This window comes from Stegostoma tigrinum, chromosome 12, assembly GCF_030684315.1.
Source record: "Stegostoma tigrinum isolate sSteTig4 chromosome 12, sSteTig4.hap1, whole genome shotgun sequence".
NCBI lineage: Eukaryota > Metazoa > Chordata > Chondrichthyes > Orectolobiformes > Stegostomatidae > Stegostoma > Stegostoma tigrinum.
Genome location: NC_081365.1, coordinates 15,032,603 through 15,154,498, shown reverse-complemented (window position 1 = coordinate 15,154,498; position 121,896 = coordinate 15,032,603). Strand labels below are relative to the sequence as shown.

Sequence of the window (121,896 nt, the reverse complement as noted above, 5' to 3'; positions counted from 1 at the left end):
AAATTCCACAGGCTCACAGGTGAAGAACTTTCTCCTCATTTCAGTCTTAAACGGTTTACCCCATATCCTTAGACTATGGCCCCTGATTCTGGTCCTCCCTGTCATCAGGGATACCCTTCATCTGTCTAGTCATAGGTATATAGGATCACAAGTCTGCACATGCATCACTTTAAATGGGCAAGCAAACCACCCATAGCCAGAAATGAAAAGCAACTATGAAATCTTCTCGAAGGGATGGAGACGCCGATAAAAATGAGCTTCACATATATATTTTAAATATGGGCTAAGAGGGTGTTGGCTGTTCGGCCCCTCGATGCTCGTGCGCCATTCAGAGGTTGTGGCTGATCCAATTACAGCCTGGATGCCATTCTTCCCACCCAGTCCTGACAAGCTTTTAATATAGCAGCATGCTTTGTTTAGCTTAAGTGGAGAAGGAGCCCCATTAATGTACAAGGTAGGAAACAGACAGGATTGGGAGGAATGCTGGTTTCACACTGACGACAGTGTGATTTAATATCAGGCAGCTTGTCAAAGCCACATTGCACTTAACCCCTAAATAAAAACCAAAAGAGTTGTGGCTGCTGTAACTCAGGAACAAAGACAATCCTAACTGATTCACCCACAGGGAAACTCATGGGATCAAAAGCAAATTAAAACAGAAGTTGCTGGAAAAGTTCATCAGGTCTGGCAGCATGTGTGAAGAACAATCAGAGTTACCTGCTGAGCTTTTCCAGCAACTTCTGTTTTTGCTTGTAGTTGATTCTATTAGTTTCCCTGTAGGTGAGTCAGTTAGGATTGTCTCCCATTCCCCAAAAAGCCGTATATTTCAAATAAGCAATTGTGGATGGAAAAGCTTCTGCAATTGCCAGTTCCTGCAATTGATGTGCATAAATAAAGGTTGAACATAAAAATACACAAGAATTGGGAGAGGGGGGTGAACCATTGAGGCCCCTGGAGATTTCACTGCCATTTGATAAGGACAGGAGTTTAAATGTTAAGGTTGAAAGAAGAAATGCACTGACGTGAGGCTAGCATTTCCCTGAGCCCTGATTATTTGCACTGATGTGCCCCTGGTTTGATTGCTGGACAGAAGGGATGGACATGAGTGGAAACTTGTGCTTTCTTAACAAACAACAGTGTGGAATTTTGGGTGTGATTCTGAGTTGTGTTGGTGGTCGAAGGTCCAGCCTCAAGCCTCTAAAGCAGAAGTGTGTGAAGTGTTATTTGCAATGAAAGCCGCTGGGAGCATCTAGTGCTGCAGAAGGAGGTGTTGGAGGCAGTGGGAGGAGTGTGCATGTGTTTGTGTGTGGAGGTGGTGGACGGTGGGGGGAGGGTGGAGAGGGCAGGGCCAGAGCAAACAGTGCTGAGAAGGGAGCACAGGTGCAATATTCACAGGTGTATGACTGACAGCGCCGAAAAGCAGCTCGCTTTGAGAGGTCATAAGAGCAAGGAATAGAACTGCGAGTGACAAAGGGAGAGGCACCGAGGAACTTATATGGCGGAATAACACAAACTAACAGGAGGAACAGAAGTGTGGGATAATTTGGAATATTACATTTCATGCAATGGTTGGGATGTTAACCATTGTCCTGATTTTATTAGCTGGAGTTGCCTTAGGGCAAGAGGCTGACTTATACACCTGTAAGTAGATGCACAATAATTTTACCTCCTTAAAAATAAATACAGCTGAATGTAAAATCTTTGTTTTTAAAATACTTCTGATGTGATGCATTACTTTTATGTAACTGTGATATTAGTATTAATAGGAACATGAGACAGTGTGGAGTGTGAGAGTGGAATTGAAGCAAAATAATTCATTAAACATGGGCAATTCTGCTAGAGGCTGATGGATCTTACTCAATCAGTTGGTTGAAAAAGCCAACATGATAACTTAGGAGCAAATTACTGCGGATACTGGAATTTGTACTGAAAGCAGCAAATGCTGGAGATTACAGCGCATCAGGCAGCATCCATGGAGAGAGAGCAAACTAACATTTCAAATTTAGATGACTCTTTATCAGAGCTGAAATGAAGTGTGAAGGCTTTAATGAGGGTTCAGGTTGTGAGAGGAGAGTATAAAGAGAGAGACATACGAATCATAAACTACCTCATGGCAGCAAACCTTGAAAATATGTTCACAATGATACTTGAGGGACCACCAGTTTATTGCAAGGGCATCTGGAGGTTGGACACAAAAATGCGGCATTCAGTATAAACGTTACCCTTCGGCAACCCAATTCTAGCATCCTGAATAGACGGGGAGAATTTGTTTTTACTGAAACAACTCTCTGAAGCTGACAGACAGATATCACAGATTAATGACATTCACATATTTTATGAATCTCTCGTATTTGTGCAGGTGTAAAGCCATAAATCTGAGCACATTTAATGATATATTTCTTTTTTTTTACTGTGTCATTGTATGTCGTGCACACATTGTGCATGATTTGTGTGAGTCGATTTCCCATGTGGTATTACAGAAGGTTACCAACATTCAGAATGCATGAGGCATTGGGAGATATAGAATCATGTTTGGACTTTCCACTGGATTAGATTAGATCCCCTACAGTGTGGAAACAGGTCCTATGGCCCAACAAGTCCACACTGCCTCTCGGAGCATCCCACGCAGACCCCTCCGCCTGTAACCCACACACCCCTGAACACTACAGACAATTTAACAGGGCCAATCCACCTAGCCTGCACATCTTTGGACTGTGGGAAATCGGAGCACCCGGAGGAAACTCACACAGACACGGGGAGAAAGTGCAAACTTCGCACAGATAGTTGCCCAAGGCTGGAATCGAACCCAGGCACTGTGAGGCTGCAATGCTAACCACTGAGCCACTGTGGAAGATGCAGGGCTCAGGGAACTGGTGTCAGGGAGTGAAATGGTGGAGCTGAAACAGTTGGTTCTCCTTAGAGGTTGGGATGAAGGAGGCTGGTGAAGGCTGATGAGGGGGATGTCACACTCAGTGAATTTGACGCAATGAGTGGGTCTCCATGAACTTGTCCCTAGCTGCTATTTGGTTAACTCTTTCAGCTTTAACATATCAACTTGTTGAAGTGGAATGAGCCAACATCACTGTCAACAATCAGTGAGTATCTTTCTGCCAAGGCCTCTGGTCGTCACATTGCTAACATTATAGAAAATGCTTCTAGAAAATGGCCTCAAAGTCTAAGGGATCCATCTTTAGCTGTCAATCTGTGATGAAAATTTCTGGCATTTGAAGTGTTCTGATTGGCATCAGTACCCCTGGGAGCCCTGGAAAGGGGATCCAAACACTATCCCTGATTTCCAAAGCCCACCACCATCCAGTGACTTATGCTGGAGCATACATACCAGGTACAAACCAAAAGAACTGAGGATGCAGTTAATCAGGAACAGAAACAGAAGTTGCTGGAAAAGCTCAGCAGGTCTGGCAGCATCTGTGAAGAAAAAAAATCAGAGTTGACATTTCAGGTCTGGTGACCTTTCCTCAGGGTCTTTTGAGGAAGGGTTACCGGACCCGAAATGTTAACTCTGATTTTTTTTCACAGATGCTGCCAGACATGCTGAGCTTTTCCAGCAATTTCTGTTTCTGTACATTCAAGGTGATCAAGTTTGGCTGAGATGCATCCGTAGTTCACTAGTCAGTCAACAATTACTGTTGAAGAATGGAAGCAGGGAGCAATAACAGAAAGTTCTACAAGCCCCGAGTAGAATTTATGATCAGGACGTAACACTTTCAGGATGACTACAATTCTGAGCAATCCTGTTCTCTAAGTTTGACAATCTCTGCCTTTTCTAAAATCGAAGGTAAATTTTATGCTGTGGAGAGATGATGATGTCGTGGTAATGTTAATGAAATAGTAATTCCAAGACGCAGGCTAGGATGTTGTGGACACTAGGTCAAATCTCAAACAATGCAACTGGTGGAATTTAATTTCTATTAAAATGATACATGTGATAATGATAATGATTAATGTGATACATTAGAATCACAGAACTCCTAAAGTGCGAAAAGAAGCTATTTGGCCCATCAAGTCCACACAGACCTTTTAAAGAGCATATCACCCAGTAGTCCCCACCCACCCCACTGTATCCATGTAACCTAACCCTACCCCACCCAACCTACACATTCCTGGACACTACGGGCAATTTAACATGGCCAATCCACCTCGCCTGCACATCTTTGGACTGTGGGGAGGAAACTGGAGGGAGCCCGCACCAACACGGGGATAATGTGCAAACTCCACACAGACAGCCATCCAAAGCTGGAATCAAACCCAGCTCCCTGGTGATGTGAGGCAGCAGTGCTAACCACTGAGCCACCCCATACGTTCAATTACTGAATATGTTTGGAATTGAAAACTAGTCTCAAAAATGGTGACCATTACAGTAGCAGTGATGCAATAACTGGTTAATAAATGTCTGTTAAGGAAGGAAATCTATTGTCCTTACCTGGTCTAAACTACATGTATTTCCAGACCCACAGCAATATAACTGACACTTCACTCTCTCTGAAATGGTCCAATGAGCAACTCAGAAGTGGCAATTAGGGATTGAAAGCTATCAGGAGTGCCCACATCTGATGACAGAATTAAAATAAAGCTCTGATTCCAAGATATTATGGTGGTGGAATGACTAAGTGTTTGGTCCTTCAAAGAACCAGTGCCAGCACAATGGGCTGAATGCCTGTGTACTGTAACAATTCATCATTCTCGACTGAGATGTGAGTGTTGCTGGTAGGTTAAACAATGGTGTGTCTCACTAAACTATTTTGGAAGAAGTTCAAATTCAACCACATTATTGTGGCTTTGGAGTCTCGTAGGTAAGGTTATTAGACTTGCATCATTAAGGGAGTCTGGGAACAAGATTTTGCAATTATCCATTTTGTTTTCATTGTAAGTACCAGTTTTTTAAAATCCCAACTTTGTTTAAGTTATTTAAGTTAAGGGGCCGTGATGGCCTAGTTGTATTCTCGCTGGACAGTTAATCCAGAGACCCAGGTAATGTTCTGGGGATCCAGTGTGACAGATGGTGGAATTTGAACGCCATAATATTTGGAATTAAGAGTTTATTGCTGACCACAAATCCATTGTCAATTGTTGGAAAAACCCGCCTGGTTCACAAATGTCCTTTAGGGAAGGAAACTGCCATCCTTACCTAGTCTGGCCTGTATGTGACTCCAGACCCACAGCAATGTGGTTGATTCTGAACTGCCCTCTGGGCAATTAGGGATGGGCAATAAATGCTGCCTAGCTAGTGACACCCTCATCCCATGAATGAATTAAAAAATCATTCCCCAGTCATTGTGATAGGATTCAAACTCATGCATCATTAGCCCAGGTTCCAGGATTAGCAGTTTGGTAATAAAATCCACTGAGCTTCTCTACCTAGTAAACCACCTAGAAGTCACAGTTAACTTTGGGTCTTTGGATCACAAAATATTTTTGATCATGCTCACTGTAAATTTCCTTAGATCTGCTCCCACTCCTTTAGTATAACTTTACTTGTAAGTGAACCAAAACAACGGAGTCTCTGGCATACAGGAGAAGTCAGGATTGAAATATGGAAGCAGAAGGGTGGAAATTCCTCACCATTGTATTTGAAAGCTCATGACTGTCTAAGAATTCTGGCTTAGAGCATGGGCATGACTCACATAAGGCATATGTCCTTAGCCTTAAAGCTTGGCTAAGCATTAGTAATGAGGTCATCTTTGGACCATATCGACAGGGAAAGAGAACTGGACATATGTTTCCTCAGAAAAGTCTCATTATGAATGCTTGGTTGAGCTCTAGTATTCACATAGCCAAACCTGAACTCTATCCAATGGAATTGTTCATCACCAGTGGACAGCTGAAGGTGAAGTATTTGTTTTGATTAATCGGCATCTTTAGGATGATATCGAGATCCATTCCTTCTTTGTTCTGTGTTTTCAATGACTCCTTGTTTATGTGGACAAAATGGAAAATGGTGAGTTGAGACAAAGCTTTTAATATTGATATTATAAATGTCTATATCTGAAACATCACTGGGGTGATAAAAAGAGCAATCTTTTTCTGAAACATTTTCTGAATGGTTGATTTTTTCCTCAATATTTCAGGACTTGCTTTACTATTACGATGTTGCTCATGAATTCGGTACGAAGTGTAAACTGGGTGAGTGAGCATAGAAGGAGAATAGAAACTTGGAAAGGGCATGGGGTAATGAGGCACATGGAAGGAGCATGGAAATTGCAAGTTAATTGTACCTGGCTCTGGAATTGGGACATAAATCACAGGCTGTGATTCTTCACCATGTATTGTACTTATTTCAAACATGCTATCAACATACAAGTCGTTTACAACAGTGTGGATTTATATAGCACCTTTAATAAAGGATTATAAATCAAACAAAAGCCAACATTGAGCCAAAGAAAGAGACATTAGTCAAGGAAACTCAAAGGTATGCTTTTATTAAAATATTGCACTAAGGAGCTATACATCATTGCATTAACTTGTTAACCACTACAGTGAAATTTGAGCTGTATTTTTCTCTAAAATGACTGTATTAGTTGAAAACCAGATGAATGCCTCCAGCAGGTAGACAAAGCAAATTTTTAACTGGTGGTACAAAGGAAAGAGTTTAGATTTTCAGCAAGAGATGCAGTGGGAATACGAGGAAAATCTTTTTTCCACAATGAGTGGAAATGGCCCTTAATCCCTGGCGCTAGGAGGATGGCGGAAGTAGAGATGGTCAAAAATTTTGAGAGAAAATTATAAAGACCATGTAATTAGTGTCTATGCTAATTTCTTTAATTGTATCTCAGGCCTTCTCCCTGATTTCTATACCCACATCATCGCTCTCACTGATGAATGCCAGTGCAATGTGTTCATTTACAACACTTATCCAACATATTCTGGTTCCACACACAAATCAGTGAGGGAGATAAATTTGCAGGACTACAGTGATAGTGCAGGAGGCTGAGAATGATTGGATCACACTACAGAGAACTAACATTGACTCAATGGGCTGAATATCCTCCTCTGTGCCCTTATGTCTCTATGGTATTTATTGGAGGTGCTTGGCTCCTGGAGAGCTGACAAGAACTCTATGGTGCCTCTTTTCAGGAAAGCGCACCAAATTAAGTGTCAATCAGGCAATTTACTGGGCTGTGGTGGAACTTCCTGGGATCAAGGACCCAGGAGGGGGAATTAGCTGTTGTTGGGTGTGTGTAGTCATAGAGATGTACAGAATGGAAAATATTCTTTGGCCCTTGTGCATGTACCAGTGAGAAACAGCCACAAAACTATATTGATCCGTTTTCCAGCACTTAGCCCATAGGCTTGTATGTCTTAGCATTGCAAATGCACATAAAAGCACTTTTTGAATGTTATGAGGGATTTCAGCTTCTACCACAATTACAGGCAGGTTCCCACTACCTTCTGGGTGAAAAAAAGTTTCCTCACCTCACCCTTCTGCTCCTTGCCTTAAATCTACGCCCTCGGTCATTGATCCCTTCATCAAGGCGAAACAATTCTTCCTGTCCACCCTAACAATGCCCCGCATAATTTGACATGTTTCAATCATGTTCCCTCTCAATCTCCTCTGTTCATAGGAAAGCATGCCCCAGTCTGTTCAATCTTTCTTCATAACTGAAACTCTCCAACCCAGGCAACATCCTGGTAAATCTCCTTGGCTCCATCTCCATTGCACTCACATCCCTCCTATAATGTGGATTCCAGAAATGCCCAAAATACTCTATCAATGGCGTAAACAATATTTTAAACAGTTACAGCATCACCTCCCTGTTCTTAAACTGCATTCCTCAGCAGATAAAGGCTTGAAGTTCGTATGCCTTCTTAGGCACTTTATCCACCTGCCCTATAACCTTAAGGGACCAGTGCACACACACCCACTGAGGTCCCTCTGATCTTTGATGCTTCCCAGGATCCTATTGTTCATCACGTACTCCCTTAGCTTGCTGTTCCTGCCCAGGTGTATCACCTCATGTTTATCTGGGCTGAATTCCATTTGTCACTGGTAAGACAGTCTGACCAGTCTGTCCTTATTCCTCTGTGGCCCTACACTATCCTCCTCACTATTTACCACCATGCCAATTTTTGGTCAGCTCCTTTTGGTCAGCTCTTCAAAAAATTCAGTCAAGTTAGTCAGACATGGGTTCCCCTTAACAAAACTATTCTGTCTGTTCTTGATTATTCCCTGCTTCTCCACTGCAGATTAATTCTCCCCCTTAGAATTTCTTCCAATGGTTCCTCCATCCCTGAGGCTGGACTGACTGGCCTGTAGTTTCCGGCATAAAGTGTTCATTTAGAACTGTTATCCAACATCTTCTAGTTCCACTGCGATGGTCCTTGATGTGTCCTACAATTTCTCTTTTTATCTCTTTCCCCGAAATACACCTGTAAAACAACTTAGGATTTTGCTTTATTTTACCTACTAGTATCTTTACCTGTACCCTTTTAGCTCTTCTAGTCTCCCTTTTAATTTTCCTGTTTCATATTCTGTACTCCACTACGTCTTCCACTGTTTAGAACCCTTGGTATCTGAGGAGTCAGGTCAACATCTAGACCAGGGGTTTTTCTCTCCCCCCTACTCATGCCCCACACACCACATCCTGATGTAGGATCCCGTGATTAGACACTAAGTGCCTACAAGTGAGGGACTACCCCTCCCAGAGCTCACAAACAACTCTATTCAGGAAGGAGTCCCATACCCACAGCGGTGTGAGTACCTGTGGGTCTTTGAGCTATGAACTTAGTGATGCAGAGTTAGGAGGGGACCTCAGCCACCAAAATCACACTTTTAAAAATTCCTCCTCGCCCCAATCACCGACACCACCCCCACCACCAAACCTACCACGACGGGGGACATTAAAGTCTGCCTGATAGCTTTTCTTAATTTCTGACATCTTTCCAGATAATGGACTTTCCTGTACCTCATACAACCCATGCCAACATGTTGTTAAGTGGAATGTACTGAGGTTTTGTACGTCATTTATACAAATGATTTAGATGAGAATGTAGAAGACATGGTTAGTAATATTGTGAACGACATATAGTGGACAGTGAAGAAGGAATTTTTTTTCTTTTTCTTCGTTCATTTATGGGACAAAAGTGTTGCTGGCTAGGCAGCATTTATTGCTCATCCCTAATTGCCCAGAGGGCAGATAAGAGTCAACCACATTGCTGTAGGCCTGGAGTCACATGTAGGTCAAACCAGCAGTTTCCTTCCCCAAAGGACATTTGTGAACCAGAGATGATGGGAACTGCAGATCCTGAAGAATCCCAGATAACAAAGTGTGAAGCTGGATGAACACAGCAGGCCAAAAGCATCTTAGGAGCAAAAAAGCTGACGTTCCGGGCCGAGACCCTTCATCAGAGGTCTAGGCCCGAAATGTCAGCTTTTGTGCTCCTAAGATGCTGCTTGGCCTGCTGTGCTCATCCAGCTTCACACTTTATTATCTGACATTTGTGAACCAGATGGTTTTTCCCCAACAATCAACAATGGATTCACAATCAACATTAGGCTCTTAATTCCAGATGTTTACTGAATTCAAATTCCACCATCTGCTGTGGCAGGATTCAAACCTGGGTCCCCAGGAAATTATGGGTCTCTGGATTAATAGCCCAGCGATGATACCACTAGGTCATTGCCCCCTTTATCTAAGAGTACAAAGAGATCTTGATCAATTTGGTCAAGAAACGGCATATGGAGTTTAATTTGTATAAATGCGAAGTATTTCCTTTTGGTAAAACAAACAAGGGCAGAACTTATACAATTAAAGTAAGGCCTTGGGTACTGTTGTTTAACAGAGAGACCTCGGGGTTTTGGAGTTTTTTTGAAGTTTGCACCAAATGTAGTTTGGGTAGTTCAGAACGCATTTAGCACGCTTGCCTTCATTGCTCAGGCCTATGAGTATAGGAGATGGGACATCACACTGAGGTTGTGCAGACATTGGTCTGGAGTACTGTGTCCTATTCAGTTGCCTTGTTATAAAATGGAATTTATTAAACTGGCCCAGTTCAGAAAAGATTTACCAGGGTGTTGCTGGGAATTGAGGGCTTGTGTTAGAGGGAGAGGCTAGATAGACTGGGATTTCTTTTCACTTGAGCATAGGAGGTTGAAAGGTGACATTATGAAGGTTTATAAAATTATGAGAGATACAGATAAGGTGTCTTTTCCCTGGAGTAGGGGATTTCGAGACTAGAGAGGAGAAGGATTTAAAAAAGAAATGAGGGGCAGCCTTTTTACACAGAGAGTAGTTAATCTGTGGAATGGACTGCCAGAAGAAGTGGTGGATGTGGGAACAATTACAGTGTTTATAAAACATTTGGATAAGTACATGAAAAGGGAATGTTTGGAGGGATATGGACGCAGGGACAGGAAGGTGGGATCAGCTTAGTTTGGGATTATGGTCAGCATGGACTGATTGGATGAAAGGGTCTGTTTCCACGCTGTATGATTCTACTGCTTTAAAGTTTTTGAGAAGATTTGTAGCTCGAATTGTGGATGAAGTTGTAGACATGCTCGCCAAGCCTGTGGGTTTTGTTGCAAACATTTCATCGCCCTGTTAGGCAACATCATCAGTGCATCTCTGGTGAAGTGTCAGTGTTTTGTCCCGCTTGTTATTTATATGCCTCATCACCCCAGCAAACTGAGGCATATAAATAACAAGTGGGACAGAACACCAAAGCCTCACTGGAGACCCACTGACGATGTTATCTAACAGGGCGATGAAACGTTTGTAAACCAAACCCATGGGCTTGCCGAGCATGTCTACAACCTCATGGCAACTCGAGCTACAAATCATCTCAAAAACTTTAACGCCATAGAATCATACAGCATGGAAACAGACCCTTTAATCTAATCAGTCCATGCTGACCATAATCCAAAATGAAACTGGTCCCATCTGACATTCTATGTCTTTGCCATATCAAAAAGCATTCCCCACCTATGAATCCCATAGAGGTTGGTATTCATGGAAGCTTTGCCCAAAGATGATCTTTAAACAACTTTACTTGGCAGCTCTAGTTGAAAAAAAAGGAGCACAAGTCAATTGCGGGCACTACTGTGTATTATATTAGTATTATAGAATCACATATCTGTATCATATAGAATGACTGGAAAGTGCATCTCTAGGATTTTAGCTCCTTTTAGGTTGAATATACAAAAATTTTCAGTCTATTGCCTCTAAACGCCTTGTCCTGTGCTTGGGCAGTTCAAATTCTTAGCAAACCTCACTAAACTCATAGTTTTTACAGGGTAGATAAAGGTCGGATGGCTAATGAATCTAGAAACAAGAGACAGTGTCACAAAATAAAAAAGGCAGGTCATTTGAGACTGCGGAGATGAGGAATTTCTTCACCTAGAGGGAGGTGAATCCTTGGAATAAGGAAACTAAGGCATTGAGTATACTAGTACAGAGAATGATAGATTCAGCTGGCTCAACATGCAGCGTGGCCTACTCCTGTTCATATTTCCAATGACAGTGCCAAAATGTATCTTAACTCACTAAATTTTAGCACAAATGGTCAATTTTGCTCAAGATCCAATCGGAATCACATAACAAAAGGTAAATCTGTCATTGTCTTACCAGACCATGGGGCTGCTCTCTCACTTGGTTTTTTAAATCCAGGGTCACCATGCCTCAGATGAGGCGAGAGGTTGAGAAGTGTCCTTCGCGGTTGCCTCAGCCAGTGTGGGGATTAAGGAAGAGGGGCAGAGGAAAGTCAACTTAGCTTCACGTCTACTTCATGATGACCAACCAGCCCAGATTTCCCTGGACAGTTCCATAATTTACTCTCTTGCCTCCCATCCCAGGTCAGGCCTTCCCAGAGCTCGTTTTTGCCCTGATTTTCCATCACGAGTCCTGGCTGTGTCTCTGCTCATGTGTCTGACTGATAGGTTCAAGGTGATTTCCCATGGCTGCTTTGGGTTAATCATTGGGTTGAAGCCCTGTCTGGTCGGACGATGCGAATGATCCTGCACAGATCACCACGATTTCGACAGTAAGCCTATAACACAATTTCATGATGATGGAAGCAACTACTGGTGGCAGGATTTCCGACCATTGATTATCTTTCTAGGTGTTTAATAACCAGAATGTTCAGAGATATTATGACACACGTCGGGAATAGGTGAGACTTGAAGTTGGGCCTCCAGGATCAGAGATAGGGATACTATCACTGCACCATAAGAACACCCGATCCTCCTCCTATATTGAGTCGAAGGGCCTGATCAGGTAAGAGTGGTTGAGGATGATTCACAACAGGAAGATGCACCTGTCCAAACAACTAGGTGTAATTTATTGCATGGTAACAAACAGTACAAGGCTCAGCAAATCACTTAGACATCATTTCAAAGATCATCGGCTGCTGGAGATGACATATATAACCTCATCAGGATCTGGAGCTTGATCCTCGATTCTCTTTGTATCAAATTGTGTACAACCTAATCACATGTTGAATGCGACTCATTTTTTTTCAGAATTTTAATGTACACATTAAGCAATTTAAAAGCAGTGGTTTAACAGCCTCGTGAACAGTGTAGATGCTGGGATTTCAGGTAACTGGGCACAGCAACTAGGCTGTAATATTCAGACGGTTTATTCTGTTGGCGGAGGAGCATTGATCTGTCACTTGTTTCCTCACCTTAGCTTCGAACGGGATTGAGGAGTTTGCTTCGCATCCAGGACTGTGCCCGACAGAAGGGGAAGTAACTGCGAAACAGAACTGCCAATGGGATGTTGATTGTCCAGGACTGCAGAAATGCTGCAACATCAGTGGGGAATCAGTGTGCATTTCACCAATCCCAGCAGGTGAGCTGACAAATTTAACACTTGTTGCTTCTTTTAGGCATGTTTTTCTCTCTTGCTTTCAGCTCACATCGATCCTTGGAGTCACTGAACAATGCTCGGAAACAAGAGAACGATTTAAGGGCCACTCTGATAATGAACGATAACATCGAGGAGTATTTACAGTGTATTTTCAGTGTATTTACAGATAGTTGTGCCCGTTCCAGCTCCTTGCAAGAGTAATGATCTGGTATTTCTAGTCTGAAGGGGCGATGGAACCAGATTCAACTGATTTTTGATTTGATTAAGTAAAGTAACTTACAAATGGGAATTTTGGGTAAACCCTCGAAAAGGCAAAATTTGCAGGGCTGCGGGGAATGTTGGGACTAATTCAACAGCTCAGCCTGAGGGCTCGACCTGTCAAGCACAGGCAGCAATGGTCTGAATGGCACTCTTCTGATAGGTAGATTCTGTGAAGCCATTAGACTTGAGCAATCGTAGAGATAATGGCTGCCGTGTGGTGTGCCAAACGGAACATGTCCCTTGCAAAACAAAATAAAATTGCCAAAGAGCATTTTCACAAAAGCACTGTCCCTTTCATTGTTGCAGGGATTATGTCAAATTCAATAAAAATTATACAACAATAACTGTAAAAAATACGTCCATTTTCAAAGCCACAAAGCTTTGATTTGTGTGAGGTGGATGCAGCCTGTTCCCATCCAAAATCTGCATCTTCACTTTATACTAGAAAGCAAAGTGGAATGAGTCAGCTCATCCAATTAATCATAAAGGCTGCCTGCTTCTAATTAATGGAGAAATCAGAGCCCTGGTGGAAACCTCATGTTTAAATGCTCACTGATCCATAGTGAGCTAAACATGACAAGGAGTTCATCACACTTCATTGAAAGTGTATGAATGTAATCAGCAAATGTTTTCTTGTTTTAGTCTCTAGGTTACAAGTGATAATGATGTAATCTGTGACCAATGGCATGCCATTGCTTGTGCGAGATTTTGCTTAGAAAACAGTGCTTAACTGTTATAAGAACATAAGAACTTGGAGCAGGAATCAGTAATTTTGTCCCTCGCTCTGCCATTTAATACAATCACGGCTGATCTCATCCTGATTTCTACTCCACTTTACTGCCTGCTCTCCGTGATCCTTCAACCCATTACTAATTAAAAATCTGTCCACCTCCTCCTTAAATTTGTCCAGAATCCCATCATCCACCACATTCTGGGAGAAAGGATTCCACAGATTTATGACCCTTTGAAATCAGTAATTTCTCTTCATCTCTGTTTTAAATTTTTATCCTAAAACTATGACTTCTCATTCCGGATTGCCCAACATAAAGAAGTACCCTCTCTATGCCAATCTCTTTCAGCATTTTATAGACATATAAAACATCAATTAGACCTCATGTCATTCCTCTAAACTCCAGAGAATATAGGCCTAAACTGCTCAATCTCTCTCTATGAGATAAACCTCTCATCTTTGGAATCAATTTATTGAACCTCCTCCAAGCTGTTAGACCATAAGACCATAAGACATAGGAGAGGCAGTAAGGCCATTTGGCCCATCAAAGCCACTCTGCCATTTAAATCATGGCTGATGGGCATTTCAACTCCACTTCCTTGTTCTGTGATAGATATTGCTGCTTCAACAAAATTTATCCATTTTGACCTGCTTTTGTTGTATCCAGTAGTGATTGGGAGTGATTGTGTCATGACCTAGGCCACTGTCAGTCAAAAGGACCATTAGATCCTTCAGTTGAGTTTATTGTCACAGGCTGGTGCATGCGTTGGAGCACCATCTCTTGAGGCACTGAGAATAGCAGGCATGAGTGATGAGTCACAATGAACTGGGTCATTTGAGATTGACAACAGCCTGTATTTATATTGAACATTTAACATGATGAACTCATTAATTTCCAAGATGAACTGCCAACATCATCATCAATCTCTAAACCCCTCAAAAATTGTAATGCATTTCAGAAATGTAGAACGTGATGAAAATTATGTGGATTTTCAATAGAGTGACAAAAGATAAACTGTTTTCGATGGTAAGAGTATTGGTAAGCCAAGAATACAGATTTAAGGAAATTTATGGCATGGTTATGCATAGAAGGAGGTCATTCAGCCCACCACATTAATGCTGGCCCTCTGCAAGAGCAACTCAGCTCTGCTTACCCAATCTTTTTCCCTGCAGCTCCTCAAGTAATTATCCAATCCCTTTGCATTTTAATTTTAGTTTTTAAGAGAACAAAGAAGTACGATGCCGGAAACTTCTTTCCTTAACTCTGTAAATTAGTAAAGTTCAATAAAAGCTAACTTATATTTTTAAAAATGAAGGCAACAATAATTATTAAGGTGAGAAATGATTTAACCAGTAACAGCTCCCTTTAATGTCTATATCCCATCTTGTAGGTTGCTGGGCTGGGTTGAATTGTTGCTAGCTTGATCCAGTGTTAGATTGCTCCGGAAACATCACCAACTCTCAACTGTTCAGAACTCAGTTACTTCACTTCCTGTGGTAGAGAAACATATAGAAATCCTGACACTGTGTCTTTTCAATTGTCCTGGCAGTTACTTCACCTCCTGTACTAAGAAAGCATCTATAAACTCTTCTTTCAGGTGTCCTGCATGTAAAAAGTTTGAATGAAGTTATTTTGCCTGAGATTTTAAGGGGAATGTTAATGTGGCTGAAATAAGTTTACGACTCAGCGTCTGTAATACTGCTATTGTAAGGAGCAACAGCCAAATTCAAGTGTTCATAGCAGTGGCATGAAAAACACTGGCTTGAAAATAAGAAAGAAAACAAAATTGTTGTCAATATGAAAATGGATTGAGAAAACCGTCAGAATTATGTTTATAAAGAGATTTTTCATGCTCTTGTTTCTGTTGTTATTTACCAAATTCCTTTTGCTGAGTAGCTGAGTATGTGCAAGAAGGTGATCATGTTATTTTCTGGTCTTTTAATAGTGGGCGAAGGGTTCTTCAATTTGCTGATTGAAGTGAAGCAGGAATTTGAGCAGACCGAATTGAATCTGATGAATCACTTGAAATTCTTGCACTCAGTGGTACGTCAACCATTTATCCATCAATGTGTTAATGGATTATCAATTATCTTAATATTAAGTTGGTATTTATTAATGTATAACACTTTTATTATTTCACTCTGAGTATGACTATGTGCAGGCACAAGGGGAAATCCAGTTATTTCTATTTGTTACTGACAATATTGTTGGCAAACACCAATGGTTTTGTCGTCGTTACAATCACCAAAATCTGGGCCCCTCTGATATACAATGGGAATTTTGTGCAGTGTGCCATAATATTGAGTAGTGTCACTACTCTAGTAATTGAGATCCTAGTGGACCAAGGAACATGGGGTTGAAATCCCGCCACACAGCAAGTGGTTAAAAGTTCTATTCTGAAAAGGGACATTGACTGATCAAAGAATCTCTCAACACTCCAGTCTGTTTCCAATTGTCAAATGTTTGTTTTGGACCAATGGTGACCAAGCTGCTGGAAAAGTCAAGGCAACATTTCCTTACGACAAAGGAACACATACAGTTTTTACACAAGAGATTGTAGGAAATGAATATACTGGAGAATCTGAGATAACAAGGTGTAGAGCTGGATGAACACAGCAGGCTAAGCAGCATCAGAGAAGCAGGAAAGCCGACATTTTGGGCCTAGATCCTCCTTCAGAAAAAGGTCTTGGCTCGAAACGTCAGCTTCCCTGCTCCTCTGATGCTGCTTGGCCTGCTGTGTTTATTCAGCTCTACACCTTGTTATTGCAGTTTTTACACAATTTCATTTAGCACACTTTGGCTGGCACAATCAAATCATATATTGATTCAATTAGATACACATCCGATCAGGTTCATCATGTGATTGTGACCAGTTCATGGGCAGCTTGATCTATCCTATGATCTCATGATGTTCACCAGACCCCCTTATCAATTATCTTTGGACCTTTACAATGCATCTTATTCAACTACTTTCTAGAAAGCACTCTCACTACTGAGAGTAGGGAACCTCTTCCAGCTGCCTTTCATACCCTATCCCCAGGAATGCAGTTAAATCCCATAATGTCTCAACACTGAAAACTCCATTTTGATATCTGGCATATGGGTACACTTTGCTGTAAGATGCAATATGTTACTCTGAAGAGCTGTTGCTTCCAGGGTTGCCCCAACAATTCCGAAATGTGGAATCTGAAACAAGTTAAGATCATTGTTTGCTGAGACAGTCTGGTCAGGCCTACACATGACTTCACATTTCCAGCCATTGTTGATTCTTGACTGCCCAGCAAACTGCTCAATTCAAGGGCTATCGGGGGTGAGCCTTTTCCTTTTTATCCATTTATGGGCTGTCACTGACTATGCCAGCATTTGTTGCTCATCCCGAATTGTCCAGAAGGCAGTAAAGAGCCAACTGCATTGCTGTGGGTCTGGAGTCACATGCAGACCAGACCAGGTAAGGATGGCAGTTTTCCCTCACTAAAGGAGATGTGATGTGCACATCCTATCAAGAATAAAGGGGAAATTTCACTCAGAATGGGAATTGGAATGAAGGCTGTGGCTATTAGAATCTCACCCTGCAAAGTTGAACGCAGAGTTTTAATATAGTCTTCCAGGAGTACTTCACTATTCTGGGAGATCTTTCTGATGAGCTGTTAAAACATGCGGACCATCTGCTGATTTAGGTTGTAACAAAAGAATACACTTTGAAATGGACTGGTGAACTTGCCCCCAGTGTTTTCGCAAATACCTATTTTTCAATCACTGAACTAAATTACATAGATGTTTATCTCCGTCCCCTTGCTGAAAGTTACTATGTGCAATTGGTTCCTGTGTTAATGAAATTACACCACTGGCTACACTTCAAAAGTACTTCACTGGCTGTTAAAACACTTTGAGATCCAGCGATTGTGAAGAACACAATAAAAACAATAGACAATAGACAACATGTACTGGAGTAGGCCATTCAGCCCTTCGAGCCAGCACCACCATTCATTATGATCACGGCTGATCATCCACAATCAGTATCCTGTTCCTGCCTTATCCCCATAACCCTTGATTCCACTATCTTTAAGAGCTCTATCCATCTCTTTCTTGAAACTATCCAGAGAGTTGGCCTCCACTGCCTTCTGGGGCAGAGCATTCCATATACCCACCAATCTCTGGGTGAAGAAGTTTTTCCTCAACTCTGTTCTAAATGGCCTACCCCTTATTTTTAAACTGTGTCCTCTGGTTCTGGAGTCACCCATCAGCGGAATCATGCTTCCTGCCTCCACAGTGTCCAATCCCTTAATAATCTTATATGCCTCAATCAGATACCCTCTCATCCTTCTAAACTCAAGTGTATACACGCCCAGTTGCTCCAATCTTTCAACATTTGATAGTCCCGCCATTCCGGGAATTGACCTTGTGAACCTCAAAAACACAAATACTTCCTTATTTCTTTCTCTGCTGCATTCCATGTGTATCAGAGGACAGCAAAATCTGTTACCATGCAAACACATGCATTATTAACAGAAGTAGGTAATTCGGCCTCTTGAATTGCCATTCAGTAAGATCATGACTGGATTTCTTTGTGTTTTGATAAAAGCAAAATACTGCCAATGGTAGGAATAAGTAATAAAAAATAGAAAGTGCTGGAGAAACTCAGTAAGTTTGGCAGCATCTGAGGAGACAGGAGCAGTGTTAACATTACGAATCTGACATAGCCTTTCTTTAATCTTCCTGTTATGGATCAGACCAGATCCCCTAAAAATATATTAAGAAGGTAACTTAGACCCTAACTTTTTCTCATTTTAGAGGCAAATGTAAAGTGCCACATCCCAGATGCAATGTTACTGGTAAAACTACCTGACATTAAGCAAAGCCATGGATTGTTTAAACACTATGATTAAAACAAAATAAAAGAAAGAAGAACTTAGAATAACAACTCTCCTGGAAAACTTAACCAAATAATAGATACAGTGCCTATTACTAATTAACTGTTCCAATGTAGCAACATGCCATAAACACACCACTTGACAAATGGCACATTCAGAAAAATAGATTTGTCTTACAGGTAACCTAACAACAGAGAGAAACCTCCAGCTTCTAGCTGTAATTGAAAGAGGGAAAAGATAACTTTTACTTCTTCGAAACTTCAGCAGCTCCTGCCCCGTTGAGACTCCAACAGCAACTGATTAAAGCTCAACCTAAAGGCTGAAAAAGAAACTAGAAGTCCCAGTCCTGGACCCACCCAGCCAGGCTGCTTCTATTGTCCCAACTTCCAAAAAAAACCCCAAGGCCTCCCAAGCTGTTTACTGGTTTTTCTAGCACACAGCTTGATACTTCTGTCTTAAAACCTCTTTAAAAAAAACAAATTAACCTCTTAAAGCCACTGCATCGTCATATTCTGGACAAATGCTCTTTTCTTCATGCAAGTGTGTCCATCTCCCTCACTGTAGTATACTCTCCTGAAATTTTTGATCCCCCCAACTTTAATGTTTCCCTTACCCAGTATTATAGTTGGTTATTTCTTTCACCCTACAGTCCTCACTCTAATCCAAATGAGCAGAAAAAAATTCTACTTATTAGAAAATTGAGAAGGCTGATACTCCTGCTGTTGAGGTTGCCTTACCTGCTTCACTGCCAGTCACATCTGCATGTCCTTGATTATACACCAAATTATAAGACCTTATCCAGAGAGGTAGGGTGCGCCCCTGTCTTGAAACTCTTGTTGCAAAACATCTAGATAGTTTCCCCCCTCGCTCATGTGTTGCAGTCTCTATAGCTTGGCCTCCAGCTCATAAAGCCCGAGGAAGAGCTGTTTTAGCTGCAAGCTCTTACTGCAAATATCCCTCTCTTGGATCACACTGATATTCAGGAGCTCTCACATGCTGCAGCTGTGACACATCATTTGTTCTGCCATGCGGGATGCTTTGTAGTGAGTTAACAACTTAAATAATGAATTGAATTGTTTGTTTTCCATTTTTATGACCTATTAACATGTTCTATACCATTTCAAAACTTAGAAATAGCATGCACCTTAACCATTTACCAAAGAATTGTAGTAGAGTAAGAACTAATTCCTCATTGATGGAAAACGAAAAGGACCTAATGAAAGGAACTTCCCATCTTCACCCAACTGCCTTACTCTTCCAGCTCTCCCAACTGCTCTTCCCTAATTGCCATAGAAATGTTTTCCCAGTGGAAACTTTAAGGGCTTGTCATGAAATAGACAATACAAGTGATTTACTGAGGAGTGATAGCCCATGAGGACTTTTGTCAACAAAGCTCTCCATTTACCATCTATTATGATCTGTCGCTGAAAGCCGCTTCGTTGCCCCCAAGGTTGGGGTGATGGTAAACAGGTTAGTCAGTTGTACCTGAATAATTGCATAACTTTACATTGCCACTTCTGCTTTCACTGCAGCTGATTGGTGCTCTGCGTTCATTGAATTCCTCTATGTATCACATCCACACCCAACGAGATGGAGAACACAAAATCGTGTCAAAGCTATTGCTGGGTACCAGACCTCCCACAACACTGAGCAATATATTGAAAGAACTGCAAAAGCTTTTAATAAGCACCACAGAAGTTTGTCACTTGGAAACCAAAGGTATATTTTAACTTTTGTATATGTTGGTGACACAACGGCTTAGTTGCTAGACTATTAATCCAGAAATCCAGGTGGGGGCTTGTGTTTGAATCCTGGTAGATGGTGACTGTTGAATTCAATAAATATCTGGAGCCTAATGATGACCATGAAATCATTGTTGATTATTTTAAAACCCTATATGTTTAACTAATGTGCTGTCTAAACTGTTTTCTTTACCTGGTCTGGACCACATGTGATTCCAGACAATTGCAATATGGTTGACCCTTAACCTATCTTCTGGGAAATTGGAGATGAACAATAGCTGCTGGACTACTCAGTGACACTCACATCCTGTCAACAAATGAAAAATATTGTTGCTTGGTGTGAATTGGAATTTTATATTGATTGTGGCTGGGTGGGGATATAAAATTAGGAGGATGGAAGGTAGTGCCATGCCTATTGCCTTGCTGCCTCCACTCGCAGGTAGATAGCACATTAGCATACCTACAATCAGGTTAATTATTAAGTGCTCAAGTTATAACAAATCATTGGTCTCTTCCTATCACCAATGATAACTAGGCTTGTTTCCAGATGTAAAGGCATTGTCTGCCTTGGGAACCATGGCTCCACTTCACATTGCACAGGCAACATACATCCTGATGGCCTGCCCTCTGAACCTGCGGAATGTTGGTGGGGAATGGTTGGAGTGGTGCTGTGCTGATTTGTCTAGTGGCAAGGGCGGATTGGTTGAAGAACACACCTTTCCTTCTGGGAGACAGCCATCCCTCGCAAGGCCACGACCTGGTTGGATCTGTGATCACTAACTTCACTGAACGACAGTACACTGCTGGTCCAAGGACTGATGCAATTCCAGAAGTGGCCACTGCTCCCAGTGGTGTTGTTGAGACTAAATAGCAGGCAGCCCTGTGATTGGCCTTCAGCCCTTGGAGGGGAGATATCCTGCCTTGCGTAGGTGGGAACCACAACTGCCAGACATTAATTGCTTCTACAATGTAAAATTGAGCCAGGGGCTCATGTACACATTAGGGAGCTGTACCACACTGACTTACGATTGGATAGTAAATGGGAGCTCTGAAACATCTCTCAGGAGTTCCTCAGGACGATAGTGTCCTTGGCCCAACTATCATCAGCTGCTTCATCAATAGCCTGCCATCCAGGTCAGAAGTAGAGATGGTAGCTAATAGTTGCACAATGTTCAGTGCCAACTCCTTAGGCACTGAAGCAGTCCATGTTCAAATGCTGCAAGTTCTGGACAATATCCAGGCTTCAACTGAAAAGTGGTAACTAACGATTGTGCCACACAAATGCCAGGCAATGGCCATCTTCAATGTGAAAGCTCTTGACATTCAATGATCTTACTATCACTGTCAACAGTGGGTAACTATTGACCAGAAACTGAACTGGACTAGCCATATAAATAAAGTGGCTACAAGAGCAGGTCAGAGGCTAGGAATTCTATCATGGTTAACATACCTCATCACTGCTCAAAAACTCCCCATCGCCTACACATCAAGTCAGGAGTGTGATGGATGAGTGCCTGGATGAGTGCAGCTCCAACAACACTCAAGAAACTTGACACCAGTCATACAAAGCAGCCACTTGATTAGCACCACATCTACAAAAATCCACCGTCTCCCCTGAACATACTCAGTAGCAGCAGTGTGTACTATCTGCAAGATGCCCTGCAGAAATACACCAAGGCTCCTTAGATAGCACCTTCGAAACCAACTGTCACTCTTTGGAGTGGGCAGTGCAGACTTGATGGACCAAATGGCCTCTTTCTGCACTGTAGGGATTTTAAGATTCTATGAAACCAGGTGACAAAAAGCTCTTGCCTGCTGGAAAGCTGGGAGGTGGGATCATGAAACCCTGCCTTGTATAGCTGGTGACTATTCTGTAACTAGCGCATGATAATGGGTGCCCAATGGATGTTGAGCACCTGAGCTGCAAACCCACCATCCAAGTTTCATTTTTTTTGCTGCATCCATGACTTGTAGCCAAAGCTGCCTGGGCCAGCATTTATTGTTTATTCCTAATTGCCCAAAGAGCAGTGAAGGGCCAACCATGTTACTGTGATCCTGGAGTCACATGTAGGCCACACAAGAATGATGCTTTCCTTCCTTAAAGGACATCAGTGAGCCAGATGGGTTTTACAACAATTGACAATGGTCATCACGAGACTTTTAATTCCAGGTTTTTGTTGAATTCAAATTCTATCCCTGAAATGGTGGGATTCCAACTTGGGTCCCCAGCTATTATCTTTGGGTCTTTGTGTTAATAGTCTAGTGAAAATACCAATAGGCTATCGTCTCTCACCTAAATGATGAGGAAGTCTAGCAGCTAAAGATTTGCACTTTTATAAGTATCACTGAAATAGGAGGAAACATATCAGCTTACAGGACTAGCTCCTCCATTCAATTAGAATTTGGCTGATATCTCCATGAATTCGATCAACCTGCCTTGGTTTCATATTTATTAATAACCTCATCTAATAAATATCCACGGATTTCAATCATCTTCTAACATCACAACTTTCTAGGGAGAAAGATATAGGTTGCAACAATCCTTTCCCTGAAGAATCCTCCAATCAGGCAATGGATTCAGGTTAAAGGGAAGAAAGAAGAATAGCACTTCCTTTTCTATAAACAATTCTTCAAGATGTTAGGGAGGGTTTTCCCACACAGTTTATTTGACTGTAATGAATACCATGAAACTTGAAATGATCTTTCTCAAATCTTTGCTCTTGCAAATGGTTTTCCCTTATTGCATCAAATTAAAATGTCACTCTCTCCTAGACGTCAATGAATGTGAATACCCAGAGTTGAATTCCTGTTCTCAGAAAGCAATCTGTTCAAATGTCGATGGGTCTCACAACTGCACATGCCAGAATGGCTTCACGGATAGAGATCCTAGCAGACAAGGCAGAGACTGCAGAGGTAATTATCATTTTGCTAACATTGCAGTCAAGATTGAAGTTCTTTTATTGCTCTTTAGTGTGTTGGAGAATGCTGCATTTTCTATTTCAAATACCTCAGTGTGGGATTTCTAGAGTGCAACTGAGAACGTTTATGGGCGTGATTTGGAGGGAACTGGATTCTGGCTCCTTTGGAATACCATGTAATCTTTAATATGTGTGAGGATGCATTGAATCTGGCACATCTCCACTCAAGAGGCTGTCTAGCTTGATGCAGTGAGTAGGAAAAAACCACACTGGGTCAGTTTCAGATTTCAAACAGTAATGATAGAATAACGACATGGCTGGGAAAGTCGATGAGAATGAACCTGCTGTACAAACAACAGGGAGTCACCAGAGCTTATGTAAGTGCTGGTCTACTCATCTATAAGTGAGACAGCCATGTTCAACTGCTTGGTGCACCATTACCCTTGATGGTGCTAAGAGGTATCTATTTCTTAGCAATGAAAGAGAGGTTCATTAGGCCACTGCCATCAACTGGGCACCAGGGGTTGAATGAACATGTCGCTGGCAGCTCAGTGATTCCTCATGGGAATGGGTTTCTCTGTTGTCAGGCAGAGCAGGAAAGAAGACCCTCAGTAGAAGCATCCCTGTGGTCAGGAGGAAGCTTATACATTGAACTTAGATAAGGAAAGTGAATGTACTATCTCCAACGTTGCAGATGAAATACGGGTATTTCCCCTTTAATGCAATAGTTGCACTCTTGAGTGACCTTACGCTGTAGAAAATTGCCTTGTAGGGAAAATGCTATAGAAAATCATTATGTTGTACAGCAGAAAGTTTGCACTATCCAAACAGCATCAATTGCGTTGCAGCCAAATCACGTTAACGAAACATGCGTTAAAGCAGAAATACATGTAAGTGGGAAGGTAAGTAGTGAGTATGACACAAAGAGCCTGCAGAAGGATATAAACAGGTTAAGTGAGTGGGCAAAAAGTTGATAGATGGAATATAATGTGGGGAAATGTGAGGTTATGCACTTTGGAAGGAAGAACATAGAACATAGAACATTACAGCACAGTACAGGCCTTTGGCCTTCATGTTGTGTCGACCTGTCATACCGATCTCAAGCCCATCTAACCTACACTATTCCATGCTTGTCCAATGACGACTTAAATGTACTTAAAGTTGGCGAATCTACAACCATTGCAGGCAAAGCGTTCCATTCCCCTTACTACTCTCTGAGTAAAGAAACTACCTCTGACAGCTGTCCTATATCTTTCACCCCTCATTTTAAAGCTATGCCCCCTTGTGCTCGCCTTCACCATCCTAGGAAAAAGGCTCTCCCTATCCACCCTATCTAACCCTCTTATTATTTTATATGTCTCAATTAAGTCACCTCTCAACCTTCTTCTCTCTAACGAAGACAGCCTCAAGTCCCTCAGCCTTTCCTCGTAAGACCTTCCCTCCATACCAGGCAACATCCTAGTAAATCTCCTCTGCACCCTTTCCAAAACTTCCACATTCTTCTTATAATGCGGTGACCAGAACTGTACACAATACTCCAAGTGCGGCCGCACCAGAGTTTTGTACAGCTGCAGCATAACCTCATGGTTCTGGAACGCGATCCCTCTATTAATAAAAGCTAAAGACTGGAGGAGCTGAATATTATTCAAATAGAGAAAGGCTGCAGAAAGCCAGGGAACAGAAGAATTTGCTAGACCTTGTCCCTGAATCTCAAAAAAGCTAGCATTCAATTCCAGTGGGCAACAGGGAAGACAAATGGAATCCTGGCCTTTATTTTAAAGAGTATAGAGTATGAATCTTGGGAGCGGCACAGTGGCTCAGTGATTAGCACTGCTGTCTCACAGTGCCAAGGGCCTGGGTTTGATTCCAGCGTCAGGCAACTGTCTGTGTGGAATTTGTACATTCTCCCCGTGTCTGCGCGGGTTTCCTCTGGACGCTCCGGTTTCTTCCCACAGTCCAAAGATGTGCAGTCTAAGTGGATTGGCCATGCTAAATTGCTCCATAGTGTCCAGGGATGTGCAGACAAGTGGGTTAGATGTGGAAAATCAGTGGTTACTGGGATCGAGTAGGGGGTGATTGTGGAGGGGATGCTGTTTGGAGGGTTGGTGTGGATTTGATGGGCTGAATGGTCTGTTTCCACACCGTAGGGACTCCATGATAGGAAGATCTTGCTAAAACAATATGCAGTGCCAGACAGACCACAGCTGGAATGCTGTGAACAGCTTTGGGCCTCTTATCTAAAGAAAGAGAAGGTTTACTGGGCCCCACACCTCAGGAAGGACATACTAGCCTTGGAGCATGCCCAGTGGAGATTCACACGGATGATCCCTGGAATGGTAGGTTTAACGTATGATGAACGGCTAAGGATCCTGGGATTGTATTCAATAGAGTTTAGAAGGTTGAGGGGAGATCTAATAGAAACTTACAAGATAATGTATGGTTTAGAAGAGGTGGACGCTGGGAAGTTGTTTCCATTAGGCGGGGAGACTAGGACCCGTGGGCAAGGCCTTAGAATTAGAGGGGGTAGATTTAAAACAAAAATGAGGAGACATTTCTTCAGCCAGAGAGTGGTGGGCCTGTGGAATTCATTGCCATGGAGTGCAGTGGAGGCCGGGACGTTAGATGCCTTCAAAGGAGAGATCGACAAATTCTTGATCTTACGAGGATACAAGGGCTACGTGGAGAGTGCAGGGAAGTGGAGTTGAAATGCCCATCAGCCATGATTTAAATGGTGGAGTGGACTCGATGGGCTGAATGGCCTTACTTCCACTCCTATGTCTTATGGTCTAATGGTCTTATGATACCAGGTATGAAGAGACAGTCAGGTGTTCAGTAGATTGGGTTGTACTGATTGGAATTTGGAAGAATGATAAGCAACCTTATTGAAACATGCAAGATTCCTAGGGACTTGACAGGGTAGATATAGAACAGTCATTACCCCTTGTGGCATAGTCTAGGACTAGAGAGCATAACCTCTGGAGAAGGAGCTTAAGACTGAGAAGTAAAGGAATTTCTTCTTTTCGAGGGTTCTGATTCTGTTGAATTTTTTACTGCAGAGGGCCATAGATACTGTTTTATTAAATGTATTGAAGGCTGAAGTAGACAGATTTTTAATCAGTAAGGAAATTGAGAATTGTGGGGAAAAGACAGGAAAGTGGAGTTGAGGGTTATCAGATCAATCATGATCTCATTGAATGGTGAAGGGACTCGATGGGCTGACCAACCTCTGCTCTTATGTCATATGGTCTTTGGCTGAAGAAATTCTAAATGGCTTGCATCTTACCGTAAGACTTTGTTGCCTGGATCTTGATCCTGTAGTCATGGGAACCATCCTTCCTGCATCTATCCTGTCAGACTTTAGAAGAGTCTTTTGTATCTTTGAATAAAATCAGCTCTCAATCTGATCAACTCCAGAGAATGAAGGCCCCCCAGTCTCCCCATAGAGTAATTAGCATCAATAAGGCAACTTTAACGTAGTATAGGCTCTTGGAAAAGCTCAGCTGATCTTCTCTTTACAGATGCTGCCAGATCTGCTGAGCTTTTCCAGCAATTTCTGTTTTTGTCTCTGACATGCCCAGTTCTTTCGGTTTTTATCTAGTTCTGACCAGCGAGGTGCATTTTAAGTGTAGTCACTGCTGTGATGTAGGAAATGTGACAATCTGTTCACATCCATCAAGTTTTCAGGAAAGGCAATGAGATAGTAGCCAGATAATTGGAGGCAGTGATGTTAATTGAGTGATAAATATTTACCTGATTACCAATGACTACTCTTCTGCTCTTCTCCGAAATAGTGACACAGAATTTTCTTTTATATCAATCTGATAGGGCTGACAATGTATTTGTTGAAACTCTTATGAGAAGATGGCATTTTTGACAATGCAATACTCCCTCAGTTCTAGAGTGGAAAGCTAGAATTTTTATTCAAGTCTGTAGGCTGGGACATGAATTCACATCCTTGAGACTCAGAGTTGAGATGGTTGTAAATTGGACTGGGTTGGACTCAGAGACAATGGGAACTGCAGATGCTGTAGAATCCAAGATAATAAAGTGTGAAGCTGGATGAACACAGCAGGCCGAGCAGCATCTCAGGAGCACAAAAACACTTTTGTGCTCCTGAGATGCTGCTTGGCCTGCTGTGTTCATCCAGCTTCACACTGTATTATCTTGGGTTGGACTCATATTTTTCTTAGCTTGAAAGACCGAATTCAACATGGAATAGGGTAATCGCAACCTGATGTGGGTTGGTTTTACAAGTTGCTCAATCTGTTCACCATAAATTTGAAAATGATCTTTTTAACAACAATCCATTTGTTTTTATTTCTAACAGAAGAGAGCACTACTTTTTCAACTCCTGGTTCAAACTCAGGGCAGTCGAGCAAAATTATTTCAACAAACACTGAACTGGAAAGCAACTCATCAACTGAAAGGACGTTATGCTGTATGTACCCTGGCTTAGCACATGATGATAGAGAAACAACAGTGCCCTCTAAACCTGTCCTCTCTTGCATTCTGATCTGTATCACTCCACCATTGGTGGCTATCCTTTCAAACTGCCTAAGCATTCAGCCTTGCAATTTCCTTCATATAGTGCCTCAGTGGTTAACACTGTTGGCTCACAGCACCAGGGACCCGGGTTCAATTCCACCCTCGGGCGACTGTCTGTGTGGAGTTTGCACATTCTCCTTGTGTCTGCATGGGTTTCCTCTGGGTGCTCCGGTTTCCTCTTGCAGTCCAAAGATGTGCAGGCTAGGTGGATTGGCGATGCTAAATTGCCTGTAGTGTTCAGGGAGGGGTAGATTAGGTGAGTTATAGGAGGATGGGTTCTCGGTGGGATGCTCTGAGGGTCAGTGTAGACTTGTTGGGCTGAAGGGCCTGTTTCCACTCTGTAGTGATTCTATGATGTGTAAAATCTCTCCACCTCCCTCTACATTTAAGATACTTCTTAAAATCAAGTTTTGGTCATCAGCCCTAATGCATCCACATGTGGCTTGGTGTCAGTTTTAGTCTGAATACTTTCCCATGAATTATTCGGATGTCATATCCACATGGTTTTTTTGTTATTTCTTTGACAGATTCTGTCACGTTGTGACTTTTTTTGAGGTATCTGTGCTGACTAGGTCAGATTAGCATCTTTACACTCCAAGTGCATTGTGCTTGTATTCTGTAAACATGTGACTCTAATATCTTATTAACTGCAAATCGAGACTGTGTAGCGGTTAATATATATCTATATGTTGGTATGTTATATGCTGAAAGTGAATGAGGTTACTGCACAATCATAAGGCACTAACTCAACTCAACTCCAACAGCTCCGTCTCTGGTTACAAACCTGGCAATCACCAATGTTACCAGCAATAGCTTCCAGATCCTTTGGACAACAGTTACCAGCAAAAGGGAAATGGTTACTGTGCAAGTGCTGAGGGAAGCTGATGTTGTGAATGAAATAGAGACTCAGGAAGTGGATTGGACAGTCACTGGATTGGAACCGGGGGTTTTCTACACAGTGGAAGTCCACTGGAGATCCTGTGAAGGCAGCCTCAGCAAAGAGCTAAAAGTGAAAACAGGTAATGGCTTAGCTCTTGGACATCTCCATGCTCACTCACCAGAACAACCTGCTCGGATTGCAGCAAAAACAATTCTGATTGGAATTGGCTGTTCCTGTGCCAGATGTCGTTTTCTTTTTCCTTCAATTATCATGGAAACGTTAGCTGTTGTTTGTGTGAGGTTTTGAGGGTCAAATGATCCTCTTGTACATTATCCAAGGTCTTCATCTGTGGTTCCATTGAACTTTGACTATGGAGTATATGTATGTCAAACCAGCTTCACTCCCAACAGTTACTCTCCCAGCAGGAGTTAAGGTGTAGCAATTCGAGTCAGCACTAGCTACACTAATATAATTAACCCTAATTGATCTATCTTAGCTGGAAATCTCACTGCTATAGGTGACTGGAGCTGATTTTATCTCTATCTTGTTGCATTTGCTGGAGAAACCATTCTGATTTTATTAGGGGACAATACTTAGTCATGAATAAGTTCCGTTGTGGTGCGATGTCCCTTCCATTTGGCTCTGGAAACATAGAAACATGGAAAACAGGACCACGAGTAAGCCATTCACCCCTTTAAGCCACTCAATGTGCTCAGGGCTGATCATTCAACTCAGTACCCTGCTTCCATTTTTTCCATGTAGACTTCGATTCCTTTATCTCTTAGAACCAAATCTAACTCCTTCTTGAAAGCATTAAGCGGCATGGTGGCTCAGTGGTTAGCACTGCAGCCTCACAGTGCCAGGGACCCAGGTTCAATTCCAGCCTCGGGTGACTGTCTGTGTGGAGTTTGCACATTCTCCCCATGTCTGCGTGGGTTTCCTCCGGTTGCTCCAGTTTCCTCCCACAGTCCAAAAATGTGCAGGCTAGGTGGATCGGCCATGCTAAATTGCCTGTAGTGTTCAGGGGTGTGTGGGTTATAGAGGGATGGGTCTGGGTGGGATGCTTCAAGGGGCGGTGAGGAACTGTTGGGCCGAAGGGCCTGTTCCCACACTGTAGGGAATCTAATTCCATATTTTGCCTTCAGCTTCTTTTTGTAGTGGAGAATTCTACAAGCTCGCCACTTTCTGGGTGAAGAACTTTCTCCACATCACATTGCTAAATGGCCTACCCATATCCTTGGCCTGTGAGCTGGTTCCTGGAGTCCTTTTGTTCACCCTGTCCAGTCCTGTTAGAATTTTGTATGTTCCAATGAGATCCCTGAATAAACTTAGTTTGATTTGTTCAAAGCAAAACAAAAGTGCTTGCTGTAAATCCCATCCCACCTCCAACTGACATGAATGCAACTCAATGTATCCTAGTCCAGACTGTTGCAGAACAGCCTGTTACAGTGTCAGGTGGAGCCACTGATCAAAGGGTAATCCAGGAGGCAGGAAACAGTACCTAAACACATAGGTAATTGTTGCACATTTTTGTAAATACTATTGTACTTTCTCAATGTATTCCAGCCGCATTACTACTGGATGGACGGGTGAGAATCAAGAATTATAATTTCACCAAAAGTCTTGGCAACACCAGTAGCAGTGAATTCAAGCTGTTTGAAAAGCTTTGGCACCGCGAGGTAAGAGTGCCTGACACATGATACAATTGTAGCTTGAACCATGTCAGGGAAGGTGTGTTCAGAGCATTGGAGTGAAATAGTTAAAAACCAAAAGAACTGCGGATCCTGTAACTTGGGAACAAAAACAGAAGTCGTTGGAAAAGCTCAGCAGGCCTAGCAGCATCTGTGAAGAGAAAATCAGAGTTAACATGGCGGGTCCAGTGACCCTTGCTTAGAAGAGGGTGCAGAAAGGATCTATTAGGCTGTTGCCAGGAATGGAGGGTTTGAGATACAAAAGTAAACTGGAAAGACTGGGACTGTTTTAGAGAAGGGTCGCCTGACCTGAAATGTTAACTCTGATTTTTCTTGACAGATGTTGCCAAACCTGCTGAGCTTTTCCAGCAATGTCTGTTTGTCTTTGTGAGTGAGTTCATTCACTGTGTGATTTTATTATTTGGAATCTGCTCTTTTTTTGCTTTTGGTTATCCGTGCCCTATGTGAGAGGAGCCTGAGTACACCGTGTCTTGCTGAAGGACCACTATCTATGGTGGGCTTGTGGTTATGATGTAATATGGTAACTCTTTATTGTGCTATTACTGCAAACATCAGGGGGTGGTGTTCCATGTATCTGCTACCCTTGTCCTTCGAGATGGAAGTGGTGGATCTTTGGTGAATTTCTGCAGTGCATCTTGCAGATGCTACACACTGCTGCTACTGAGCGTTGATGGTGGATCCTTGTGAATATGATACAATCACGTGCACTGCTTTGGTTGAGATGGTGTCAAGCTTCGTGAGTGTTCTTAGAGCTATGCCCATCCAGGCAAGTGGGCAGTATTCCATCACACTACTGACTTGTGCCTTGTCTAGGTGGACAGGCATTTGGGAATCAGGGGGTGAGTTACTTGCTGCAGTATGCCTGGCCTCTGACCTGCTCTTGTAGCCACTTTTATTCTTGGTTGAGCCCAGTTGATTTTCTGGTCAATGATAGGCCCCAGGAAGTTGACAGTGGGTGATTCAATGATGGTAACACTACTGAATGTCAAGGGGCATTGGTTAGATTATCACTTATTGGAGCGAGTCATTGTTTGGCATTTGCATGGTTTGAATGTTACATGCCACTTGTCAACCCAAGCCTGGATGTTGCCCAGATCTTGTTGCAATTGAAAATTTTGTTTTCATTCATTCACGGGTTGAGGGTATTACTGACCAGCCAGCATTTATTGCCCATACCTAACTGCCTCGGAGGGCAGTTAAGCGTCAATCACATTGCTGGGGGTCTGGAGTCACGTATAGGCCAGATCAGGCAAGAATAGCAGTTTCCTTCCCTAAAAGGGCCTTAGTAATTCAGATGGGTTTTTTCCCCAACAATTATTGATGGATTCACAGTCATCATTAGACTCTTTAACTCCAGATATTTATTGAATTTCTGTAGTGGGATTTGAGCCCAGGTCCACAGAATATTGTCTGGGTCTCTGGATTAACAGTCCAGTGATAATACCTCTAGGCGTTTGCCTCCCCTAAGTGGGTTGCTTGAAAACAAACTCCTTCACTATCTGAGTGGTTGTGAATGGTGCTGAACGTTGTGCAATCATCGGGAACCTCTGCATTTCTGATCTGAGAATTGAAAATGGTTGGGCCTAGGACACAACCCTGAGGACTCCTGCAGAGTTGGCCTCACCTGATGAAGTAACAACACTCTGAAAGCTTGTGATTTCACATAGAAACCTGTTGGACTATATCCTGATGTCATATGACTTCTGATTTTATCCACCCCAGGCCAACACTGGCACCTTTGCATCAGCGTTGTAACAGCGTTGGAAGAGCTTGGCTCAGGGAGTAGCAAGGCCTGGACCATAAGTCTTAGTACTATCGATAGAATAGTGTCAGGGTCCTTTGCCTTTGCAGCATCCAGTGCTTCCACCAGAGCTTAGATCTGATCCATCAGCAATGGGATCAGCTAGCTCTGTCTATCACTTGCTGTTCATGCTGTTTGGCATGCAAGTATTCCTGTTTGGTAGCTTCGCCAAGTTGGCACCTCATTTTCAGGTACTCCTGGTGCTGCTCCTGGCATGCCCTCCTGTACTGCCCATTGATCCCCTGGTTTTGTGATAATGAATGAATGATATTTTTGAATGAATAATTTTATTGTCAAGTGTATTTTTCTGTGAGAATGGCAGGTAAATACAGTGAAAAACTTCTCTACTGTTGCCATGATCCAACACCATTTGAATAGTTCGAGCGTAAACAGAGTCCATCGCTCCTGAACCAGCTTGTCATCCACAATGCCTGTGCTGCGATCCCTCCTCCACCTCCTCGCTACCATGTACACAGGACCCAATCAACATTGAAGTTGCCACTCTTCAGCTGCTATCTTTTGCCACTGAGCCAATTCTTCTGCCCCACCGCCTCACCTTTGCCTGCGCCGAAATCACCAATGTTAGAGACGTGATTGGGTCCATCTTGTCATTGCCACTGTGATGCCCTTTTACCACTGCTTTGCTGCCCCCAGTGTTGGACCTAACCAACGACAGAGTCACCGATCCTCAGGTGCCTTCTTTTGCCATTGGCCCACCTTGTCGATGGTATCTCCACTCATATAGTAGCTGCTGATTCTGATGTCACTTCAGAAAGTATTTCACTGGCCGTAAGTTGCTTTGAGACTTCTAGTGGTCATGGAAGGCATTGCAGTGAAAGTTTTCATTTCAGCCGTAATTGCTTTCAATGAAACATGTCAGATTTTCCCTTTGAAACCAATGTAGAAACTGTAGTTGGGTTCTGTATGACCTTTCCCAATAAAAACAAAATTAAAGCATCATACTTTGTCATTGAAGTATTTTACATGATGATATTTCTCTGTCAGTAAATGAAATAATCTATAAAATAAATTTCAAAATATAAAAGAAACATAGAGAGATGCTAACTATTTACTTGCACAATTACAGGTTGAACAAACAACAAAACAGACAGACAATTACATACTGAACACAAAGCAACACAGAGAAACAATTACAAACAACACACAGCAGACCAGTCACAGAATTATACTCTGAGAACAAGACTGCCCAAACACAATTACAGACTGAGCGCTGCAAAACAGCGCAGAGCAAACCCACTTGATATGGCAAATATCTAAATATTATGTATAGACAACTCCATTTCATATTCAGAAGGCTGATTTTGTGAATGTGTGAATTTGACCCAGGAATCTACAGAATAAGCACACTTATTGAACAGAGAAGCCGAGGACAAAACAAGGACCTGAGTGGTAACATTTACATGCAGAGGCATGGAATGTGCAACCAGAGGAAGTGGTGGAGGCGGGTATGATTACAGCATTTAAAAGGCATCTGGATGAGTTTATGGATAGAAAGTGTTTGGAGAGATATCGGACAAATGCTGGTAAATGGGTCTAGGACGGTGAGGACGCGTTGGACCACAGGGTTTGTTTCTGCGCAGTATGACTCTATAACTCTACGATGTCCTGTTTGCCACTGGTCTTGCTTGTTGAACCTCTCACTTGCCACACAATGCTGACCCTAGACCTTCTTTCCTGAAAGTCTTTCAGCTCACTGCCATTTCTCTGGCTTCTGTGGATCATTTCTCGTCCTGCTCCCTCCCATCTCCAACCCACAGCTTCCATCTCCCAATCCCCTGCTGTGAGATGAGCAGCAAGAGGCAGGAAGGGGGTTGCAAGAGCTAAGCTTCTGGCCAGAGGGCAAGGAGGCTCAGGGAGCAATAGACAATGCTCCATCGCACTGCCATTCGGGTTTATCCAGACACTCAGCATGAAAATGAAACTCCCAAACATTAGACATGAGCCTAAAAAGGGACTCAATTCACCAAATAATGTAAAGTAGAATTATTTAAAATGAGGTGACTGAAACTGGGGCAACTGGGACTTACTGTATTAATGCAAGTCTTCCATCTTCTGACTTTGCACCTAAGGCATCATGAGCTAGCCTACTAACTTCACTAACAATATCTGACTTCATCCCCTTATGTGGCTTTGCATTGTATTTTGTTTCACAATACTCCTGTGAAGTTTTTTTGGGATTGTTTGTTTTATTAAAGATGCTATATGAATGTACACTGTGGCTATTATTGTTGAAAACTTTTTATTAGACTTTTTGGTATCATAAACACAGGGTGTTTTACTGTGAGGAGATAGTAGGAACTGCAGATACTGGAGAATCTGAGATAACAAGGTGTAGAGCTGGATGAACACAGCAGACCAAGCAGCATCAGAGAAGCAGGAAGGCTGAGGTTTCAGGCCTAGACATTTCTGAAGAAGGGTCTAGACCCGAAACGTCAGCTTTCCTGCTCCTATGATGCTGCTTGGCCTGCTGTGTTCATCCAGCTCTACACCTTGTTATCTCTGTGCTCTTCTGTGAATTTACAGACTCAAGCAGGAACTTAACACTGACAAGTATAAAACCAAACACAAATTAGAAATTACTACACTCAAGAGATTATAACACTTTGTTTTTCAGCTCGAAAACTCTCTCCCAACAGCAATTCATCAATTATACCAAAATGGGAAAGTGCTGGTCCGGATAAAATCTCTCAGCAATGGCAGTATTGTGGTAAACTTTGAAATCGTCATTGATCAGGGAGTTACGCTGAATGTGTGGAATATATCCTCTGCTCTGATTTCCTCTCTTTACAATAGCTCCATCTTTGCATATGATCGTAATAGAACCTCCATTTCAGGTAAGTGAGTACATCTGGATTCTCTTAAAGGGTGCAAAAACCGTCCAGCTAATACTTATGTGTTGTTCTCCTGTTCCTGTCGCCCACCTTTAATTGACTTTAGCGTGTCCAAAAGTCTGCTGGCTCTTCCATTGCACAATCAAGTCCTACTTCCCAAAGCTCTGTGCTCGGTGGCTCCTGTCGCCTCCCAATCCGACAATGCCTCAGTTTTGAAATGTCTATCCTCACTTACCAATCCCTCCACAGCCTGGCCCCTCACTCACCCCCTCCAATCCTACAACCCTCCCAGATTTCTGCACTCCTCCAACTCCAATTCCTTGTGTTTCCCTAATTTTGATCGCTTCACCCTCAGTGTCTACGTCATTATCAATACGACATTCTAGTGTCCCAGGATGAATCACTCTGGACTCCTCCCCGACCCCCAACTCTCTTTCTCTGCTCTCTCCATGTCTCTCTACCTTTCTATCTGTCTTTCTCTGTGTCTTTCTGTCCCTCTTTCTCTCTGTATCTTTCTTTCTCTCCCTCTCTTTCTTTGCATGTTTACTTAAAAGTATTCTTCCTTGACCAAGCATTTGATCATTTATTCACATATCTCCTTAAATGATTTGTCGTCAAATTTTGTTTGGCCACTCACCCTAGGAAGCAGATTACGTTGTTTCATGAGTTATATTTGCGGCTGCAGCACTGAAACTATAGCAGGGCAGGGCATCCACTGTGAACTGCCCAAACTGTGCCCAGATTTATCAGCTGGAATCAGCTTAATGATTGGGCCCTGTACCCGCTGGTGAAAGCATTCACCCTTACTCAGAAGATCTTCACTACTACTTCAGTAGTGGAACTTGGGGCAGCCAACTTACTGAATAAGTGAGATTACATTATATTTAAAAATATCCAATAAGTTGAATTTAGTTGTGACATCTTTGGGGCTATTAGGAAGAGCTTATTAATCTTATAAGGCGTCATGGTAACGTTACTGGACTGATAATCCTGCGACCCAGGCTAGTGTTCTGGGAATGTGAGCTCAAATCTTGCTCAGGAAGATGATGAAATTTACACTGAATAAAATTTTGGAACAAACAGCTAGCTCAACGACGACTGTGTAGATTGTCTTTATATAAAAGGCGCCCGTGTGGTTCACTTTTAGGTAGGAAATCACTTGTCCTCACCTGGTCTGATCTCTACGTGACTCCAGACTCACAGAAATATGATTAACTTTTAACTGCCCTCTGGGCAAATAGGGATAACCAATAAATGCCAGCCAAGCCAGAGTTGCTCATTTGCCATGAATGAAAAACATTCCTAGCATCTGGATCATAGGATCTTTACAGTGTGGAAGCAGGCCATTCACCTCATTAAGTCCACACCAACAAGCTGAAGATCATCCCAGCCACAACTCCTGAATTTCCCAGGGCTAATCCTCCTAGCCTGGGCATCCCTGGGCGCTATGGGCAATTTAGCATTGCCAGTTCACCTAGCCTGCACATTTTTGGAGTGTGGGAGAAAACCATAATATCCAGACAAACACAAGGTTAATGTGTAAACTCCACACAGACAGTCACCTGAGGCTGGAATTGAATTTGGGCCCCTGAAGCTGTGTGGTAGCAGTGCTAACCACTGAGGCACCATACCACCCTTGATTTTCAAATAAATGACCTGATTGCAATTTCTAAGCCGGGCATCACATGCAGCTTCTGCTGTCATGTTGGATAATGGGCAGACTGCTTGACTGGCAACTTACCTTTTATATCTTTATTCTGGCATGGGACGTGGGAGTCGTTGGCAAGGCTGGCATTTGGTGATCATCCCTGATTTCCACTGAAATTATTGGTATCGTAGGAATTTCCAGAATCAACCATGTTGCTGTGGTTGGAATCATATGAAGGCCAGGCTATGAAAAGAATGGAATTCCCTTTCCTAAAGGGACATTAATGAACCAGATTGCTTTTTTTTTGCAACAAGGGACAGTGGTTCCATACTTACCATTAGACAAGGTTTTAATCTAGAACTTAAAAAAAAAAATTATCTGCCAGGGTAGGATTCAAGCCCACATTCTCAAAAATTTGGCACTGGGATCTGCGTTGCTAATATCATTACATCATTAATTTCTCACATCATCACCATTTCCTCTGTTGTGTTTTTTCGCCATTTTCGCGTTCAGTGGACAAAATCTCTGCTTTGTCCTGACTTTTAGACTTCCAGCCTCTTTAGTTTTAACTAAAAGAATAACCAGCCCCCTTTCTGATGTCTGGAATTATTGGCTTATTGATCTCCAGCATAGTTGGTCGTGAGTTGCTGAGTTAGACCCGTGCATGACACGCCTTCACCTATAGGCTTTACACAGTTCAGATTGTTGTTAAAAAGCATTGTCTTAATAAAATATCAGTTTAAGGCTTTCTTTTCTCACCTGAAGTGAGAAAGACGGATTGCAAGGGCCAATCCCAGGGATGCCAGGGCTGTGATTATGAGGAGAAATTGGTTTGACTGGGCCTGTATTTACTGCAGTTTAGAAAAATAAGAGGAATCTGATTGAAATGTAAAAAAAATTCTAATGGCGCTGAATAGACTGGATGCAGGAAGGATGATAATACTAGTTGGGGCTTGTAGAACCAGGGGCATAACATCAGGGTGTGAGGTAAGGCATTTAGGACTGAGATGAGGAAACATTCTTCATTCAGAGGATGGTTAACCTGTGGGATTTGCTACCACAGAAGGCTGTGGAGGCCAGATACCTGAGTATATTAAAAAAAATTGACAAATTGTTCGACATTAAAAACATCCAGGAGTATGGAGAGAACATGGGAATTTGGCGTTGAGATACAGGATCAGCCGTGATCATATTGAAGGGCTGAGTGGCCTAATCCTACTTTTAATTTCAATGCTCCTATGAAGAGGGAATTAGACCAAGAGTAAGTGGAATGTGAATGGCTTCTAGTTGTTTTGTGTGCTTAAAAGACAACAAAAGGACCTGTAATAACAATAATAATGCTCCTTCAAGTGATCCCACAATTAATGATCTTTCAACATTCCCTCCTGAAGAGTTAATCTCTCCCCCCCTGAAGGCCCAGCCTTGTGCTGATTTTCAGTTCTATGGAGGGGTGTGGTGGGGTGGGAGGAGCCTAACCTCCGATACCGGAATCGGTGATCATTCTTCATTGTGAGAGAGTTGTTACATAGGGGTAATATCACTGGCCTAGCAACACAGAGGTTTAGAAATGCCCAAGGGACACAAATTAAAACTTCGTGCAGGCTGGCAACTGGTGGAAATTTAAATTTGATAAGTAAACCTGGGGATAAAGTTAGCCTCGGTAATGGCGACTATCACTAGTTATTGCAAAAACCCACATGGCTCACTAATGCCAGTTAGTGAAGGAAATCTACCATCCTTACTCGGTCTGAACTACATGTGACTCCAGCAACTTGATTGACTCTTAACTGCCCTCTGAAACAGACAAGCCACTCAGTTCAAAGGCAGTTCTGGATAGGCACCAAATATTGGCCTTGCCGGCAATGTCCATATTCCATGAAAGAATAAACAAAAGGATCATAGCACAGATGTCCAGTGCAGAGTTCACTGGTTTGAGATAATAGTTTGAATGTTCAGATTGTGATAAGGGCATAACTCTGGTATTGTACATGAGTTATCTACCCGATGGAATGGGACCCCATCCTGCAGTGGGGCACTGACACTAATTACCACTCAGTAATTGGTTGTCGGCATGTTTTTTTTTCATTTGATCTTAGGATGTGTGCATGGCTGGCTAGGCCAGCATTTTATTGCCCATCCCTACTGGCCCAGAGAGCAGCTAACAATCAACTGTACCATTGTGGATCTGGAGTTGTCATCTGTGGGCCAGACCAAGTAAGGACAGCAGATTCCCTTCCCTGCAAAGCATTAATAAATCATGTTGTATTCTTTAAATGGCAATTGAGAACGGCTATACGTTCATTGTAGATCTCATTGGAAGTCAGTGGTATTTAATTTGTAACAGCGGGATTCCATTAAATTGTTTCAAAATGTTTCCTACTTTAGATGCCAACGAATGTACCTCCCCAATTTACAATGACTGTTCACCTCATGCAATGTGCAAAAACACTGAAGGGTCATACATCTGCATCTGCAGTGAGCATTACACAGATGTGAGCCCAACTTGGCCTGGCAGATCCTGTGAAGGTGAGGCCTGATTTGCTGGACAAAGTAGTTGCAAATTTAAACAGTTTCTTTTGTGGATGTAAATGGGAAATTTATGGATGGCCCAAAGATCATATAACAAGGATCCTTTATTCCAATTTAATCAGGTCTCTACAAACATTGAGAGAAATTAAGGCTAAACTAGAATAATAGAGTACTGGTTCATATCTAGGATGAGGAATCCTTTGTCTCTCTCTCTGAGGCCTTTACCCAAAACCGGCCCTCCCTTTGTCCAGGGAGGGTTTGTAGGTACTACCCAGCTCCCCTTGCTCAGTGCCCTTTCTTAGCTGTTGCTGGAGACCCTTTGAGATGGATAACAATCTTAGACATCACTAAAAAATATAACCAAACTTCAACTTTGGTTAATCAGCAGGTCCCATCAAACCCTTCAACTGAAGCCCACCAATATGTCCAAGAAATCCAAGCAATTTTGTCTTGCTTGCTTCTTTGAATTTGTGGAGGCCGCGAATGGTCCCCATCTGATGACCCTCTTTCCTGAGACCATCATAGATGCATACAATCATTTGTCTTGGAAGGAGGCCCTTCAGCCTATCTTGCCTTTTCTATCTCTTTGATTTGATTTGATTTGATTTATTATTTTCACATATACCGAGATACAGTGAAAAGTATTGTTTAGTTGCCAAGCAGACAAATAATACCTTACATAAGTACATCAGGATAATAGAACAGGATGCTTTCTGATGAAGGGTCTAGGCCCGAAATGTCAGCCTTCCTGCTCCTATGATGCTGCTTGGCCTGCTGTGTTCATCCAGCTCCACACCTTGTTATCTGCAGAATATATTTTTACAGCTACAGAGAAGGTGTAGAGAAAGATCATTGTGAGAGCTCTATTCATAAGTCTAATAACAGCGGGGAAGGAGCTTTTGTATATTCTTTCTGATGGAAGTGGGTGGAAGAGAGTATAACTAGGGTGGGAGGGGTCCTGGCTTACTTTGGCTGCTTTCCCAAGGCAGCGGGCTGTATAGATAGAATCAAGAATTATCCATTTATAGGCCCACCTCCCTTGCTCTTTTCCCAGGCATACAGAAGAAATTTGGAAAATCTGGTGAAATGCTACAAATTAAATTTTTGACACAATATTTTGCTGTAATTTTTCAGCTTCATCCATGCTTTCAAAGCTTTGAACTGGCTGGAACTCTGTCAGCTCTGCCTGACATTTGGGTGTCTTCAATAAATTACATTCACAGACTTCATCCTAATGTCCTCATTGGGAACATTGAATACTGAGGGACAGATGGAGTTAATGGGCTGCAGCCCGTTGTGATGGGAAACACGGTAGCTGGTCCTCGTAATCATGGGGAGATGCTCCTCGTCAGTCTCCTGCCAAGTGGCAAAGCCTCCCCTGGATTTGGTCAGGGGTCAGAAAGGATTGACGTGGGATTCCAATCCCATCAATGACAGTGTATTAACTGGGCTCATTAATGAGCTGAATGACATCTATTATCCCTAAACACATTGCAATCCAATGGAGCTCAGGGTTCAAGTGGAGGCCTTCTTCATTGGCCCTAAGTGCGTGGAGGGTGTTGGGAGGGGGCTGCGGATGGTGGTGAAGCAGGCGAATGAGGTGGAATGGGAGTGGGGGTGATGGTGATGTTAGAGAGTTCCTTCGCGAGCAGGTACCCTATACTATGGAGAGGCATAATAGTCAGCTCTTGCCTCTGACCCTGCTCCTGCCTTCCTCTACCACAGCTCCCATTCTATGATCACAACTCCACCCCCAGTCAGCTTTGGCCTTAGATCCCATGATGCTCTCGAGTGGGTGGATGGATGCCAGCGGCAACCACTCCTGATGGGCCTGTCTTCATGAAGTGCTGCCAGCCTCTGATCAGCTCTCAGCTGATGGGAGATCCCTCCCGATGAGATCTCAACCATGGGGAAGTGACTGCGACGGTGGCCTAAAGTGCTCTTGGCTCTGACTGGTGTTCCCCGCAGATCCGATGGGAATTCCTCTGTCTGGTGGGTGAGAATCCCTTTGGCCTGAACAGAATCCCAGCCAGTGAGACATTGGACTGAATTGTCATCACTGGAAGAGGAAGCTGGAGCCCAGTTTGAATCAGAAACCTGTTTCCAGGAGAGGGTAGCAATCAGCCGGGGCTTTGGGAGAGTGAGGCCGGGGTGGGGTAGAAAACTGATAAGTTAAATTTAAAACATTCAAGACCTTCAATGGCACAAAGTTGGCTGCCTAGAGTTACAGGTGGGTCCTTGAAAATGGGGACTAGCCAGAAGTTTGGCTGCTCTCTGAAGCAAGTTACATCAAACTGCCTTCATCAGTGGTTTCAAGAGAAACTAATTCTCAGGGTAGCTAGGGAGAGTGACTTTGTCATCAATGCCCTCATCCAAAATCAATGGTTTAAAAATCTGTTGTGAAACTACCCAATGTTATCTTTTAACAGAAGCCACTACAACTGTGCTAGCTCCTACAAGTACCCAGGGACAATCATCGACTGTTTTTCCCTCTGCAATGATCACCTATGTGAGTGGGCCTGGATTTTCAGCTGGCTTTCCATTTGCAAACGCTCCTCACTGTGGTATGTGATCTTCGCTGTTTCTATTTTGTTTTTTTCATATTGTAAGTTCAGATGCTTTATTGCAAACAGATCTAGATCTGGATAATATTTTATTATCACATGGGAGAGTGCATTGGTCATTATCAACCAATGTCATACACACATGCACAAAGGTGCTCAGAGGTGCATGCATGCGGATGTACCCAAATACACATGTGCATATCCATATAAACACTCACAATCACACACACACATGCACATGCGTACGCACAGATCAAACAAGAAAGTTGAATTGAAGAAAGGACAGCTGCTGTGGGCTCAAAAGAATGAGTTGTGATCTTATTGAAACTTATAAGAATCTGAAGGCATTTAAAAAAAAATAGACAAGAGGTCTATTTCCATTGTGAAGGGATCTAGGACAGGAGGACACAGTCTCAGAATAAGAGTTCATTTAAGATGAAAGATGAGGGAGAATTTATTCTTTCAGAAGGTCTTTAGTGTTTGAAATTGTCTTCCACAGAGATCATTGAATATCTTTAAGATAAATTCCCCCAATTTTGATTGATAAAGAAGTCAAGGAGTTTATTGGATAGGCAGTGGAATTAAGACAATACTTAGATCAGCATGATCTTATTGAGTGGTGGAAATGGCTCTAAGCTTGCTGAACGGTCAGCTCCTGCTTCGATTTCTTTTGTTCAGACTAGCAATTATTTTATGGCTATTGAGAGAAAAATAACACAGGAGATTTGTTATAATGCAGATGTTATTTTACTGTGTAATTCCAGTTAACCCAATTGCCTTGTTAAATTTCCTACACTTAAGTGTTACCAGATTTATTTGATGTGCGCTCCTTTCAGATGATTAATATGTATATAGATTTAGCAATAAAATCTTTATCAATGTAAATGGAAAACTTTCTCACTGGCACAAATTTCTTGGGTAAAGTTTGAACTCCCAGGAGGGAACTGGGGCAGGGATTGGGGACAATCAAAATAGCTCACCACTCATTGATTATGCAAGACTGTGGGAGGCACTGGCTGGTTTGAATGATCAAAAATCATTTACAAGCTAATAAAATGTGAGGCTGGATGAACACAGCAGGCCAAGCAGCATCTCAGGAGCACAAAAGCTGACGTTTTGGGCCGATGAAGGGTCTAGGCCCGAAACGTCAGCTTTTGTGCTCCTGAGATGCTGCTTGGCCTGCTGAGTTCATCCAGCCTCACATTTTATTATCTTGGAATTCTCCAGCATCTGCATTTCCCATTATCTCTCATTTACAAGCTGTTGTCCAGCGGTACAATCTGAAATGAATGGACAGAACATGCTGGTGCAGTTTTATACTTGGGAAAATCACATAGGCAGAATGGTCTCTGCCCACAGCAAGGTTTATGGTGTTGGGATTGGCACCAGCTGGACGTTGGAAGGGGAGTAAAGGTTTGGTATATTAGCCATGCTAAATTGCCCATAGTGTCCAGGGATGTGCAGGCTAGGTGGGCTAGCCATGGGAAATGCAGGGTTGTAGGGATAGGGTAGGTGGACAGGTCTGGGTGGAGTATGCTTTGGAGGGTTGATGTAGATTCGATAGTTTGAATGCCATGCTTCCACACCCATTTTGTGTTTGGAAGAGCGCAGGGAAGCAAAGGCTTAGACTTTTGATGAGGAAGTGGTTTGACGTGACTAATGAATGGGGCATACCAGCCTGCTCACCTGTCCTATCAGGTTATATACTGAGACGGACAATCTTGGTTGGCACCTTGTTCAGTTGGCCACTGAAATGCCATTCGTCCCTTATTAGCCTCATTGGGCACTATTATCATATATTAAGCGGTGCTTATCTCTGCCTGCTGATAAAATAGGGTCCTGCATTAGGGTTGCCATGGAACTCCTTGTGTGGATGACCATTGAGCCAGGTCATTCAGGCTGACCATTTCATTCTTATACTTTCCTCACTCAGCTCCTTCTCCAGTTATCAACTTGACTGTCTTCAAGGTCACTGGCACCAGTTTGCAAGTAACTTGGACCACAGAGCTCAACCAGGAACAAACGTTTATTGTGCAACTGTTGAAGAATGCTAGCGTCGTGAACGAAACGGAAACTGTTAAACTGGAGTGGACTGTGTCAGATTTGGAGCCTGAGACAGAGTACATTGTGAGTGTTACCTCCCGAGCCTGTGAAGATGAAACTCCCGCTGCAGAGCTGAGTGTAAAAACAGGTAATTGTAATTGGGAAATATTTCGAATGAACTTGAGATTCTTGGCAGCCACATGAATGTAGATCACTGATAGATATTTCAATCAACCTGTTCAAACACAACTCTGGAGCACATGGGCCTTGAACCCATGTCCCTTCTAGCCTAGAGGTAGGGACACTACCATGGCACTATAAAGACCTTGTAGATCACTGGTATGCATGGACCGGGCATGTAAATAAAGCAACGATTATCATTGACTGCATTCCAATGGAAAATTTCACTCTCAGTGCTTTTGTTTTTGGTTCTTTAGTACAACATTGCCCCAATCAATGCATTTGCTATCACTGTAACCATTTGTGTTTAACTATGAATTTGTCTAAGCTATTTTGGTACTCTAATACTTTTCTGGCTACTATCTTTTGCAAATATTAATAAATATTAAATGTATGCAAAACAATTCCTCTGAATCTTATTCACAATACAATGATGTGTAAATATCTTGCATGTGATTGCTTGGAATTCTTATAACCACATGATGATACAGCAACTCTCAAGCTATAGTTCTTTGCTAGCCTTGTTATGAGTTAGTTACAGCTGCTTGTTATCTCTTAACAGACACCATCTTTACTGGACCAGCTTCTACACTCAATTCAATTCAATCTAGCACCAGATTTACCTCAACAGTGGCCATCTACCTGAACAGTTCCACTTTTTCAAATGGCTTTCCTTATGCAGAAGTACTTCCGTGTGGTATGTAATAGTTGTTTTATCTCTGGTACTGTGTTGCGAGCTACATTCTGTGCTGTATTCAGTTTTGTGCTATGAAAGTCAAGCAATGTTCCCACAAACAAGAATTAGCTTGTATTCCTTGCTCAAATACATTGCATTTCCACAGTTCCATTCCATTTTCCATTGGAATGAAATTGGAAGACACAGGAACCCTAGAGGAAGTGCCAGTACTGTATTCCTAATTTCCCCATGTTTTCCATGATTTTCCATTGATGGTTGAAAGAAACCCTGGGAAACTTGCATAATGCATGTTGTACACGCGTAGGATATGCTTCACCAGTGAGGCCCAGAAACAGGAACCGTTGTCATTTCAAGGCTTCATTAAATCAAATCTGAAGGTCAATCTCACCTTGACTTGCCATTCAACCCAGAATCAAGGTATCGGGGAACTATCAGACTTCCATGAACGATCATCTTGTAGTACCATTTCTGATTGCTTCTTCCTTGTAAATGTCTAATCACACTCTGTCATCCATTCACGTACATATTTAATTTTCTTCTAAGGTTTTGAACTTCAAGAGGGCATTCTGGATCATAACAACTCACTACATAAAAACTTTCTCTTCGTTTTGCCCTGATACTATGGCCAATGATCTTACATTTCTCTAACGTGATTACCAACTATCAGGCCAAAAGAAACACTTTGCTCAGATCAACCCTACCAAAGCTGTACATATCTCTATCAATGCAGGAATTTGTTTAGGAGAGAATAATTGTTAACAAAACCTACATGAACAATGCTGACAGGCATTTATACAGAATATCATTCTCTGTGGGTGACTACTGAAATAACTGTTGTATATGGTAGACAGCAGCTGAAAGAGTCAAATGACATCATGGTTTAAGCTTTGACTATCGAGGCATAAAGGACTATTCCTGGGAAGATCTAACTAGTTTCTTAATGCTAAATTCATGAAGCTAAACAGTAATGTATCCCTACTCTTAGGTTCAACCTGAGGTCTCACAAGAGGGAATCTTAGTGCACTCTGATGTGATACGACCTGCTATTAATTTACTGTTTATATCAAACCTGAACCTCATATATGCATTTTTCCTAACTTAGTATTTGCAACTTAGATTAATACCAAGTAGAAGGACTGGTGAAAGTGAATGTACTCAAAGATCTCAGATGCCAGTGGTAAACATGCCTGAAAGACTTGCTACTAGGTGGCCTTTAGCATTGACTAATTCTTTCGTTGTTATACCTTGTGCTTTCAGCAGCTCTTTCCCCAGTTATAAACCTGACTGCTTCCAACGTGACCACTACCAGCTTCCACCTGACGTGGACAACAGACACTTACGAAGAGCAGCTGTTTATTGCACAGGTCTTAAAGAACAACGCCATTGTGAATGAGACAGAGACCATGGAGCTCGGGTGGATTGTGTCAGGTTTGGAGCCTGATACTGAGTACACTGTGAGTGTATTCTCCCAAGCCTGTGAAGACGAGAGCCCCCCTGCAGAGCTGAGTGTGAAAACAGGTAACAGCACAGGGACTGGGAAATTTCTATAATGATAGAAATATTTTCTTCTTAGATTCAGCCCATTGTGGGTTGAAAATCAAAATTGTATGCTTGAAATTCAAAGTTTTTCCAATGTTATGACTATTTGTAGAAATAAATTCATTTTCTCATTATTTATTTCAACCTGATTTTTCCTTTTGCCAGTGCTCCTGAAAGCTCTTTGATTATTTAGGTCCTATGACTGTGATAGAAAGATTCTAGGTGGTTGTCATTGATGCCTATTCTCCAAGAATTAACAAAAGAGTATCTCTTGCCAGGACTTATAAAGTTAAGTTACATGGAGCTGTAACAGAATCCCAGAATTGTTGCAACACAGAAGGAGGCTATTTGTCCATTTGTTGCTGTTTCTACTCTGTGAAAGAGCCATCCATATAGTTTGACTCCCTTTACTACTGTCCTTTAGGTGGGAAAACCGCCATCCTTACCTGGTCAGGACTACGTGCAGCTCCAGGCCCACAGCAATGTGGTTCACTCTTCACTGCCCTCTGAGCAATCAGGGATGGCCAATGAATACTGCCTAGCCAGAGATATACACATTCTGTGAGTGAATAAAAAACACTCTGCTGTTCTTTTCCTGTCAAACATTGGATGGTCAGGTGAAAATGGTTCAAAATTCAATTGAACTTGAATGTCTTTAGAAATCTAAAGTTTTATGTCTGGGCTAAAATTGCTGAGAGAGTAAGTACCACTAAAGACTTCTAAATTTGCTGGAATTTTCTTTGTAGTTTTATGACTGACCTCCCTTAAAACCGCACTTATATGTCAATGTTGTAATTCGTTATAAATTTACCTCATTCTTTTTGTTGACAGAAACCATCATGGATGTTCTCAGCTATACACCTAGCCCAAGACAATCTAATACTGGGGTTGTCTCCACAATGACCATCTATCCAAACACATCTGGATTTCCAATGGACTTTGTGTATACCGAAATGCCTCCATGCTGTATGTGAGAAATGTTTTGTCAGTATTTCAGCATTTGTCTTCTTGGTGTTGTTAGTTGCTTGTTAAATATTTACGCAAAAGGTTACCAAGGGACAGAACATGTCCTCGGAGCATTAGCCTGGAATGCTGGATGACTATCCACTGATATTACTACAATACCATCGCTCACTTTTCAACTCACCCACATTTAACTCTTAGATAACAAAGTGTGAAGCTGGATGAACACATCAGGCCAAGCAGCATCTCAGGAGCACAAAAGCTGAAGTTTCGGGCCTAGACCCTTCATCAGAGAGGGGGATGGGGTGAGGGTTCTGGAATAAATAGGGAGAGAGGGGGAGGCGGACCGAAGATGGAGAGAAAAGAAGATAGGTGGAGAGGAGAGTATAGGTGGGGAGGTAGGGAGGGGATAGGTCAGTCCAGGGAGGACAGACAGGTCGAGGAAGTGGGATGAGGTTAGTAGGTAGGAAATGGAGGTGCAGCTTGGGGTGGGAGGAAGGGATGGGTGAGAGGAAGAACAGGTTAGGGAGGCGGAGGCAGAGACAGGCTGGGCTGGTTTTGGGATGCAGTGGGGGGAGGGGAAGAGCTGGGCTGGTTTTGGGATGTGGTGGGGGAAGGGGAGATTTTGAAGCTGGTGAAGTCCACATTGATACAATTGGGCTGCAGGGTTCCCAAGCGGAATATGAGTTGCTGTTCCTGCAACCTTCGGGTGGCATCATTGTGGCACTGCAGGAGGCCCATGATGTACATGTCATCTAAAGAATGGGAGGGGGAGTTAAAATGGTTCGCGACTGGGAGGTGCAGTTGTTTATTGCGAACCGAGCGGAGGTGTTCTGCAAAGCAGTCCCAAAGCCTCCGCTTGTTTTCCCCCATGTAGAGGAAGCCACACTGGGTACAATGGATACAGTATACCACATTGGCAGATGTGCAGGTGAACTTCTGCTTAATATAGAAAGTCATCTTGGGGCCTGGGATCGGGGTGAGGGAGGAGGTGTGGGGGCAAGTGTAGCACTTCCTGTGGTTGCAGGGGAAGGTGCCGGGTGTGGTGGGGTTGGAGGGCAGTGTGGAGCGAACAAGGGAGTCACGGAGAGAGCGGTCTCTCCAGAAAGCAGACAAGGGTGGGGATGGAAAAATGTCTTGGGTGGTGGGATCGGATTGTAGATGGCGGAAGTGTCGGAGGATGATGCGTTGTATGCGGAGGTTGGTGGGGTGGTGTGTGAGAACGAGGGGGATCCTCTTTGGGCGGTTGTGGCGGGGGCGGGGTGTGAGGGATGTGTTGCGGGAAATACGGGAGACGCGGTCAAGGGCGTTCTCGACCACTGTGGGGGGAAAGTTGTGGTCCTTGAAGAACTTGGACATCAGGGATGTGCGGGAGTGGAATGCCTCATCATGGGAGCAGATGCAGCGGAGGCTGACGAATTGGGAATAGGGGATGGAATTTTTGCAGGAGGGTGGGTGGGAGGAGGTGTATTCTCGGTAGCTGTGGGAGTCAGTGGGCTTGAAATGGACATCAGTTACAAGCTGATTGCCTGAGATGGAGACTGAGAGGTCCAGGAAGGTGAGGGATGTGCTGGAGATGGCCCAGGTGAACTGACGGTTGGGGTGGAAGGTGTTGGTGAAGTGGATGAACTGTTCGAGCTCCTCTGGGGAGCAAGAGGCGGCGCCGGTACAGTCATCAATGTAACGGAGGAAGAGGTGGGGTTTGGGGCCTGTGTAGGTGCGGAAGAGGGACTGTTCCACGTAACCTACAAAGAGGCAGACATAGCTGGGGCCCATGCGGGTGCCCATGACCATCCCCTTTGTCTGTAGGAAGTGGGAGGAATCGAAAGAGAAGTTGTTGAGGGTGAGGGCGAGTTTGGCTAGGTCCCAAAACCAGCCCAGTTCGTCCCCTCCCCCCACTACATCACACAACCAGCCCAGCTTTTCCCCTCCCCCCCACTGCATCCCAAAATCAGCCCAGCCTGCCCCTGCCTCCCTAACCTGTTCTTCCTCTCACCCATCCCTTCCTCCCATCCCAAGCTGCACCTCCATTTCCTACCTACTAACCTCATCCCACCTCCTTGACCTGCCCGTCTTCCCTGGACTGACCTATCCCCTCCCTACCCCCCCACCTATACTCTCCTCTCCACCTATCTTCTTTTCTCTCCATCTTCGGTCCGCCTCCCCCTCTCTCCCTATTTATTCCAGAACCCTCTCCCCATCCCCCTTTCTGATGAAGGGTCTAGGCCTGAAACGTCAGCTTTTGAGCTCCTGAGATGCTGCTTGGCCTGCTGTGTTCATCCAGCCTCACACTTTATTATCTTGGATTCTCCAGCATCTGCAGTTCCCATCATCTCTTGACACATTTAAACTTCATTATTTTAGCAGCAAAATGGAAACCATAAAAATAATTGCTCTATTTACTGCCATAGGTAAATCCTGTTGATCATTAGTTGGACCTTAAATGCTGCTACCTCTGGTCCTGGGTTCTTCCATGTCATGAACCTCACCTTGTTATCCAACCACATGATATACCAATTTGCCTTCAATATCTACCTTGTGCCTCCACTGACCTTACCCCTGAATCCAATTGTTTTAGCCATGTTTTGCAAGGCTGATAATAAAGTCAGGAGCTGAGTGGCTTTGGTGAAACTCGAACCAGGTTTCATAAAGCAGATTATTGTTAAACATGTGCTGCTTGATAGAAGTGTTGGCAACTGTTTCCATTGTCTTACTGATGATCGAGAGGACACTAATCCAGTAATATACTGGATTGAGTTTGTTTGCTTCTTGTGGTCTATGATAGACCTGAACTTTTCTCCACACTGCCAGGTAGTGAGTTGTTAGAAGAGATTACATTGTTCAAATCATATTAGCATGGCTTGGTTAGGGATGCAGCCATCCTGGAGGATACATCTTCAGCAGTGTGCTGCAACATTGTTAGAGCCTATTGCCTTTTCAGTTTCCAGTGTCTTCAGCTATTTCTTGATATCATTTGGTGTAAATTGAATTTGCTGAAGCCAAATATCTGTGATGCCGAGGTCTTCAGCTGGAAACTGAGATGGGCCATCCACCCAGCTCCTTTGGCTGTGGATGGTTGCAAATGCTTCAGCTTTTTGTCTTCACAGAAATATGCTGGGCTCCTTCATCGGTGAAGCTGTGGATATTTGTGGAGCCTCTTTCATTAATTTGTTGAATTGTTCATCACTATGGTTGGATATGACAGGATGGCAAAGCTGAGATTTGATCCACTAGTTCTCATATTTGGTTTTATAACTGGGAAGTGCCTTGGGATATCTTATTCCTTTAAAAGTGCTGTATAAATGCAAGTTGCTCTTATTATTGCTTCTAATCATTGACATTCATCCTCACAGCACCTCCTTCACCCATTATAAACCTGACAGTTTTCAACGTTACCACCAAGAGCTTTCACATTACCTGGACAACAGATGACTATGAGGAGCAAATATTTATTGTCCAGCTGTTACAGGATGATAGAGTTGTGAAAGAAATGGAAACATTTGAGGTGGCTTTGACTGTGACTGGGCTGGAGCCTGGGATGGAATACACTGTGAGAGTTGCTTCACGGTCCTGTGATCAAGAAAGCATTGCCACAGAGCTGAATGTTAAAACAGGTAACTGTCTTGATTGGCATGACCTAGTCCTAGTGCAATCTTACTTTTTACTCTGAAAATGGACTCCTTCACATTACCTCAGAGTCATTCATAAAGCATTATGGAAATTCACAAAATGTTTTAGTTTGGTGTGTGTTCTTCTGAAGTTGTAGTTGGGGTCAGACAGGATGATTGTCTAACTGTGCTGGGCTGTAATTGATCATGGATGTTTGGTCCTGACATTTATGTTGACAACCTCCCACAGCAACTCCTCAAAATATTCATCAGAACATGCTGGACACAAAAGGACTGAAGTGACTGGTAAAGTGCATGGTAAATTAATGGTGATGTGTGGGACAACATCAATTTGAGCAGAGGGGAGGTATTGCTGATTGGTTACCGGTTAGACACAACATTCAGGTTTCCTATTCAATAAATCTTAAAGTCGCTGACAAAACTTTTGTGTTTGACTAACATGTGAGGTATATGTAACTTCTTACTCTTAGAGTGATTTCCCAAGTTAAATGATCCAGCAGGTGGCCTACTTTAAAAAGTGTGAAGGTTATTTATTATGCCACACCTGCCCTGGAAATTTTAGTGCAATGTCTTGCATGCACTATCGCACATACAAATGCAGGTTAAAAATGAAAGGCGTTGTAAGTTACAACTGTTTCAGTCTCTTGAACAATGCATCTGTCGCTTCATAGCTGAGTTGATGGTTTAGCCGGAATGGAGGTCTGGTAAAAACAGAGGATTCTTCATAAATTGTAAGCAGCTTAGCTCTCAGGTGAACTTGCAGTTGATAAAATAACAGTTGGGTGGGCAATACCTTAGAACATTTCACACTTTGAAAGTTTATGAGATAGGAAAGGATTTTGTACCTGAATTTGAAATATCCTTTGACTGCCTTTCTGGGAAATATATTGCATTTTGATGCCTCTACAGAACAATGTGTAGTAGAGAAATGAGTTGATTGAGAGGTGGCAGTCTTGTTTTGTTGACAATTTATCCTGAAATAAGGGACTTGAGCATTTTATAATTAACTGTAATTGTCTAAATTTTAATTTGATATTTGATCGAATTTCCGATCTGTCTGGAGCTAATGTTGCCAATGTCAAATTCAGCCATTTCAAAAGCTGTCATATCCACTGAAAAAAAAATGTCTCCATACCAGTTATGGGCTTGACGATAGCATTATGAAAATTAAGAGCAGGAGTGGCTACATTTCCTGACCATGCTCCACCATTCATTAAGACCATGGCTGATTATAGCTTTGACTCTACTTGCCTGCTTGTAGCCCTTCCTTAAAGATCAATAGGAATTAGATCTGGCAGGGCCTATGGGGCGGGGTGGGGGGGGGAGCGGAACGGTGTAAGTGCTGTCACATGTATAGGAAGGCCTTTTGGTGCCTGTCTGCCTACGTTCCTGCTAAGTTGGACATTCCACTCAATTACATTAAAAAGGTAATTTGTCGTTTTAAAACACAGCTTAAGACACTCATGCCAACTGCCCCTCTTTTATTTTAATGCTGCACCCTGTCAATTTTCAAACAATATATGGATGAATTTGATACTGGCACATTTAACATTGATATGACAGTATGGTTGACTGTAATTTCTACTCTACCCTATCTGTTTAGTACTTGAAAGTAAAAATCTCTCTTTTTTGACAGAAACCACAAATGTTAGGGCAAAACGATCTACCTTGGGCTTTATCTCTTCAATGACCATCTACATAAAAAGACCTGGATTCTCAGAAAATTTTGAATACTCTGATGCACCACCGTGCTGTATGTGATCTTTTTGTGCATTTTCTATTTTATGTCTAGGTTGTGTGGTACTTTTAGATCGCTTGCTGATTACAGGGACACCCCAACTTATGACCATTGTATTTATGAACATGATTCAATACATGGTTATAATTTTTAAAGACCCAACATGCAAACATTTCCAGCACTTACGAATGGTTGCTTTCCATTGTCCCGCATTGTGTTCTAATTTGTGAACAACTTGATTTACAATGGACTGCAGAAGAGAACCCTTTCACAACTCGGGGGCTGCCTGTAATCAGTTGTTGGAGGGTGAAGAGTTTTGATTTTTTAATGTTGCATAGGAACGCACTCTGTTACACTTGACGGACAGAATCTGAAAGATGAGCAGTTTACAAAGAAAAGCAAAACCTTTATTTGTGAGTAAATGATAACAATTTATCAGCCAGACTTCAATGCTCTACCTCCCTAGTACATTTTGAGGTGGATGGGTGGAGCACGAAATTGGATGAGAGGTTGCCACTTTACCCCCGGCAGGAAGGCTTTGATCATAGAGCTCTATGGAATGGAAACAAGCCCTTCGGCCCAACTAATGCATGCGGACCAGGTTTCCTAAACTGAACTAGCCGTATTTACGTGTATTTGGCCCATTTCTTTCTAAACCTTTCCTGTTCATGTACCTGTCCAAATATCTTTGAATTGTTGTAATTGTACCCACCTCCACCACTTCATCTGGCAGCTTATTCCATACACACACCAAGTCAGCGTGAAAAAGTTGCCCCTCATGTCCCTTTTAAATCTCACCCTTCTTGCCTAGCCTTGGACTACCCTGCCCTGGGGAGTGTGTACCTTATCTATGCCCTTCATCATTTTATAAACCTCTATAAGGTCATCTCCCAACCTCCACAGTGCCAGGGGAAAAAGTCAGATAGCTTTACATGCCATTGCCAACTGAAAGCCTGAAAAGGACACTCAATGCTCACTGAAGGGAATCATCCACCTCTGCTGTGATATAACAAGGGAGGGGTAGGAATCTTGTCATGTGGGCAACCCAAAAATCAAACCAGGTTGGCGTTGCTTATGAACCTCTGAGGTGGACAAGGGAGATTCTCCCTTGTTCACTCAGTGCCTGATCAAGGGGTCAGATATTTGGAAGTGGGAATCATCCTTTACTACTGACCGTTTCTTCCCCATCCCAATGAAACCTGCCCCCCCCCCCCCCCATCCCACAATCACCTGCTTGCTGTCACTAACCTGTGACCTCGTTCCTTGTTGATCCTGGGCATTGAGTTGCTGCTTTACTACCAGCAGACACCACCTTTCTGGTTGTCGAGAAATGAAGAGCTGTTGGTCTCTGATTGGCCTTGTCAGATGGTATTCTTAGCTCCTTGTTCCCAGGGAAAGCCCTTTGCTGTCCAGTGAAGGGCCTGATAGTACTTTATGTGCAGGCCTTCACTGAAAGAGCTGATTCAGGGCCTTCATTTGCCCTCCAGGCAGTGATTGAGAAGTCTACCTTCTACATTGCATTCACACAATATATTGCAATTCCAACATTTTTGCGAGGGAAAGAGTGGAAGCTAAACGAGGTGAATCCACTCATTTGGTAAATGAGTAAGAGGTGTTGCAAGAGGAAGTTTCAGTCATCCATGTCACAGGCTGCAGGGAAAAGTCAATAAATACGAGACATGAAAATACACCATGGTTACAATTTCAGGAAAATGGCATATGTCATTACCTCTACCTTAACTCAGCGCGAATCTTGCTCACAGTCAACCACATGCCAGCTACAGCAGCTTGTTCAACAAAACTTCAATTTTAAAATCATCACCCTTGTTTTAAATACTGTTCACAGCCATGCCTAACCTTATCGCTGTAATATCCTCCAACCCCACAACCATCTGGAATGTCTGCACTCCTCTGATTCCTCTCTCTTCAACCTGCCCAATTTTAATGCTCCAAAGTTGGTGACCAGGTTTCCAGTGACTTCGCACTTAAATTCTGGAACTCCCCCTCTGAGCGTCCCTACCTTTACCTAGCACTGGAATTTCCTCCCTGAACATCTCTACCTCTTTCCCACTTTTTAAGATGCAGGCATTTGGGAAGAAATTAGACCAACAGAACAGAGATGGAGATTGAAAGCAGTTGAGGACGAGGGAGGATGTCTGAGTTGGAGATGTGAAGTGGGTTGGAGGGACTGAGCAGCAAACAATGAAGATTTGAAAGTAGGACAAATGAAGCTCTCAAAAGAGGAGAGACCAAACTGTGACATGTTCTGAGGATCACACTACTGAGCATTCACCTAACAAACAGATGCAGAGATTTATGAAAAGTGATTTGATAGAAAAACAATAGGAAAGACAAATAGATTTGTCAAAAGATACAAAAGAAAGATTTGAATTTACACAGCATCATTTAGCACCAAAAACCTGGAAAGAGTTTTATAAATAATAAAGTATACTGTAAGAAGGACGTGAATGCTCTGGAGGGAGTGCAGAGGAGCTTCATCAGGATGGTGCCTGGCATGGAGCAGTTCAGCGATGACAAGAAGCTGGATAAGGTCAGGTTGTTTTCTTTGAGATGGAGAAGGTTGAGGGGGGACCTGATAGAGGTGTGTAACATTATGTGTAACATTGACAGGAAATATGGATAGAAAATGGCTCAGTGTTATTGTAGGGTTATTGCATTATTGCAAAGTGAAAGGCAGGAGGTTTTGAGGAGATTTGAGGAAAAGCTCCTGGTAGGAGTGGAGTCTGGAATGCACTGTCAGGGAGGGAGTTGAGACAGAAACCTTATAACCATTAAAAAAAACTTGTAGAGCACTTGACATGTCATTAGAATTCAAGTCTATGGGCCTATTGCGGGAAAGTAAGCCTGGTATAGGAATAGTATATTTTTGGCAGAACAGACTTGATTGGATACCATGTTGGCTCAGTGGTTAGCACTGCTGTTTCACAGTGCCAGGGACTTACGTTTGATTCCACCCTCAGGCAACTGTCTGTGTGGAGTTTGTACGTTCTCCCTGTGTCTGCATGGGTTTCCTCCAGATGCTCCAGTTCCATCCAACAGTCCAAAGACGTGCGAATTTAGTGGGCTCGCCATGCTAAATTTTCCATAGTGTTCAGGAATATGCAGGTTAGGTGGTTTAGCTGTGGGAAATGTGGAGTTACAGATAGGTGGGGGTGCCATGCTGTTCAGAGGGTTGGTATGGACTCGATGGGCCGAATGGCCTGTTTCCACACTGTACGGATTCTACAATCAAATTGGACTGTTTGATTCTATGATTTGAAATGTAGGAATTGATATAGAAATAAAAGTCAACCCATTTACACATAGCAATATGCCAACAACAACAATGTGATAAAGATTAGTAACACTGCTTGATGGTCTGACAGTAGACATGGCTTTGATGTAATATCTTATCCTCCATAGGGCAGAACTCCCTCCTTGATTTTGAACTCAAATTTCCAAAGTAAATACAAACGCTCAAACTTCTAACTCAGAAACTGTAGCACCTACTACTTAAGCCGCAGCTAACAATTATGAAGAGTAACTACTGATACCTGAAAATAGAAAATTACAGCTATAGCTATTGTACAAAATGTCAATGTGAAACTAAGCTCTGAAACAAGGTTAAACTTTGCAAGTTGTGACACTTCACAGAGGTAGCATTTCATATATTTATTGATTTCTTGTAAAGCTTTTCTTCCAATGCTGGTTGATTTCAAATGTGTCAATGACTAGTTTAAGGTAGTAAACAATCACGCCACCACCTAGCCACTGCCTTCTTAAGGATATTTAAGGATAGACAATAAATGTTGATAGAGCTACCACTGCCTTCATCCCATGATGTGGAGATACCGATGTTGGACTGGAGTTATGTGAAATCACAAGTTTTCAGAGCACTGCTCCTAATGAAGGCTTCACCTCATGGAAGGAGCTGTGCTCCGAAAGCTGTTGGAATTTAACTTGGTGCTGTGTGACTTCTGATTTTGTTCATCGCTTGAATGAGGAAGAAAAAAATCATAAGACACTTCCAGAGATAGTAGGAGCTGCAGATGCTGGAGAATCTGAGATAACAAGGTGTAGAGCTGGATGAACCCTGCAGGCCAAGCAGCAGGGTCTAGGCCTGAAACGCCAGCTTTCCTGCTCCTATGATGCTTCTTGGCCTGCTGTGTTCATCCAGCTCTACACCTTGTTATATAAGGGACTTGCAGACAAGTTTAAATAATATTAAAACTATGGGAAAAAGACTCCTCTGTAAATGATGATTATTGCAGTCATGCCAATACAATGCAATGAAACATCCGTCAATTTCAAGCTCCCTAAATGTAACATATCAACTTGATGAGGGCATGTATGTAAACTTTCCTTCAACTTCTTGGAACAATTTTTCACTCTTGTATGGGATGTGAGACTTACTGGAAAGCCAGCATTTGTTGCAAATCCTAGTAGTTCTTTAACTGGTCGGCTCTGTAGCTATCTCAGATGGTATTAAGATTGAACCACATTGCTCTGGGTCTGGAGTAACATGTAGGTCAGGCCAGGTGAAGGTGGAAGTTCTCCTCCCCTAAAGGACACTAGTAAATCAGATGGGTTTTTACAACAAGTGGTAACATGGTCATTAATAGACTAACTATTAATTTCAGATTTTCTTGAATTAAAATTTCACTGCCTGCCAAAGTGGAAGTTGAACCCATGTCCCCAGAGCATTTATGCAGGACTCGGGATTATTAGTTCACTTGTATGCCACGACATCCCCCACTTAAACCCTTAATCTAACAGCATTTACTTCACAAGGATTACAACAGTTCAAAGACAAGATAAGGTGAGAGGGGAAAGGTTTAAAGGAGATGTGCAGGAAAAGTTTTTTACACAGAGGATGGTACACACCTGGAGCGTGCTGCCAGGAGAGGTGGTAGAAACAGATACAATAGCAACATTTAAGAGGCATTTAGACAGACACATGAACAGAAAGGGTACAGAAGAAAATAGACCATGTGCAGAAAGATGGGATTAGTTTAGAATGACGTTATGGTCAGCACAGTTATGGTGAAAGAGTCTATGCCTGTGTTGTACTGTACAATGTTCTATGTAAGACTGCCTATCAACATCCTGTTGTAAATAGGAAAGTATAATAGTTTTGGCTTTGCCAGCCAACGTTCTGAGAACAAATCATTAAAAAATGGCCACCCAACACTGTACTCGGGGTTTTGATGGCCATATAGGTGTGTGATCTGGTGTTGACTAATTGCTTCCTTAACTTACCAACAGCTCCATCTTTAGTTACCAACTTGGCTGTTTGGAGTGTCACCAGCAGTGGTTTTCGCGTAACTTGGACAACAGACACTAGCGAAGAACAGACCTTTGTCGTGCAGGTGCTAAAGGACGATGAAGTGGTGAGTGAAACAGAGACACAGGAAATGGAATGGACAGCAAGAGGACTGGAGCCTGGGATTGAGTATGTTGTGAGCGTCATGTCAAGATATTGCGAGCACGAGAGCATTTCGACAGAGTTGACTGTGAAAACAGGTAATGTGGCATGCTTAGTGTAGAAAACTCTCACTCGGGTAATGGGTAATGATGATGTAACAGCTGAAAAATTAATCATTCGCCTGATTTTACAGCTCTTAGTCAAGCCAAGGCTGATTCAGAAATGGCTGTATCTAATGTTGGTACTCCAAAAGACCACATGTCCTCGGATACGTTTCTGCCAAATGCTGGTCAGACCTTCACATCACCTTCTACACAAATGTCTGCTCCAGCTTGTGGTGAGTGCAGCTATTATATTTTATATAGTGTATAACCTAATTTGTGTTCGTGCTATTGTAGAGAAACCACAGGGAGAGTCAAGTATTGTCATTATACTGATAAGCATAACAGCAACAACGTAATGGAAATGTGGTTAATTCCAAGTCAATTTTGAGTTTCCCAAAGATGATATACCAACTTGATGTGGTTCTTTATTATCTTTCCACTGTTGCTGCTTTAAAATGGAAGAAAAAGCACACTCTTCATTTTTATCCATTAGATCCTCCGTCGATCACAAGCCTCATTGCCTTCAATGTCACAAGCAAAGGTCTAAGTGTGATTTGGGAAACTGATGCTCCAACCAACCAGGAGTTTATCGTGCAGCTTTGGAAGGACAACCATATTCTGGTTGACGCAAAGACCAAGGAACAGAACTGGACTGTGTCAAACCTGGAGGCTGGAGTGTTATACACTGTCAGGGTAGTTTCTGAGCTCTGTGGGAAAGAAGGCAAAGCTAAAGTACAAGAAGTAAAAACAGGTACAAAGAGCTACATTTGCAGCTGTATAGTTTTCTGTCTATCAGCACTTTTCACATTTTCCCAAACAAACTCTGATTAGAGTTTCTTTGTCTGGGTCAAAAGCCTAACTTAAAGTTATCAACTCCTATCTTTGATGGTTTTGCCCTTAGAACTTTGACCTCAGTGGCCATTTGTCACTTTACTAACTCCATTGACATTGTGTAGAACTTCCAGATGCCCTGTTTTTCTACGAATGTTTCCAACAACACTATACTTATCGCTTCTCTGTTCAAGACTTCTAATTCCTATGGAAGATGGCAACAGTCCTTAAAGCCCATGTGATTTTAGGATATCAATGTTGCTTCTGTAGTCAAGAAAAGCTGATGGGGTTAATCCAGGGAAATTCACCTAGTGCACTAGTAGGTAGATCAGGCAAGGGGAAGGCCCACCTACCAGGGGTCTTGTGGCAATGCTCTTTCAAGAAATGGATAATGAACAACTTTGGAAACCTTTTGAAGGTAGCAACACCAAAGGGGCAGTCAAAAGGAGGCTTTTATATGGCTATAGAATGAGCAGAGAAAGAGAAGTAGCTTCGTTTTGGAAGAAAATTGCAAAATCAAAGTGGAAGAAGAGTGACTGTAAAAGGCGGAAGGAGGTTATTTTCACTTTAATCGATAGTGTTAAACTGGCAGTATTGACTCAGTTTCCCATTTTACATCTGTTATAAATCTCTGTTTTGTAATTTTATTTAGAGGAGCCAATTAACATTGACTAATGTCCTTTACCACCCAAATTACTGGAGAGATAAGATATTGTTGCAACTGTTAGTGATTCCTGAGTCTGGCTTCAATAGATACCTTCCAGCTTAGGAGCAATGGCATTTAAATTTCATCAAGTTTTTGGATTAGATAATGTGGAGCTAACAAGTATAGGTGGATCATGGAAAGAAAGGGAGGATATTTTTAAAATTTTTTAGTCATGTTATACCAGTCATTCCCCTGTTGAATTGACCCTAAAGTTAAGTTCCTTCAATATGGTCCATCCAATGTCAAGTTTTCAGCTTCATCATGGTCCACCATTTAAACCTCCATTACTATATTGCCTACATGGTCAGAAGTAGCATACGCACCTGGATTCTTAAAGCAGTCTAGTAGCCAGCACAAGAGGCTGAATTCAATTTCGTGCTTCCTCCTCCCAGGTCATTGCTCAGCAAAACTCATGGAGTAAATGCAGTCTTTACTCCATTTTAATGCCAAAAAGCCTCCTCCCTTTCGAGAAAAGCTGAAATTTTTACTACTTAAGCAATTAAAATCTTAAGTGTTCTCCTGTTGTCTAGGGTGGAAACAAATATGTGACTCTTCTTCATGGTTTATGAATTATAGGTGCCTGTCTGACAGGATTTGAGCAAAGACATTCCCAAGCCCTAAGTGGGTTGTCCTGAGACTTCCTTCACTTCTATATTTCTCTGAATATCTTATTTCAGGGCTATGCTGTCTATATATTGTGCTCAGCATTATCCTCTATAATTTCAGAGCCAAACTCTGTTGGGATGTGGCACACCTGAGTGTAACATAGACTTGGAATGGAGATGCGTGGACTGAACACAACTTCCGATTCACTGAAACATGGCATTAACTCTCTGATACTCACTGGCTGACAGCACTAAGTGTTTTCATGAATCCCTGCCCGACTCACATAGTTTATTCATACTTAGGACCTCACGTGGACGCCGGTCAAATTTGTGGAAATGTAGCTTTGTTTTGGTTTCAGGTGTACATTCATGATGTATCAGGTGAAAAGTCATTCAAAAACAGAAGTTGCTGCTAAAGCTCAGCAAGTCTGGCAGCATCTGTGGAGAGAACTCAAAGTTAACATTTCAGGTCGAGTCACGGATTTCTCTCCACAGATGCTACCAGACCCAATGAGCTTTTCCAGCAATTTCTATTTTTGTCTCTGATTTATAGCATCCACAGTTCTTTCAGTTTTTACTTTGAAAAGTTGTTGCGATCAGTAAAACTCTCATTTATTGAATGGAACATGACCAAATTTGCAACCCTCAACTGAAATGGTATTCTTGAAAGCTATCAGTGTGAGTATTAATTAACTTTTCACACTTTTCTCAGGTGCACACATCATGGGAGGGAGAACAAGTATAACAAACTTAATGTTCAGCGAAGGGCTGAGGAACTGCAGTAGTAACAAATTCAAGAAGTTTACAGCACAGTTTATTGCACAGGTACTTTATATTTCTCTATAGTTTAGTCTGTTTACATCCAACTTTTGCCTTTTATTGTTCAACAGCTGAGTGTCTTAAAAGTGGAAGTAGATGATATTGGGAGTTCCAACATTTTTCTTTATTCCAACACATGCGAATACATTCCTTTATTAATATAGAGATAGTAGGAACTGCTGATACTGGAGAATCTGAGATAACAAGGTGTGGAGCTGGAGGAACACAGCAGGCCAGGCAGCATCAGAGGAGCAGGAAAGCTGACATTTCTGAAGAGGGGTCCAGACCTGAAATGTCAGCTTTCTTGCTCCTCTGATGCTGCCCTGCCATGTTCATCCAGCTCCACATCTTGGAATCCCTTTTTAAAAATAGTTCTGGACACCACATAGAATTGAGATCAAAACCAGCTTAAAATACTGAGGGGGCAGAGCAGTCACATTTAGTTTTACATTCACCAGCAGGTGCCCGCGTAGAGCTGGGGAATAAAATGTAGAATCAGTTAAATTGATGAGATTATCTGAGGTTAGAACTGAAGCAGGCGTATCAGGGTCTTTTGAGATCTTCGCAGCTCTTTGCCTTTTTGTGAGTTGCCCCAACCCAAGAAGCGGGTCTCAAGCTCAAGCTCAAGAACTATAGCTAAAAGTGGATTCAATGAAATCCTGGTAAAGCAGAATAATTGGATTCTCTGAGGGCAATGGCTGCTTATGGGTGGCTTATCATACAGGAAACGTAGATATATAGAAACTAGGATCAGGAATAGGCCATTCGGCCCTTCAACTCTGCTCTGAGATTCATTGTGATCAGTAGTGATCATCAAACCCAATATACTGCTCCTACTCTCCACCGATCCCATCCTTTGATTCCTTTAACCCCAAGAGCTATGTCGAAATTCGTCTGAAATAATACAATGTTTTGTGTTTCCTTGAAGCACTCATGAAGAAAATTAACACATTTCTTTCCCTATCAAATTGCTCATTGAAATTTTTTATGCTTGTCATGGCATGTAGGTATCACTGACAAGGTCTTCATTTGTTGCCCATCCTAATTGCCCTTGTACCAAGTCACTGACTTGCTAGACAATTTTAGAGGACTGTTAAGCATCAACTACATTGCTATGGGTTAGAAGTCACGTAGAGGTTGGAATGAACATTGAGGTCTTTGTATGGGAGTCTCCTATGAGCAACTAAAGAGAAATGCACAAGGCCATTAGAATGTGGACAATTGAGCAAAGGATCTGCACTTAGGTGAATTACTATGATCTGTTTGGAATGACTTCTATACCACTCTCCAGATGGGACAACCTAATGTTCACAATGGAATTGGAAATTGGTGAATGTTCAGTTTCCTTTAGTTCAGCTGTTACAACTTGAAGAGCATAAAAGTAAATTATATTCAAAATGTATTGAAAGGTAGACTTTGGATTTTGAAAAAATAGTATATGGCTTTTGGATCCTTTTGTGAACTATTTAATAAGTCTAGGTTAGACAATCCTTCCAGGATGGTGATCTAATCCAGAATGTATCAGAGAGTAGGGAACTATTGGAGGGCTTATGGAAAATTGTATATGTGATGGTTTATGATAGGTAGGGTAAACATTTAAGGCTATTAGTTTGTTGTTTTTTGTTTCGAAAATATGATGATTGAAAATTTTTAAGAGATGTTTGTAGGTGATGTAACTGGGGTCCCTAGAAATTAGTTTCATTTCAGAGCAGTTAAGGGAATAAATTACTTGAAAAGTTCAACTTCAAGTCCAGGAGCATTTAGCTAGAAATCAGCAGGTTATTGTTAATGAACACTGAGAAAGACCTTTGTACATATTCACGTAACAAAGCTTCACAGCTCATACGACACAATCTGGAGAGAATAGGTTAAATCGAATATATAATTTGATACAGAGGTGAAACGTTTGTGAATTTGAATCATTGTAAAGTGAGGGTGTTGGGAAAATAGCTTGAAATCTTCTTTCTGAAGAAGTGTCCCAACCCGAAATGTCAAGCTTTCCTGCTCCCCTGATGCTGCTTGGCCTGCTGTGTTCATCCAGCTTCACACCATGTTATCTCAGATTCTCCAGCATTGGCAGTTCCTACTATCTTTGAAATCTTGTTTAGTTTGGTGATTTAAAATTTTATAATTGTGTACTATATTTAGGTAGCTTGTTTTTTTTATTTTTACTTTTTATGCAATGAGCATTTGTTCTGTTGTTAAGAGCCCTGAAGCCTTGTATGACTATATATCAGAGAATGATCACCACATTGAATATGATGTAAAAAAATCTCATTTATCAGACTGGTTTCATTCTAGCATCTGATTGTCCAGTTATCTCATCAGCTGTGATTATAAAATTAGCTACTTCTCTTATGTTGCAGATGTTGAAGCATTTGCCTGAATCCACTGCAGATCTTATAAATTCTGGGAAAGTCAAGGTTGTGATTAAATCCCTTTGGGAAGGAAGTGTGAACATTGACTTCCAATTGATCTTTGACGAAGAAATAACTAATGTTTCTGAAATCATTGTGGACCTTGTGGCATCTTTAAGGGACAACTCTGTTTTCAGTTTTGACCCTGACAGCACAGATATATCAGGTAATTGGAATGACGTGGGGAAAGTTACAACTAGAGTGGAACAAATATCTCTTATTGCCTAAATATTTGCTCAATACCATTGCACACTCCCTCATTGCAAATGCATGTTCAGTAATTGTAGCTTTCAGTATGGACTACAAAGTGGCGAGCTATGGAAATCATTCAGATAATTCACTCATTCTTGCCATTCTGCTAGTCATTTCTGTCATTGCCTGCATATTTAGGTTGTGTGCATTAGAATGTTCAGAGCAGACGGTCAGTGTCGACTCGATGGGCTGAATGGCCTGCTCCCGCACTGTAGGGATTCTATGATTCTAAAATGTGTAGGAAGTCCAAAGAAACCCAAAGTACAACATGATGCTCTATAGCAGTAGGTGAAACAGAGTCATTAGAGAAACGATGCCAAACAAGCTTCCAAAATTGTGCCCATGGCATACACGAATGTCAGCAAAGTCTAAAAGGTCAGCTTGCAGACCACAGTCACACAGTATAAATGGCCAACTTGACATATCACATGGTCCCTGTCAGAAACAATGATACCTTTCAGCTTTTCCACATCTGAGGACATAATTACATTCTTGTGACTGATTATTTCAGCAAATGATCAAAATGTGTACAAAATGATCAGATAGTGTTGACAGCCAGAGACTTTTTCCTAGGGTGGAGGTAGCTATCACGAGGGGACATAGTTTTAAAGTGCGTTGAGGTAGATACAGGGGAGATGTCAGAGGTAGGTTTCTTTACTCAGAGAGTGGTCGGGATGTGGAATGCGTTGCCGGAGCAGGTAGTGGAGTCGGCCTCATTAGGGGCATTTATGCGGCTATTAGATAGGCATATGGATGATAGTCCGCCTCCCCCTCTCTCCCTATTTATTTCAGAATTCTCTCCCCATCCCCTTTTTCTGATGAAGGGTTTAGGCCCAAAACGTCAGCCTTTGTGCTCCTAAGATGCAGCTTGGCCTGCTGAGTTCATCCAGCTCCACACTTTGTTATATGGATGATAGAATAAGGTAGGGGTGGAGGTTAGATAGACCTTAGGTTTAGAGTTAAAGATCGGCAAAACATCGTAGGCTGAAGGGCCTGTACTGTGCTGTACTGTTCTATGTTCTATGTTCTAAATTCCCATTTGTGCAATAAATCAAAGAGACCACTGCTACTACAATGATTAATGACACACTAAAAATCACGTTCAGTATCTTTGATGTATCTCAACAAATTGTGTCTGACAATAATCATATATGTGGTTCACTATAACATACCGTCCACAAAACGCATTCTAAAAATAGGGTCTTGATCTGAAACATCAGCTTTCCTGCTCCTCTGGGGCTGCTTGTCCTGATGTGTTCATCCAGCTCTACACCTTGTTATCTCAGGTTCTTCTTGTGTCAGACATCTAAACTTGAGTTCTACTACTAGCCATTTATCAGAAACAAAAGTGGAAATTGCTGGTAAAGCTCAGCAGGTTTGGCAGCAACTATTTATCAGGCTGTGATATCACAGGCTTACCCACCTGGGTTTGATGTTTATTGCAACTTATTCACACGTAGAGCTGACTGACAACACTGACTCCTGTGTGTGGAAAGAGTGACTGAAGGTGAGGCAGACACTTTTCATGCCAAAACATGACATGTTGTGTCATCATGTAATTGTCTTAAAGGCTTGTCTGCAATCTGTGCCAGAATACAACAATTTCCTTTGAGCAAAGTAACTCTTCAGACTGTAGGATACCTGGTTATGATTATGATATATCTACAGCAAGGGCTGAATCATAATAGGCCACTTAAGCTCATCAATTCCCCTACATCTTTCCTTGATTGCAGATTACAATGAATGCGCTTCACTTGATGACAACGACTGCTCTCTCAAGGCAAAGTGTATCAACACAGAGGGATCTTACACATGTAGCTGCCCTGACAGTTTTGTGGATGTAAACCCAGCTCGACCTGGCAGAAATTGCAGAGGTAAAACTTGGATCTCATAATAACTAATCATTACTGTTATAACTATTTTTCAGGGACGCTCAATTTCATTTGCTGTGGTGGTCATTTGTAATTTCCTTTATATTGTTATTATCCCAGCCAATGATATTACAGGATAATTAGACTGAAATATAATTTGATTGCTTTTTGTTTTGTTATTTTGTTTAACATGTTGCCTTTGGGGTATGCGGTCTGCTGTCCTTGCCAGCTCTGGGCTGGGTGTGCCTCCGGGCCCATGGTGGTCTGGGTGGCTCTTGGCTGCCCTCTGTAATGGCCCAAGCCACTTAGATGAAGCGGCAATTTCACGTGGGCAACAGTGCTGATCCAGCCACTGCCATCCATGTTCCAGGAATGAATAAAAAAATTTGGGAAATGGCAATGATAGGGAACAAGCTGAGGATGGTGCATGTACAGAATGACCTCCAGAGGAAGTGGTGGAGGCTGGTACAATTACAACATTTAAAAGGCTTCTGGATGGGGACATGCATGGGAAGGGTTTAAAGGGATATGGGCCAAATGCTGGCAAATGGGGCTAGATTAATTTAGGATATCTGGTCTGCACGGATGAGTTGGATCAAGGGGTTTGTTTCCATGCTGAACATCTTTATGACACTGTGATGGTCTTTCACTGAAATCTAAGCATATCAGACCGCAGGCTTGGTTCTAACAATGAAACATAAATTTATTATGCAAAAAGAAAGAAAAATAAAACAAACCATGCTTATTTTTGGAAGATTTTTAAACACATTGCAAAGCAAAATCCCCATCTACTCTCCGATTTACAGTTAAACAAAAGTCAGATTTTTTTTCCTGTTCGATTTGTAAGTTTGACTTAATTGCATCCTGCGAGTTTCTGTCCGATGTGCTGTGATACCTTTCCCTTAAATACAGGTACAGTTTAGGTTTGAAATCTTCTCAGGTTTGAATAACCAATACAAAATTTCTAACCAAACATTTTTAGTCTGAGATGTTCCAAAATGAAATGTGATCAGGGATAATGGGAACTGCAGATGCTGGTGAATCCAAGATAACAAAGTGTAGAGCTGGATGAACATAGCAGGCCAAGCAGCATCTCAGGAGCACAAAAGCTGACGAGGGGGATGGGGAGAGGATTCTGAAATAAATAGGAAGAGAGGGGGAGGCGGACCGAAGAGAAGAAGATAGGTGGAGAGGAGAGTATAGGTGGGGAGGTAGGGAGGGGATAGGCCAGTCCAGGGAGGATGGACAGGTCAAGGAGGCGGGATGAGATTAGTAGGTAGGAAATGGAGGTGGGGCTTGAGGTGGGAGGAGGGGATAGCTGAGAGGAAGAACAGGTTAGGGGGGTGGGGACAAGCTGGGCTGGTTTTGGGATGCAGTTGGGGGAGGGGACGAGCTGGGCTGGTTTTGGGATGCAGTGGGGGAAGGGGAGATTTTGAAGCTTGTGAAGTCCACATTGATACCTTGGGCACATTGGGCTGCAGGGTTCCCAAGCGGAATATGAGTTGCTGTTCCTGCAAACTTTGGGTGGCATCATTGTGGCACTGCAGGAGGCCCATGATGTACATGTCATCTAAGGAATGGGAGGGGGAGTTAAAATGGTTCATGACTGGGATGTGCAGTTGTTTATTGCATATACTGTATCCACCGGACCCGGTGTAGCTTCCTCTACATTGGGGAAACCAAGCGGAGGCTTGGGGACTGCCTTGCAGAACACCTCTGCTTGGTTCGCAATAAACAACTGCACCTCCCAGTCGCGAACCATTTTAACTCCCCCTCCCATTCCTTAGATGACATGTCCATCATGAGCCTCCTGCAGTGCCCCAATGATGCCACCCGAAGTTTGCAGGAACAGCAACTCATATTCCGCTTGGGAACCCTGCAGCCCATTGGTATCAATGTGGACTTCACAAGCTTCAAAATCTCCCCTTCCCCCACCGCATCCCAAAGCCAACCCAGCTTGTCCCTGCCTCCCTAACCTGCTCTTCGTCTCACCTATCCTCTCCTCCTACCTCAAGCCGCACCTCCATTTCCTACCTAGTAAGCTCATCCCGCCTCCTTGACCTGTCCGTCCTCCCTGGACTGACTTATCCCCTCCCTACCTCCCCACCTATACTCTCCTCTCCACCTATCTTCTTTTCTCTCCATCTTCAGTCTGCCTCCCCCTCTCTCCCTATTTATTCCAGAACCCACTCCACATCCCCCTCTCTGATGAGGGGTCTAGGCCCGAAACGTCAGTTTTTGTGCTCCTGAGATGCTGCTAGGCCTGCTGTGTTCACCTAGCTTCACACTTTGTTATCCAAAATGAAATGTACTTGTTTCAATAATGCATTCCTTTAACTTTCTTTTATAGGAGACACTAATATTTGTATCTGTGTTCCATATTCCCTTCAAACAATTGTTTCTAACAGCTTTCGAATTAATTTTTGAACGAAAAGTTGCTCATTTAGATTCTGCTAAAGTAATGGCTTAATGAGTTGTAAACTCATACAGTAAACAAACTTCCATTAACACACCAGGAGACCATCCAGTCATCTCTCTGATGCATTCTGATTTAAAATCATGTTCCCTGTAAGCTGAAATAAATTTAGATAATGGTACAAATACTCAGCAGGCCAGCCAACATCTCTTTAGCATCATATAGAAATTTATCAACCTGAAGCATGAACAAAGTTCCTGAATCTATGATGTTGCTTGCATTATTGGGTATTTCCAGCATTTTATGTTTATATTTTACACTCATGGCCCTCAACAAAGATTTCTGAGGTCAACTTCTCGAGATTGACACTATGAATTGTCTGGTATTGTGGAAACCAGAACGATATCCTCCTTCACTCTTCATCGCTTCAGAACAAATCCACTTTTGTTTGAATACATCTTAATTTTATCACTTTGCATCTTCCAACTTGCCTACCTGCTCATCTCTTTCTGATTCATCGTTTGCTTGAACTCATGCAGTGTGGTATCAGTCATGATTCAGTTTTTGGATGCAGCTCCTTTCTCCAGTATTTTAAAGTCAGAAGTCACAGGACGCCAGATTATAGTCTAACAGGTTTATTTGAAATTGCAAGCTTTCGGAGCACAGCGACTACACTCCGAAAGCATGTGTTTTCGAATAAACTTGTTTGACTATAACCTGGTGTCATGAGACTTCTGATCTTGTCCACCCCAGTCCTATACTGGCATCCCCACAGCATTTTTAATGAAGTTGTTTAGCCTTCATTAGATTAAAAGACAGCGCATTTCTTCTTGCCATTTAGTCTGTTTTCTCCTCATTTGAAAAGTGGATGTTCAAGACAATTATCTTGGTGAAGATCAGTGAGAACATAACAGTTAGGTGCCCTTCGAACCTGCTCCATGATTTGACACAATCATGGCTGATCTTATACTGATCTCAGCTCTACTCTCCTGCTTGCCCCCCATAGGCCTAATTAAGATCACACATCATATTTTTAAGTATGGCTTTACATCTGAATCTCATGCAAAGACATTATTCGTGCTTTAAGACACCACTCTATATCTGTTTCCTGGAATCATTGTGATTTATCAAATAAACTGCATTTTCCCAACAGGTAATGTGAGCCATTTAATTGAGAAATGCTCTTTGTGTTTAATCAGGAGAACATTTGGATTTTGTACACATTTTAAATTAATTCTAGGGATGTGACTACTTTCGAGCCTCTCATGACTTCCTTTGAAAGGTTTGTGGTGAGCTGCCTTTTTAACTGCCGCAGTCTGTGAGCGGAGGGACATGCATAGTGCTGTTAGGAAGTGAAGTTGAGGATTTTGACTCGATGACACTGAAGAAATGGTGATTATAGTGTCAAGTAAGGAAGGTGTGTGGCTTGAAATGGACCAGGCAGATTGTGGTGTTCTCATGGATCTGCTGCCTTTGTTCTCCTAGCTGGTAGATGCCACAGCTTTTGGAAGGTGCTGTGGAAGAAATGTTAGAAACACTTGTTGAAGGGACATTTGAATCAACATGAAACCCTAGTGAGTTTGCAGATAGGGAACCACCAGAGATCCTCAATTTGGAGAGATTTTGAGGTGGACAGAGACAGTGTGGTGCAGATTCATTAGGATGTTGCATAGCATGAGACTATAAAATACAAAGAAAGGCTTGATGCATTTGAGCTGTTTCGACTAGAGAAAATTAAGGGATGATTTAAGAATCAAAAAAATTTCAAATAATAAGACAGGCTAGATATAAGCAGACTGTTTCCAATGTTTGAGAGTTGCTGAACAAAAGAGGATAGAACTGGATTAAATAGAAGGGATAAATACTGAAAGTATTATGCAGATCATGTGAAATGCAGTATCGGAGCTTGGGGATCAAAGCAGAGAAGAAATCGGTAGCTTAAAAAAGGGTAAAATAAAAAGACATAAGAACAAGATGGGCACCATCTTTAGACCTTTTTCTTGTGGTCAAAATCACTCTGAAAAGGTCAGCCTGCTGCTACATAATTCAACTGAGGGTGAAGCTGATTGGAGAGTAATGTGATCAGCTGAACTTTCTTGGCCTTCTACGTCAACCTTCAATGTCTCCTGCAGAACCAGTGGTGGCGAACCCAACAACTGTAGAAGCTGCTTCCCAATCGATCATGATAAGCTGCAAACTTCATGAGATCTCAGTCATAATGGAACGATCATTCCTGGAAGAGAAGAAGATACCAGCATCTTCTCTGTACCTGGGGGACTCCCATTGCAATGGGAGCGTCGGCAACTTGACCCATATTACCCTCAAGGTCGGGTGGACTGAGTGTGGAACCCAAATATCAAATGTAAGTTCCACAGGTGTGTAATTACGAAAATAAAAATCTTTAAATCAAACATTCAGGGTAAGGATCAACTTGGCTTGAAGATCTAAGTGGGGCTTCGTTGCACTTGACTCTAATGTTGAATCATTTAAATTAAGAAACAATATCTAAAGTTTTTGTTGTCTAGTGCACTCCTTCACCATTGCAGTTGTCAATCTGTCAATGGGGGCTACTCTTATGCATGGAGGAGGTCCACTTGGACAAATTATTGGGAAGCAATGTTCTGCCTGGAGCTGAATCTCATCAGACGTTGCTGCAAAGGGGAGGGAAACATAAAATCTTAAAAATAAGTTGGCCTTATAGAGGTTTATAAAATCATGAGGGGTATGGTTATGGTAAATTGACAAAGTCTTTTCCCTGGGGTGGGGAAGTCCAAAATTTAAGTGCTTGAGGTCTAAGGTGAGAGGGGAAAGCTTTAAGAGTGACATAAGGGTCAAACTTTTCATAGAGTGATGTGTGTATGGTATGAGCTGCCAGAGGAAGTGAAGGATGCTGGTACAATTACAACATTTAAAAGAAGTCTGGATGGCTATGTGAATAGGAAGGGTTTAGAGGGATGTGGGCCAAATGCTGGAAAATGGGACTAGATTTATTTGGGATATCTGGTCAGTGTGGATGAGTTGGACAAAGTGTCTGTTTCCGAGCTGTGCATCTCTATGACTCTAAATTGTTGCTGGCTTGATATATGTGACAAACTAAACATGCTTTCCAGTTATTATTCTGGTCCCAGAATTGCAAAGCCTTGCCAATAGCCTTTTACAACCTTGCAAAACCCCAAAATTTCTGCATTCCTCCAATATTGGGGCCTTACCTGATTTTATAGATTTGACTCTTGCCTTTAGCTATAAAGGTCCGAAGCTTTGGATATCCCTTCCGAAAGTTTTTGTCTCATTATTTCCCTCTCCATAGAATTCATTGAATCCCTACAGTGTGGTAGCAGGCCATTCAGCCCAGTGAGTCCACACCAACCCTCTGAACAGCATCCCATCCCGACACAACCCACCATCCTATCCCTGCTTGCCCGCATTTCCTATGGCTAACCCACCAAGCCTGTACACCCCTGGACTGTAGCAGGAGCCTGGATCACCCGGAGGAAACCCGCACAGACACGGGGAGAATGTGCAAACTCCACACAGACAGTTGCCTGAGGGTGGAATCGAATCTGCGTTCCTGGCGCTGTGAGGAAGCAGTGCTAACTCCTGAACCACAATGCCACCCAATTTATCATGGATATTAAAACCCATCTCTTTTTGAGGGCTTGTGTCAAATTCCGCTTGATACTCCACTTTGGGATGTTTTATTACTTTAAATGTTTACAATGAAAGTACATTTTTGATTATCTATTTTGGTTTCTACTTGATGGTAATGTTTATTTAATCCAGAATGCAACACACACAGTAGTGAAAACGACACTTCGTAACATCCCTTCCTCCAGCACAATTTCTGATGGCGCCAACCTTGAGGTTCATGTAAATTGCACATTTGACAACAGTCTCTTGCTCACTGCAGGCTACAGTCCCAATGGGTAAGTGTTACATGTGTATCTTGCCATTAAGAGAGTTTACCTTTAAGGGTGCCATGTGCTGTGCTTACGCATTGTTGTGACTCAGTCTCACAGTTGGTCTGCTATAAGTTTGCAAGATGCCTGCTCATAAATCAGTGGGTTGCCACAACATCTGCCTCATAACACACAGTGTGTTTTACTGTTGACAAAATAAATTAACCCACAGCGTTATCCATATTCTAATGAGAGATTGATGATTCAATGACATTCATTAATGTGACAGTAATATGATCTGTTTCACTGAGGTCAGAGAAACCCTGAGCGAAGCTGACCCAAGCTTTCAAACTTGGTGTCATGAGACTGAACTAGAATCAAATGCCAAACACTAAATCTTGTTAACCCTGAGAACTGAAAGATACACAAGGGAATGTTATGTAATTTCAATGCGTAATGGAGACAGAACATCAAAATTTCAGGTTTTACGAGGAGTTACCGACAAGTTAAATAGAATATACAACAGGTCAGCAGGACAGCAGATCCTTTGATGGAATAGGTCAGTGCTTGTGCTCCACAGGGAACCTCCTCCTTCCACTTCACCTCACCCAGAACCTTCTCCTTCTATTTCACCTCAACCAGAACCTCCTCATTCCACTTCACCTCACCCAGAACCTTCTCCTTCTATTTCACCTCACCCAGAACCTCCTCATTCCACTTCACCTCACCTCACCCAGAACCACCTCCTTCCACTTCACCTCATCTCACCCAGAAATTCCTCCTTCCATTTTACCTCATCTCCCTTAGAACCTCCTTCTTCCACTTCACCTCCCCCAGAACGTCCTCCTTCCACTTCACCTCACCTCATCCTGAACCTCCTCGTTCCACTTCACCTTATCTCACCCAGTCTACAGAAAGTGATTATTTTCCTTTGAGGATTGATTTGCTGCTAGAGAACAGTATGGACAGGACCTGTGTCTGAAACCTTGATATCTCCATGACCCCACCTGGGTCAGAGGTCACTAGTTCGACTGAGTGAGACCCCTACTATCAAACATGAACGTCCCATCACTATCAAGAAAGTGAGGCCTAAATGATAGCTCTGTCCTCCAAAAAGTTATTACAAGGCTAGATTGCTAGATCGCTAGATTACTAGTCATTCATGGCTGCATTGGCTGTGGGAACAGCATAGAAATACGGTGATTTGGTTGCTGATAAGTCAAAAGTGGAGCTGGTTTGAGGAGTTAAATGACCTTCTCCTGTCCCCTTGTTCGAATATGCACAGAAGGATGTAGGGGAGTGCACTGTATTGGAAAATCTACCTTCAAGGTAAGGCTTTTACCTAGGATTGCACTGTGCTAGTTGATAAAAGAGGTTGGAATTTCAAAGTTCCAATGAGCGGGTGCTGGTGGGGAAAGAAGGGAGTTGTGGGGAAGGGGAGCAGTGTAGAGAGGGTGTCATGCAACCTTAGTTGTTGAGGTGGAGAGAGAAGTTCTGGACATCGATACTGAGTGTGGAGACATATTTGTAAGGCTCTTACTTCCCTTCATTTATTGCCACAGCTCAGTTAGACATTGGGCAGCTGATGGTTCATAGGAATCAAACTCAAAAACCCAATCATGCTTCATGGCTCTGCATTTAGGAAAGCTCACTTTCAGAGGGTCAGTACTGACAGAGTGCTGCATTGTCAGAGGGACAGTAATGAGGGAGTGCCGCATTTTCAGAGGGTCAGGACTGAGGGAGTGCCGCATTTTCAGAGGGTCAGTACTGACGGAGTGCTGCATTGTCAGAGGGACAGTGCTGAGGGAGTGCTGCATTGTCAGAGGGTCAGTACTGAGGGAGTGCTGCATTGCCAGAGGGACAGTACTGAGGGAGTGCTGCATTGACAGAAGGTCAGTACTGAGGGAGTGCTGCATTGTCAGAGGGACAGTACTGAGGGAATGCTGCATTGACAGAGGGTCAGTACTGAGGGAGTGCTGCATTGTCAGAGGGACAGTACTGAGGGAGAGCCGCATTTTCAGAGGGTCAGGACTGACAGAGTGCTGCATTGTCAGAGGGACAGTGCTGAGGGAGTGCTGCGTTGTCAGAGGGTCAGTACTGACGGAGTGCTGCATTGCCAGAGGGACAGTACTGAGGGAATGCGGCATTGACAGAGGGTCAGTACTGAGGGAGTGCTGCATTGTCAGAGGGACAGTACTGAGGGAGTGCCGCATTTTCAGAGGGTCAGGACTGAAGAAGTGTTGCATTGTCAGACAGTTAGTGCTGAGGGAGTGCTGCATTGACAGAGGGTCTGTACTGAGGGAGTGCTGCATTGTCAGAGGGACAGTGCTGAGGGAGTGCTGCATTGTCAGAGGATCAGTACTGAGGGAGTACTGCACTGTCAGAGGGTCAGACCTGAGGGAGTGCTGCATTGTCAGAGGGTCAGTACTGAGGGAGTGCTGCATTGTCAGAGGGACAGTGCTGAGGGAGCACTGTATTGTGAGAGGGTCAGTACAGAGGGAGTGCTGCATTGTCAGAGGGAGGGTACTTAAGGAGTGCTGCATTGTCAGAGGGATAGTGCTGAGGGAGTGCTGCATTGTCAGAGGGTCAGTACTGAGGGAGTGCTGCATTGACAGAGGGTCAATACTGAGGGAGTGCTGCATTGTCAGAGGGTCAATACTGAGGGAGTGCTGCATTGTCAGAGGGACGGTACTGAGGCAGTGCTGCATTGTCAGAGGGATAGTGCAGAGGGAGTGCTGCATTGTCAGAGGGTCAGTACTGAGGGAGTGCTGCATTGTCAGAGGGACGGTACTTAAGGAGTGCCGCATTGTCAGAGGGACAGTGCTGAGGGAGTGCTGCATTGTCAGAGGGACAGTGCTGAGGGAGTGCCGCATTGTCAGAGGGACAGTATTGAGGGAGTACTGCATTGTCAGAGGGTCAATACTGAGGGAGTGCTGCATTGTCAGAGGGACGGTACTGAGGGAGTGCTGCATTGTCAGAGGGATAGTGCAGAGGGAGTGCTGCATTGTCAGAGGGTCAGTACTGAGGGAGTGTTGCATTGTCAGAGGGTCAGTACTGAGGGAGTGCTGCATTGTCAGAGGGACAGTGCTGAGGGAGTGCTGCATTGTCAGAGGGTCAATACTGAGGGAGTGCTGCATTGTCAGAGGGTCAATACTGAGGGAGTGCTGCATTGTCAGAGGGACGGTACTGAGGCAGTGCTGCATTGTCAGAGGGATAGTGCAGAGGGAGTGCTGCATTGTCAGAGGGACAGTGCTGAGGGGGTGCTGCATTGTCAGAGGGACAGTACTGAGGGAGTGCTGCATTGTCAGAGGGTCAGTACTGAGGGATTGCTGCATTGTCAGAGGGACAGTGCTGAGGGAGTGCCGCATTGTCAGAGGGACAGTATTGAGGGAGTGCTGCATTGTCAGAGGGTCAATACTGAGGGATTGCTGCATTGTCAGAGGGACGGTACTGAGGGAGTGCTGCATTGTCAGAGGGAAGTGCTGAGGGAGTGCTGCATTGTCAGAGGGACAGTACTGAGGGAGTGCTGCATTGACAGAGGGTCAGTACTGAGGGAGTGCTGCATTGTCAGAGGGAAGTGCTGAGGGAGTGCTGCATTGTCAGAGGGACAGTACTGAGGGAGTGCTGCATTGTCAGAGGGACAGTACTGAGGGAGTGCTGCATTTTCAGAGGGTCAGGACTGAGGGAGTGCTGCATTGTCAGACAGTTAGTGCTGAGGGAGTGCTGCATTGACAGAGGGACAGTACTGAGGGAGTGCTGCATTGTCAGAGGGACAGTGCTGAGGGAGTGCTGCATTGTCAGAGGTTCAGTACTGAGGGAGTGCTGCATTGTCAGAGGGACAGTGCTGAGGGAGTGCTGCATTGTCAGAGGGTCAGTACTGAGGGAGTGCTGGATTGTCAGAGGGACAGTACTGAGGGAGTGCTGCATTTTCAGAGGGTCAGGACTGAGGGAGTGCTGCATTGTCAGACAGTTAGTGCTGAGGGAGTGCTGCATTGACAGAGGGTCGCTACTGAGGGAGTGCTGCATTGTCAGAGGGACAGTGCTGAGGGAGTGCTGCATTGTCAGAGGGACGGTACTTAAGGAGTGCTGCATTGTCAGAGGGACAGTGCTGAGGGAGTGCTGCATTGTCAGAGGGACAGTGCTGAGGGAGTGCTGCATTGTCAGAGGTTCAGTACTGAGGGAGTGCTGCATTGTCAGAGGGACGGTACTTAAGGAGTGCTGCATTGTCAGAGGGACAGTGCTGAGGGAGTGCTGCATTGTCAGAGGGACGGTACTTAAGGAGTGCTGCATTGTCAGAGGGACAGTGCAGAGGGAGTGCTGCATTGTCAGAGGGACAGTGCTGAGGGAGTGCTGCATTGTCAGAGGGACGGTACTTAAGGAGTGCTGCATTGTCAGAGGGATAGTGCTGAGGGAGTGCTGCATTGTCAGAGGGACAGTACTGAGGGAGTGCTGCATTGTCAGAGGGACAGTACTGAGGGAGTGCTGCATTTTCAGAGGGTCAGGACTGAGGGAGTGCTGCATTGTCAGACAGTTAGTGCTGAGGGAGTGCTGCATTGACAGAGGGACAGTACTGAGGGAGTGCTGCATTGTCAGAGGGACAGTGCTGAGGGAGTGCTGCATTGTCAGAGGTTCAGTACTGAGGGAGTGCTGCATTGTCAGAGGGACAGTGCTGAGGGAGTGCTGCATTGTCAGAGGGTCAGTACTGAGGGAGTGCTGGATTGTCAGAGGGACAGTACTGAGGGAGTGCTGCATTTTCAGAGGGTCAGGACTGAGGGAGTGCTGCATTGTCAGACAGTTAGTGCTGAGGGAGTGCTGCATTGACAGAGGGTCTCTACTGAGGGAGTGCTGCATTGTCAGAGGGACAGTGCTGAGGGAGTGCTGCATTGTCAGAGGGACGGTACTTAAGGAGTGCTGCATTGTCAGAGGGACAGTGCTGAGGGAGTGCTGCATTGTCAGAGGGACAGTGCTGAGGGAGTGCTGCATTGTCAGAGGGACGGTACTTAAGGAGTGCTGCATTGTCAGAGGGATAGTGCTGAGGGAGTGCTGCATTGTCAAAGGGACAGTACTGAGGGAGTGCTGCATTGTCAGAGGGACAGTACTGAGGGAGTGCTGCATTTTCAGAGGGTCAGGACTGAGGGAGTGCTGCGTTGTCAGACAGTTAGTGCTGAGGGAGTGCTGCATTGACAGAGGGACAGTACTGAGGGAGTGCTGCATTGTCAGAGGGACAGTGCTGAGGGAGTGCTGCATTGTCAGAGGTTCAGTACTGAGGGAGTGCTGCATTGTCAGAGGGACAGTGCTGAGGGAGTGCTGCATTGTCAGAGGGTCAGTACTGAGGGAGTGCTGGATTGTCAGAGGGACAGTACTGAGGGAGTGCTGCATTTTCAGAGGGTCAGGACTGAGGGAGTGCTGCATTGTCAGACAGTTAGTGCTGAGGGAGTGCTGCATTGACAGAGGGTCTCTACTGAGGGAGTGCTGCATTGTCAGAGGGACAGTGCTGAGGGAGTGCTGCATTGTCAGAGGGACGGTACTTAAGGAGTGCTGCATTGTCAGAGGGACAGTGCTGAGGGAGTGCTGCATTGTCAGACAGTTAGTGCTGAGGGAGTGCTGCATTGTCAGAGGTTCAGTACTGAGGGAGTGCTGCATTGTCAGAGGGACGGTACTTAAGGAGTGCTGCATTGTCAGAGGGACAGTGCTGAGGGAGTGCTGCATTGTCAGAGGGACAGTGCTGAGGGAGTGCTGCATTGTCAGAGGGTCAGTACTGAGGGAGTGCTGCATTGTCAGAGGGACGGTACTTAAGGAGTGCTGCATTGTCAGAGGGATAGTGCTGAGGGAGTGCTGCATTGTCAGAGTGTCAGTACTGAGGAAGTGCTGCATTGTCAGATGGACAGTATTGAGGGAGTGCTGCATTGTCAGAGGGACTGTGCTGAGGGTGCACTGTATTGTCAGAGAGTCAGTACTGAGGGAGTGCTGCATTGTCAGAGGGACGGTACTTAAGGAGTGCTGCATTGTCAGAGGGATAGTGCTGAGGGAGTGCTGCATTGTCAGAGGGTCAGTACTGAGGGAGTGCTGCATTGACAGAGGGTCAATACTGAGGGAGTGCTGCATTGTCAGAGGTTCAATACTGAGGGAGTGCTGCATTGTCAGAGGGACGGTACTGAGGCAGTGCTGCATTGTCAGAGGGATAGTGCAGAGGGAGTGCTGCATTGTCAGAGGGTCAGTACTGAGGGAGTGCTGCATTGTCAGAGGGACGGTACTTAAGGAGTGCCGCATTGTCAGAGGGACAGTGCTGAGGGAGTGCTGCATTGTCAGAGGGACAGTGCTGAGGGAGTGCCGCATTGTCAGAGGGACAGTATTGAGGGAGTACTGCATTGTCAGAGGGTCAATACTGAGGGAGTGCTGCATTGTCAGAGGGACGGTACTGAGGGAGTGCTGCATTGTCAGAGGGATAGTGCAGAGGGAGTGCTGCATTGTCAGAGGGTCAGTACTGAGGGAGTGTTGCATTGTCAGAGGGTCAGTACTGAGGGAGTGCTGCATTGTCAGAGGGACAGTGCTGAGGGAGTGCTGCATTGTCAGAGGGTCAATACTGAGGGAGTGCTGCATTGTCAGAGGGTCAATACTGAGGGAGTGCTGCATTGTCAGAGGGACGGTACTGAGGCAGTGCTGCATTGTCAGAGGGATAGTGCAGAGGGAGTGCTGCATTGTCAGAGGGACAGTGCTGAGGGGGTGCTGCATTGTCAGAGGGACAGTACTGAGGGAGTGCTGCATTGTCAGAGGGTCAGTACTGAGGGATTGCTGCATTGTCAGAGGGACAGTGCTGAGGGAGTGCCGCATTGTCAGAGGGACAGTATTGAGGGAGTGCTGCATTGACAGAGGGTCTCTACTGAGGGAGTGCTGCATTGTCAGAGGGACAGTGCTGAGGGAGTGCTGCATTGTCAGAGGGACGGTACTTAAGGAGTGCTGCATTGTCAGAGGGACAGTGCTGAGGGAGTGCTGCATTGTCAGAGGGACAGTGCTGAGGGAGTGCTGCATTGTCAGAGGTTCAGTACTGAGGGAGTGCTGCATTGTCAGAGGGACGGTACTTAAGGAGTGCTGCATTGTCAGAGGGACAGTGCTGAGGGAGTGCTGCATTGTCAGAGGGACGGTACTTAAGGAGTGCTGCATTGTCAGAGGGACAGTGCAGAGGGAGTGCTGCATTGTCAGAGGGACAGTGCTGAGGGAGTGCTGCATTGTCAGAGGGACGGTACTTAAGGAGTGCTGCATTGTCAGAGGGATAGTGCTGAGGGAGTGCTGCATTGTCAGAGGGACAGTACTGAGGGAGTGCTGCATTGTCAGAGGGACAGTACTGAGGGAGTGCTGCATTTTCAGAGGGTCAGGACTGAGGGAGTGCTGCATTGTCAGACAGTTAGTGCTGAGGGAGTGCTGCATTGACAGAGGGACAGTACTGAGGGAGTGCTGCATTGTCAGAGGGACAGTGCTGAGGGAGTGCTGCATTGTCAGAGGTTCAGTACTGAGGGAGTGCTGCATTGTCAGAGGGACAGTGCTGAGGGAGTGCTGCATTGTCAGAGGGTCAGTACTGAGGGAGTGCTGGATTGTCAGAGGGACAGTACTGAGGGAGTGCTGCATTTTCAGAGGGTCAGGACTGAGGGAGTGCTGCATTGTCAGACAGTTAGTGCTGAGGGAGTGCTGCATTGACAGAGGGTCTCTACTGAGGGAGTGCTGCATTGTCAGAGGGACAGTGCTGAGGGAGTGCTGCATTGTCAGAGGGACGGTACTTAAGGAGTGCTGCATTGTCAGAGGGACAGTGCTGAGGGAGTGCTGCATTGTCAGAGGGACAGTGCTGAGGGAGTGCTGCATTGTCAGAGGGACGGTACTTAAGGAGTGCTGCATTGTCAGAGGGATAGTGCTGAGGGAGTGCTGCATTGTCAAAGGGACAGTACTGAGGGAGTGCTGCATTGTCAGAGGGACAGTACTGAGGGAGTGCTGCATTGTCAGAGGGACAGTGCTGAGGGAGTGCTGCATTGTCAGAGGGACGGTACTTAAGGAGTGCTGCATTTTCAGAGGGTCAGGACTGAGGGAGTGCTGCGTTGTCAGACAGTTAGTGCTGAGGGAGTGCTGGATTGACAGAGGGACAGTACTGAGGGAGTGCTGCATTGTCAGAGGGACAGTGCTGAGGGAGTGCTGCATTGTCAGAGGTTCAGTACTGAGGGAGTGCTGCATTGTCAGAGGGACAGTGCTGAGGGAGTGCTGCATTGTCAGAGGGACAGTGCTGAGGGAGTGCTGCATTGTCAGAGGGTCAGTACTGAGGGAGTGCTGGATTGTCAGAGGGACAGTACTGAGGGAGTGCTGCATTTTCAGATGGTCAGGACTGAGGGAGTGCTGCATTGTCAGACAGTTAGTGCTGAGGGAGTGCTGCATTTTCAGAGGGTCAGGACTGAGGGAGTGCTGCGTTGTCAGACAGTTAGTGCTGAGGGAGTGCTGCATTGACAGAGGGACAGTACTGAGGGAGTGCTGCATTGTCAGAGGGACAGTGCTGAGGGAGTGCTGCATTGTCAGAGGTTCAGTACTGAGGGAGTGCTGCATTGTCAGAGGGACAGTGCTGAGGGAGTGCTGCATTGTCAGAGGGTCAGTACTGAGGGAGTGCTGGATTGTCAGAGGGACAGTACTGAGGGAGTGCTGCATTTTCAGATGGTCAGGACTGAGGGAGTGCTGCATTGTCAGACAGTTAGTGCTGAGGGAGTGCTGCATTGACAGAGGGTCTCTACTGAGGGAGTGCTGCATTGTCAGAGGGACAGTGCTGAGGGAGTGCTGCATTGTCAGAGGGACGGTACTTAAGGAGTGCTGCATTGTCAGAGGGACAGTGCTGAGGGAGTGCTGCATTGTCAGAGGGACAGTGCTGAGGGAGTGCTGCATTGTCAGAGGTTCAGTACTGAGGGAGTGCTGCATTGTCAGAGGGACGGTACTTAAGGAGTGCTGCATTGTCAGAGGGACAGTGCTGAGGGAGTGCTGCATTGTCAGAGGGACGGTACTTAAGGAGTGCTGCATTGTCAGAGGGACAGTGCAGAGGGAGTGCTGCATTGTCAGAGGGACAGTGCTGAGGGAGTGCTGCATTGTCAGAGGGACGGTACTTAAGGAGTGCTGCATTGTCAGAGGGATAGTGCTGAGGGAGTGCTGCATTGTCAGAGGGACAGTACTGAGGCAGTGCTGCATTGTCAGAGGGACAGTACTGAGGGAGTGCTGCATTTTCAGAGGGTCAGGACTGAGGGAGTGCTGCTTTGTCAGACAGTTAGTGCTGAGGGAGTGCTGCATTGACAGAGGGACAGTACTGAGGGAGTGCTGCATTGTCAGAGGGACAGTGCTGAGGGAGTGCTGCATTGTCAGAGGTTCAGTACTGAGGGAGTGCTGCATTGTCAGAGGGACAGTGCTGAGGGAGTGCTGCATTGTCAGAGGGTCAGTACTGAGGGAGTGCTGGATTGTCAGAGGGACAGTACTGAGGGAGTGCTGCATTTTCAGAGGGTCAGGACTGAGGGAGTGCTGCATTGTCAGACAGTTAGTGCTGAGGGAGTGCTGCATTGACAGAGGGTCTCTACTGAGGGAGTGCTGCATTGTCAGAGGGACAGTGCTGAGGGAGTGCTGCATTGTCAGAGGGACGGTACTTAAGGAGTGCTGCATTGTCAGAGGGACAGTGCTGAGGGAGTGCTGCATTGTCAGAGGGACAGTGCTGAGGGAGTGCTGCATTGTCAGAGGGACGGTACTTAAGGAGTGCTGCATTGTCAGAGGGATAGTGCTGAGGGAGTGCTGCATTGTCAGAGGGACAGTACTGAGGGAGTGCTGCATTGTCAGAGGGACAGTACTGAGGGAGTGCTGCATTTTCAGAGGGTCAGGACTGAGGGAGTGCTGCGTTGTCAGACAGTTAGTGCTGAGGGAGTGCTGCATTGTCAGAGGGACAGTACTGAGGGAGTGCTGCATTGTCAGAGGGACAGTGCTGAGGGAGTGCTGCATTGTCAGAGGTTCAGTACTGAGGGAGTGCTGCATTGTCAGAGGGACAGTGCTGAGGGAGTGCTGCATTGTCAGAGGGTCAGTACTGAGGGAGTGCTGGATTGTCAGAGGGACAGTACTGAGGGAGTGCTGCATTTTCAGAGGGTCAGGACTGAGGGAGTGCTGCATTGTCAGACAGTTAGTGCTGAGGGAGTGCTGCATTGTCAGAGGGACAGTGCTGAGGGAGTGCTGCATTGTCAGAGGGACAGTGCTGAGGGAGTGCTGCATTGTCAGAGGGACGGTACTTAAGGAGTGCTGCATTGTCAGAGGGACAGTGCTGAGGGAGTGCTGCATTGTCAGACAGTTAGTGCTGAGGGAGTGCTGCATTGTCAGAGGTTCCGTACTGAGGGAGTGCTGCATTGTCAGAGGGACGGTACTTAAGGAGTGCTGCATTGTCAGAGGGACAGTGCTGAGGGAGTGCTGCATTGTCAGAGGGACAGTGCTGAGGGAGTGCTGCATTGTCAGAGGGTCAGTACTGAGGGAGTGCTGCATTGTCAGAGGGACGGTACTTAAGGAGTGCTGCATTGTCAGAGGGATAGTGCTGAGGGAGTGCTGCATTGTCAGAGGGACAGTACTGAGGAAGTGCTGCATTGTCAGATGGACAGTATTGAGGGAGTGCTGCATTGTCAGAGGGACTGTGCTGAGGGAGCACTGTATTGTCAGAGAGTCAGTACTGAGGGAGTGCTGCATTGTCAGAGGGACGGTACTTAAGGAGTGCTGCATTGTCAGAGGGATAGTGCTGAGGGAGTGCTGCATTGTCAGAGGATCAGTACTGAGGGAGTGCTGCATTGTCAGAGGGACAGTGCTGAGGGAGTGCTGCATTGTCAGAGGGTCAGTACTGAGGGAGTGCTGCATTGTCAGAGGGTCAGTACTGAGGGAGTGCTGCATTGTCAGAGGGACAGTGCTGAGGGAGTGCTGCATTGTCAGAGGGACAGTCCTGAGGGAGTGCTGCATTGTCAGAGGGACAGTGCTGAGGGAGTGCTGCATTGTCAGAGGGACGGTACTTAAGGAGTGCTGCATTGTCAGAGGGATAGTGCTGAGGGAGTGCTGCATTGTCAGAGGGACAGTACTGAGGGAGTGCTGCATTGTCAGAGGGACAGTACTGAGGGAGTGCTGCATTTTCAGAGGGTCAGGACTGAGGGAGTGCTGCATTGTCAGACAGTTAGTGCTGAGGGAGTGCTGCATTGACAGAGGGACAGTACTGAGGGAGTGCTGCATTGTCAGAGGGACAGTGCTGAGGGAGTGCTGCATTGTCAGAGGTTCAGTACTGAGGGAGTGCTGCATTGTCAGAGGGACAGTGCTGAGGGAGTGCTGCATTGTCAGAGGGTCAGTACTGAGGGAGTGCTGGATTGTCAGAGGGACAGTACTGAGGGAGTGCTGCATTTTCAGAGGGTCAGGACTGAGGGAGTGCTGCATTGTCAGACAGTTAGTGCTGAGGGAGTGCTGCATTGTCAGAGGGACAGTGCTGAGGGAGTGCTGCATTGTCAGAGGGACAGTACTTAAGGAGTGCTGCATTGTCAGAGGGACAGTGCTGAGGGAGTGCTGCATTGTCAGAGGGACAGTGCTGAGGGAGTGCTGCATTGTCAGAGGTTCAGTACTGAGGGAGTGCTGCATTGTCAGAGGGACGGTACTTAAGGAGTGCTGCATTGTCAGAGGGACAGTGCTGAGGGAGTGCTGCATTGTCAGAGGGACAGTGCTGAGGGAGTGCTGCATTGTCAGAGGGTCAGTACTGAGGGAGTGCTGCATTGTCAGAGGGACGGTACTTAAGGAGTGCTGCATTGTCAGAGGGATAGTGCTGAGGGAGTGCTGCATTGTCAGAGTGTCAGTACTGAGGAAGTGCTGCATTGTCAGATGGACAGTGCTGAGGGAGTGCTGCATTGTCAGAGGGTCAGTACTGAGGGAGTGCTGCATTGTCAGAGGGTCAGTACTGAGGGAGTGCTGCATTGTCAGAGGGACAGTGCTGAGGGAGTGCTGCATTGTCAGAGGGACAGTCCTGAGGGAGTGCTGCATTGTCAGAGGGACGGTACTTAAGGAGTGCTGCATTGTCAGAGGGATAGTGCTGAGGGAGTGCTGCATTGTCAGAGGGACAGTGCTGAGGGAGTGCTGCATTGTCAGAGGGACGGTACTTAAGGAGTGCTGCATTGTCAGAGGGATAGTCCTGAGGGAGTGCTGCATTGTCAGAGGGACGGTACTTAAGGAGTGCTGCATTGTCAGAGGGATAGTGCTGAGGGAGTGCTGCATTGTCAGAGTGTCAGTACTGAGGAAGTGCTGCATTGTCAGATGGACAGTATTGAGGGAGTGCTGCATTGTCAGAGAGACAGTGCTGAGGGAGCACTGTATTGTCAGAGAGTCAGTACTGAGGGAGTGCTGCATTGTCAGAGGGACAGTGCTGAGGGAGTGCTGCATTGTCAGAGGGACAGTCCTGAGGGAGTGCTGCATTGTCAGAGCTTCAGTACTGAGGGAGTGCTGCATTGTCAGAGGGTCAGGACTGAGGGAGTGTTGCATTGTCAGATGGTCAGTACTGAGGGAGTGCTGCATTGTCAGATGGTCAGTACTGAGGGAGTGCTGCACTGTTGCAGGATCGATGCTTTTTGAGGAAATTTCAACAACTAAGCTATTTCACTGTGTACTCTATTCTTTGCTCTTCCTGTTAATAGCTGTACAAATGAATAGTTCAGGATTCTCAATGTACCTTGAAAGTGATACACACAAGGTACACTCCCCAAGCTGTGTGGCAGCCTTCAGTTTAAACCTCCAACACATCTCCTCACTCCCAGCAATGTGTATCGTCGTTGTTACACATCAACATGTTGACGTTGCCATGAACATACAAACCAGGAGCAGGATAAGGCCATTCAGCCTGTTGTACCATTCAATGAGGTCATGGCTGATCTAATTATGGCCTCCGCTCCACTTTCCTTTCGATTTGATAATATTTGACTTTCTTGTTCGTCAATAATCCATCTAACTGTGACTTTGAAATATTTAATAACCCCTCTTGTACCACTCTCTGGGAAGGGGAGTTCCACAGACTCACAAGCCTCTGAGAGAAAATTGCTCTCCTCCATCCTAAATGAGGGAACCATTTCTTTCCAAACTGTGCCACTATTCCTGTCTCCCCTCCAAGGGGAAGTAGCCCTTTTGCCTTTACAATCTCATGTCCTCCCAAGACCTGATATGTTTCAATAAGAAACATTCTTCTAAACTCCAATGTTATTTACGAAACTTGTCCCATACCTCAGCATGAGGCAAACCCTTTTCCTCAGGAATTTGTCAAGTGGCCTTCACTGAATTGATTCTGGCCTTGGAAGTTGCTGCGGCTCAAAATATGCCTCTACACTAATTTTAGAATAATAGTAAAGCTGGCTTAGTTACCATCCATTAGGGAGAGATAATTGATGATGGCTTAACCTGAGGATCAACATGCCTCAGGCAAGGGGAGAGGTTGAGAAGGAGATGCCATCATTGGTAACTTCAGTAGTTGCAGGATTTGAACCACACTGTTGGCATCAGGCCAAGCAGCATCTCAGGAGCACAAAAGCTGATGTTTCGGGCCTAGACCCTTCATCAGAGAGGGTCTCGGCCCGAAATGTCAGCTTTTGTGCTCCTGAGATGCTGCTTGGCCTGCTGTGTTCATCCAGCTCCACACTTTGTTATCTTGGATTCTCCAGCATCTGCAGTTCCCATTATCACTGTTGGCATCGTTCTGCTTTACATACTAACTGGATTGCCAATTGAGCCAATTAACTCCCTTCACTTAGAATACAGGTACAAAGTCAGTAAACCTATTCACCTCACCTGTACTCACCTGCGCAAACAGATCTTGCAGCATTTCCAAGTGTGGAGGTGTGCGTTAGAGTGGGAATACAGCAATTGCCCAGGGAGGTAATTGCTGTCTGAAAACTTGTTGCTGTAACTTTCATTTTAGGAGGCCCTGCTCTAGAAACTTTCTCCATCTATCATGTCGTATTGACTCAGAAGTTCAAATATTCTAGTCAAAGCACTTGCCAACAATCTTTCTGAATGAGGGTTGAGTTTGCCTTTTAATATTCAAACCAGCCTCTTGCCAGTAGAATCTGTGAATTTTTTATTTGCGCTTCTACAGGGTAGAACATTTAAGGATAAAGTTTCAACTTAATTATTTGGAATTCAGATTATAAGTCAATTATTTTGTTCCAATAATGAACAGAACCAGCCGAGAAAGAGTTGGAGATTATGTGGCCAGTATTGAGGCGATTGGTGGAAACCGTACATTACCAGAAAACCCTCGCTTAACGCCTGAAGATGAGGTGTCCATTCAAGTCTCAATTGATACATCAGACAGCAGAGCCAAGCTGATCATTGCAGAGTGCTGGACAACACCCGGCAACAATTCAACCAGCTCTACTTCATACCCTGTGATCAAAACTGGGTAAGGGATTTCTGACCAAGGCTTCATGAAGGGAAAGGACCCATGTCTAATGGGAACTCAAATTCCTTCATGAGGTCTTACTTTCCATGTGAAAAATGAAAGACTTCCCCACAAACACTGTGGGTTTTGCTCATATTCTTTCTGATGTTTGAACTGTTGATGCACTAAAATGTAACTTGTTTTTTTTTTGACCAAGTGTCTTTTTCTTCCTATTATTTCCACTTTCTGCCTCTTTCCCACCTCTTCAACCTCCTTCGGCCTGAAGACACTGTTGTTCATTGGGTATAGCTGAATGGGGAAAGAGATTCCTCCAGAGCCTTGCTCATCTAGTGTCAAATTCACTCAGCACACAATATAGATTTTAAGGGGTATGTGATTACAATTACCTCATAGAGGCAGTCGATAGTTCATAATCAGGAACAAAAACAGAAGTTGCTGGAAAAGCTCAGCAGCTTCAGCCGCATCTGTGAAGAAAAATATAAATGCTTAGGGTCCGGTGACCCTTCCTAATGATTTTCTGATGGTTTATTGGGAAGTAGCTGGTTAGATATAGTGCACTAATTAATTAGGCAAAGAGAGGAAATACATGACCCGCGACAGGTGAGAATGCTTTCTCACACGCTCCCATGTCCCCATTGTCCTATCTCCTTTGATGGAAGAATATGGCTGTCTTCAGTGGTCTAGTTACCAACAGACTCTGTTCTTCTTTGGGCTGATGGAGAGAAACTCATGGTCTTACCCCCGGGAGATAGTGTGACTCATTTTCCTGGATCTCCTTGCACCTTCCTCCCACTCCTGATCCCCAGTTTATGTACCTTATTTAGGAGCTGGCCATCAATGCTATGTCAATGACCTGTCTAACCATCTTGATCAATGGCCATGGGACAGCTACTTATGAATCAGATGACTGTTATCCTCTTGCCTGCCTTGATCTGAGAGTTAATTTTCTAAAAGCAAAACCTCCTTATTTTCAAAAATAGTGCAATCATATTAGGGTGTTTTGCAATGGATAAATTGTTTGACACCAATTCAATGGGCATCATGATCTCTGTGTCTCTTGTAGTTTTTCTTTCTTGTTTACAAATGCCATAATTTTGGAAATTTGAGCACTGTTATAGTAGCTTCAAATTAAACCCCATGCTACACAGAAAATACAAGGAAATCACTTTTTAAGAGGACATGGGCAGGTTTACAAGAGTGATTTCAGGTAAGTTATCAGGAGAAATTGTACAATTAGAATTTAGAAAGTTAAGGGGTCTGCTGATTGAAATCGTCAAAATTAACAGTAAAAAAAGGGATAGATAAATATACTATTTCCATTTATTGGGGATATAGATTGGGGGTAGAGACTGAGAATTAGGGTGACACTATTCAGGAAAGATATTGTGAAGCATTGTTATAAAGGGCAGTAGATGTTTGGACCTCTTTTCCACAAATGGCAGTGGATCCCTGATTAATTTTACATTTGAGATAGATGAATTTTTAAGCTAGGTTATTCAGGGACATGGGCCAAATGTAGATATATGGAGTTATGCCACAAATCAACCATGATCTCATTGAATGAGGGATCAGGTTCAAGGGCTGAATGGCCTTCTCTTGTTCCTATGACTGTAATACCCAGCAGTATTTGGATATGGTATTCCATCATGAAGGAGAAAGGAGGGAATATCAGAGATCAGCCAGATTCCCCACCTGACCATGTGCCTCATTGTTCAGCAGGAAACATTGGGACGGGGAATTGGAAGATCCATCTCTTTTCTCTTTAGCCTAGTTTTTACTGCCCAAGAAAATCACCTCAGCATTGACCAGAGTCTGTTCTCCTGACTTTCCCGATCTGTACAACTCAGATCCACAATCAGTGGTGAGTTCTCAAGATCCCAATTCCTACCTTTTTAGCACTGCTGAACTTGGGCCTTTGGAGATGCAAATGAAATTATCCATAATAAATTATCCATTGATGAAATGAATTGGAGTTACTCCTATCTTAGACATCATAACTGCTGAACTCTTAACAAGTTCCGTTTTTCTTTTATAGATGCCCCGTTCGAGAATCACAGACAAGCATATCTGAAAATGGAAACTCCACAAGTGCAAATTTTACTTTGAAAGTGTTTTCTTTCATTAACCTGCCTTTTGTCTATATACACTGCCAGGCTTGGGTCTGCTTGGAAGTCAAAACAGCATCATGCCAACCGGTAGGTTTAATAGCCAGACTCTAGAACACGGGTGCTAAATATGTTTTGTCATGTATCTTATTCATATTTTTTGTATGTCCTGATGTCCTGTAAGCTAAGCATTTGAGAATAGAATAAAAGCCACAGAGGGAATGCACATCACCCAAGTTCTACCACAGACCCAGCCCCACCACCACAACCAAATGTGTTCACAATCTGATTGTTTAAAATTGAGAAGTGAGCTGGAATCTTCGACACTGACCTTATCTAACCTGAGCTTGCTACAGCATCAATCCCACACCTACCATTTCTAAGGTCACTGACTGCGATCTAATAGCTTGAGATTTTTTCCTTTGGTGAAGGCATCAAAAGAAAGTATTTGATGAAGGGTCTAGACCCGAAACGTCAGCTTTCCTGCTCCTCTGATGCTTCTTGGCCTGCTGTGTTCATCCAGCTCCACACTTTGTTATATTTAGAGACTCTGCTGTCTTCCTGTCTGTTAAAATCATTTCCACATTTTCATCCTTGGTTCAATAACATTTCTCTCTCTAAATTGACATATCCGAGGTTCAAGCCCTATTGTGGAAATCTGATGTTCCAGTGCAGTACTGAGGGAGAACTGCAGTATCATTTGGGCTGCAAATTGAACAAAATGTTAAACTGAACCTCCGACTGTCATCTCAATGCGGAATATGAATGATCACAGATTACAGAGAACAAAGAATAGGAGCAGGAATAAGGGAGTGAATGAGTCGTTGAGTGTGTGAGGATGAATGCGACAGACAGAAAGTGGGCGTGAGAGACAGAGAATAAGAAAGCGAGAGAGAATGCTAGACAGAATGTGTGACATAGTCAGAAAGACTTGAGGTGGGAGGGGTGATAGGTGAGAGGAAGAATAGGTTAGGGAGACGGGGACGAGCTGGGCTGGTTTTGGGATGCGGTGGGGGAAGGGGAGATTTTGAAGCTGGTGAAGTCCACATTGATACCATTGGGCTGCAGGGTTCCCAAGCGGAATATGAGTTGCCGTTCCTGCAACCTTCGGGTGGCATCATTATGGCACTGCAGGAGGCCCATGATAGACATGTCGTCTAAGGAATGGGAAGGAGAGTTAAAATGGTTCGCCACTGGGAGGTGCAGTTGTTTATTGCGAACCGAGTGGAGGTGTTCTGCAAAGCGGTCCCCAAGCCTCCACTTGGTTTCCCTAATGTAGAGGAAGCCACACCATGTACAGTGGATATGGTATACCAGATTGGCAGATGTGCAGGTGAACATCTGCTTAATATGGAAAGTCATCTTGGGGCCTGGGATGGGGGTGAGGGAGGAGGTGTGGGGACAAGTGTAGCACTTCCTGCGGTTGCAGGGAAAGGTGCCAGGTATGGTGGGGTTGAAGGGGAGTGTGGAGCGGACAAGGGAGTCACGGAGAGAATGGTCTCTCTGGAAGGCAGACAAGGGTGGGGATGGAAAAATGCCTTGGGTGGTGGGGTCGGATTGTAGATGGCGGAAGTGTCGGAGGATGATGTGTTGTATCCGGAGGTTGGTGGGGTGGTATGTGAGGACGAGGGGGATTCTCTTAGGGCGGTAAATGCGGGGGCTGGGTGTGAGGGATGTGTTGCGGGAAATGCGGGAGACACGGTGAAGAGCGTTCTCGACCACTGCAGGGGGAAAGTTGCGGTCCTTGAAGAACTTGGACATCTGGGATGTGCGGGAGTGGAATGCCTCATCCTGGGAGCAGATGCGCTGGAGGCGGAAGAATTGGGAATAGGGGATGGAATTTTTGCAGGAGGGTGGGTGGGAGGAGGTGTATTCTAGGTAGCTGTGGGAGTCGGTGGGCTTGAAATGGACATCAGTTTCTAGCTGGTTGCCTGAGATGGAGACTGAGAGGTCCAGGAAGGTGGAGGATGTGTTGGAGATGGCCCAGGTGAAATTGAGGGTCGGGTGGAAGGTGTTGGTGAAGTGGATGAACTGTTCAAGCTCCTCTTGGGAGCAAGAGGCGGCGCCGATACAGTCATCGATGTAATGGAGGAAGAGGTGGGGTTTGGGGCCAGTGTAGGTGCGGAAGAGGGACTGTTCCACGTAACCTGCAAAGAGGCAGGCATAGCTGGGGCCCATGCGGGTGCCAATGGCCACGCCCTTTGTCTGTAGGAAGTGGGAGGAATCGAAAGAGAAGTTGTTGAGGGTGAGCACGAGTTCGGCTAGGCAGATGAGGGTGTTGGTGGAGGGGGACTGGTTGGGCCTGCGGGACAGGAAGAAGCGGAGGGCCTTGAGGCCATCTGCATAAGGAATGGAGGTGTATAGGGACTGGATGCTCGGTTCGCAGTAAACAATTGCACCTCCCATTTGCAAACCATTTTAACTCCCCCTCCCATTCCTTAGATGACATGTCCATCATGGGCCTCCTGCAGTGCCACAATGATGCCACCCGAAGGTTGCAGGAACAGCAACTCATATTCCGCTTGGAACCCTGCAGCCCAATGGTATCAATGTGGACTTCACAAGCTTCAAAATCCCACTGCATCACAAAATCAGCCCAGCTCGTCCCCGCCTCCTTAACCTGTTCTTTCTCTCACCTATCCCCTCCTCCCACTTCAAGCTGCACCTCCATTTCCCACCTACTAACCTCAACGCGCCTCTTTGACCTCTCCGTCCTCCCCAGACTGACCTATGCCCTCCCTACCACCCCCCCCCCACCTATCGTCTCCTTTCCACCTATCATCTCCTCTATCTATCTTCAGTCAGCCTCCCCCTCTCTCCCTATTTATTTCAGAACCCTCTCCCCATCTCCCTCTCTGATGAAGGGTCTAGGCCCGAAACATCAGCTTTTGTGCTCCTGAGATGCTGCTTGGCCTGCTGTGTTCATCCAGATCCACACTTTGTTATCTTGGATTCTCCAGCATCTGCAGTTCCCATTATCTCTGATATAAAAAGGCTGTCCAATCCTTGGTTAGTGGATAACTTTTAAAATTTGTTGCAGAAACACCAATGTTGGTGAATTTCAGTACAGCCCATTGCACAACTGACCTTACTTTGGCACAGATGTGCATTCATGTTGAAGTTAGTGTGTGGATTGAATGGCAGAGCAGAATCGACGGGCTGAATGGCCTAGTTTCTGCTCTTATGCTAATGGTGTTGTGGGTTGGGTATTAGTGCTGCTGCTTGGAACAGGTTGCACTGCATGTCAAAGAGGATCAAAATAAATTGTGATCAACATGTGCATACTTGACCTGAGAGATGATGCTGGATTTAAATGTCTGGAAAGGAGAATGTATTTGTTATACTTGTGTATTTTAACAACGCAATCTAATACAACAAATCTGAAATTCAGAAACAAAAACAGTAATTACTGGAGAAGCTTAGTAGGTCTGGCAACATCTCTGAAGAGCAATTGCAGTTCGCACTTCGGGCCTGGTAACCCTTCCTCAGAACAGTTCCCGAAGTGCTAGCTCTGATTGCTCTTCAAAGTTGCTGCCACTCCTGCTGAACTTTTCCAGCAATTTCTGTTTATGTTTCTGATTTGATACAGCATTCGCTGTTTTTTTTTCGATTTTTATTAAGTTTAAAGTTCGGCTCCACTTGTTGCTTTCCATTATATTGGAGCAGTGGCAATGGATGTTGCAACTTGTTGGCACTGTCACGTTACTTTTGGAAAATTAACATTTAGAGCTCACAGATCAACAGTGAACTGCTCTCATTTATGACAATTTTATGACAGACATTAGTGAAAGCTACCCTAGCCCCACTACTCAATGGGTTGCAACATAAACCAATAGGATTTTCTTCAGTCTTCATTTGCAATCTTTACATTAGATTTAGAATTAAAGGATCCATCAACTTTAATGATCACAAAATTATTGCCTTTTTATAAAACATGACCTTTTCAATGAATGTGCAGAATTAGCTCATACAATAAATTTCTCACATGGAAATACTGCTGAAAAATTGCTTACTCATCTTATTAACTCAAAACACATGCAGATACACAGTTTGGATAAGAGGAAAAATAGTTTTCTCTCTGCAGAGATTCTTTTTAATTTCTAAAAAGAAAGAAAAACATATTTTGGCCATTGGTGATCATTCTTGGGAACAATGTACTGAAGTTGATTAATCTGGTATGTGGCCAGGTCAGTAAATACACACTGTTGTCCATTAGTGACAAGGTGTGCTCAGGTAAATAATGTTGAGAAGTCTTTTTTTTCAGCCATGTTTCAACCTGATCTCATAGTAAAGGTCATTCAAAAGCAGGAGACATGAGCTAAGCAGCTTATTCCACAGTAGGCTTTCCTCCACTAAAAAATCCAAATCCAAATTCTGAGCCTACAAACATGGTACAAACTGATCATCTATAAAGCCCAGGCACAAAACACTTTGGCAATTTTCCTTAAGCGATTTCAAGCAACCAAGATCAGCAATTGTCTGGAATCAGGTGGTTCCCAAGAGATGCCTTATTTTCTAAAAAAAACCTCTTTCACCTTTTCATCACTCTTAGAAAAAAAACTCAGCATCTTCACAATACCTCAAATTCAAGTCCAAAAATAATGTTGAAAATGATGAGAATTCATAACAGTGGCTATAAAAGATGTGCTGCAGATCACACTGACCATAATCCTCGAGGCTATCAACCTCATCAGCAGCACTGACGCTTAAAACCAATGTGAAAATGAAGGTGCTTGCTATTTCTTCTTTCCATGAGAACTTGCACAATTTCATCATTATGTAAATCTTTCAAGACTAACAGTGAGATATTGCAGTGTTGTACCCGGCTGTCAACTTTCCTTTGCATGTCATCATTGTGCTGCTATTAAATGCCTTTGAGGGCCTATATGAGTTTATCTACCTGCATAATAAAGCTGAATGCAAGCAAGCCTTTTAACTTGGCAAGATGGTGTGCTGAGATCAAAGTACGAAATACCCTACTCTGTGAGTTGCTGTTTGACGATGATGTCATGCTGGCATCCTACACTGAAGTTCACTTGCAGCAGTTTTTAGAGGAGTCCATCCATTCTGCAAGGATTTGGACTGATAACCAGAGCCAAGAAAACAAAAGTTATGTGCCAAAGTGTAGTGGCACCATCTTCCATCAATGTTGATGACCTCATCCTAGAGCTTCGATCAACAGTTTACTGATAACCTGGGCCCAGTCAGCACCAAGTTTGCCAAGACTGTAGCTGCCATCTTAAAGATGGGAGGCCACGTTTATTTTTAATTATTTGTTTGTGGGGTGTGGGCATCGCTGGCTGGAGCCCTTAGAAAATGGTGGTGAGCTGCTTTCTTGAACAGCTGCTGGAGGTTGCCCCACAATGCCCTGGAATTCCAAGATTTTGACCCAGTGACGCTGAAGGAACAGCGATATATGAAGTTAGGACAGTGAGTAGCTTGAAAGTGGTGTCGTTCCCATAAGTCTGTTGCCCTTGCACTTCTAGATGGAAGTGGTCATTGATTTGGAAGATGCTGTCTCAGGATCTTTGGGAATTTCTGCAGGGCATCTTGTACATAGTACACACTGCTGTTACCAGTGACGGTAACACCAGTAAGCTTTGAATGGTGATGGTTCAGATTATCTCTTACTGGTGATGGTCATTTATGTGACATGAGTGTTACTTGCCACTTAGCCCAGGCCTGGATGTTGTCCAGAGCTATTGCATTTGAACATTGGCTGCTTCAGTATTTGAGGAGTTGCAAATAGTGCTGAACATTGTGCAATATTCGGCAAACATCTTGACTTCTGATCATATAGAGGGAAGTTCATTGATGAAACAGCTGAAAATAAGCCGAGGACACTATTCTGAGGAACTCCTATAGAGATATCCCGGAGCTGAGATGTCTGACAACCCATAATGACAACCATCTTTCAATGTGTTGGGTTTAACTCCAACTGGCAGAGTTTGCTTCTTGATATCCATTGATTCTAGTTTTGCCAGGGCTCCTTGATGCCACACTCAGTCAAATGCTGCCTTGATGTTAAGGGCTGTCACTCTCACCTCACCTCTGGAATTCAGCTCTTTTGTCCATGGGGCATTTGAATCAAGGCTGTAATAAGTCCAGGAGCTGAATGGTCCTGGTGGAACCCAAACTGAGTGTCACTGAGTAGGTTATTGGTGAGCAGGTGCTGCTTGATAACACTGTCACTGACACCTCCCATCACTTTACTGATGATTGAGAGTAGACTGATGGAGCGGTAATTGGCTGGGTTGCATTTGTCTGACTTATTGTGAACTTTCATCAGGAGGCTGTATCCTTCCAGGTCATTTTGTTACACAACTCTTGGCAAAGGGACAATGTCTGCCCTCTTGGCATCAACAAGAATGCCCTCACTGAAATTTGCCATGTATTACTGGCCGAGGATTGTGTTCACTCTGACAGCGAAGGTGACCAAGCCCATGATCTTTTGTGTGTTGGGTTCCTTCTGCACCTCCTCGAGCAAGGCTACCAACTCTGTTGGGAACCACGCCGTTCTGAGTTACACTATTACTGAGTGTTGCCAGGTCAGAATCAGTGTATCAGAGATAATGGGCACTGCAGATGCTAGAGAATCTGAGATAACAAAGTATGGAGCTGTATGAACACAGCAGGCGAAGCAGCATCTTGTACTCCTCTGATGCTGCTTGGCCTGCTGTGTTCATCCAGCTCCACACTTTGTTACCTCAGAATCAGTGTATGATGACTTCCAGCAGCTGGAATGTACCTTCCCTTTCAGAGGTGTGGGCTAGGTTTGAGTAGTTCAGGCTAGTTTTAAATTTAAGTTTACACTTCTTGGTGAGGTTTGCAGACACCCAACAATGCAGTTGGCACTGATTACGTGCTGATTAACCAGCACGTTAAAGCACCCTCTCCTTCAGAAGCAACATGTGTGAAATAGCATCATGCTGCAATCTAGCCTGTGTTTTTTGAGGCAGTTGAACGTTACCACAGCAAAAAATAAATTTTACATATAATGTTTCTGCTGATGAGAAACAGAAATTGCTTCATCTTTGTGTTTGCAACTAATTGGACAATTTTGAATGAAGAACTGAGAAGGAAAAGGTGCTTTTCCTTTGCTTTGGACTCCACATTTTTCTCATCCACCTCCGGAGGCACTTAAAGCCTAGAACTTGTCTACAAAATGAACAGGGAGCTTAATGACATTCACTGCTGTTGATGTGTAATTGGCTGGTGCCTCATTGAGAAGTGATGGCCTAGTTGTATATTGTTACCTTATGAATCCAGAGACCCAGGAAATGTTCTGGGGACAAAAACAGAAGCTGCTGGCAAAGAGATAATAAGAACGCTGGAGTCAGATATAACACAGTGTTGAGCTGGAGGAACACAGCAGGCCTGGCAGCATCAGAGGAGCAGGAAAGCTGACGTTTCAGGTCGGGACGCTTCTTCAGAAAGAAACGTCGGCTTTTGTGCTCCACCAATACTGCCTGGCCTGCTGTGTTCATCCAGCTCCACACTGTGTTATCTCTTATTTGTAGCTGCTGGCAAAGCTCAGCAGGTCTGGCAGCATCTGTGAAGAGAAATCAGAGTTAATATTTCTGGGCTGATGGTCCTTCCTCAGAAAATTCTGAGGATGCAGGCTTAAAACCTGGTATAAGTGACATTGGAATTTGAATTCGATAAAACACAAGTCTTGAATTACATCTAATGATGGCCTTGAAATCATTGCCAATTGTTGACTGGTTGACTAGTGTCCTTTAAGAAAGGAAACTGACATCCTTACCTGGCTGACATATAATTTCAGACCCCAGCAATGTGGCTGACTCTTAACTACCCTCTGGTCAATTGCAGATGGGCAGCGAATACTGGCCTAACCAGCAATGTCCACATCCTATGAATGCAAACAAAAACCTTATAATGTGGTCAATATGCCCATTTTAGAATATGCATGCATCTGTAAGATTGTAAGTACGTTTGTACCAAATACCATTCATCCATCAACCTATCATCACTAATTTACTCTGGTTCCCATTGTGACATTTCTTTGATTTTAAGATTCTCATTCTTGTTTTGAAACATTTTCATGGCCTTCCACCTCCATATCTCCACCAATCCTTTGAGAAATCCGATCTCTTCCAATTCTGGCATCACGTCATACTCCAATTTCCATCTGTTCACTGCTGCCTTTTGTAACCTGGGCCTGCAATTCTGTCTTTTTTCCCCTAAACAGCTTTGGCCACTTCATCTCCACCTGTGGAACACAACTCCTAGTCTGAAATTGAAACAAAAGATGCCTGAAATGCTTAGTAGGTCATGTTGTGTTTGTGGAGAGGAATAACCTTTCATCAATTTAACCTTTTGAGCAGCCTTTTAATCAACACATGTAGTATCCTCCTACATGGGATAGAATCAAATACAGCTTGAAAACACTCCCGTAAAGCACTTGAGGTGTTTTATCTAACAGTGTGACAAAAATGTGGTTTGTTCCATCATCCCCATTGAAGCCTGCCCCATGTCTGAAAAGTAGAATAACTGCAGTGATTTAATTGTGCAATGTTGAATAATCTCATTAAAATATCTTTGTTACATTTCACCTCTGAAATTTGTGAACATGAGAGTGGTTTGGGAATGCAATTATTATCACATCTGCCTGGAGAAAGATTCTGATTGTTCCATACCTTTCTTAAACAGTCATGCAGTGGCTCCCGTCTAGTCGAAAGTGCTGAAATTGTTGCAAAAAGAACTGTATCACTTGGACCTCTGTATCGCAAGAATAATAATGGTGAGTAAGGTTTGAACTTTCTTCTGGGTGTGGTGCTACACTGCCCTAAAAAAAATTTCATCTAAAGCCACATGCATTGAGTGGAGAATGATAAATGTGTGTAAGTTTGAGGCTGTATTGTTGCAGTGTGTACAGGTTGTTGTATCCAAACAGGCACAAAATGATATTGGAATATGCAAGATGAGAATTTTCTTTCTTTTGTCAAGGAACAATGTACCCCAGTAAGTTACTAATATTTCCACCCAAGCCTTCTCTTTGTCATTACCCATCACATGGTGAATGATTAGATCTACCATCGCATGGTAATCCTGCAGCTTTACAACAGGGAGCCAGGATGTTTGCATGTGAACGAGGTGAAACCTGAGGCTTACTGCTTGAACTCCTGTCTCATCTTACTTAAGGATCATTCTGCAAATGGGATAACTTGGACATCTCTCTCTCTCTCTCTCGCACGCACACGCACACACACAAACACACAGACACACACATACCTCCTGTGTTCATCTAGCTCTACACCTTGTTATCTCTGATGAGTAAAGATCCGATTGGAATGATTCAGCACACTATCTGGGTCAGTTGTTAGCAAAATAGAAATCCAGGGAGTAGTTAACGAGGCTGTAAATTGCCACAAGACATTTCTCAATGTGTCATTATCTGTGTAAGATCTCATCAGCATCTTTCCCTGCCCTTTCTTTGAATAATCCTGACATCTTTCTGATTGGCATGATATGAGAAATTAGTCTGAACACTGAGAACATCCTGCTCCTTGTTGCGAAGCTTTTTAGAGTTTCCAGTTGGGGCAGCATCTCAACTGCAGGAGTGCAGCAGCCTCTCAGCTACCGTGTTACGCTGCTGGTGCAGATTTAAATGTGTGGTCACCTGAACAGCCTATACAAAAGCACAGAGATAATGGGAACTGCAGATGCTGGAGAATCCAAGATAACAAAGTGTGGAGCTGGATGAACACAACAGGCCAAGCAGCATCTCAGGAGCACAAAAGCAGACGTTTCGGGACGAGACCCTTCATCAGAGAGGGGGATGGCGTGAGGGTTCTGGAATAAATAGGGAGAGAGGGGGAGGCAGACCGAACATGGAGAGAAAAGAAGATAGGCAGAGAGGAGAGTATAGGTGAGGAGGTAGTGAGGGGATAGGTCAGTCCAGGGAAGATGGACAAGTCAAGGAGGTGAGATGAGGTTAGTAGGTAGGAAATGGAGGTGCAGCTTGGGGTGGGAGGAAGGGATGGGTGAGAGGAAGAAAAGGTTAGGGAGGCAGAGACAGGCATGGCTGGTTTTGGGATACAGTGGGGGGAGGGGAAGAGCTGGGCTGGTTGTGTGGTGCAGTGGGGGGAGGGGACGAACTGGGCTGGTTTTGGGATGCGGTGGGGGAAGGGGAGATTTTGAAGCTTGTGAAGTCCACATTGATACCATTGGGCTGCAGGGTTCCCAAGCGGAATATGAGTTGCTGTTCTTGCAACCTTTGGGTGGCATCATTGTGGCACTGCATGAGGCCCATGATGGACATATCGTCTGAGGAATGGGAGGGGGAGTTAAAATGGTTTGTGACTGGGAGGTGCAGATGTTTGTTGCGAACCGAGCGGAGTGTTCTGCAAAGCGGTCCCCAAGCCTCCGCTTGGTTTCCCCAATGTAGAGGAAGCCACACCGGGTACAATGGATACAGTATACCACATTGGCAGATGTGCAGGTGAACCTCTGCTTAATATGGAAAATCATCTTGGGGCCTGGGATAGGGGTGAGGGAGGAGGTGTGGGGGCAAGTGTAGCACTTCCTGCGGTTGCAGGGGAAGGTGCCAGGTGTGGTGGGGTTGGAGGGGAGTGTGGAGCGGACAAGGGAGTCGCGAAGAGAGTGATCTCTCCAGAAGGCAGACAAGGGTGGGGATGGTAAAAATGTCTTGGGTGGTGGGGTCGGATTGTAGATGGCGGAAGTGTCGGAGGATGATGCGTTGTATCCGGAGGTGAATGGGGTGGTATGTGAGAATGAGGCGGATCCTCTGGGGGCGATTGTGGTGGGGGCGGGGTGTGAGGGATGTGTTGCAGGAAATGTGGGATACGTGGTCAAGGGCGTTCTTGACCACTGCAGGGGGAAAGTTGCGGTCCTGGAAGAACGTGGACATCTGGGATGTGCGGGAGTGGAATGCCTCATCCTGGGAGCAGGTATGGTGGAGGCGGAGGAATTGGGAATAGGGGATGGAATTTTTGCAGGAGGATGGGTGGGAGGAGGTGTATTTTAAGTAGCTGTGGGAGTCAGTGGGCTTAATATGGACATCAGTTTCTAGCTGGTTGCCAGAGATGGAGACTGAGAGGTCCAGGAAGGTGAGGGATGTGCTGGAGATGGCCCATGTGAACTTGAGGTTGGGGTGGAAGGTGTTGGTGAAGTGGATGAACTGTTCGAGCTCCTCTGGGGAGCAAGAGGCGGCGCCGATACAGTCATCAATGTACCGGAGGAAGAGGTGGGGTTTGGGGCCAGTGTAGGTACAGAAGAGGGACTGTTCCACGTAACCTACAAAGAGGCATCCATAGCTTGGGCCCTTTTGGGTAACCATGGCCACCCTTTGCCTGTAGGAAGTGGGAGGAATCGAAAGAGAATTTGTTGAGGGTGAGGACGAGTTCGGCTAGGCGGATGAGAGTGTCGGTGGAGGGGGACTGGTCGGGCCTGCGGGACAGGAAGAAGCGGAGGGCCTGGAGGCCATCTGCATGCGGAATACAGGTGTATAGGGACTGGACGTCCATGGTGAAAATGAGGTGTTGGGGGCCAGGGAATTGGAAGTCCTAGAGGAGGTGGAGGGCGTGGGTGGTGTCACGGACATAGGTAGGGAGTTCCTGGACCAAAGGGGAGAAAGTGGAGTCCAGATAGGTGGAGATGAGTTCGGTGGGGCAGGAACAGACTGAGACAATGGGTCGACCAGGGCAGGCAGGTTTGTGGATTTTGGGAAGGAGATAGAAATGGGCCGTGCGGGGTTGGGGAACAATGAGGTTGGAGGCTGTGGGTGGGAGGTCACCTGAGGTGATGAGGTCATGGATGTTGTTGGTGATGATGGTTTGGTGCTCGGGGGTTGTGTCATGATCGAGGGGGCGGTAGGAGGAGGTGTCGGAGAGTTGGCATTTGGCCTCGGCGATGTAGAGGTCAGTGTGCCATACTACCACTGCACCACCCTTGTCTGCGGGTTTGATGGTGAGGTTGGGGTTGGAGCGGAGGGAGCGGAGGGCTGCCCGTTCTGCAGGGGACAGGTTGGAGTGGGTGAGAGGGGTGGAGAGGTTGAGGCGGTTGATGTCTCGATGGCAGTTGGAGATGAAGAGGTCAAGGGAGGGTAGGAAGTCTGGGGGTGGTGTCCAGGAAGAGGACTTGTGTTGGAGGCGGGTGAAGGGGTCAGTGGAGGGAGGGTTAGGCTCCCAGTTAAAGAAGTAAGCATGGAGGTGAAGGCGGCGGAAAAACTGCTCGATGCCCAAGCGTAACTGGTATTCGTTGATGTGTGGGTGGAGAGGGACAAAGGTGAGCCCCTTGCTTAGGACTGACCGTTCGTCCTCAGTCAGTGGGAGATCTGGGTGAATACCCAAGGCCTTTTTTCCAGGGTAGGGGAGTCCAAAACTAGAGGGCATGGGTTTGAAATGAGAGGGGAAAGATATTCAAGGGGTCTAAGGGACAACATTTTCATGGAGGGTGGTGCGTGTATGAATGAGCTGCCAGAGAAGTTGGCAGAGGCTGTTGTAATTACAACATTTAAAAGGCATCTGGGTGGTATTTGAACAGGAAGCGTTTAGAGGGATATGACCAAATGTTGGTGAGTGGGACTAGATTAATTTAGGAAATCTGGTCAGCGTGGGCATTTTGGACCAAAGGATCTGTTTCTGTACTGTACATCTCTATGCCTCTATGACCTGATGTATACTGGGGACACCACGGACAGCAACCCATTAAGACAGGCATTATGAACCCCTGTATGGCCCACTGCTGGACTTGTACATGACTAGGCCAGACACAGGAGCAGATGAGCGAGGAGGTCCTCCAACTTACTTGCCCTGCTCCCCACCTGGTGTTTTGGAGTTTTGGTTTCTCTTCATATGGTTTTGACTCAAACTGTATGACATCATTTGGTGATAGCCCTCAAAGATGCAGTGAAAGGAAATCCCAAAAAAGGATCTCACAAACTTCAAATGAAGCTTGACTTTGGGGGATGAAAATGTCTGTCAGCCCCGAATCACCTACCAATCATGGCAGGCCTCAAATGCTCCTCGTCCAAGAATACCCAAGAGTGGACATGGCTGTGATAGACAGGCAGACAGTCAGGTACAATGGGCTTGCTGTATGGACCTGTTTGTGGTAACTTTATCCAGATCCATGGCCAGGAGACTGCCATCTGAATCTCCCACCCCTTATCAGGAGAATGGAGGCTGCAGATTTTCTTTCTGTATTATTTCTATATTTAATAATTCATCACAAACCACCCAATCACCCGTTGCAGTTTCGCTTCATTCTCTACATTTTAGACCCACCCATTTGCCTATAGCAAAAGAACAAATTACAAAACACTGTCTACTAATGCAGCAACAATGTAAAAGGAAGGGTAGGAAAACAGGCTTAAAGCAGATGTTGCATTCTAGATAATGAGCTTTTTCAGAAATAACTTTAGCTATAGACATAATTAATCAGCCTGTTCACATGTATTATGACATAGTTAACATTTGCAACTTGAATCTAGAGGGCGGGACACTCATCGCTACATCAAAAGAGCTCTGAATCTTGATTTATATTATTTTCTAAATCACCCACTAGCTGAGTTAAACCCTAATCAATGAGTTAATGCAAATTAACATCCCCATTGAAAGGCAGCTTCTGTTTATAAGTGCTCTAAATACTGTTCTCCTTCCTCATCTATCTTCATCATCAAGAATTGTTTATGGACTTAAAAAGCCGCTGATGTAATTCCAATGCTGTCTAAGATTCTTGTGCTTCTCTCTTCTAACAGATGGTGGACCACTAGTTGTATTGGATGAAAATAGTTCAGCAGTGAAGGCTGTGGTAGCACTCGGAATTCTCCTATGCCTGATGCTTGTGATAATATCTGTAGTCATAGTGACCATGTACACCAGGTGGGGTCGGACCTTCCTCTATCAGTCCAATGGTCAGAACTACCAGGCATTCGATAACTACTGATGAAACAGTCTTCAGGAGATTGTGCTCTCTGTGTTTTGCGGACAAGTCTGCAGTGATTATGTTGCTCATTTATCAGGAAACCCAAGTACCTTTTACTATTTTACAATATGATTTCTGAATAATTTCATCTGTCTCTTTTAATGTGGTTCTAGGGATGCTGCTACAACCCTCTGAGATCTCTTTGCTCATCTGGCCTTTTGTGCAATTCTGATTTTCCTCAACATATCATTGGGAGCCTTGCAATCAGCTGTCTAATTCCTAAGCTTTCTGATTCTGTCCTTAAACTTCTCCACTTCTCTACCTCTGTTTCTCTCTCCTCTTTGAACACCCTGCTTTTAAAATCTACCTTTTTGTCCCAGCAGTCCTACATAGCTTCATGTCAAATCTTGCTTGATAGCGGTCATGTTAAGCACCTTGGTATGTTTACTGCATTAAGCGTGTAATTCTTGTTGAGCTTACCATTTCATGCTTATTAAAAGGAATAAGCTAGCTTGTCAACTGAATTCCTGGATGCCTGAATAATCCCAAGTGCCAATAAAGCAAATGAATTGAAAATGGAATTAAAACAAAGCATATTTACACAGTTTGCAGAAATCACACTCCAAAAGGTGCTCAGTATATAATAAGAACTTGCGTTCTCACTCAGTGAAGGCATTATTTAATCCCATGACTTTCTTGAAGTCACAAATAATGTAATTGCACTGTCACCTCAGTCAAAATAGCAATTGAAAGACATTTCAAATTGTGAGAGGCAGTGAGAAGACCTGAGAATGACTGTTGATATTTATTCCATGTGGTTCATGTTTTATAATAGATGGATTTTGGGGACCCCCTTTCCAACCTCAAATGCACACATCTCTTATCTCAGACATTCCAGTTCGATTACCCTCTAGATATGTTGGATAAATCACATGAACACAGTCACATAGGAAATAGGAACCCAGTCAGTCCCTCAAGCCTATTCCATCTTAACTGTTCCTGGGACTCGATTCAACTTTCCTACCTGCTCTCTTGATTCCCTGAGAGACTAAAAATCTGTCTATCTCAGCCTGAAGTAGATTTAAGGATGGAACAACCACAAGTCTGTAGGGTAGAGAACTTCAAAATTTCACCACTCTTTCAGTAAAGAAATTTCTCCTGGCCTTAATCCAAAATAATTGACCACTTATCCTGAGACTGTTTCCGACTTTCTAGATTTCTCAGCAGGGGGATACAACCTCTGTGTTTACCCTATCAAGCCTTTCCAGAATATTATATATTTCTCATTCTTCTAAACTCGGGAGAATATAAGCCCAATTAACTCAGCCTCTCATCACAGAGCAATTCTCTCATTCCCAGGACTCATCCAGGAAACCTCTACTGTTCCACTTTGTATGTAAGTATATCATTCTTTAAATAAAGAGACCAAAATTGCCGCAGTATTTCAGATGTAGTTTCACCATGGCCTGTACAATTGTAGTGAGTCTTAGAGGCATAGAGGTTTATAGCACAGAAAAAAAAAGTCCTTGTTCCTTCTTCCTTATTCTTGTACTCTAATTCTTTCCCCATAAAGACCAATCGCCCATTTGGGATCCTAATTGTTTGTTGTATCTGCACACTAACTTATACTACTGCACCCAAATCCCTCTGAACAGCAACATTTACACTTTTCACACCTTTTAGGGAAATTCTGTTTTTCTACTCTGACTAGCAAAGTGAATAGCCTCGCTCTTCTCTTCTCTGGACTCCACTTTGTTACTCACTGACATGTCCAGCTTGGATCTCTTTTCAGCCTCTAACTGTTGCCTTCAAACTTGCAATTCTGCCCATCATTGTATCATCAGCAAACAGAGACACATGACTCTGTGACCTCGCCTGAGCCATTAACATAGATTGTAAGTAGCTGAGGCTCCGACACTGATCATTATGTTACCTTACTAGTCACAGCCTGTCAACTTCAAAATGTCCTTAATCTTTGCTCTCTGTCTGTTGACCAATCCTCTACCCATCTTAACATGTAATTCTCCCGATATTGTTAGCTCCAGTATGTTAATGTTGTGTGTGATATCTAATAGAATGTTTTCTAGATTTACTATACCTACTGGTGCCCCTTTATTTATCCTGTCAGTTACATCCTAAAAGGACTTTAATAAACTAATGAAACATGATTTCATTTATGTACAACCATGTTGACTTTGTCTCATTATATTTTAGAATTTTATGATCCTTTGTGCTGCGTATGCAAGTGAGGAATTGGTGGAATGTTTCAGTAGTAAAATTCCCAAGGTAGACATCTATTGCTTTCCTGCCAGCCTGATCTGTCTGCATTTGCACCAATTGAGGCCCTTGAGCAACCAATTATAGGAAGGCTGGCATCAATTTGGAGGCTGGCAGTAGGGGTTCAGGAAGGCTCTTGTGGCACAAGGTGGAGCCCAGGTTAAAACCCCACCTGCTCCAGAGGTGTGTGATGACATCTCAAGACAGATTGATTAGAAAGAATCCAGGGGTCAGGGAGTTGGGACTCTGTGGTGTTGTGGTGATGTCCTTAGCTCTGAGCCAAGAGGCCCAGGTTCAGATCCCATGTGCTCCAGAGGTGTGTTATAACAGGTGGGACTTGACTTGTTTGGCTAGATTGATTATTCAAATATTTAGGAGTTAAGGGCAGGAAAGAAGACCAACAGACGACCTTACTGGAGTCCTAGGTGAGGAGAAGGAAGGAATGCCTCCTCAACAGTCCTTTATCCTCATCTAATGCCCTCCTCAATGCTTGCCCTCCATAACTGCTCCCTGACTGTCCCTCTCCACACTCCACTCTCAACTCCCATCCCTCCCCGTTCCTCACTTCCTCTGCCCTCTTCATTAAAGCTTTCCTCCCCTCCCCACTGTGACACCCCTATGCACTGCACTTAGAATCTGTGTTACACCTAAAAGTTTGCACTTCCAATTCTGGCCACTGGCATTGCTGAGAATGCAGAGCCGCAGGTCAGTCTGAACTGGGACTTCCTCTGGACTGAGAGACTGAAGCCTTTTTTGGGCCAATTAACTCTGCTGTGCGTGGAGCTTCTTTAAGTGGGAGGAATGGATTCCTGTCAACTCTTCTAGTACTGGGCCTGGAAACTCCTCCAGCTGCATTATACTCAATATTGTTTGAAGTGCATTGTTAAGAATTCCTTAATAATAATCAGAACCAGAGTATCCATTCTCTCTGCAGCTACATCTTTTACAGAGTGTCAAGTCATGCAGTATGGAAACAGGTTCGTTAGCAGCTGCGCATCCATCCATTCCTGGGGATTTAACACTTCTCTCCTTCTTTCTCACTGCTGATATTAGTTACCTTTTATTCTTTGCCCTTCGCATCTCCTTGGTTACCTTCTAATCCTGTATAGAATTTGTTTACTTTGAACACAGCCACTTACTTGCCTCTGACATTTCCTGATGACCCAGAGTTAATTGAGATAAAAACTGAGACATCAATTTTCTTTGGAACTGCTTCAAGATACTTTTTTTTAATTCAGAAGTGATCCAATTTCAAATCTTTTAAATCTGCTTCTTCTGCTTCAATGTAAGATCTTCCACCTGGTGCCAAATCACTCCAGATACGTCAGTACGAATCGCTTTCTTCCCCAGCTGGGATCTACAGACCTATAGAATTTCATGAGGGCAATCTCAGGGATCTTTGATGCCATCATATTTCTGCCTGAAGGGTCAGAAATGCATCAAAGCATGGCTTTGAAAATGATGCATTCTGTGTTTTCTCTATGTGTGTTGATTTCCTGGTGTGCTACTTTTGATGTCTGCGTGCGAATAAAGATATTTTCTGCCTACAAAAACATGGCATTCTTTGGGCAAATAATACCATATTTCAGAAGTGGAATCAAGGGTTTCTCAGGGGTGTGTTTATTATCTGGAAGGCCTCTCCATGACTGAGTGACTATTGGCCAGATCCTTGGGAGAGTGTCAACATTTGAAAGACAATCTCCAGAAGTGTTTTTTGGTAACTGGAGCATGTTTGTGACTGGCAAGGCCAGTTATCATTGCTCGATTGCAACATTCTCAGAATCCAAAAGTCTAGGTTCATCCTCTGGGGACTGAATTGTAGTAGTAGCGACCATGACAACTCTCATCGATTGGCATTAATAAGAAAAAAACCATTGGGTTTGCTAATGCCTTTGGTAGAAGGAAGTCACCCTTCCTTAGCCAGTTTGGCCTCCTTGTGACTCCAGATGCACAGCAATGTTTCACCTATTCTCCTTTTCCCCACTGTGCGGGCTTCCAAAGTCCATGCATTGCAGCTGCTTCTGCATGTGGAAGTCAATGCATCAGCATGGTGATTAGCTGAGCAACGATGCAGCTCAGAAGGAACATTACTGTTCACTGCCCTCTGAAATGGTCTAGAAAACAACTCAATTCAAGGAGAAATAGGATACCTGTTTGCCAGCGACACCCAATTCTGACAAAATCATTTTTTAAAAATCTCTTATGGATCAGGGAGAGATGATGAATTGGTTTCTCTCTTTGATAATGGGAACTGCAGATGCCGGAGAATCCAAGATAATAAAGTGTGAAGCTGGATGAACACAGCAGGCCAAGCAGCATCTTAGGAGCACAAAAGCTGACGTTTCGGGCTTAGACCCTTCATCAGAGAGGGGGATGGGGTGAGGGTTCTGGAATAAATAGGGAGAGAGGGGGGAGGCGGACCGAAGATGGAGAGAAAAGAAGATAGGTGGAGAGTAGAGTATAGGTGGGGAGGTGGGCAGGGGATAGGTCAGTCCAGGGAAGATGGACAGGTCAAGGAGGCGGGATGAGGTTAGTAGGTAGGAAATGGAGGTGCGGCTTGGGGTGGGAAGAAGGGATGGGTGAGAGGAAGAACAGGTTAGGGAGGCAGAGACAGGCTGGGCTGGTTTGGGATGCAGTGGGGGGAGGGGATGAACTGGGCTGGTTTAGGGATGCGGTGGGGGAAGGGGAGATTTTAAAGCTGGTGAAGTCCACATTGATACCACTGGGCTGCAGGGTTCCCAAGTGGAATTTGAGTTGCTGTTCCTGCAACATTCGGGTAGCATCATTGTGGCACTGCAGGAGGCCCAGGATGGACATGTCATCTGAGGAATGGGAGGGGGAGTTGAAATGATTTCTGACTGGGAGGTGCAGTTGTTTATTGCGAACCGAGCGGAGGTGTTCTGCAAAGCGGTCCCCAAGCCTCCGCTTGGTTTCCCCAATGTAGAGGAAGCCACACCGGGTACAATGGATACAGTATACCACATTGGCAGATGTGCAGGTGAACCTCTGCTTAATATGGAAAGTCATCTTGGTGCCTGGGATAGGGGTGAGGGAGGAGTTGTGGGGGTAAGTGTAGCATTTCCTGCAGTTGCAGGGGAAGGTGCTGGGTGTGGTGGGGTTGGAGGGCAGTGTGGAGCGAATAAGGGAGTCACAGAGAGAGTGGTCTCTCCGGAAAGCAGACAAGGGTGGAGATGGAAAAATGTCTTGGGTGGTGGGGTCGGATTGTAGATGGCGGAAGTGTCGGAGGATGATGCGTTGTATGCGGAGGTTGGTGGGGTGGTGTGTGAGAACAAGGGGGATCCTCTTTGGGCAGTTGTGGCGGGGGCGGGGTGTGAGGGATCTATTGTGGGAAATGCGGGAGACGCGGCCAAGGGCATTCTCGACCACTGTGGGGGGAAAGTTGGGGTCCTTGAAGAACTTGGATGCCTCTTGCTCCCCAGAGGAGCTTGAACAGTTCGTCCACTTCACCAACACCTTCCACTCCAACCGTCAGTTCACCTGGGCCATCTCCAGCACATCCCTCACCTTCCTGGACCTCTCAGTCTCCATCTCAGGCAACCAGCTTGTAACTGATAATAAAATGTGAGGCTGGATGAACACAGCAGGCCAAGCAGCATGTCAGGAGCACAAAAGCTACGTTTCGGGCCTAGACCCTTCATCAGAGAGGGGGATGGGGTGAGGGCTCTGGAATAAATAGGGAGAGAGGGGGAGGCGGACCGAAGATGGAGAGAAAAGAAGATAGGTGGAGAGAGTATAGGTGGGGAGGTAGGGAGGGGATAGGTCAGTCCATTTTAAGCCAACCGACTCCCACAGCTACCTAGAATACACCTCCTCCCACCCACCCTCCTGCAAAAATTCCATCCCCTATTCCCAATTCCTCCACCTCCGCAGCATCTGCTCCCACGATGAGGCATTCCACTCCCGCACATCCCAGATGTCCAAGTTCTTCAAGGACTTGAATATATGGACAAACAGCACTCATTCAGGCATGCATATAAAATGTAAATATGATTGCACTACAGCATCAGATGAAGAGCGGAGATGATGATGTACTCAAAATGCTAACTTTGCTTTCTCCCCACAGATGCTGCCACACCTGCTGATTTTCATCAGCATTTTCTGCTTTTGTTTCAGATCTTTTGTTTCGGATCATCCACAATTCTTTGCTTTATCCTTCCTTAATGGTTGGGTCTATTTTTTATTAAGTCTCTTTTCCTGTAAGACTCCAATCATTGTCAAAGTGTGTGTTAATCACATCCTAAACTGCCCACCTACACTCACCTTTTCTGACTCCTACCATGCTTCCTTGACCATCTGTTTTCCATTGTCCACACAAATAAGGTCTGACAGTTTGAACATTGACATATAGTGTTGTTTGAATATGATCTATTTGCATGGCCTTACAGTGCAATAGCTTTCTTCTCATTGTCATTCAGTGGAATTCCACTTTGCAGCCAAGAATTCTATACTCTCATTGTGCACTAGCTTCTATAGTTACTAAAAAAAATGCCACAAGAAATGTGTGTTCTCAATTATATTTCTGAAAGGTCATTTCTACGTTATTGTCCTGCCCAGATCAACAAGTGAACTTCCAGCATTGTGTAATGCATGTATATGTATTGTGTGTTCACAGAGCCTCCCAACCCTATTATTCTTAAAAGCACAGTGTTCTTTCTCCATTTTGTTTAATAAGGAACATGTCAATATTTCATAAATCCATGAGTATACCAGCATGGATATGATGCATTGCCCTTCAGAATCATAGAATCCCTACAGCACATGAAAAGGCTATTTGGCCCATTGAATCCACATTGCCCCAAGACCCCAGCCCCTATTACCCATGGTTAATTCACCTAGCCTGCAAATCTTTGGACTGTGGGAGGAAACCAGAGCACACTGACATGGAAGAATGTGCAAACTCTCACAGGCAGCACCCCATGGGTGGATTCGAACCCCAGTCCCTCATGCTGTGAGTCAGCAGTACTAACCACTGAGCCACTATGGGACAAGTCATCCTCTTGAACCTCAGCAGGCAATGTGTGGTGTAAGTAAACCCACAGCGTTATGAGGGATGATTTTCCAAGATTTTGAAACCGTGAAAGTGAGCCTGTATAATGAGTGAGTTGGAAGGGATCCTGCATGCCTCCATTTTCTCATGTTCCTGTTGCCTTGCACTTCCAGATGCTGGATGTTGGGGTTTGGTAGACTCTGTCAGAGCAGCTGTGGTGAGTTTAGGCAATGTATCTTGTATATGGTACATACTTTTGGCATCTGTGAATCAGTGGTGGAGAGCACAGACATTCGCGGTAGTGGGTGGAGTGTCAGTTGAGGGATTGTTTGGACCTGAATGGGTGCAAGTTTTTGAGTATTGTTGGAGCTGCACCCCTCCATGCAAGTGGAGAGTATTCCACCCATCCCCCTGGTTAAGCCTTGCAGATGGTAGACCAACTTTAAGGAGCCAGGAGATGAGTTATCTGTCACAGAATTTATAGATTCGGACCTGCACTTGTATTTATAGTGTTGACCTGATTCAGCTTGTGTTTGATATTAAACCACAGGATATTGATGATGGGAGATTCAGTCATGCTATTGCCAGTGATTATCAAAGGGATTCTTTCTTGTAGGAGATGCTAGTTATTTGGCAGAGGCATGATGTAAGATCTACTTGGCACGGACCTGCATAGGCCTGTCTATGCCTTGCTGCATGTGGGCACAGATTAGGGCAGGGTAGATGATGATAAACACACTAAGATATCGCAGAACAAGTCAACTTCTGACCATCCTACCTTTTTGAAGGAAAGTTATTGATGGAGCAGATGAAAATGTATGAGCTAGGACATCATACCAAGGATCTCTATGGTGATGAAGGGTCTAGGCCCGAAACGTCAGCTTTTGTGCTCCTGAGATGCTGCTTGGCCTGCTGTGTTCATCCAGCCTCACATTTGATTAGATTTGATTCCCTACAGTGTGGAAACAGGCCCTTTGGCCCAACAAGCCCATGTCACCCCTTAGAGCATCCCACCCAGACCCATCCTCCTATAAACCCACACACCCCTGAACACAATGGAGGATTTAGCATGGCCAATCCACCTAGCCTGCACATCTTTGGACTGTGGGAGGAAACTGGAGCAATCGGAGGAAACCCACGCAGACACGGGTCGAACGTGCAAACTCCACACAGACAGTTACCCGAGGTTGGAATTGAACCTGGGTCCCTGGTGCTGTGAGGCTTTAGTGCTAACCACTGAGCCACTGTTCCACCCCAATATTTACTGGTGTCTAGTAGCAGCATGTGTGCAGTAACTCAGTCGTTAGAGTGCAAGGATTTTACTATTTAACAGCAGTTTGAACTCCTTCCATTCATCCTCGGGTGGTGTTGAAGTTTTTTATTATGACTACAGTATTGAACATTTTAAAAATGCACACTGAAATTTCATTTCTATTTGTTGCTCCAGTTATTGTAGATCTGGTTCCCTAGAAATCTGCTTAACAATAGCCACTTAAATCATCACTCCTATTTCCTCTGGGTGTGGCAGCACTTGTTTGGTAAGATTGTGAAACAAACAAGGAGATAATCATTCAGTGACAGCAAGAACTGAAGATACTGGAGACAGAGATAACACAGTGTGGAGCTGGAAGGGTCCCGACTCGAATCGTTAGCTTTCCTGCTCCTCTGATCCTGCCTGGCCTGCTGTGATCCTCCAGCTCCACACTGTGTTATCTCAGGAGATAATTTTCAAAGTAGGAAGTCCGAGGTTGTGATATTATAGATGGCTGGTTAGCCGGCATTCAATGACAGCATTCCTTCCTCCCAGTCAAACATTTCAAACCACAGCATCGATTCCAGATACTCCAGCATATGACCTAGATCGACGCCTTAGTGACGTGATGAGGGCTTTCTATTCAATCCTTGGTATTATCTTTCAGATATGATGTCTATAACTAAACAATCCCCTTCCTCCATCCACTCTCCCTCTCCAATGGGTAGATGGATCCAGTGACATTATTTGAAGGAGAACAAGGAAACTGCTGAGCCTGTTTGTGCATGTGTTCAGGCTTCTGTAGGTCACGGGAAACCGAATTAATTGTCTTGTGGAGCTCACTGAGTCTGAGTTTCCTTGGTAAGAGTGAATGGCCTGTCTATTTGGAACTAATCATCTGAGCCCTTTTTGAAGCATACCCAAGGATGGATCTGCACATCCGTCTGCCCTGCTGGTGGGACTAGCCTGCGTACACCACGAATAGTGGCTCTATTTTGATGTTCAACGATAAACAATGTTCCTTTCCAGTCAGGCTTCCTGAATTATTACCTTGGTGACGAGAGTCAAGAAAGGTGTGATACAGATTGCTTGTCAATGAAATGGATAAGTCTGTGATGGAGAAATATTGAAAATGCTGGTACTGTTTGGGAAACTGGGACCTTACAGCTTAGGTGTGGAGGATTGGTACCAAGATACCTAATGAATAAAGCATATTTTTCAGGTAAATGGGAGGCATGGGGATCATCAACAACTTGTGGCCATAGGGTCTGCCTCAGTCAAGACTACCAAAGGAGGTGAACTACACACCACCCAGATTGAAGGGTGAAGCCACCTCAAGACAGTGTCTTGCAATTATATCAGTCTGAGGATGAGGAATTGGTAAAGCTAAATTACATCATTGGTCCCAAAAGTGGCCTCAATTGAGATCAAACTTCAGGTAAATAGTGAACACCTAGACGTGGATTTAGACACAGATGCTGCTGTATCTACCACTATGGAGAAAACCTTAATGATACTCCGATGGGCCATCTTGCCTTGAAACCTGTGAGACACCAAGCCTAGTTTGGGCATGTACACTGGGGATGCCTTACTTAGCTTTGTCACCAGTATAATCCCAGCCACGAATGGTCAATGGACAGTCCAACTCCCCTTACTGGTGGTGGAAGGGCCAGTTCCCAACCGTTTGGGAAGGGATTGGCTAGAGAAACTTCACCTAGATAGACTTTATCTTTAAGATGAGTACTGTAGATCTATATGAAATCATTGGGGAGTATCCCAAAGCATTCCAAGAGGGCTTCAGGAAGATAAAAGGTATCAGGGTCAAGATCTACGTGGAGCTACAAGCTTTCATGGCACAGCCAGTCTCCAAAGTAGAGGCCGAATTGGAATGTAGTATCATACGCCCAGTAAAATTTACTGAATGGGCCATGACAGCAGTCCCAGTTTTAAAATACAACAACTCAATCCAACTCTGTGGGGATTATAAATTGAAGGTTGTCACAGCTTTCCGCTTAGACAAATACCCTATGCCACTCATTGAAGAGTCATATGCCGAGCTGGCTGGGAGTCACGTATTTTCCAAGTAGAATATAAGCCACGTCTCCCTCCAACTGGAACTCGAGGTGTCATCCAGGAAGTGCATAATTTCAAATACTCACAATGGACTGTATGAGTACACTCACTTTTGGGATATTTTCACTTGTGCCACCTTTCAAAAAAATTGTTGGAAATCCTCCCAGAGTGCTGGTCCATCTGGCTGATGCTTTAATCTCAGAAGCTACTGCAAAGGAACATTTAGAGAGTTTGAGGAGGATTTATGGTGATTCTCTATGGCCAGTGCCTGGCTATAAAGGGAGAATTGTGTTTTCCAGGTAAATAATGTAATCGACTTTCCCAAACTTGGGTGGCAAGGCTGAATTAAAACAAAAATCCCCAAAAAAAGGTGCTGAGATACATAGAGACCAGACAAAGATTTTAAACTGGGAGTTACAGCCCATTAAAGGAAATTTAGTGATGGCTCTTCATTGATTCCAGAAGTTTTCTTTAAAAAATTAGGATCGGTAACATACATTGTGAAAACCACAGACAAAAACACATTGATCACCTCTGTTAGCAAAACCTCCCAGAGAGGTGATTGTTTTGGCTGACATGCCACTATTGGCACCCTTTGTCCCAACTTGCTGACAGGAAACCCCACCATTAGAAACTCAAGACCCAGTCCTGTGGACCATGAGGACACAGACCCAGACGGAAACAGAGATGGCGGAAGGTCAGTCTGAGGTCACCACCAATGATGAGCCCCCGGCAGATGCTCGTTGATGGTCATCACAGAAGATGTTTGTCTATTTATTATACACCCTCCCTTCCCTGACCAGACCCAGAAAGCAACAGGCAAAACAATACAAGAGGCCCCATCAACACAGGAATGAGAAGGAACCCTCAGACTTAGGGGAGGAGGGATAGTGTAACCATTGGGAACCACTAATTAATCTCGTTGTGGATCTCATTGATTCTGAGCTCGCTTGCTAACAAACAATGGCCTGCCTGCCTGGAACTCATCACCTGAGCCCTTTATAAAGTAGAATCAGGGATCGGTCTGCAAAATTGTCAGTTTGAGCTGGGACTAGACTATGTCCACCATGAGTAGAGCTCTATTTTGGCATTCAACGATAAACAAGGCTTCCAGCGTTATTACGGGTTGGAAAGAAGGACAATTAAGACCAATTTCGGGACCAGTTTAAAAATAAACTTGAAAGGCATTAGATTTGATATTGGTTAATACTTGTCACACATGTCCCATTATCTTTTCATAACTCTCTGAGGATTGACTCTTCAAGACAGCAAAGCCATCTTTCCAACTGCCTTTGGAGGTACAACAGATGCCAACAGTTCACTCAAATAATGGTACTGAGGCCTGAGTGTTTTGTGCAAAATGCCATTTGCAAACTCTGGCTGAAAGGGATATCCATCTTTTGAGGTCACATTTTCTCAATTCAGTTCCCAACCCCTCAAAACCTGCAAGAACAACGCAGCCAAAATAAAATTGGATCTTGACATATTTGAAAAGAGTCACACACGCTCGCAAAACTTACAAAGTGGTGCCCAACATTAAATATGATTCAGCAATTGGACAATATTTCCAGGACAATCATGTGTGTGTGGAAATTTCTGCTGATCACCAATTTACAGTTATCCGTGTGGCTTGCAATGTCCTGTGCTTGCATGTACAGGAAACTAGAAACTTAACACAGGAGGCTGGCTGGAAGAATAGTCAGAGAGTGGGGAAATCATTACAAGGAACAGAGATATGGCAGAAGAATTGAACTCATACTTTGGTTTTCTCTTCACAAAAGCAGCCATAAGTAACCTCACTGAAGCATAAGGAAACTGAGGGCCTGGAGAGAAAATCATCAGTATTCGTGTTAAAATGATGACTGGGAAATTAATAAGATCATGACTGAACTGATAATCCTCAACTCCATTTTCCAGCCTTTTCCTGTGATCCTGTATCAGCCACAAACATACTTCATGGCCCAGCCCCAAAGGCCCTCTGCAGGACTGGATTTCACTGATTCACTAGCCTCTGAGAGACAAAATTCCTTCTTGGCTCTGTCCTAAATGTTCAACACCTTATTCTGAGATCTCTGGTCCCTCTGGTCTTAGACTCTTCCACAAGGGGAAATAACCTTTCTGCATCTATCCTGTCAAGTCCCATAAGAATCTTGTATGTTTCAACAAGGTTACTGCTCATTATCTAAACTCCACTGGATTCAAGCCCAATCTACTGAAACTCACCTCATGAGGCAGTCCTCCATTTGTTTAACTCACCTCCTGATGTTCTAAGCCTATCTACAATCTTTAAGACACACATGAGGAAGAACTGCTAGAAAGAGAAAGGAAACTGGGATAATATTGTTAGTAAAGGAGTAATCCAGTGCACTTGTGTGAAGAAGACTGGTTCAGTGAATTATAATGTGGGATCTGTGTGGGTTGAGATAGAAAATGAAGGAAAATGTTACTGGCAGCATATTTACAGGCTCCCATACAGTCGTGAAGAGATAAGGGAGGACTTTAAGTGCGGAGTTTAGGTTAAAACTGAAAGCATTTGGAAAAGATTTACAAGGATGTTGCTGTGCTAGAGGGTTTGAGCTATGGGAAGAGGTTGAACAGGCTGGAGCCATTTTCCCTGGAGCATCAGAGGCTGAGGGGTGACCTTATAAAGGTTTGTAAAATCATGAGGGGCATGGATGGGGCAAATAGTCAAGGTCTTTTTCCCCAGGGGAGGGGAGTCCAATACTAGAAAGCATAAGATGAGAGAGGAACTATATAAAAGGGATCTAATGGGCAACTTTTTCATGCAAAGAGAGGTGCATGTATGGAATGAGCTGCCAGAGGAAGTGGTGGAAGCTGGTACAAATACAACATTTAAAAGGCATCTGGATGGGTACGCGGATAGGAAGGGTTTAGAGAGATATGGGCCAAATCAGAATAGATTAATTTAGGATATCTGGTCAGCATGGGCAATTTGGTCCGAAGGGTCTGTTTCTGTGCTGTATATCTCTATGACTCTATAACTCTACGATTCAATGCATGCAACATGGATACAATAATAATCATGACTGTCTTTAATTGACACAACAGGCCAAACAGCATCAGGGGAGCCTCAGGCCTAGACACTTCTTCAGAAATGAGGGAGGGGAAGGGAATTCTGAAATTAATACCGAGAGAGGACGAGGAGGACTGAAGATGGATAGCAGAGAAGATAGGTGGAGAGGAGACAGACAGGTCAAAGAGATGGGGGTGGAGCCAATAAAGGTGAGTGTAGGTGGGGAGTTAGGGAGGGGATAGGTCAGTCCAGGGGGGACAGATAGGTCAAGGAGTGGGATGAGGCTAGTAGGTAGGAGATGGGTCCACATGACTTCACAAGCTTCAAAATTTCCCCTCCTCCAACCACATCCTAAAACCAGCGCAACTTGCCCCCAAGATAACAAAGTGTGAAGCCTGAGACGCTGCTTGGCCTGCTGTGTTCATCCAGCTTCATACTTTGTTATCTTGGATTCTCCAGCATGCAGTTCCCATTATCCCAGCTTGTCCCCACCTTTCTAACCTGTCCTTCCTCCTACATATCCCCTCCTCCCACCTCAAGCCCCACCGCCATCTCCCGCCTACCAGTCTCATCCCGCCCCCTTGACCTGTCCATCTTCCCTGGACTGACCTATCCCCTCCCTAACATCCTAAATACATTCACCTTTACTGGTTCTATCCCCACCTCTTTGACCTGCCTGTCCCCCCTCCACCTATCTTCTCCTTTATCCATCTTCTATCTGTCTCCCCCTCTCTCCCTATTTATTTCAGAATCTCCTTCCCCTCCCCCATTTCTGAAGAAGAGTCAAGGCCCGAAACGTCAGCTTTCCTGCCCCTCTGATGCTGCTTGGCCTGCTGTGTTCATCCAGCTCGACACCTTGTTATCTCAGATTCTCCAGCATCTGCTGCTCTTACTATCTCTGGCCTTAACTCACACCTAGTTTGGGCAAACAAACCAAGCAATGATATTGTGGAAGAGAACTTACTTCAGTGTGTACATGATGGTTTTATAGGCGAATACACAGAGGAACCAACTAAAGAACAGGCCATTCTGGAGTGAGCACAGAATAAAGAGAAAGTAATAATAATCCTAAAGTGATGTGGTTGTACATGAAACTAGGGTCCTGAATCTAAATCTAAATAAAGCTATGACAAGGGTATGAGGCTCAGCTTTGCCAATAGATTGGAAAACCTTAATGAAGGGATTGACTGTAGATAGGCAATGGTTCATTTTTTTGTTCACTTGTGTGAAGTGAATGTCTCTGGCTTGGTCAACATTTATAGCCCATCCTTAGTTGACCCTTGAGAAAGCAATGGTGAGCTACCTTCTCAAACTGCAGCAGGCCACATGTAGCTTGAGCTCAGGGAGAGAATTCCAGGATTTTGACCCAGCAACACTGAAGGAGCAGCATTATACCTCCAAGTCAGGATGGCGAGTGGCTTGGAGGGGAACTTGTGTGTAGTGGTGTTCCCATGTATTTGCTGCCCTTGTCCTTTGAGATGGAAGTGGCCATGGGTTTGGAAGGTGCTGTCTGAAGATCTTCCGAGGTGAAGTTCTGCAGTATATCTGGTTGATAATGTACGCTGCTGCTACAAAGCTTCGGTGGTGGAGGGAGTATTATAGACAGTGGACTATTTTTAGAGAGTCAGGAAGTGAGCTCACGGCAGCTTTCCTCACCTGTGACCTGTTCTTGTACCTACTGTGCTTTTAGAGTGAGCCTGGTCAATGGTAATCACCACAATGTTGATAATAGGGGATTCAGTGATGGTAGCACCAGTGAATATCAGGTGGTAGTGATTTGGTTGTCACTTACTAGAGATGGTCATTGCCTAGCATGAATGTTACATGCCACTTGTCAGCCCGAGCCTGGATACAGCCCAGATCTTGGTGACTTCAACATGGGCTACTTCAGTGTCTGAGGATTTGTGAGTGGTGCTGAACATTGTGCAAACATCGGCAAAGATCCCCACTTCTGACCTTATGTTGGAGGGAAGGTCATTGATGAAGCAGCTGAAGATGGTTGGGCCTAGGACACTACCCTGAGGAACTCCGACAGAGATGTCTTGGAGCAGAGATGTCACAGCAATCTTTCTGTGTGCAAGGTATGATTCCAACCACCACAGAGTTTGCCCCCGATATACCATTGATTTCAGTTTTGCTATAGGTCGTTCATGCCACACTCAGTCAAATGGGAATTGACGTCAAGGGCTGTCACTCTCACCTCACCTTTGGAATTCAGCTTTTTTAATGAACATGAGCATGAATGACAATATCATTGATTCCTGTCTGGTGCAAAAAATTAAAGGGAAAAGGCAGCTCAAACATAGCTTACGGAGTAAATTTTGGATAGTATTAGATCTGAAGTAAAGATTCAGGGAGCAATTTTGAATTCAGCAAAGCTAGATGAAATGTTTGAAGAGGTAAAAAGAGTCTGCAAGTAAACAGGAAGCATGGAGCAGGCTTTGAAACCTCCAATAAATATGTGCAAACTAAAAGATTCGTAAAGACAAATATAAATCCCTGACAGTTAGAAACTGGGGAAATTATAATTACATCAATGGGGCGCTGTTGAAATTACGAAGCCTAAGTAATAAATATGCTGAACATTCACTTGACATAACTTTCTCAGTTCTCTCATTTCCAGAGGGGTAAAGCATGCAATTCATTATATGCCTGGAGCAAATCAGTAGGAAGACAAATAAACAGATTGCTAAGATCATTTTTTAACATATTCATGGACTGTGGAGTCATTGAAACACCATCATTTCCTACATATCTCATGTTGTCGTTTATCTCAAGAGGTTTGGAATATAAAAGCAGCGATGTGCTTCTGAGACTTTATAAAGCACTAGTTAGGCCCCATTTAGAATACTGTGTCCAATTTTGGGCCCCACACCTCAGGAAGGACATACTGGCACTGGAGCGTGTCCAGCAGAGATTCACACTGACGATCCTTGGAGTGGTAGGCCTAACATACGATCAACGGCTGAGGATCCTGGGATTGTATTCTTTTGAGTTTAGAAGGTTGGGGGGAGATCTAATAGAAATTTACAAGATAATGCATTGTTTACAAAGGGTGGATGCTGGGAATTTGTTTCCGTTAGGCAGGGAGATTAGGACCCGTGGGCACAGCCTTAGAATTAGAGGGGGTAAATTTAGAACAGAAATGAGGAGACATTTCTTCAGCCAGAGAGCGGTGGGCCTGTGGAATTCATTGCCATGGAGTGCAGTGGAGGCTGGGGCGTTATATGTCTTCAAGGCAGAGATTGATAAATTCTTGATCTTGCAAGGAATCAAGGGCTATGGGGAGTGTGTGGGTAGGTGGAGTTGAAATGCCCATCAGCCATGATTAAATGGCAGAGTGGACTCAATGGGCAGAATGGCCTTACTTCCACTCCTATGTCTTATGGTCTTATGGTCTTATCTCCAAATAATTTTGAGAAGGTCATGGTAAGCTGCTATTGCCAGTCTAGGGCATTGCCTCTCAGAATGTGACTGGGAAGTGAGTCTCACTCAGTAGCCCTGAAAGAACAGTGATGTCATTCTAAGCCAGGATAGTCTTGAGGTTTGGATGAGAGTTTGCAGATGTTCACATGCATCCACCAGCCTTGTCGTTCTGGGTGGCAGAGGTTAAGGGGTTGGAAAGTGCTGTTAAAGGACCTTTGGTGAGATGCTGTAGTGCATTACATATCATTATCAGCAGATGGAGGTGATGGTGCTGGATGTGATGCCAGTCAAGCAGGTTGTTTTGTCCTGGATGGTGTTAAGCTTCTTGAATGTTAGTGGAGAGCTGCAATCATCCAGGCAATCAAAACTATTTCTGAAGAAATCCCATTTCTGAAGAAGGGTCTAAGCCCGAAACGTCAGCCTTCCTGCTCCTCTGATGCTGCTTGGCCTGCTGTGTTCATCCAGCTCTACACCTTGTTATCTCAGATTCTCCAGCATCTACAGTTCCTTCTATCTCTAATCGAAACTATTGCTGGGATTTTGTCAGGACCATAGTCTTTGTGATATCCAGTGTCTTCAGCTTTTTATGGATATCATGTCACTGGACTAGTAGTTTGAGAATCCTGGGTGAGTATTCTAGGAATATGTATTTGAATCCCGCCATGGTTGATGGTCAAGCCTGAATTAAATCATAAAAGAAATCTGTAATTAAAAAGCCAATCAAATTGCTACCATATACCCACTGTTTACTTTTGTAAAAACAGACCTGGTTCACTAATGTCCTTTAGCCACAGAAATTTGCTGGTCTGGTCTACATGTGACAGCAGATTCACAATAATGTGTGGTTGATTCTTACTGTCCTCTGTGCAATTACCGATGGGAAATAGATACCAGCCAATCCTGCAACCTATGATTGAATAAAAATATTACAGGTCTGTACAGTGTATTGGCCGTCTCATTTTTCTTCTTGCTGTAGATCAGTTCTGAGGCAATGCTGTGGTCATCCAAGGCATGTTTCTCTCAGGGAACTTTAAATAGAACATGACAAATTTGAAAAATAATTGTGAGTCACAATTAGATGACCTTTTTAAGTTATGTGTGTAATTGAATAGTTAAGCAACAATGTACCTTTACTTCACTTTGCAAATTTCTTCATCCCCAACACTTACAATGCCTCAGGGAATCATACTCCAAATAAGGCTGTAAGGTGTGGCAAAAATCCTGGTCAGTTTATGGACTACCCTGGGATTAAAAACTCTCTGAAGACAGGAGCTGTGGAAATTACATTATGTAGAGCTGGATGAACACAGCAGGCCAAATAGCACCAGAGGAGCAGGAAGGCTGATGTTTCGGCCCTATACGCTTCTTCAGAAATGGGGGCGGGGAAAGGGATTCTGAAATAAATAGGGAGAGAGGGGGAGGTGGATAGAAGATGGATCGAGGAGAAGATAAGTGGAGAGGAGACAGACTGGCCAAAGAGGTGGGGATGGAGCCAGTGAAGGTGAGTGTGGGTGGGGAGTTAGGGAGAATTTAGGACAGTCCAGGGAGGAGGGACAGGACGAGGGGGCGGGATGACGTTAGTAGGTCGGAGATGGGGGTGGGGCTTGAGGAGGGAGGAGGCGATAGGTGGGAGGAACGACAGGTTAGGGAGGCGGGGACGAGGTGGGCTGGTTTTGGAATGCGGTGGGGGGAGGGGAGATTTTGAAGCTTGTGAAATCCACATTGATACCTTTGGGCTGCAGGGTTCCCAAGCGGAATATGAATTACTGTTCCTGCAACCTTTGGGTGGCATCATTGTGGCACTGCAGGAGGCCCAGGATGGCCATGTTGTCTGAAGAATGGGAGGGCGAGTTGAAATGTTTTGCGACTGGGAGGTGCAGTTGTTTATTGAGAACTGAGCATAGGTGTTCTGCAAAGTGGTCTCCAAGCCTCCATTTGGCTTCCCCAATGTAGAGGAGGCCACAACGGGAACAGCGGATGCAGTATACCACATTAGCAGATGTGCAGGTGAACATCTGCTTGATGTGGAAAGTCTTCTTGGGGCCTGGGATGGGGGCAATTCATATTCCGCTTGGGACTCCTGCAGCCCAAAGATATAAGTGTGGATTTCACAAGCTTTAAAATCTCCCCTCCCTCTACTGCATTCCAAAACCAGCCCAACTTGAACCCGCCTCCCTAACCTGTCCTTCCTCCCACCTATCCCCTCCTCCCACCTCAAGCCCCACCCCCATCTCCTACCTACTAATCTCATCCCGCCCCCTTGACCTGTCCCTCCTCCCTGGACTGAACCACATCCTCCCTACCTCCCCACCTACACTCACCTTTACTGGCTCCATCCCCGCCTCTTTGACTGGTCTG

General features: G+C 44.3%; 1 protein-coding gene across 4 annotated transcripts; it reads left to right on the top strand.

Annotated features, from left to right (window-relative positions):
* The first annotated feature begins 1,357 nt into the window (after positions 1–1,357).
* On the top strand, positions 1,358–104,652 carry LOC125456771 (uromodulin-like 1). 4 transcript variants are annotated; one of them, XM_048540170.2, is made up of 29 exons: positions 1,358–1,641; positions 12,642–12,803; positions 15,759–15,856; positions 20,217–20,403; positions 23,199–23,339; positions 27,672–27,782; positions 28,654–28,908; positions 30,336–30,448; positions 34,918–35,137; positions 39,168–39,308; positions 41,741–41,875; positions 43,809–44,066; positions 44,661–44,795; positions 46,056–46,313; positions 47,166–47,300; positions 50,651–50,911; positions 52,563–52,679; positions 57,930–58,187; positions 58,283–58,426; positions 58,687–58,944; positions 61,048–61,160; positions 63,521–63,737; positions 65,557–65,697; positions 70,243–70,472; positions 71,891–72,033; positions 86,231–86,452; positions 88,488–88,647; positions 97,231–97,321; positions 102,302–104,652. In XM_048540170.2, the coding sequence occupies exons 1-29, from the start codon at positions 1,566–1,568 to the stop codon at positions 102,487–102,489; spliced, it is 4,968 nt and encodes a 1,655-aa protein (XP_048396127.1). In that variant the 5' UTR covers positions 1,358–1,565; the 3' UTR covers positions 102,490–104,652. The 4 variants fall into 4 exon arrangements, with proteins under 4 accessions (XP_048396127.1, XP_048396126.1, XP_048396129.1 ...); XM_048540169.2 differs by having other exon boundaries at positions 46,053–46,313; XM_048540171.2 differs by lacking the exon at positions 1,358–1,641 and adding an exon at positions 5,840–5,956 and having other exon boundaries at positions 46,053–46,313.
* The last annotated feature ends 17,244 nt before the right edge of the window (positions 104,653–121,896 follow it).

Coding starts and splice junctions, on each gene's coding strand:
- LOC125456771 (XM_048540169.2), top strand. CDS start 1,566: ATGGTTGGGATGTTAACCATTGTCCTGATTTTATTAGCTGGAGTTGCC. Junction 15,857..20,216: donor TGAAATTCTTGCACTCAGTG/GTACGTCAACCA, acceptor CTTTCACTGCAG/CTGATTGGTGCTCTGCGTTC. Junction 58,945..61,047: donor AGTACAAGAAGTAAAAACAG/GTACAAAGAGCT, acceptor CACTTTTCTCAG/GTGCACACATCATGGGAGGG.